Below are 139,788 nucleotides of genomic sequence, written 5' to 3' on the forward strand. Positions count from 1 at the left end.
AGGAAGCAGCAGGGTGTCACTCAACAAAAAGGGGGAATCCTTGACCATCAGTGACAGTTAGTTAACAAAAACAGGTGATTACAGTAACAAACAGTTAGAACTCCACCCTGGCAGCAACTGGCTCAACTTGTTAACTCTGCAACATTTTTTAAAAACTGGGCAGCTTTTTCTACTCATGACATTAGTAATTAACCAACTACAAACCCACCACACTCTTTATTATGTGCGAAAAATGCCATTCACTTCTGTTAAAATTTTAGAAGTTTAATAGTAATGAAAATAGTAATAAAAATTAGGACAATAAGAAACAATCAAAAGCAAAGAATTATGGACGTCTGGGTGCCTGGCACTCTGCCACAAAGCACACCCTGCTAACAAAGGATTACCCCCTAAAGCAATAGCCTATTGCATGTTCATGTATCTCATACATGATTCAAACATTCCTTTCACACAAGGGCATTTCTGCTTAATTTTAGCTTCCTCCCCCTGTCTTGTAAACCAGTCTTCTTGGTTCCTCAAAGTCTGAGCTTTCCCGATAAAGAAACAATAATTGTTCTCTTGGAATCTTGGTGTCTGTTTGCTGTTATCTCTATCCAGATAGAATAATGCGAAGAATTTCTTGATTATCTTTTCCATTCCTTGAGCTAGCTACAAAAAGTATCTTACATCACACAGTTTCTATTTTAATATTATGCTATAGCCTAAGAACTATACTTACCACACTATTTAAAAGAGATTAATACAGCACTACTTAAAGGAGATTAATACAGCATAACTTTCCAACATAACACATATTCATTTTAATATTTGCAAAGAGCCAATATTATAATATGTATCTATAACAATATATTACCTAAAAAATCTCAAAATTAACAAAATCTCAAAACAGCGAACCAAAACCACTACACAAAATTAATATTTCTACCCAATTTCAAATTAAAATGGGGAAATATCGTGAGGTCTTGAGATATTGTGAGGTCATGCAGAACACCTCCCCTTTTACTGTTACTGACCGTTACCCCCTGTTATAAAAGACCCTGTCTAACCGTTAATAAACGCCAGTTACTGTCCACCACATTGGTGTATGCATGTGCTTGGCCCATGTGGCAGAGGCGCCGCCACTGAACCATCCTCGACCCGGGATGCCACGCCCCAAGCGGCGGCAACAAGTGGTGCCGAAACCCGGGAACAACCCGGGAAGCGGGAATCGCCTGGGCAAGTGGACGGCGGCCGGAGCAGCAGGACTGTCTCCAGCAGGGAGGATGCTCCCAGAGGACTGGCAAGAGGGAAGGGTCTCCCACTGGCATTCGGCGAAGGAGGAGGGCTCGCGCCAGGAGCGCCGAAGGAGGAAGGCTCGCACCTAGGACCGATGAAGGAGGAAAGCTCATGCCGGGGCAGCGAAGGAGGAAGTCTCGCGCCAGGACCTGGTGAAGGAGGAAGTCTTGCGTCGATAGCCAGCGGTGGAGAAGATGGAGCCCCTTGCTAAGGTCATTTTTAAAATTCACAGAGATTGGGGCATAGACTGTGAGCTGGGAGATTTTGTCCTCGCAGTGTCGAGGCTCCTGCGCGCTGGGGTGATCAGGCACCCGGAGGATATCTTCCGCCCAGAAGTATGGGATAATTGTACTGGGGCCCTAGCGGAGGAGGCTATGTCCTCAGGCTCAGGGCGGAGTCTAAAATCATGGGGCAGGGTCATGAGGGCACTGAAAAAGGCTCAGCCAGTCCAGCGGGAGCAGGGAAAGTGGAAGGCCACCCAGGACTGCTTGTGGGAGGGTCCCTGGCAGGGTGCGGACGATCGTGGGTCCGCTGAGTGTGGGGATTCGCAGCCGCGGGAGCGCTCTTCACAGCTCCCGAGCCCAGGCACCCCATCTACCGGGAAAAAGCTGTCATTTTGGGACGGGCTGCTAAAGGAATCACGGAACGCGGCCGTTAACTCAGAGGCACAGAGCACGGCCATTGGTTCAGAGGCGCGGGGTGCGGCCGTTGGTTCAGAGGCGCGGGGTGCGGCCGTTAGTTCGGTGGCGGAGAGTGCGGTCGTTAGCTCAGAGGCGCGGAGCCCCGCCATTAACTGGGGGCCGTGGGGCGCCACCGTTAGCTGGGAAGCGCGGGGCGCCGCCATTGACTCGGAGGTGCGAGGCACCGCCATTGACTCAGAGTCCAAGGGAGCCTGGGCGAGGCCTCCGCCTTACACGCCGCAGGGTGACGAGCCCCAGAGGGGGGGGGGTGTCACCATGGCGACCTGTGGCCGGCGGGGCTGGCGGGGCAGCGCGCCGGGGATTGAGCCGCCGGCCTCCCAACCAGCCGCGGCCAACAGCCGCCGCCTCCAGGGGCCGCGCCTACGCAGGGCCGGCGGGCAGCCTGGGCGGCGGGGGGTGGCCGGACCCTTCTGTGGGCTGGTGGCGAGCGGAGCCGGGCAGCGCGGTACCGACGTTGGGGCAATGCATCGCACCGGAGAGAAGAGCCGTGCGGGGCGGCGGGAGTCCTGCCCCGCCGCCCTCCACAGCAGCGGTGGCCGGGCCATGCTGGGGGTGCTGACAGAGAACGGGCAGCAGCAGCAGTGGCCCGGTGACCAGGGTGCTGCTGTTATCAGTCACTTTTCTGGCTTTGAAAACACCATCACTTCATGTAGAAAAAATGAAGTGCCCAACTGCATCATCAGTATGAATTTGTCTATATAACAGATGATACCTACACAAAGAAGCAGCTGCTAAGAACGGAACACTTGCTTCTCAAAGTGCTGGGTTTTGACCTAACAGCCCCAACCATCAACCAGTTCCTCCTTCAGTACAGGGTTGGAGACTGGTACTCACAGGGCGAGGGTACACAGCCGTCAAGAAAAATAGTAAAATCAAATGGTGCCCGCTTAAGTTGATAAAACCATACCTTCAGGGCAAAAACTAATGAAATTTGTAAAGTTTGTTTTGCAGGACTGAATCCTCAGACGCCCCCACGGCCCGTATACCCGGCTTCCTAAAGGCCACAACGAATCATCAAGCAGCCCGATGGCAGACCACACCAGGGTCGTGAAAGACATCAGTGACCGAACTAAAGGAGCGGCTGGCACAGAGAAGGACGGGGGGGAAAAACAGCTAAGCAAAAATGTTAAGAGGTATCCATCAAGTAGAGTTCGAGCTCTGGCCAGGTTCTGGCTCTACTTGGATGGAATGCCAAGTAACCCAGAGTTCTTCCCTGCGTCAGAGGATCAAAGGGCGATTTGGAGGGAACATAAGTCCGGACATGGACTCTCCAAATCCTCTCTAGTTTAAGATCAAACAGGTTGCAGACTCTGGGAAAATAATTCAGTCCTAGGAGGTTAACTAAAAAACAAACAAACAAACAAAAAACAACAACAAAAACTCCAAACAAACAAACAAAAAAAAAAAACCTGAGGAGGTCCTACAAAGATATTCAAAGGCAGGGTTCAGTCAGTCCCATGAATGATCGCCTTACATTTTAAACAAGTTTGTGTTGTTTTTTCTTAGAAAAAAACAGTTAGAGATAGCCTTTTGTTTGTTAAACATTTGCAGTTACAAGTTTATTGCAGTTGTGTTATGTTGTTCAAGTTAATTGCATTTTGCCAGTTACACATGTTTCCTACTTGTCAGTTTTGCTTCATGTTTTTAACTGGTCATAAAAGGGGAGGGAAATGTGGGGAAATATCGCGAGGTCTTGAGATATCGCGAGGTCATGCAGAACACCTCCCCTTTTACTGTTACTGACCGTTACCCCCTGTTATAAAAGACCCTGCATAACCATTAATAAATGCCAGTTACTGTCCACCACATTGGTGTATGCATGTGCTTGGCCCATGTGGCAGAGGCGTCGCCACTGAACCGTCCTCGACCCGGGACGCCACACCCCAAGTGGCGGCAACAACCACCACATAGCTCTGCACTCTAAAGAACTTCTAATATGTGTACTTGGAACAGAATTGTTCTTCTATAACAGCATAAATGAAAACCCATTATACACATGAAAATTTGAGAGAGTGAGACCAGCTTACCACATATAAGAAACATACTGCATAATTACAAATCAAAAGCCAGTCTCTGGGATTTTGATAGACAGCATTTAACTGCATACAACTATACCAAAACAAGACCAATTACAAAATAACCAGGTTGTCCTTAAAGAGTTAAGAATCTTACTACTGCCAACAGGCTGTGAAGTTATTTTCCAATCCCTAGTTGCAGACTTAGATCAGATCTTTCCCCTGTTGTGGGAGCCAAAAATATATGCAGGTAACCAAGATGGCCAAAATCCATATCTGAAGTATAAAGAATAGATTTATTCCATCACCACGCTGGCAAAACATCAGACACAGACACTGCTAAGCTTATTCTATGTTAGCAAGGACAAAAACTGCTCCGCTTTAATGCAACATCAGGCCTGGCACAGGCACACTGCTTCACAGGGCTGTGATTTTACAATCTCTAAGCTTCTTTATCCCTCTTCCCCCACCTCCCCCCCACCACAAGTAGGCTTAAGCATATGGGGGAAATGCACTAAAGTCTTTAACATGCTGTTATCTTCTTTGAGTGAATTCTATTTCTCTTAGCTGAGAGAAAACAACCTAAAGCAAACACAAATACCTAAAATTTCCACACTGAATAATTTTAGGATCTCTCAGGGACGAGGCTGGTCTTTGAGGGAGAACAATTCTAGAAACAACTTTGTCATCACCAATCCGTTTTGAACCTTTTCCTCCCAAGACTTGCCCCATAGTGAAACATTTTTAATGTTGAATAGCAAATTAATAGCGATACCAAAGCCAGTATACCCTGTACAGGTGTATCTGACTGCAATCTTAGAAAGCTTTTTCTAATATTTTTATAGAATTAACCTTCCTTTCATTAATATCACTAAAATTACTTTCAAAGGAATCACTTACTGCTTTTCTGCACTGCTATTTTGTAAACAAACCCAGCAGAGGTACAACAGCCATCAAGAGCAGCATTCAATAAAACGTTTGCATACTGCACATTTGAAGCAGTACCGTCAGTTCTCGCAGCCGCTCCTCTCCTCTGCTCCCCGAGCACTGCGCGGGAGAGGCCGAGAGCGTGTCCCGACAGTGTCCCGAGAGTGTCTCGAGTGTAGGGCGGCGGCGCTCGGTCTCGCCCCGAACTCCAACTCCCATCAGGCAGCGGGGCGCGCGACCCCGGAAACGGACGGAGCTGTTTGTCCCTCGGCAGTTGCGGCGGTGGGCCGGGGATCGCGCCGGGCCGGCGGGGCGGTGAGTGGGAGCAGCTGCTCTTCCTCCGGGCGCGGCGCGGGGAGCGCGGCGCGGCCGCAGCTGCTCGGGGGGCTGTGGCACCGCTCCCTGCAGTGGGCTGTCCCCAGCCGGGGAGCCAGCCTGCGGCGGAGCTCGTGAAGCGGTAATGTCAGGCCCGTGAGGCCACTCGCGCGCAGCTCGATGCCCGTGGGAAAGGCAGTGCCTCACTACTTTATTCAGAACAGCCCGAGAGGCCTTTTCGGTTGCAGTGTCTATTTTGTACGTAAAAAGCGGGAGTTGGCCACTGGATTCAAGCGGAAGGTGTGTTACCCTGCCCGAGTATGGGAAAATAGCAAGAAAAGCATCATTTTGGTCATGTACAAGACTCATGAAATTCTATATCCATATCGAAACAATTAGATGTCGTAATTTTCAAGAACCTCCTTCCCTAGAAGTGCTTCCTACCCCACTGGCTGAGTACTTTTAAAAATGTAGGTAATCCATTTTTAGTTTTGCTACTTTGGAATGATGCTAGTGCAATAGTTTGCTTCTGTAACCTACATAAAAATTTGGACCTAAAGCATGAGGTTTGATTCTCTAGTTTTAAGCATTCATCTCCTTACAGGCTGGTCTCACATAACTCAGCAAAGTCATACACAGTGTTTTGTAATTTGTCAGATGGTGATAGAAACATTAAGTACTGCAGTATATAAGAAAATTAAAGTTTCTTGAACTCCAGTAACAATAAAATTCTTCTTTATATCTAACTGAAAGTTCTTATAGGATAATTCTAGAGATATGGAAAATTTTCCTCTCTTTGTATGTGAAGTTCTTTTCACTTATTTTTGATTAACAAAAGTGCTGAAGTGACTGTATGGTTACTTTTCTTAGAAATAAAATCTGATTAAAATTTTTAAGATTCAGCATAGGATCTGGATCTGTCCAGGTATTGTTATTTTATTCTAAATTTTAGTGATGAAAAATATTGAAAGCAAGACTGACTTGTTGGAAACCGAACTTCCATTAATCCTTTTTGTCCCTTTAGGACAAAGCCTTATGGACACTAGTTTATGATAGATGGATTTGCTGGTAGAAGAAAGGCATCACATAGGCAGTAGTTTTGATGAAAAAATTAAGAGATATTTCATGGAATGTCTATGGATTATACTATGTCACTTCTGTCTTCAGTTCCAAGTCTTTTTAACATCACTGTTAATATACCAATAGATTCCTAGGTATTTTTGGATTCACTAACGAGTTATATCATCTGAAGGGTGTAACAATGTGGGGGGGAAAGGCCATCCTAAGAACTTCATGTGCCTCCTTTTTATGTTGTTTCAGCATTTCTTAATTCTCTGGTCAACATCTAATTTTCTGCACTGGAAGACAAGAAAAAAACAGCAGTATCTTCATATATTACAATGATTAATACTCTAATTAATACTTTCTTAATCTCACTTTGTCATGTAGCTGGTCTTTCTGTTGTCTTAAAAAAGAAATGTGTTTGGATTTATGAATATCATTCATAGGAATGTCTCTATTTTAAAAAGTAATTTCTCTTAGAACAGTGATTGAAAGAAGACTAAGAGATTGGTGATTGTTATAAATGATCAAATTGAGAGCCAAACTTATAAGAAAATTTAGCAAAGATTTAATAATTTGTCCGCGAGACCGAATTTCTGTCGTCAAAAAAACCACCACAGCCAAGGTCAGCGTGGAGCCGGGGATCGGCGCTGGGTGAGCACACGGATCTGACCTCCCGAATGTCAGAGTCTCCCCCTGTTCACGAATGCTGCTTTGCGCAGCGAGTTCTTATACAGTTTATTCTGCCCGAGGCAGAGATGACCGAATGTTCTTTGTGTCTCTTCACATGCATAACCGTGGCTTTAGGTGTGCAGAGGTAGACAAAGATCCAGTCCAGGTGTCTAGATGATGTCAGAGAACTTTGGGGAAGTCAGCATTCACATGCGTCAGGGTGGCGCCATCGATCATCGTGGTAGATGTAATTGTTGAGGCGATAATCACTCTGTGTGACCTGGGGAAGCCGGTGATTATCACCCTCGAAGCTTCTATTCTTGCGTTAAAGAAACCGATGTTATCTCAAGTAGTCCGTGAATAAGACACTGCTCCCAGCCAGGGTGGTCAAAAGAGATTAGATTGGATCTTACAATATTTTATATATTAACAGCATGAATTATCTCTACCATATACTACAGCAGGTAATACTGAAATGATTCCATAACCCCCAGCACCTCATTTTAGAGTCCTTTTAGAATCCCATTCAAAATGTGAAGGGTATCATTCACCTACCAGTTGATGCCTTAAGCTTCAACATGACTTAAAATGAACAATTTAAGAAAACCAAAAACCCACAAAACAAAAACAAAACAAAAACACCCCCAAAAAACCCAACTGAATAAAACACCCCAGAAGTAAAGACACAGAAGAAACCCCATCAGATCCTCCTCCCACATCCACTTGGAAATATGGCCTTAACCCAAAGATTGCTGAAGACAATCTAGAACTTTAAAAGCTCATACATTCTGCATGCATTAAATACAATTGGAGCTAGCTACTGCATAACCAAATAAGCCATATTTTGTGCATGGATTAAAAATGGCGTAATGTTAAACTTGAAGGTTTTGATTGTCCTCTAAGGAATTCAGTTGAGATAGGAACATTTACAGCAATACACGAGTCAGTCATTCCAGTGAATCTGTCATTACTTTTGCCATCATTTTATATGATGTTTTGTACTTCATTCTAGTCTCACAGTTTAAATTGCAGATGTAGAAGCATTTGAATTTTGTTATTCCTAGTTAAGCCATGCCTGTTTCAGCTGATGAAACTGTGGGGAACCTGGCTGTGAGAGATACAGTCCTTACTCCAGCTGGAATTGAAGGATTACAAGGTTTGTACCAGATGCTATTTATTGCAATTGCAGACTTTGCTCAGTGGCTTCCTTAGCTTCTTTCTAAAAATGTTTCACAAAATGAAGATCAAAATCTGGGTTAAATTTTGAAAGGTACAGTGACTCATTCTATATTCAAGTAGGTTGTTGTAAAAGAGAAGTTGCTGTGAGATGCTAAAAACTGGAAAACTCATCAAACTATAACATTCACCCTTCCAGAAGGAAAGAGAATGCATTTTTGCTGAACTGAGGACAAGGTCAGATCCATTTAAAAAAATGGGAGCCAAAAGTACTATACAATTCTTATATGTTACTCAGCTGCTATTAGAATGAGACTGCTGGGCTTAGTCTTGTATTTGAGTTCATTTTCACAACTGTGAGTTAATTCTTTCAAGCTTCAAGAGAGTATGTTCACTTTGAAACATTAGAAGACATCTCAATGGTAATGTTCATCCTATCTTTTAATTATGTTTGACCGTTCCTAGTTGCTTGCTAAATTGTTATCTTTGCATTGCCTGGTAAGTAATCAGTTTGCTGCACCATTTGAACTATGTTTTTTTTTAGTCTCTTAGAGAAAGGAAAAAGGAAGTGATTAACCTGCCTATAAGTCTGAGGAAATTAATCAATAGACTGAAACAAGTGTAAAATACATTTTACTTGAAAATTTTTGTTAATTTTTTTTCAGAATTTCAAAGTGATTTAGACTTTGAATTTTGTTGTTGAATGTACTGAAGGTAATTTAAAATTGCCTTGGTTTGGGTAGAATCATCATCTACACAGAATGTAAAAGCTCGACAAGTCATATCAAGAATCAGTCGAGAGGAACTGGAAGACAGATTTCTTCGTCTAAGTGATGACCACATCCTACTCAAACAGTATGCCAATAAGCAAGAGGAGAAAATTAAAAGGTATGGGGTTTAATATTTTTATTTCAACTCACAGTACCTTCTTGTCTCTTTAAAGCATCATCAACAAATTAAAAATTGTGCTGATTTCTCTCAGAGCACTTTTTAATACAGTACCAAAAATCACCCACTGGACATGATTTTTGTATTGATTTCTACAATCTGTTGTCTCTGAGTATGTGAGATGGTTTTTTTCTATCCCTATTAGATCTCCCTGTACAGAGGTACACTGCTGTCTACTACATGATTGATTGATGATACCTTGGATTTCCAGCTGTGATGGTGGAGTGTTCTGGGAATTGGAGAGCAGGCTGTAGAAGCCTAATTGTTCTTTGGGCTTTTCATTCTAGAATCAGAATGGTCTATCCAGAGAGATTCTGCCCCTTTTTTGTCCCAGTATGTCTTTCAAGAAGTTGAATAGCGTCTAGCTTTGTATTGTTGAATTAGCACTAAAATGTCTTTATAATCATCACTCCTTTATTCAGTAGATAGCTGTCACATTATGTCACAGTACAAGCTGGCTTGTATTGGGCAGTTAATTCATCTATAGATAAGAAGCCCTGCCAGCTCCATAAACCTGGCCCCTGGGTTGACTGACAGGAACCTCAGCCAATTATGTTCCATCCTAAGCTGCAGACATCTCACTGGTCCGGGAGCTTGGGCAGTGTCAAAGATCAGACCGATGAGCTATCCAGACTGGGTTTTTCAAATGCCTTTTTAAAGAGGGGCTTGAAGAATAAACGCACTCTTTTGCCTCATGGCGTCAGGGTGTGCGTTGTCCCTGTCTCCAACCACTGACACCATGAAACATGTGGATATTAAATGTAATAGATAACTTCAGGGAAGAAGTCCCAAATAGCATGGGGAGCACAGTACCCAGTTTACCCACAAATATATAAGCAACCGCAGGCTGATTATTAAACTCAGTATGCTAGGATTTGTGTGCTAATCTTTGCCAGGACTTAGTGTAGCAGCAAACTGATCTGGACTGTGACGAGCTGTTTGTAGTATTACGATATTGCAGAAAGGCTGAATGCTGTGACTGTGTTTGCATTGTGCTAATTGTTAACAAAGTCTTTCTGCATCTAAGCCAGTTTCTGGTGAGGAGCTATCGCCAGCCAGGGGCTCTGTACAAATCACAAACAGGATGGGACTGCCAGGAACGTGTCTTGAGCTGTTTTATTTTCCAGTATCAGTCTCATTACATGGTTATGACAATGGGAAGATGCCATCAGCTCACATCCCAGGCAGCAGACCAAGGACTTAATGGTTACAACTTACTTCAAAACTTTTTTGACCAATCACACAAAGCAAAAGCATATTGACAGTAGTTCCATCCAACCACTATAAGCATATGTAGCTTCGGTTAAAACAATGCTTTCTTATTTCAAATACAATACCTGCTTGTAAGCCTTAAAACACAATGCACAGAGCTCCATTATTAAGCTTAGAAGTTCCTAATATCTCGCTAGATATACTTTCTGCAGCTTAGGGAGTTATTCTAGACAAGCGTTAATACACAGAGCATTGTTCTATTCGTCCTTACTTTTCTACTTCTTACATAATTTTTCTGTTGACCAATCTTATGGCGTCTGCTTAGCTCTAATCATAGTTCTGCTATCTCTGATGCCTGCCTTTTGCAGCTTTCCCAAAACCCTCTGATTTTATGGATTCCTACAAGGAGCTAATGAATTCATCAAAGGGTAGTTGAAAATAGTGCCTATTTCATACTTTAAAATCCAAAACATTATTTTCTTTTGACTCAGTATTCAGTGAGCCACTGTCCAGTTGACCAGCATTACATAATTTCCATCTTTTCTGTCAGGTTGTTGTCAAATACAAGATTGTAGATGAAATGAGTTGTTTCATTATTTCAAATGGCAGTTCCTATGTTTCTGTGCACAGGAAATACCACTCATCATCCACTTACACCAGGTGGGTGTACTCATAGTCCACTTAGGTAAAAATACAATGTAAAGGTGTCCTTCCTTCACTAACCTTAAATGATTAGCCTTAGGAAACTGTTATTTGTCAGTGCTATAATGCAGATTGCTGCTCAGTGGTATCAGTTATCTTCAAGGAATTTGTCCTAGGCAACAATAGTTACATCAAAACTTGAAATTTATTATCAAGGTTCTATGCTGATGTCTCCACAGTGGTTATGTTCCTTTCAACAGAATATTTTTTATGCTAACTTTTCACATTATTTTTCTTTTTTTTTCAATTGATTTCCCCAGAATGACCACCAAGTTAATACGGCTCGTTAATGATAAAAGAAAATGTGACCAGGCTGGCTGTGGACCCAAGCGGCTGGGTCAGGCTCTGGAGCTGGAAGAAATGATTGAGCATTTGCGAGAAAAAGTTTGTGAGCTTGAGAAACAAAATGAGAGCCTCCGCAACAAACTCATTTCAACTAAACAGCAGCTCCAGATTCAAGGCCATAGGCCTTGTCCGTACAGCTCTGTTCAATCTCGTGTGAACACTGGTCTCAAAAAAGAGAGTGAGACTGCTGGCATGCCAGAGAACACCAAGAAGGGTATAATTCACATTTATTAAAACAGCTGACTCTTTCATTGCACTTGAAACCGTGATTCTGAATTTCAAAACATTTTTAGTGCAGATCAGAAAATATGCAGAGCAATTGTTGAAAAATAAAATGTCTGGAAAAAATAAGGATAGTTTAGCTATCTCTAAGGTATTAAGAGACAAGAAAACTCTGCAAATAATAATTAGAGGTTCCTGTATCTGCTTTATATTTGGCTGATTTAAAAATACCATGGAAAGCTAATCAGGTATGGATGTTCTGGAGATACTTGCTTTCTTTGAGTGCAATTATGTAAGAAGTACCTTGAGTTGAACAAAAGTAAACAAAAAAAAACTTCTAGGCATATACACACACACGCGCATATATATATATATATGTGTATATATATATAGCATCTATATCTATATCTATATTGCAATTACCAGTACCTTAACATAACACGTAAAGATCAAAATTCTACATAGGTCAAGTTAATGCACCAAAGTAGGTAAGTTTTTCAGGCATTTTGGGAAACTGCTGGTGTCATTGTACCTTAAACCTAAGTGATGCAGTTCTGAGGACTGAGGGATGGCTGCCTTAATGGTGTCTTTCAAATGAAATGTATTTGGTCCCACCACAAAACTTGGATAATTTCTTCTTGCTAAGAGTAGGAGAAAAATGTGGAGAAACCTCTGCATTTGCTCCTAAAGTTATAACTCTTCCTTAATTACTTTCTCACTTCTTTTCTTCACAATGGGCTTAGGATGCTTCTAAACACAATGAAATTATCTGCAATGCTACTAAAATACAGGCCTAACAATTGCATGTCTGGGTGAATGTCACTTGGGATTTTGCAAAGAAAATGGTGAGAAAAAGTGGTTACAAGTTCATGTTCCTGTCTAATAATACTGATATTTATTTTCCTTGAAGACACAATCTCTGTTCTCTTTGCAAGTAAAATGTTCTAAAAATCTTTCAGGACATGTTTTTAACAGTTTGCTTTAACACTGTTTGGCATCGCCCATCCTTCATATTTTACAGCCGCTTATGTTGTGTATACTATGATTATTTCTATGTCATTTTGATGTAAAAATACTTCTTTTGACATCTATATAGAAGTTGCAATTATTTGTGCTGTATTAAGCTAGTTGGCTTGTTAAAAGCTTTCTCATTCAACAAGTCAAAAATTTATCTTTGTTTTTGTATTCAGGAATGAGATTTCAAGGTTTAGAAGTGAGATCATCTGACCTTGTGCTTCCCAAATGTGGACAGAGTCTGCTCGAGGATTCAAGAGCTGAAATCAGAAATTTGTATGATTTTCATATTACTTCTTTTTTTGTCATTATAGTTCTTAGAACTTAAGGTTTTCTTGAAGAAAAAAAGTATGTATTTTAAGAAGTTTTCAGTTCAGAAAATAAAACGGCTGGTTCTGACAATAATAACACCGGTAACAATGCAGAATGTTAAGGAAAACAGGAAATCAACTATTTAGAATGCAAAATGTAGGTACATATGAATTTGGCTACAAGTTAAAACTGGTCTCCAGTGGTGAGGCTTTCTTTGCTAGGATGCAATGCCTGCCTTGTTTGTTATGCGTCAAAGCTGACAAAAGAAGAACCCTAGCTGCAAAATTTTTACCAACATAAGTCCTGAAATGTGCACCACCATGCAAGTGGTAACTATGTGAATGTGTTTCACTGATGCATTTAAATTTCATTCCTAGAGGCAGACAGATTTTATGGATAAGCACAAAAAGCACAGTATTGGGATAGTTATGTAAAATGATTCTGATTCACTTTTGCATTTTGAAGTGTGGTTTGTAATTAATCTGCACGTTTCAATTTAAATTGAAGCTTAGGAAACCCTTACAACATCCTTGATGTAGAGATAGCATGAGAAATAGAGAGGTGGTTTATAGAAAAGGTAGTTAGCATTTAATTTAAAGATATTGAGGTCTGATTAGAATATTTTTCTTCTCTGAATTGTGTTTAGAACCTGGGTTTTCTAAAAGCTATTAGTTTATTTTCACAGTCATTTACTTAAATCAGATTATCAATTACCTTCTCTGGCAATGCTAAATTTCCAATTAATGGGCAAGCTAAGTTTAGAAATACATGGATTAATGTGCAATCATTTATTTTGTGCTTGAAATTTTATAAATGCAATGATTAACTGGAATAATAAGAAACAATTGTATGGAAATATTCCTATAAATTACTTTTTAATGCATTCATTGGATAAATTCCACTGTTTAAAACACATATTTTGATTTTATTTTCTTTTTTGATTTTTTTGGGGGTTAGATTCTTCCATTTCAGAATAAAAGTTTAAAAATGACTTTCAGTGCTCCATCCATTGAAGATCTAATTTTGTGATAGCTAGTGATGGTGTTTTGCTTTTGAGAAACCATTTGTGCTAATGGATGAGGAGGATACTTCTAATATAGAGTATAAGAAACCGTAAACAGCGTCTTAGTGAGGTTCTGCTAAACGTTATTCGTCCACAGAAACATTTATTTTGAGAGTTTGTGTTGCGCTTTCATAGAAATTTGAACTCATAAGCCTCTCTTGTAAGGTATGTTAATAAGAAATACAGATTTTGCTGAATACGTAAAAGTTTGGCTTACTTGAGTACTCTTCTTTTTTTTCTTTGAAAAAATATATAGCTGGTTTTAGTATGTAGGATGCTTGTACTTGCAGGGAGACTGTCATTGAGTCCCAAAAGAACCAAATTGAGGAACTAGACCGTGCCAGAGAGATTCTTGGGAGTCAACTAAGAAGAAAAGAAAAGGAAATTGAAGAATCCACCCTACGGTTGAAAGAGCAGGGTACAGCAAGCCAAAGGTATTGTGAAAAATTAAAATCTCTGTGGTGGAAACATTAGAAGAGTTATATCATAATGTTTGTAGGTAGCTGTGGAAGTTACTACTTCTGTAAAGAAATATGGGCCTTATTAATTTTTGTCCGATTGGTGAAACCAAGCCATAAAATGTTTTGCCAAATAGCATGGATAATTCTAGGCAAGAAAATAGTTACAATGATAAGTTATGATGTTTCTTCATAAATAAACAAAAAAGTTCATAATTACAATTTAGAGAATTCTTTTCCAGCTGATACAGGTTCAGTTGAAGTTCAAGTCATAAAATTTTAATCACCTATTTTTCCTTCACTTTAATTCTTATAAAATTTTAGGTGTAAGTTCATAGTGGACAATTTAATGTTCACTAGTACTCAATAATTTGGAGTCTACAAATAGTAGAAAAATACTGGCTCTACTGTTGCAGAAAATGTTGAGATAAATGAAAGTCTCTAACACTGTTTTAGTATTAGAGAGTAACATTGCTTTATTCACATACTCAGCTCTTTCCAGATGTCTAAGCTTTGTAGCCCCTTCACTTGCTCCAGCATGGGATTGTGACAATTTGTCCTGTGTGTCTAAAATAAACAAATATTGGAAGAGAAATTGCCTTTTCAGATTTTGAAAATCTATTCTGATTTTATCATAATTTATATTAATAAAAATCCCAACTAGTTTCTTCTCTCATACTTGTACAAATAATGGGGTTTAGTTGCACCGTTTGAAGTAAGGAAAAACATTTAAGTAAATATTTTTTTCAATTTTGAATGATTTTGAACATCCTTTCTAATAAACAGTACAGGCTTAAATTAATCTTAGAATTGTAAGAATATCTGCATAGATATTAAATGATTTTCATGTAATTAAGACACACTGGCAGCTTGTTTGAATGCCAGACTTAAGATGTTATAGTCTAAATTGCTAGCTCTCGTTTTCTTTGCTGTGTTTGATAGGTGGAAACTTCACAAAATGGTGTTCTACTGGAACCAAATATTTTGGATGGTGGGAGAGAGGGAAAACAATCTCTTTAGGCATAGGATTGTTTTCTTTTTCTGTCATATACAGCTTTATACAATAAACAAAGATGTATATGTATTGATTGAAGTTGCTGTGTCATCAAACAGTAAAATGTTTATTTACCTAAACTGTCTAGTGTGAATTATAGAAGAACAAAATAATTTGGCTATTATACACTACATCTTCTTCAAGTATGTGTTTATGATGCATTTGTTTTTAATTTTGAAGGCTAAACATTCAGGACAATGTGGAAATGATCAAGGTCCGTAAACAGCTGGCTGAGAGAAGCAATGCTCTTTCAGCAATGGAAGGAAAATTTCTCCAGCTTGAAGAGGTAATTGCAATTTGATCAGTAACATTTCTATGCTCTTATCACATAAGCATGCTAAACAGAAGACAAATTGTACACAGTTCTTGATTCTAAGTCAATACTGAGTACATTAAAATGAACCACATCCTAGATTTCACTCAAACTACTCCAGATGGAGTAGGGATTTTTAGTCTTAATCTCTCTTTTTTTCAGCAGGGTCTAGCAAGTCTTAGTGATTTCATCTGCAAAGTCATACCAAGCAGATTATGAAGAATGAACTGAGTTGTCTGGCTATGGAAAGAGATCACTGATCATTTAAAGAGAGGACTTTGACTTAGATGGACTGATTTACCAAAAAAGGCTACCAAGCCCCCTTCACTTAATACTCTTTGCTGAAGTTTGGGCAGTTTGGCTCTTCTGTTCTCTTAGGATTTAACCTCTGCTCGCATGTTCTTGGAAATTAATTTATAGGGCCACTTTAAGTAATAATTTTCCTTATAAAAAGAGCAATTTTATGAAAATATCTCCAGAACATGCAATTCCATGGTAGATTATCTGTAGGTTTTAATTATACCGCTTTTTTTCTGCTTTTTTCCTGTATGTATATGGAAAACTGCATATGCATACAAAGGTGGTATGATAATATTTTGGAAATGGGAGACTTCCTGTAAGGAGGAATCCTACCTGCTTTATTACGTATCCAGCCTTAAGAAGTGGAAGCACTGAGTATCCTTAAAAACACTTGTGTGCTTATTGTTAGCATGCTAAATAACACTTGTGCCATTAGATTTTTCTTTGATTCCTTTTTTTGGCCATGTTTTTTTGTTTCTGCATTTTGTTTTGCTTTGCCTCCTTCCCCCTCTTCAGTGTAACTCCTGTATCTTCTCTGCCAAACTGAGAAACGGTTTAACATGGCATTTTGTCTTCTTTCACTTTAAAAAAGCTAAAATAGAGAGAGGTTACTCTAGAATTTAGAGTTAAATTCTCTCTGTTTATAAATAACTAGTTATAAAAACAGCTATAAAAATAACTCTATTTCTTTTTGTTAGACTGACTGCTAATATTGTGTATTCTCTGTGATTTTTGTCTTCCTGAGAAATGAATATGAAAAGCTGAAGATCAAGTTGGTGACTGATTTTTCATAGGTTTTTTGTTAATTTCCAGTCTGTTCAGACTGCATGTGAACGTAAACGATTTTTACAGGATTAACATTTAGCTTCTCCATTTAACTACTTAGTAGGAATGCTGTATGGAAAAAAATGAAGCTAACTTCTTGCTGTCTAAAAGCATTAAACATTAACTATATTCACATATGTATTTGGCATAAATTATCATCCAGTCATTTTATGAAACAGGTGATTGGGTTTTCAACTATGTTGTCTCAAATCGTAATTTGAATGTGATTTACATGTGAATTTTTAATGAATGAGGCCTAATTACAGGATTGTAGGCAGTATAATATTAACTAATATTTTGGAATAGTGGCTCTATTGGCATCCTCCATTTAATTTTAAAATTGGTTAAATGTGCCATCAAAGTGAATGAAAATACAATGGAAATCAGAAGTCTCTTATTAAAGTTCTTCTAGCTGGGAAATAGAGCTGAATGCATGAGGGTTGCAAAAGAATCATATATCTACAATTGTGTGTATATGTGTATCTATAAGTATAAAGATTTATATGTGTGTGTGTGTATATGTATATATAAATATAAGGGTTAAGAGAGCTGTGGCAAGCTCTATGATTAACATAGATGTGGATGACATTGATTTCTGCTTGCTGCTGCAGTGGTTTTTGATTAGCATGTACAATCACTGTAAGCACTGCAAAATCTTTTAATTGCTTTACAGATTTATTTCTTTGTCATTTTCATCATGAGGAAACTGAGGTTTTGATATTCCTGAGGGCAACCAGGTCACCTTCTGCTGGCCATGGGAAGTGAAAGTTACTTTTAGTTATTTAGTTCAAGAATGTGTCCTGCTGATCCCATTGAGAACATCTACTCAATAGCTCCTTGAGAGCCCCGTGTTGAAATACATACACAGTGTGTGAACATTCTACAAGGTTTATTTTGATATTCCTTCCTTCCTTTTCACAGAACCTAAAGAACTTGAAGACCAACCATGATGCTTTATTAGCAAAAGATGATGAACTGAATGTTCAGCTTAAAGAGGAGCGGTTAAAGTGCTTTCATCTTCAAAAAGAATTGCAGACGGTAACTATTTCAAACAGAAGGACAGAAGAGGTGAGATTGTGTTCAAGAGATCTTGAATCTGCTTGAACTACATACAGATAAGGGAAGAGTTAATGATGAGATACCTTTTAATTGTGAAAATGTGAATAGATGTTTCAAACACATTTAGAAGACTGACATGGTGATATATATACTAGTGATATATATACTTTTATCCCATTAAAAAGAAAAAGACAGTGGCTGCTACTTTGCATTTGGTAGAATATCAACCACACTTGATGCCTGTGCCACATAGTCACTGCGCCAGTGTTTGGACAATATTTGAGGTTAAGGTATAGGATTCCATGTCAATTCTGATACTGAACAAGTGGTTTGTTAACTGAAAGAAAATGATACTTAATTTATTGATAATAGTTTTTTAGTATTCTTTCAACCTGATTTAATTCCAGTACACTATAGTGTTATATCTGATTCAGCAGTTCAAATCAGTTACTTCCGTTTCTTTGTCTAGAGGCTCTCTGTGGATGTCATCCACACTTAGGGCTAAAAATCAAGTGGTTTATTTCTCATTCTCTTCAATGCATGAGGAGTAAGAGTCTGCAGTCTTACTTGTTTTTTCTGTTACATTTTGTAGTAAATTTAGTTTCACCACCTGGTTTACCTATTTTAAATGTATTTTGCATGAACCAGGTTTACCAAGAAGTAACTCAGATACTTCCTCCAAACCTTTCAACTATTGTAATGCATGAAGGTATCTTCTTGCTATCTCATAGCTTTAAAGTTATGTCTTGCTTTAGTGAATGTTTTGAAAACAAGAATGTGTTGTTTTTCATGTCAGTAATACACTTAGACTTTTAGATTTTTATTTTATTTTGTATGTATACCCTGAGATTGGCTCTTTTGGTTAGAGCAGGATGCTAATACTGCCAAGGTTCTGGTTTTCATCCCCAAACGGGCCATTCACTTTAAATTGGACTTGATGATCCTTGTATCCCTTCCAACGCAGAATATTCTGTGCTGCTGATTTTGTATAAAAAGAACAAATAATAGCTTGACAATGCCTACAAATAATTAACTATCTGTCTTCACACATTCATTGTTATTTGCTTTTGTGCTGTGCATCAAATAAAACTTCCTTCTTCATTTTAGTTGCAGGAAAGAATAAATGATCTAGAAAACGAGAACAAACTCTTGAAGGAAAACTGTGATAAGCTGCATAACAGGTGAGTTATGGATTCTGTATATGAAAAATTAGGTTCCTGTCCTGTTGAATAGGACTTCATACACTAAGTGCTGGAATGTGCCTATTAAATGTTTGTGCACACATGTAAATATGTTCATGCTCCAGTTTATCATATCAGTAATTGTATATGGAAATGTTCATGGTACTCTGCATGTGTTTCATCAGCCCTGTTTAAATGGACCAACTTGTTCTAATACTCTTGAAACAATAGGACACAACTTCTAAAAACTTAATTAAAAATAAGTAGGAGTCACTTTATTTTGAACATAAATGAAAAAATTTTTAGTTGACTTTCTCATTATTTTCTTTAGAGTTATTTTTGAAAGAAGGATACTTCTAGATAGATATATATTAATTTGGATTTGGTTTGGGTTTTGGGATTGTTTCTTGGGGTTTTTTTTAACAAAGAGGTGTTTGAATTTTTTGTCAATGGGATAAAAGTTCTTCCAGCACTTCACAGTGGACCTATATAAAGTCTGATATTTAGCTTTTCCACTTTTTTTTTTTTGAGGCGTGGTTTGTTTCTTTTGTAATAGCTATTATTTCACTTCTACTGATACAGAAATAAGTAATTCTAGCCAATTGCCACAAGCATATGAAAGAAAAAAATGACCTTCAAATGAGCTTTTCCATTATTGTGAAATTGTGATTTTATTGCACTAAAGAGGGTTAGATAATAAGACAGGTGTCTTAGAGTTAATAATTGTCTCAGAAAGTATGTAAAATGCTTAACATATTTTCGTGTACTGAAATTATTTCTCCTCTTAAAGTGTTTGGCTTGTCAGTGTGATGGCTGTCAAAAAATACCAATGACTAAACACAATGTGAGTGATACCAATTTTTGTTTATAGAATTCTTACAATATTTCTTATACTTCCTGTACTGTTTGTAGTGAAATTAAAAATTGTAGAAGTGAAAAATGGTGAGTACAAATAACTTAAAATAGTTTTTTACTTATGAGATGTAACAGTTGTATTATCACAATACTCAGAGATTTGTATAGGGGCAGTTGATCAGTTGTCTGTCACTTAAGTTCATTGTTGTAGATTTCTCCAAAATTTGATCATGTTATAAATATTTCCGATTATGATTTCTTTCTCTCTTTTATCATTATGCAGAAAAGAAATCAACTTATGATATTCCTGTTCTACTTAAGTCATAGAGAATTTAAGATGTTTAAATAAATTTAAATATGCTTCTGTTACCACATAGTAACCTAAAATACGACTGTTCTTTTATCTAAAATGATCTGTCTTTTCATATAGTCCCATTTAAACATTGATTCATGTTTCATCATTCCATATTGTGGTTTTACTCCAGCCAGCCACCAACCCCCTCACAGCCCTTGCTCACTTCCCCATCAGTTGACTGGAGAGAGAATTTAAAAAGTAAAAGCTAGAAAAACTGTGCAGTGAGATAAAGACAGTTTAATAGGGAAAGCAGAAGCTGTGCACACAAGGAAAGCAAAACAAGGAATTCATTGCTGGCTTCCAAGGGGCAGGCAGTTGTTCCACACCTTCAGGGCCCCATCACACGTTACAGTGACTTGGGAGGGCAAACACCATCACACCAAATGTCCTCCCTTTTCCTCCTTCTTCTCACTTTATCTACTAGAAAATATTCCTTTGATCTGCTCTCCCAGCTGTGTCGCCTCCCAGTTTCCCACACTCCCCCAGCCCTTTCCCCAGGACAGCAGTTTAAAAACCAGAAAAGGCCTTGGTTATCTCCAAGCCCTGCTCAGCAGTAACAAAAGCATCTCTGTATTTATCATCACTGTGTTCAGCACAAATCCAAAACACAGCCCCATACCAACCACTAGGAACAAAAAGTACCTGTGCCTCAGCCAAAACCAGCACCTTGAGTGACAAGAAATTAGGAAAATGGATAATTTCATTATAACCACTGTTTAATGGCTAGCTTTTCCAGTTTCTTATTTTCACAATGGAACTCTACTGCAGCTTACTTTTTGCTAGTGATGAGTAGGAAGTGCCCACAGGTGCTGGATCATTAATAGAGGAAAAGAGGCACAAATCCATCCTTTACTGACATTATTTTTGGGAAGTTGATAACAATTTTGCCAAAGACAAGACTGCAGAACTGCACCTGAAAAGTTTGCAAAGAACAAGTATGAATTTGTCAGTTGACTCTTATTATTTACTCTTTGCCCAAGAAAACAATACATTTTGATAAACGGTTTGGAAGAGTGGTTTTCATATGACCTTGTAATGCAAACCCGACAATGCCTAAATTATTTCAAAAGAAACAGTGCCCAGTGTGATTGACCATTATAGTTTATTCACATGGCTTTAACTCTGATGAAATACCATAGATGTTACAGATTTACCACGTGAATCTTAAATTCAAATGAAAAAACAACACAAGTGGACTCAATTCAAACAAAAACGTTTCATTAAGCATAATCATTAAACATCAAACATTAAATATAATCATTAGCATTACATAGGCTTGGAGGAAACCTGTCTTCTGAAATCTTCTTCATTTAAATACTGAGATCTTGAACTGCCATCATAGTAACTCTTAATGGTTTCTCTGACAGTATAGTCTTCCAAAAAACTGAATCTTTATGTGAAATTATTGTACCTAAAGCAAGCAAATGCACATAGAGTTGTCACTGAAATGTGAAAATACTTTCAGAAGTGTGAAAACTACGGGTATTTGATACCTTTTTTAATATGCTTTGTTCTTTCCTTATGGGACCAATGAGACTTTGAGCAGTTAGAGAACACACTGTATCTTTTTTATACCTAGGCAGTACTATGGAATGATAGTGGGTGCAGTGCATTATATTCCCTGCATATTATCTTCAAAATTATAGGAGAGTAAAATGAATCTTATTTTACTGCAGGACTTAGAAGCATTCCTTAAGTTCATGCATGCTGTAAAAGACAATCCGTCAACGTGTAAGATGTTCTGTGACTGGAGAAATGTATTAAAGAGTTTAGGTATACTATGAAGAAACGACAAAATACAGGGAAATAAAACAGTTTTTAAGAAGAGCACAAATCCAGAATATAAACCCTCACCATGTACTTCAGAGTCTACAGTTCATGCTGTAATAGTTTTTTTTTCCTTTAAGGTCATTCTTCAAATATTTTTGATGTAACTGCACTTACAAGTACTCAGAATCACTGCATGTAGTCACCCATCAGAGCAGGCATTATCTTTGAGTCTACAGGTACAGTCTACAAGGCTCTGTGGGCTGTCCCTTCTGCAATACTTCTTTCTTCTCTTTTTTTTTTTTTGTTGAGGCTTGTTACATAGATGTCTGGGAGAGATGGGGTGCAAAATAGATTCCAGAAGATTTTTAAATACATTTATGTATATAAAATATAATATTTGTTAACTGGTGAGCTTCTGCAAAGGAAAGAGTTGAGGAACTGATGCCTTTGTTTAAAGAAAACCCCATAGTTTATGATTTTTCACAGAATATGTAAATGAATAAAACTGGTTTATGATTTGTTAAGATGGACATTTTTCCAGTCAATAAGAATGCGAGAATTGAACAACAGTAATATGAAGAGCATAGTACTCACTGGCTAAGAAAGCACATTACATTACTTTTTCTTTTTACCTGCAAGGAATTGTACTGTAAATTATATAATAGAATTTCTTTTATTTCAGTCTGAGTTACACATTTTGTTATGGTTTCAGCAGTTCTGATTCTGTACCCCTGCAGTCCTTGCAAATAGATTGGCAGTTTACAAGCAAATAATGTTAAAGCCAAAATAGTCACTCCAATTTCTTTTCCCACTTTTTTTTTATTTCTTCAAGTAGGAGGAAGATTACTTTATATATGCTTCTTAAGCAGTAGCAGAATTGCTGTTTTAGAGTATGAGAAAACTGTTGTCACTTTGTGGTCAACATTTCTTTGACCAGGCAACTGACTTGAGGTTCTGCATGTCTCACAAATTTAAAAAATCAGGTGGATGATTCCAATTCTCTAATTAAGAGGGTTTGCACACAAAAAACCCCTAGTTTTGTAGTTGTCACTTGCTGAATTTTGCTGTTGTGGATTATTCTGAGATATGCATCTCAGTTGCTTTCCTAGTCCCACAAATGTTGCGTGCTACCAACTTTTTTTAACTTTGGAGCTGTAAATTAAGGTCAGTTCCTTTGCTCATCCCACAAATCTTTCATGGTTTTTAATTGCATCCTGAGAGAGCCACCTGGGTTTCAAGAGCAGCCGACCAACATGTTTACATGATTCCTCAGCCACAATGACAGTGGTCTCTGTGCTGTTAAAAGGTTTTCTCCTTGATTATTTTCTGCTGGAGTTGATTTCTAAAAGTTTTTCATATAACATATGTTTTATTGTAGTGTCTTCAGTCCGCCCCATGAACAGCAATGGAAATCAAAGGAACAGCAACTGAAACTGCAAATTGCTAAACTAGAGGCAGCTATCAAAAATGATCTAGCAGACAAAAATGAAATCCTTGACAAGATCAAATTAGAAAGAGGTATATTTCTGAGAAAACTAGTATTTTCTCAAAATGTGAGATTATATCCATGTTGGAGTTGAGACATACTACCCAGAAAAGTGGAATCTCTGTTGCTGGTGTTTTCAAAGCTGCATTTTAAGTATACATTTGCTAAATACACCTAAGTTATGACTATCTATTAAATGCAAAATATTACCCAATACAGAATATGAGCTGAATGAGGCTCATATAATTTCAGCTGCATTTATCCTTCATCTGTTGTGTTTTCATATTTACTCTTTATTCAGTATTTCTTCTCTTCTCTACACTGAAAGTTCTTGTGGAAAAAGAGACCCCCTCTGACAGTCTCTCTCAAATTATAAACCACTATTCTGTTCACTGTACAAAGCTATGTGAAGCCCATATAGGCCCTTGGCAATGTTTGTCTTTCATTAATTCAGATTTGTTTTTATTTTCAGTACATACTAATTTTTATTTACAGCATTGTACATTTAAAATAACAGTTTTCTTTTAATCTAATGAACAGATTATTTCATATGTGTTTTCTTCATACTGTAGGACAACTTCTTAGTGAATACTGACCTTGCAATCTTTATTTTAATCTCATTACTGGTTACTGTAGCAATATGAAGTTTACAAAAGACAAGCACAGACAGAAAGTGAAGATACTTAGTTTAGAGTTGATTCTTCAATTTTTAAGAGGTGTATTTCTGTGAACAATTTCATGGAATGAAGTGGGCCAACTTGTTGTGAATAATTCTTATGATAATGGGTTGAGTTCAGCACATGCGTACCATTAGGATTCTCAGTAGCTCTGCTGACTTCACATACCAGATTAAATATTTAAATATTTTATTTGATCACAGTAAGTGTTTGCAAAATTAGCCTTAATTGATACTAAAATAAAGATGCTTTAAGCTACATTATTATGAAGTTATGACATACTAACACTTGTTACTTGTAGCATGATTATGAAAAAACTGGCATTCCATCTTCTTTCCTTCCTGTGGCCATTATGTTTAACTGTCAGGTGTTTACCATCCCTTCCCCAGGTAGCTTGTTGTACTCCTAAACTGAAACACCAGAGTACTACACTTCTGATTTCTATTGAATTGACTTGCTGCAGCTGGAGTAGATGTTCTAATATCCTTCTAGGCCTCTGTATATAGGATTTGATTATAGCTCCGTCTTTCACAAAACATAGGAAGTATAACTTTCTTCAGTCACATATTTCAGAGTATCTGATTTGCTGCACATTCCTCTTTGAAGTTCAGTACAAGAATTGAAATTAATGCTTGTCTTAAACTACTGCCTAGAAGTAGTGTAGAAATAATGTCTTGTACCCTTTGTAGTTTGGCATATGAGTCTTTTTCCTAAGCTTTTCCATGTCTAAGATGGTAAAATAAGTGAAGCCTTGAAAATTCTTAATGCTACAGGAGTCCAACATCATCTTGACATTTTCTTTGTCCTCCTTCTGTATTTCCCTTTTACAATGATCCTGTAATTTGATCTGATTGTTTTAGTAGTATTTTTCTGGCCATAACATCATAATGTGCTTTGTAATACTTGAAAGAAATGTATTTAGATAGAAAATAGAAAACACTCTAACTATGTTTTCTGGGGTTTTTTTAATATAGTACTTTCAAAAGGTAGATCACCCTTCCACCAGTCTCATTTCCCGTAGACATTTATACTTGTGTTTCTTGTCTTACCAGTATTTTCCAGATTCTCAGCCATAAATTACAATAGCTGTTTGGTTCATGTTCATTGAAGCTTACTAACAGTAATGTTTCATGCAGGTTTTAAAAGACTGAGATGAGCTAATACAAAATCTAAGTTTAAACAATTCCTATAGCAAAGATTGTTGTCACTCATAAATTCATACAGTGTATGTATTTACTTAGTTATGTCTAAGTACTTTTTATTTTACATTAATAAAATCTCATTATTGCTGCATTTGTTGTTCTTATTTATAGTACTGTTCTACAGAGTAGACTATTTAATAAGTACAGTTTTTTTATGATTGTCTTAATAGAGAAGTATTGATTGTGTCAGTAAAAGTTGACATCTTGCAAAAATTAACCCTGTCCTAACCAGAACAAGGACACAAAGGTTTTCACATACAAAATACATTAGTTTCTGCATTTTGCAATGAAATTTTCATGCATATATGAATATGAAAAAATCAAGTTTGTAATTTTCTTAACTATGTTTAATTAAGTGTAATATTTTGTTCTTCTATGTCAAGACCAAAAGGAAAAGCTAATGCAAGACAACAAAGACCTGCAGTTGCGCTACCTGGAACAAAAACAACAACTAGATGATCTGAAAAATCAAGTGAAGTTTTTAACCAAGGTGAACTGTATTTTTGTTTCAAATATGAGGAAAAAAACACCCTCTGTGTTTTATGCATAGTGCAGATACTTCTTTATACTTTCTTCTAGTCAAAGAATATAGAAAAATATGTGTTTATTTATTCATGCTATCAAGCAAAATGTCTAGTGAGAATGTATCTTGTTATTCTGAATGTATTTCTTCAATTCACATCTGGTAACAACTTTCCATTAAATTTCAGGAAAGTGATGTTGGTGTGGCAGAATTCAATGAAACCCTCTTACTTATAAAGGTATCTTACAAAGAATGCGGGGTAGGAACTAGATAATATTTAGGATCCATTTCAACCCAAACCATTCTAGAATTCCATATTTTGCATTCTCTTATTTTCTCATTTGTGCAAGGTGTTTTTGTTGGTTTGTTGGTTTTGTTGGGTTTTTTCTTCTTTTGTTAAACCCTTGGCTGACCATTGTATGCTTTCTACACACCTGGAATTTTCAAGGGCTGAATAATTTGAGCATCTTTCAGTAGTTAATGCCTCTAGCTCAAATGAGGCATTAACTACTGGTCTTGTTATTTTTTTAGTTACAGTTAATCAGAAGGGAAGATGAAAAGATTGCCAGGATTAAATCTTAACTTATGTAAATAGTTCATTATAACAACAAAAGAGAATTAAATCAGATTCACAGCCATTTAAAAAAGCTTAGTTTCTCTTAGTTAAATGACTTATCACAGCATCTTGTGATCCCTATAATGTTTACTAAAACCAATTTTGTTTATGAATTCTGTAATTGATGCAAGTGTACCATAAGCATGGAAATTCCAGTATGTGGTATATCAATACCACAGGAACTTATCTTAGGAACTTATCTTTGATTATTAAAACAGAAAAACAAAAATACTCAGAAAATACTGTATTCTTTTTTCTTTTGCACAAATTAAAAATGGAGTGAGAGGAAGAAATCAGTGAACAAATAATTTTGCAATGCTTCCACTGTTTGGGTAATTTATGTTTTATTTTCTTGAGGAAGTGTTTACTGTAATGATGATTATATAATGATAATTTTAAAAAAACCCAAAAATACAGAAAACGTCAATGAAAACTAACTCCCCAGTATTAATAACAGAAGGAATGTAGACCTGAGAATAATAATTTGCAGTTTGTATATTTATGGAGGTAGGATTATTAATTATGAGAAAGGCAAATATATCTGTTTGTATTTTCATTGGATTGACAGGAGTGATTGCTTCTGAATATCTGATACATTTTAATTGGTTCCTGATAATCATGAGATTACATTGCTGAAAACAATCCTGACACATTCTAGTCTACCTCATTCCTATTTTTGTGTTACCATGTGCTTAAAGTTTATAAAGTTCTGCTTACTGCCTTACTGTTGTACCAAAAGTATATGCCAGTGTTGCATTAAGCCATGCACAAATACATGCAAATCTTTTGCAAAAATATTTTCTTGTAATTTTTCTAATGTGCTCCAGGATCGAAAGCAACAAAAGAATGTGGACCTTCTGTTCTTGGAAAAAGTGGAAGATGATATCCATAAAGAGGTAGAATACTCCATGCAGGAGCTGCAGTTAACACATGCGGAAACTGTGCAAGAACTTGAAAAGACAAGGAATTTGTTACTTGTGCAGCAGAAAATTAGCAAAAATTACCAGGTACTAAACTCCACTCACAGTAGGAAATAACCCAATAATAACATTTTAACCTTTGTAGCTCTGACACTTGTAATAATTAAAACTTGCAAATTCAGCAACAAAGCCAGTCTGTGCATACAGAACCAAACATAAAATCTGTTGTTGTTTAAGGTATTGTTTAAAAAATGTGAGATCCAAGTGACTAAATTGTACTCTTTTAGCTCATCCTGCCCTTGAATCTCAGACTGTTCCTTCTCTCTGAATGTTATCTCTGAGCTTCTACCAGGTCTTCACAAGAAAATGTGCTTATCAAATAAGCTTCCTTTTCCATACCTCCACTCTGCTTTCACTGTCTTCTTTCTACTTCCACTGTTGGAGTAGTGCAGATCATATTTTGACTTTTCATTCAATTAATTAGCATTTAAAATAACAAAATCGTTAAAGAAACTGTTGGGTATATTGCCCTAAATAAAAGCTACTCTGTTTTTCTATTGATGTTTTTAGATTTTGCTGACATTAGAACTGATTTGTTGTATTGATAAGTAAAAAACTGCTATTTTTGCATACTCTAAATGTTCTTTCCTCAAATCTAACTGTATTTTAACTTGTAGCCGAAAGCATTTACAACATCAGTACAGACAATCCTCAGAAGTTCTTTTTACATGCAATTGTTTTTCAGACTGAAGTAGAAACCATGACAAGAAAGATGGAAAGTCTACAGAAAGATTATGAGTTAAAATTGGAACAGTATACCCATCTTCTCGATATTAGAGCTGCACGTATCAGAAAACTAGAAGGTATCTTTAAATTATATTCTTCACTAATTTTTTTTATATTTTATCTCTTCCAAATTACTGTTTTAAATTTATTCTCCAGGTGAAACACTTTTCCATTCCTAAAACTACTAGAAAAGTCAGTTCTTTAATGGAAAGGTATCTGTTCCAGTTAATTTTCATTGACTTAAATGGCAGTTATTAATTAAACCAAATCCAGCAAAGTGGTTTTATACTGCAGCTATTGCTGAATAAGAATAAAATTACCAAACTTGTTTTTTTTAATAAATCATACTTTTATGGTCAACCTTTTACTTTACCGTACTATCACTACAGAATCACTTTGTGTTACTAAAATCCCCCAAGCCTTGTTATAATAAACTGACATAGTATTTAAACAGGATGAATTTCAGGTATTTTTTTAGTGGCTTCACTGTGTAAAAGGCGCATAGGAAGCCTCAAATAGGATATTTTACAAACTCTGATGTTGAAACAATTTTCACATTTTGTCTCCAAGTTGCATCTATTGCATCATGGTTTATGTCCTAATTCTGTAAGCATGTATTTTGATTTCTTAGAATCATACAATTCCAGAATGGCTTGGGCTGGAATCCATCTAATTCCAAACCCCTTCCAGGGTCAGGACTCAGAGCCCCATCCAACCTGTGTTAACCACTTATTAACCACTTATCACCTGAAGCTGGGAAACATGTGAAGGTCTTTGCTGATAGTTCTATCCACTCAGAATGTAACATATGTTAAAAGTCAGATGTATTATTTCTTTCTCTGGCAAATTTAGATCAACCCTACAAAAATGTGCATCTTAAATCTCTGCTACATTTGCACAGTGATACTTACTTTGAATATTGCATAAGACTTCTGAATTTTACTTTTTTCACTCCCTTATAACCTGATAATAACTGTTAGAGGCCTGTGTCTATGCATACTGAGGCAGATCCATTGAGGAAATACTCTTGATTGTTGCCAGTGTGCTCAGTGGGCATTCAGTGTATGAATATTTTTGATAATGCCTTTATGACAGTAACATTGTTAATATAATTGAGTTATACTTTCATCCTTTCTTCTCAGTCATTAATTGTATTTGAGTTTTTAAAAAGACAATCATATTATAACTTTATTTTATATGTTGCAGCCCAACTAAGAGACATTGTGTATGATACAAAACCACTTAAGTCCAGACAAGAAGTATTGCCGAATGATCCAGTGGGTGGATTTGTTGAAACTGTTCATTTAGAAAGAGGAGAGAACCTTTTCGAAATTCATATCAGCAAAGTGATCTTCTCTTCTGAAGCTATACACACTTTCGGTGACTGGGAACCTACAACCTTTTGTACTTACGCATTCTATGACTTTGAACTTCAGATAACCCCAGTAGTTCATGGGAAGACTCCATCATATGACTTCACTTCTCAGTTTCTTGTGCAGTCTGATGATAGCTTCTTTCACTATATACAGGAAAACAGCATCACACTGGAGGTTCATCATGCGTATGGCATAGATTATGAAACAATTGCTTCTTGTCAGCTTAAGTTCCATGAAATCTTGGAAAAGGAAGGCAAGATCTACAACACAGCAAATTTAGTTGGTAGTTAAGATCTCACAAAGTATTCTGTTTGATTATGTGTCACTATATTGCAAGTGATAAATAATGCATATTTGACCAAAAATTAACTTGTGCATTACTGTTTCAAAAGGGAAAAAAAAGTGTTTACAATAATGCTATTTTCTGTTGGATGTGCAGCATGTTTTTGTGGTTCTGCCAACATTTGTGGAAAGCTGGGATGGGTACAATTTTGTCCATAATGGCATAGAGCCACAGGGCAAGAGGGAAAAAACCCAAAAAAGGAGGCACCCCCACTTTGCCCATCAATGCTTTGTATCTGGGCTGAATGTCATAAGTATATCCTCTCTTTCCTTATCCATAAACAAAGGAAGAAATGGTTTAATCTAAACTGGTAAGACAAAGATTGCCGTATAATAGTGAAGAAGGTACAAATGATGGTGATTATGCTTAATAATATATATATATATAGTAGCATAATCTAGGAGGGTGTTTATTTACATTTTATGGATTATTTTAGGCAAATTCATACTCATTATATTGAAATAAATTTAAGGTATCCTGGACAAGACACTTCTAAGATGTCTTGAATGTTCTTTGCAGCTTACTTTTTCTTCTAGAAACATTTTGTCAGATCAGCATATTCACTGACCTCTTAACTGCCTACTGTTGTAGAGAATCTGGTTTAATAAGGCATTGTAAAATGGTACCTTTGCCAGTAATTTAAATTGCATACCACTTCTAACTGTTAACAAACAAAAGTGTCCTAACCTTTATTTGCCTTAAGGAGATAAAAATATTGAACTTTGATTTGGCCTTGTAGTAAATATTTAAGTAGGGAAAAATGGCTGTGTTTTGATTTTGGATCATACAGTGGGAACCTGAGGAATTGTTTCTGTTTCTAACATGAACTACAGATGTCACATCACAAGCACTGGTGTAATGCCTAGGCACAATCTTTAATTTGTGGCTGTTCTATAAATCTTGCATTTGTGGTTTTTCCTAGCTTTTGAGTAACATACCTCAATGTTGAAAAGAAAATTAATGCAATCCCCTATTTACTCCTTAGGAAAAACAGGACACATTCAAAATTATGGTACCGTAGAATACTGGATCAGGTTACAAGTTCCTATGGACCAAGCTATTCTTCCCTACAAACAGAGGTCAAAGGATCTGGGATATATAATGACCAGTTTTAGGGAGCATGAACAACCATCCAAGGTATGTTTGGGTCTGTACTTGATAGAGAGAATTTCTTCATGGAGAAGAGAAGCTTCAAGGTGACCTAATTGCAGCCTTCCAGTATCTGAGGAAGCCTACAAGAAGGCTGGAGAGAGGCTTTTTACGAGAGCACAGGACAAGGGGGAATGACTTCAAATTTGAGGGAAGTTGATTTAAATCAGAAGGCAGAAATTCTTCATGGAATCATATAATTGTCTGAGTTAGAAGGCACTCATCAGAATGAATGAGGTGACCTCCTGGCCCTGCACAGACACCTCAACAATCCCAAATGCTCCAAATGCAAACTGGGACAATCCTAATTGTCCAAATGCTCCCGGAGCTCTGGCAGCCTTGGGACCATGACTGTTCCCTGGGGATCTTGTTCAGTGCCCAACCACCCTCTGTGCAGAGAACCTGCTCCTGATGTCCAATCTGTCCCTCTCCTGACACTACTCCAGCTGTTCCTTCAACTGGGACAGGTTGCCCAGAGAAGCTTGGGTTTCCTCCCCCGGAAGTGTCTGAGGCCAGATTGGATGGGGCTTGGAGCACCTGGTAGAGTGGAAGGTGTCACTGCCCATAGCAGGGAGTTTGTGACAAAATTTTAAGTTCCCTTCCAATCCAAGCCATTTTGTGATTCTGCGATAATTTTGATAAAATAAACTGTTCAGTTGTTTCTTTTTAAGTTCAAATAGCTTAGGTCCAGGGTTGATATGTTAAAAGTGTAATAAAGTTAAAGGTTCTTGAACTGGAAAACACGTTAGCAGTTTTTCATATAAAGAAATCAAGAACTAGTTGAATTATCCCTTGTCTGAAGAGGCAGAGTCTTAAAGTTATTTATTTTTACTGAAATTGTCACTATAACATTTGACATTTTATTTAATTTTCTTGAGCTGTAAGTGGCAGATCATACTCATAGTATCATACTCATGAATTTTAAACCAACTAGGTGTCGGATACATAGAGTAGGTGAAGCAGTTGTTCAAAATGTTTTGAAGTCCTTAACATTGGAGTATTACGAGATTGAAATTCCTTCACAATGGGTTTTTTACTTAGTTTTTTAGCTGGATGTTGAAGAGCATTTTGAAAATAAAATTCACTTTACAATCACATTTAAATTAGGGCCATGGGAAAAAAAGGGACTTTCAAACATCTTTAACAGTCATTTAAGAAATAAAAGCAAACAGGTTGAAATGCAAAAATTAAAATACTAGAATTTTTAGTGGGCTTTTTTAACCTAAGCTGTTTAGAATATTCTATGTCTGGAGTAACTAATGTTTTAAATTATTCCATAATGTAAATTTATATTATATATAAAATCTCCATGGGTTCCATGATGTAATCTGAGAAGTATGTTGTTTATGAATTCTGTTAAATTGTATCTGATTAGAATTAAATTTAGTGCCATTAGATTTGGCTTTGAAAAAAATTAAGAGTTCCTCATAATTTGCTATAAAATAAGATGGCAATAAATGTTCTTCAATATATTTGTTTATTACAGACTCCAGCACTCAAAATGAAGCAGCGTGCAGCTCAAGCACACAAGAGAGTCTCTTTTCTGGATCTTAGTGCAGTACAGATGGCAGTAAGTTCTAAGTATTTCTGTTATGCACGATGAAGCATGAAAGGCTACTTGTAGCTCCATATGGACAATTTGTAAAACTAATAATTAAGAACACTGGATTATTTTAGCAGAACAATACTGCACTGTCCCAGGCAATGAATGATAGCATAGTACTGCATAGAGGTGGAGGACACAATGCAGTGGTATTTGTGTGACTCCCTCAGAACTGCGTGATATCCTCCACAGTTTACAAGTTTCAATTTCCACTGGCTTAGGGCAGATTCTAACAGGACCAATCAGCTCGCTCTACACTACGTTTCTCAACTCTCTGCATTATTCAAGTGTCTTTCTACTGAATACCACTTGCACTGCATATAAGTGCCTCTATAGAAACCAGCTTAATCCAAGCAGATCCTGACTGTTGGGCTAATGGGATACACAATTTGACACAGTTCAGAGTCACCTCTAAAATTAAGTTTATCAGCTGAGATTGCACACATTCTGAAACTAATGATACTTCTTAACTTGGCATACACTGTCATCTGTACATCCTTCCATAGTCTAAGAGAGTCTACATGGAACTAACTCAGATGTATTTGCTGCATTTTGTAAATTTTCTTCTGAAATAATTTGCATTCGAAGTACTAAAAATAGGTTGTGTTTAGTCTTTTAAGTAAATCCAGTAAGTAAAGGTATGTTCTTCAACAGGCAATTATAAAAGGATATATTTATCTATTACATATGATTATTATATTAATAATATTGCATTAATTAAAAACTAGTGGGTTTTTTTCCTTTCATAAATGTCTTAATTGGATTTATTCTTTGAAATGTTAATATCAATTTTTGATTAGCAGATTCTGTTACTGTTTGGTTTACTCTGACTAGAACTTCGTTGAGAGCTATAGAGTGTAGACTGGAAATAAGAATTAAGTCGATCCGTTGCATTTATAAACTTTAAAAACCAAAAAGTCAAATGTCGGGGAATATAATCTTTTGAGAGCTTAGATATGAAAAACTGAAATGTTAGTCAGATAGTTGCACACACAAAATATCTTCAGCTGTCCAAACAGTAGCTTCTCAAAGTTTGACAATTTTTCACAAACTAGGATTTTCTAAGTGAGACAGCTACTTAGTCTCCATCAGAAGTCTTTGTTCTTGGGTGGCAGCTCCTCTAGCTGTTTTAAAAATCTAAGCCTCATTGTCTGGTTAAGGACAAAGTACTATTAGGCCTAAATAATGAAACAGCTGGACTTTCTCTGCTGTCTAAGTCTTGTGATGAAGTGGCAAGAAAGTGTCCTAGCAAGAAAAACAAAAGTTCAACAGATTAAAATGGGAAGTCTATTTCATTTTCCAGTTCATTTTCTCAATAGCAGAGAATCTAGCTCTTAATAAAATTTCTTGTCAATGTGATACATGCCAAAGCAAATAAAAAAGGAGACTCTCTAAAAGGTGGGATAAATGGTTTGTCTCACCCAAACTGCTTATGAGAATTGTCCAGCCTCATACGTAAAAGTTCTAGCAGAGGATAAGAACCAGTAACACTAATGCAGGGAGGCATAGGAGGCATTTTCTATCCAAATGTTTTTCCACCAGTAAATCTATACCTACTTTTGTATAATAATTATCTACTGCATATTAAAGGCTTCCCCTTGTTTTATTCCTAACTTAGGGATCTGTATTTGAAAATAATGCGAAAGTACTTTGACATTTAAAATGCAGTTCCATAGGGTTCACTACAGTTATAATAATGGCTTAACTACAGATTTGAGATAGTAACATTGATACCAAAATCAATTCACATGCACACAGGTAAAATTATGTGCAGGCCTATGTGTGTAAATTTAGCTATCTTCTTGGGTACAGTGTGTGTTTTGGGGTTTTTTGACTGAGTCTTGTAGAACTTGTAGAAAAAGATTAAATATAAATTAAACTGGAAATCAAACAGGCTGTATTTATATTGATAGGAACAAAATCATTATAATAGTTATGTTTTCACAAATGCAGTTAGATAAATGTCCTTCTGCTGTATATGAATTATATGTTACAGCAGTTGACACCTTCTCATTGTTTCCTGCAGTGTGTAAGCAATACAGTAGTTAAAAGGCTCTGGATAATGAATGTGGGTTGTAACTCTTCAAGTTTTGAACTTCAGTAACTTCTGCTTTTCAAGGAGTTTTATAAAGACTGTAAGTTTCTCTTTTTCTGTAGCATGTGGTACAGGATGCTAAACAGCTGTTGGGTGACAAAGTGAAGCACATGGCCGAAGAAATTCAGCAGGAAAAAGAAGAGCTCTCTCATCTGTCAGAGGAGCTATTGGCTGACCAAACATTGATTACTTCTAGAGATGAGACAGAAATAATTGAAGAATTGGAACCAGAAGGTAGAATTCATGGTTATTAATAAGTAGCTGCATTTTCTGAAAAAAACTTTCTCTTTCCATTTTCATAAGCATTTCTTACTAGTAGTGGAAGCTGCCTCATTATGAGAAACTTCATGGCATAAATTATATTCTGGCATAGGCTACAGGTGAAGCTGGGTGGTGGATAAGGTGTATTTTCTTCCCAAATGGAAACCATATTGTAATTGATTTCAAAAATCTGATATATGACTTAGACTAGTAAAATAATTAAAGGAAACCTGGCTTCTATTTTAAATGTCTTCATATTCTCCCTTGGATCTATGCTGTTCCAAAGACTCTTTTAATGAATATGCTTTTTTTGTCTGCAGATAACAGCCCATGCTGATACTGGAATCCTTTCAGAGAGTGAGAGGGCTAGGATGCTATATCACATGTGTGACACAAAGTTATTAGATTTATTTAAAGATTATAAAAGCCAGGTGAACCTGTTCGAGCTCCAAGCTTGAACTGTTTATTATAGCAATAACCAAGTCCATGATACCAAGTTTAAAATAAAAGCAGAAGTAGAATGCTAACATTTTATGTTTAGTTGTTGGCAACTTTTGCATAAGAATTCATTAAAAAGATTGGAAAAACTTGTTGAATGTTGATTTTGAATACCAGTTGTCTTTATCATTTGCTTCATGGAAAAAAAATGCTCTGCAGTGTTCCAGAAAGTAATGCACCTGCATATAGAACTACTTTTTTACTAAAGAAAAAAGGTGCATTCTTCTTTTACATGTGCATGGTGTTAAAGGAAGTCAGAGGAAATTCAGACCATATTCTTAAATAAAGCTAACAGTTGTGCATACTTAGTTCGTTTCAGGACTTACTCTATTAACCAGTTTGCATCTGGAAAACATTTTTTTAACTAACCAGAAAAAATACAGATTACATGACTCTAAATGTCATCAGTTCACAGTGTTAGTCTTCTTCAAAGGAAAAGAAAATTTACCTGGCACTTACTCTTTTTATATTAGAAAAGGAAATTTATTGCTATCAGATTTCTTATTAAGTCTTAAGTGGCCTAAAATATAGTGGGCATTACCTGCATTGATTTTTATTTTTTTTTAAGATCAAGAAGATCATCAAGAGGATGATGCTGTTGAATCAATAAAAACTGATAGTGATGACTGTATTATTTCAAGTCCAGTATCCACAAATATTAAACAGCTGAGTCAGAGTATACATGGCAATTATTTGGTAAGACTAAGAAAAATATTTTAAGCCTAATGTCCTCTAAGAGTAGCTTTGCTGTATCTAACATCAGTTTTCAATGAAGCTGTACGTGTACAGTATCAAATCTCTTGACTTATTCTTAAAACCAGCAATTCAGGACTAGAAGTCATATATGCAAAATAGCACAGCATGATATAAATTTGGAAAACTTACTTTGAACAGTATTTCAATAGGATAGTTCTCAAAAAAAGAAAATTCACACTTTTAGATCTAACATTGACTGAACCATCTTAGCCATAAAACTAGTACTTAAAATTAACAGGTTTAAATATTCTGCAATGTGATATCCTAGAGGTAGGGGGGTTTTTTAAGTGCTCTTTTTAAGGCTCGGTGGTGTCTTACAAAGTAACTAGTAACAAGAAACATGTATAAGAAATACTGCTCCTTTTTTAAAGCGGTAGAAAGTACATCTTTAAGAAGTACCTATCTTCAACTACAGTAGATTTGTAGAAATGCTGTCACTTATATGTTCTTCAGAAAAATACAGAAGGTACTTTTGAAGATTGCAGTATTTATAAGTAAAATGTAAAAAAAATTCAGGTGTAATTTTGAGAACTAAAATGAATACTAGTAATCACTATTAAGTCAAACTATAATACAGTTGCTCTATACCTTTCTAGTCATCCTGTATTTTATTTTATCAAAATTATTTAAAAACAATTCTGAGAGGATTTTGTATGTAGATTAATTTCAGGTTGATAAATTTCTGCGTTCCTCCATTGATCTGTTTTTCGGTAACAATGTGCATGTTTGTGAACAGTAGATAAAACCAGTAAAAGCTGTACACTATTAAGGCAATGTATGATAAAAGTTGGATTTTAAAAATATGTATTACTTTGCTTGAATTCTTGGGTTGATTATAGAATACAGCATGTCAAAATTGCTGTTGAATTATTTTTTGTTTGGTTAAGATCAGAAATCACTGCCTTTTATCTTTTGAGATAATTATCCTGCTGATACTCAAATACTGTAAATAGGTTTTGTGATTTTTGGAGATCATTGTGCTAATTATCCTATAAATATTAATTGTATGCTACACTATATAAGTAATTTAAGATCACACCAGGGTTATTTGTATGTTGCAAATTAGACAGTTCATAGTTATTTCTTAGATATATTGATCATAAGGCATATCTAAAAGATTTTCCAGTATCAAACTATACCAGTTGCTTCTTTATTTTTTCTTCTTGTCTATGATGTATGATTGATTATAAAATACTTCATTTTGTTTAATTTCATTTATAAATTTGAATATGAAAAGCATATTCAAGTCAAAGATCATCACTTTAATGACATTCAGTAGCCATTTAACTTATTAGATTTTAGGGAAAAAAAATTTCTAAAGCCATGAGCCTTTATTAGTAGAGACAGAATGGTGTGGATTTTTTTCTCTCATCTTGGTAGAATTTCCATGTACCTGCTGAATAGTGAAAGAACCTTATTGAAATATTGATCCAGATTTGGATTTTTTGTTCAAGTGTCATAGGATACATAATAAAAAGAAAAGTCTTTTGAAAGGAGGGGGTTAAATTACATAATCAAATACTGAAAGGACTTGACAGCAATGGAAATTATTCTGTATGGTGAATATTTTTACAATAGGATACATTGCTTTTCATTTTGATTAGTTTTATAATTTTCTCAGCAAAATGTAAGCTATCTCCATATTAAATAAGAACATTAGTTTGGAATTCTGACTGAATATAGAAAGCTAGTACTTTGAATGTGATGTAGTACTTCAAGTGAATAAAGTTTAGAAATTAAAATTGTCAAAATATTTCCCTATAGAAGAAATATTTTAATAAAGTTATGAAAAGAAAGTAATATATTGAAAAGAAATAAGTTTTTAAAAAATCAACATTTCTGTATCCAGTGTGTTCTCTTTGCTCTTTGAAGAATATCATCATCGAATGCTCACCTACATTTTCCAGTTTTGAAACCATTGTGGCTTTTCTTTCTTCCCAGAGTAATTTCAGGAAATCTTTGTGACTCTTTCTTTTGAGTCTGACATGCCCACCTAAATAAAATTTACTAAAATTTATCTGTACATAAATATTCCAGACTTTGCAGAACAGTATGAAACCATTTCATATAAGGAACAGAAGAATGTAATTTCAGTTAAAGATAATAAGAAAAGGCTACAGTGAAGAACAACTGGGATGTTACTTTTATTATCACATGTTAAAATTAGCTTTGTAAGGTGTGTTTGACTTAACTAGGAAAGTTCACTATATGAAGTTGAATTCTTTACAAATACATTATTACATTACACACCTAACAATTTTGTGATTTGATGGATTTTAATTGAACTGTTTGTAGTATAGTCTACAGTAGGTACTAACAATTCTCTTTTATTTGGAAAACTTCAGTACCTTGTATTACTGACAGTATTTTAAGCAGTTACAGGATCACTTTGCTGTGTAGGTAAAAATAATGACAGCTGGAATTTGTGATTCAGGTAGCATTTTTACCTAAAGATAACCAGCAGACTATGACTACTACAAAAACGTTTTAATCATTGAATGGAAATCAGTATCTCTTGCAATAACAGTCTTAGCTACAAACCCTGGAGCTTTAGATTCTCATTTTGTATATGTCTGTCAATCAGTATTAATCATATAAAAAGCTGATGATTTACATACACACATATATATATGTTTGTTTTGTGTTAACACTTAAAGAAACAAAAAATAATTTGTATTATGTTTATATTTTGTTTTTAAATAGGAAGTTGAAAAAATCCAGATTAAAATTACATCACTTGGTCTTACTGAGTCACGAATAACAGCAGATGAAACAATACAGCAGCTGTTTGTAGAATGCAGATTAAACAATTTCCTTGCAGAGGAGACCCCACTGTCACTTCCAAAACCACCTAGTGGTCAGAGGATTCACTATAACTATAGCACTGGTAAGTCTGATGTATTTCTGAGCAGGCTTGGTTCTTCTCTTAAAATCTGTCTTATGAAAATACCTGCAATAAAGCCTGCTTTCTATATATTATAGTTGCATTTCTCTATGTGCCAACTCTATTTGCCTATTTTCCCGATATTTTGGGAAATACTAAAAGTGATTTTTAAGAAATGAGGTAAGTATGCAATTATCTGGTATACAATGAAATGCCAAAGGAGGCTGGTATATAAAATGGTAACAACACAACACATTTAAATATGCTGGTAGTGTATAAATTTCATAATTAGACTATACATAACTAAAATCTATATATTCTTTTTAGAAGAGCATGATGATCTAATTTTTCTATCAGTACATGATGATACATCTTAGCAAAAGAAAACATTCTAACCTGTACATCTAAAACTTAGTTGAAAAGAGAGAATATATAATTGGACTTCTACACTACTTGCAAATACTCAGTGTTCTTTTAATGACAACTTTTTAATAGGGGAACTAATTCATCTTTGTTTCATACTAATACATTGCCAATTAATACTTTATATTTACACTACTGGCATACATAGAACTATTGTAATAATTTAAAATTCTCTTGTTAATTATTTCCCCAGCTATGTCATCATATTTCAATTAACTTCTTCTTCCTGGTAGAATTGTCTTTCATTTAAGATTCAGCCTAAGTGCTTCAGTCTTGGACTTTTAGCTGAGAGTATTCTGTATGAATACTCTCATCAAGGTGATCAATCAAGGTTAGGGTTAGGGTTATTGCTATTTGTGACAAACCCTTAGTACAGACATTCAAATTAAGCATTCTTTTAAAAATAATTACGTGAAAGTGGCTTTGCAGAAACGGTGTCTTAGATCTTTAAAATTGCTACCATCTACAAACCTGATTTTAGAATGCAACTTCCCAAATAATTCACTCATTTAGATCTTCCTCTTACTCATAGACTATTGGATTGTTCCATGTGTAGCTGAAGACTGAAATTAATCAGAAATGTCACATCAACCACTTCTATGTTGGCATTGCCCACTTGAGAGGGAATATAGATGACAGATTTTCTCCAGTCCATTGGTCTGAAGATTTCTTCTACTGAAATACTGTGGCCGGAAAGGAGGATTGAATTACTGAGGCTGTCAAAAAGTATAAGCACTTTGCCATACATTCTCATTATCTCTAGCTTCCTTAGTAGAAGAAAATACAGTAAATCACTTCAAATACAAAGCAGTAAAGACCCTTTTAAAATCATGGCTTTTAAAATCATGGCTGCTATTGCCGTTAATAGAAAGTGGCAGCTCTGTGACATGCTTAGATGCTGCCTTTGTATCTTTTTTGACAGTGGTCATATAAACCTGCCAGTGACACACCATTAGATTATGATTCTAACATTTGATTTTAACATTGTTGTTCTTCCTTAGAAAAGAAAATTAAATAAACGTTTATTTTATTTTGTTCTTCTAATAGGTGAAAAAATGGTTTTTTTCTTCTAATAGGTGAAAAACAATTGATAACCAGTTATATTAATTTATTTACTTTGCAGCGATAAATGTGGATAAGGAAGATAATCATGCAGAAAGAGAGTATCTCAAGTCAATTCTTCTAAAGCCAGATCTACCTTCTGACAGGTAAAGATTAATACTAAAAACCTCTATTATAGGTCTTTGTAAAAAATGCTCATGGTTTGTCTTTTTATTTGTCCTTACTGACAGGGTAACCCTAAGTAGTTAATACATAACTAACAAGAAAAAAAAAATAATTGTTTCAGCTAGGAATGATGCCTGCATTGTGATCTGGCTGCTGCTGGTCTTATTTCTCCTCCGAGTAGGTGCATATGGAATGGAATATTACAAACTTATCTAATGTTTGTTTAGTGCTGTGGTTTAATTCTGGGGGGGTTGTTTCTTTTGCTGGTGTTTTTTTTTAAACAACTTTGTTTTACAAAACAGAGTTTCTAGAGTCTATCATCAGTAGTCTATCAGTAATGAATTTGGAAAGCACATATCTGTGCGATGGTAGAGTAGTACATTTGTTGCTTTCTGAATTCAGAATACTAAAAGAAGTCTTAACTGCAGGAAGTGTTCCTTGGCCCCAGAATTTAAAATAAAAAAAGGTATATGTGTATATATGGATGTAGCAGACATCTATTATATGAATACATACGAGAAAGACTAGAAATTAGACTTGTTCAATTTTATAGTAATAAATTTGTTCTTATTCATTTTTTTTCATTGAGGTAGCCATGTGTATTACTTGGAGAGAATGAATGACATACTTTGATTCTGTTTCTTCTTGAATATCAATATTCATTAAAATGGAACAACTATTAATTTAAAGATCCATTCAATGTACAGAAGACTAGGATACCTGCTGATTAAATTTGAAGCATCAGAGTCATTTGTAAATCTTACTCACAAATCACTGATTACTCCAAGAAGGAGTGATCTCTCTTCATTCCATATTCCTTATTTGGCATCTATATCAGGGATGTTGGTAAACATATTCTACTAAAGCATGTTTTACTAAGATTTAACAATAATGAGGATAAAATACTCCTTTTTATTTCCCTGACAGATAACTTAGTTGCTAAAGAAATTTCCCTGTCCAACCATCTAGGACCACTGTGGCAGTTTTACTTCACCACCTGATCTGGGACTGAGGTCCCTTGGCAGCTACACCCCCCACAACTGTCCCAGTCAGACCAGTTGCCTTCACCAACTCCAGCGCAGGTGTCCAGTCACTGAGTCTTAGAGGTCCCAAGCCTTAAAATAAGTTTTTGGTGCAGTAATTAAATAAGACAATAACAGTTCAAGTTGGAGCCTCAGAGTAAGGACCCTGAACAAAGGAACCCCTGGGCTTTCACACCCTTACAGGACAGTCTGGGGGTCACCGGCTCCTGCCACATTCCGAAGTGTCCCTCCCCTGGCTGTACCCAAAGTCTGGGAGTTACTGGCTCCAGCCTGTGTCTCTTGAGTGTCCCTCCCCTGGCTGGGCCATGGGTCCCTGGGCCTTTATTGTGCTAAGGGATAGTAGCTTCACAGCCTCTTGCCTTGGGCTGGGCTCCTCCAGTGCTCAACCTGCAGCTGCTCCTGAGCCACCTGCACTGGATTGATTCCTCAACACAGTGAAACAATAGCTGGTCTGTGTGCTGCAATTTCCCCTATAAATACTTAAATAACTATAGTAAATATTTTACAAACCTGAGGTAAAAATAAGGTAAAATAACAGCAGTGAGCTTTTTCTCAGAACAGAAGTATTCATCTCTTACATGTGCCATCATGTCACTACTGTTCCCTGTGTTACAAGTAGGTTGTTTCCTGCAGTTATCAGAATGTCTGGTTTGGCTTGTGCTGAAATTTCAGTTCTGTATTGAATAAATAGGAAGGCAGAAGTTCATCAGTAGTCCAGTTTCCCATTTTTTGTATCAAGAGGACCACCAAGAAACAAAATTTATGGAAATATTCTGCCCATAACACCAAGGATGTTTCTGCATTTTAAACTAGTAAAATAGTGTGGTTTTTTTCTTTTTTCATTATTTTTTTATTTGACTTTTGACCCTTTTTGAAAGCAAAATACCTTTTTTTTTTGTGCATGTGTGTTTAGCCTAAAATTTACAGTGGTCAGTGATCCTCCAGAAGATGAGCAGGATCTTGAATGTGAGGACATTGGGTTTGCTTATGTCAGTTTAAAAGAGATATTCCAGAAACAAAGAGATATCATTGAGCAAGATATTGATGGTAAGTTTTAAAGATCGCTTTCTTGTAAACTTCTGTAGCCTAAAATTCATTGAATTTCTACTTTGCTTTGTAGGCGTTACTGTGCAAGTAATTGTTTCAATAAGAAATTATTTAATACTAACTAATAACTTCCACATTTGTTTGCAAAAGTCTGCAAAAATACTATCTGTTAGTATTATTCCCTAAAGTTTTTTAAAAAAACCCTAAACCAAATAGCATTCTCACCTCATATAAATTAGTTGATAAAACCTAAGAACTTTCAAGCTATGTCCACTGCTATAATTCTGTCTTTTCTACAACATACTTCATTGCGGTATGACAATAAATATGTATTTTGTATAAAAATTCGTTTCGTATTAAAATTTTCATCAGCAATTTGGTATTACTAATGTCTGTATTTTATTTGAAATTACGTTATATCCCCGAGTACCTCAAGTTTGTTTCCTCCATATGAAACATGTATGATACAATGTGAAATACTGGTGTTTTTGATTAGGAATCAGTTTTAGTGGGCACCCTTCTGTAACAGACTGACCAAACTCATTGTGACTCATTAGAGCAAGGTGATGTGATTAAGAAGTGTGGAATCTTCCTTTTCCTAAGGTCATAGGATGCGTTTTTATAACATTGATAAGAAGACTTAAGAAGGCTTTTTGGTCCTTTTGTCAACTGTGAGGATAATATTCTCCTTGCTCAGTTTCCTGTTCCCCGTGGTAGCAGAGACACGATTACCAATGGTGCACTTTTCTCTTTAGTTTTTCCTCTCAATCCTCTTTCCCCCTTGGGGTGAAGCTCGGTGAAGAAGCTGAAAGCACCTCTCTTATAAAAGAGTAACTCTCCTTTCCCAGTAAGTGAACTAGTTCAGTGACTGGATGCCAAGCACCTATGTTCACAAGGCTCCTTTTGCAATAGCAAGAGTTCTAGTGAGCCCCAGCAGAATGCCAGGGAAATGTAACTTTACTACTTCTACTGTTGTGTCTAATTCCTGTACTTGAGCAATAGGGAGCTGAATAATGAGGGAAAAAAGTAGGCCTTCTTATCCACATCCATTCTTATCATGCATGATTTGCATCCACACTGTTGCTAAAATCAATTTACAGGAACGCGATAAGGAAAATTCTAAGAATCATCAAATTTCCATACTCTGGAAGAATAATATACAGATTTGATGCATTTCCTGCTGTGGCTGAGGAACTTAAGCTTTTCTCCACTAATCATTTTTCTCCAAGTACAAAAACTCCTCCAAAAATGTATTTTGTACTCTCTCACTGGAAGATTGATTTTTGTTCTGGAATTTATGACCATACCTCCACTGTCATAATTCCCACTTGATAAGATTGATTAGTTAGGTAAACATAATTCTTGAAAGTCACTTTCACAAAACTCTTAAAATTCCTAATCATCATCTGAAGAGACTTATTAGGACCATAAGGACTGAGTTTTATTACTAGTTACTGTAAGCTATTCATTACCATGTAATGACAACTACTGTAATATTGTGAGGAGAATTTCTTCCCCTAACTGTCAGACTAATTTAAACCAATTTTTGCTTTATGTTAATTATATATATGAAAATGATAATAATAGCTAGAAATACTTTTATTCTTTTTCCCTTCTGCATTTCTCCCCTTTCCTGCATATGCTGTACAGTTTTTTGGGGATTTTCATTGCATCCATAACATATAAAATTTTATATTTTCTGAAAATTAAGACGTTTCAGAGGATTTAAATTAATTTTATGTTAAAATATGTCAGATCATGGCAAAATAATATATCTGTATATTTTCTTAGATGAAGTAATTGTAAAAGGATTAATTCTTCAGATCTGAACACAGATGTCGATTAAATGTAAGGGCACAATAAACAGTATTGCTAAGTAGTGTTGTACACATTCTCTGAGTTGGATATTTGTTTAAGGAAAAATAATAAACCTAGACACAGGGAAATTCATAGGACACTACTGCATGAATATAAAGTCATTCTTAAGTTAGATACCAAACTTCCTTTATTCTTTTTGAGGATTGCAACCATATATCTTTCTCATCTTTTGTTGTTTTCATTGCTGTTTGTGTCAAAGTGGTTTATGTGAAATTTGAAGCAAGTAAGTGAATGGCTAAGCAAGAAGATGGATGAAAAATACTGTAGTCAAAACATCTAACAGTATGTCTCAGGGATAATAGGACAGTATAAGAAGTGAGAAAATAGAATTAGATGCTATCTTCTGATATAATTAACTATAATTATCCTGCTCTTCTGTTAAATAAAAAGGATACAGTCCCCTGAAGTCTGCTCTTGAAGCTGACAGTTTACTGAGTGATTTGTCGAGGCTGATTTGGACTCATCCATCATACACAGTGTAGAAAAAGCATTAATGTGCTGTATTTTTACTTAAAACTATTCCTATGTATGTAGATAGAAGTTTAATAGAATTTGGAAAATCTTTATTTACATATTGTGAAAAATAATTGTTTTATATAAACAATTATTATATTGATAGTTTCCTTTCTAAATTAATTTCAACACGAATACATTTATTGATTTATATTCTACTTCTAGGAGTGGTTAATTTCCAGTAGCCTGAGGGCCTGAACTGCAAGATTATTTATTTATCTCTCCCTTTTTTTTTTCATATGCTGGTTGCTCTTTAATCTGTCCAAACACTAAAGAAAACTATCAAAACAAAAGTGAAATCTTAAGTTGAATAGCTAATGCTGTTTTCTGATGTTTCCTTTCTAGTTTTTGATTCACAAGATGCCAGTGCAGTAATTGGAAAGCTCACAGTGACAGTGGAAGCCCTCAATGCACTGCGTTCAGTCCATGAAGAATGCAAAAATGATTAGGAGGCAGGAAAGGGACATTTGCCTATTGATGTTCTTGCTCCCAGTGTAAAGATACAAAAATTAGATCTTTATCATTCTCACAGTATACTTAATGTAAAATGTATATTAAAAAGATGCTTGATGTCCAGATATAAGGCTTTGTACATTTTTCAGTCTGTTTTCTTTTTTTTAAGGTCCTTGCTGAATTATACTTCAGGCTCTCGACACTTGATAGTGTAAGAGTCTAACTTAGTTCCAACAAAGTTTGGTTTCAAAGGCAAGCTTGCTTGTAAATTATCAGATACTATTTGGGGGTATTTTGTCTAAGGAAATAAGTGATGGTGAACCTTCAAACAGAAATGCTTGTAGATTGTTACTAGGAGTAGTTCTGTCACAATACTATGTCAGAATACAATAATTCCTGTTAGAAGTGACCTCAGGTAGTTTTTAGTCCAGTCACTGCAGGATTAGGTATTATGTTAGGCCATATTGCTCAGGGCTGTATCCAGCCTGGTCTGAAAACTTCCAAGAACAGGCACTGCTTAACTGCTCTCTGCACAACCTGTTCCAATGCCTGACTGTTCCCATAGTGAAAAAAGGAGACACATTTCTACACATTACTTCAATCCAAATTGAAGCCAAAGCTAGATCTCAGTACATGGAGCAGCTTTTGCACTTAATGCACTATCTAATAATTTAATTTGTTGGGGTTTTTTTTAATTCTAGGGATGGCATATTTATCATTTGTTTCGGCCATTTATATTTTGTGCAGAAATAAAAATAACAAAGCATTTTAGTGTTGATTTTCATGCTTTGTAACATACCATCACATTTTTATCTAATTTTGTAAAGCAGTTGACAAAAAATACCTGTTATTGTTATCAAAGTGGTTTGCTCAGGTAATGTTTCTGTAGATTTCAGTGGTAAACAATTTGTTATGGCTTATTCCTGGGTTCAGAGTTTTTTTATATTAGGCTCAGATTATTTTAAGAGTAAGGACAGCTGCAACAGTGCAAGACAGGTCTTCCACACAATTAGCAATTATTTGTTTCACATTTTTATGGAACTGTCATTCTTGTTAAATGCAGAATTATTTCCATATGTATTAAAGTCATATGTATTAAAGAACTGAACCATTCTTGAAAAAAAGTTGCAAAAATGTGGTCCTTCTACTGCTACAAAAAAATCAATAAAGTAAACTCTGTTTTGCTTGTTATAGACCAGTGGCTATTCTGATTACCTACATATAAGTATAAATAGCTACACAAGCTGACAGCCTTTGACTTCAGTGGTAATGAACAACCAAACTTCACTATAACATGAGGAAGACCTTCTTTACATTGAGGGTGGCAGAGCACTGGGACATCTTCCCAGAGAGGGTGTGGAGTCTCCTTCTCCAGAGACATTCAAGACAAAAACCTACCTGGACACTTCCTGCGTCACCTCCAGGTGACCCTACATTGGTGGCGTGATTGGACTAGATGATCTCCAAAGCTCCTTTCCAACCACCAAATAACTATTCTGTGAATTTATTTCAAATCAATGTTTTTTATTGAGGATAAGTAAAGGTAAGAGGTTGATGTAGCTGGGCCCGTGAAATATGCAGCTACTTAAAGGGCCGTTGCAAGTACAGTGGAGCCAGCCAGACTCCTTTCAGTTGTGGCAGACAGTGTAGAAGGGGCACAAAAGCCAGACCTTGCAGTTTCAGTGGGCTCTGGTAGGGTTTTGGGGAGAACTTGTTCCCTAGGGGGCTGGTGTGCTGGGAGGGGATGCAAAGGGGGACAGCAGGGAGGGTGTGGGTCCAGCTGGACTCCATGACCCTTCTGACTCGGGATATTCTAAGTTTGTATGCATAATGCATTTCACAAATACTATGGATCTTGATCATTCCGTCTTTAATAAAGTTCAAAGATGAAAGCAAATATAATAATAAAAAATATACAGTATTAATATGTCTTTTTCTTGGGGTTTGGTTTTTTTCCCCCAGTCTTGGCCACACTGTCTTTGTCTCCTTTTATTCTCTTCAGTACTAGTCATTGTCACAACTTTGCCATCTTGTCTTTCTTTCATCCTGCTTGGTGCACTTCACAGTCACTTGGATGTGGAAAATTCAGGATAACTCCGTGCAGTCTTGAATTGTGCAGTTTGATTCTGATAGGGAGAAAAGGATAAGTCTGAAGGTACTGCTAATAAAGAAATTGTTAACCCATTGGACTCTGTACTGTATACTGCTATGCCAGAACATGGTACATTTAGAGAAATAGAAACTTGAGTTGTTTACATTGTGAAGAGGAAATTTTAAAGAACTTCATTTTGCATGCATCATGACTTAATGAATTGAAATATCAACAAACTATAAAATAACACAGAATACTTGAGAGTAAAGCTATTTTATTACAACAACTAGTATAGTTCAGAAAAGTAGACAAATTTTTCATGGCAAGGTTAGAACAGAGACAACCTGATATAATGCTAAATTGCCAGGTAGTCCTCACATAGGGTAAAGAAAGATAGTATTCCTTTCATTTCTTCATCTCTATTTGATAAATATTTGTAACTGCAGTGCCTGTTGGTACTGTAAAGCATGCACATCTGCAAGTTCTTCAAACCCGGTTAAATGAATTTTAAATTCGATGTGGAACAAAGCATTCCAACAAGGACATTGAAAGATTCCCAAGTAAGCAACCTGCCTGGCAACCTGCCAACGTAAAGTGAGGTAGATTTGTTAAGGCATACTAGTGCTGAGAGACTTCTGCTGAAGCTTCAACAAACTATCATGTGAAACACTTCAATACCATCTTCTCTGGCAAGCAGAAAATGGGATGAAGTTGGTTGTGTGTGCTGGTCTACTTCCTTGTTACTGAGGAGTAGGTTCATCAGCAAGCACAGAGGGTAAGATGGTGCACTTGAGCCTTCAAAAGGGAGTAGAGGAGATGGGCAAGTTCATACAAGTACTAGCTCTTCTCAGGGCACAGTGTGGGAAGATGGGAGGGCAGGCCCCCACCCCACAGGTGGAGAATAGATGCTCTCCATTTTTGTGCTCAGACTGCAGCCAACAAGGGTAATCTTGTACCAACAAGGGTAGTCTGATCCAGACTGCTCTCCTTCTCTAGTTCCAAGGGCTGGCCAGTCAGAATCGGTGAGGACTGTCCACAGTTGGTACCTCACGTTAAAGTTGGTACCTCACGTTAAAGGCTGAGTTTCTTCAGCCCCATCAGCCCACAGACTCATCAGATTCAGAAGCTTCATGATGTGTTTGGGGAGTAGGTTTGATGAACAGATTTCCACCTGAAGAGACCAGTTTCCCTGCTTTGTGGAATATCTCAGACAAAAGATTTAGGGTGATAATGGTCTGATGCACCAGAGTCTTGTAGAGGGGAAGTGAAGTGTGGGTTCTTGTCATCTACTGCTGTGAAAGTAAATCATGAAGGAGAGACCTACACAGGCATGTGAAGGTTTGGCCAGAAAACCTCAAACTCTTGTTTCCCAAACTTGGTGATTCACTGAGTTTTAGATTAGGTTTTAACACATTTTAAACTTCTGGTGGTCATTTCTGAATTAAGAAGAATTAAGAGGTAGCTATATGTGAAGACACTGTTGCTTGCATGGTTGTAGTCCAATGAGGTCAACTTGTCCCACCATTTGGAACACAGTGCAGGAAAGAGTTTCGTAACCTTCACTGTTTTTAGCTTTCTTAACCTATATACCTTTAAGATATTCTTGCAGGAAGAAAATAGTTTGGTTTGGTAGATTCCTGTTATTAGAGGATCCTGAAGTGTCCTAATATTGTGCTTATATAGCACATTTTGAGACCTAAAGCAAGCATTGGTTTTTGCAGGAATGCAAAATGCATTCAGCTTCATAAAAGCTCCCAAATTTTTTAACTTCTAACACTAACTCACCACCTCTTGAAAGCCAGGGTGATCATGAAGTAAACTGTTGTTCACTGGCAAAGGAGTAACAGGAAATGGAGGATTTCCAGAAAGCTCTTGATGCCTAAAGAAAAAACAAGCCAATGTACAAAGGCTGAATGTCCACCACATACTGCTGATCAGAGTACTGAGACTTAACTCTTGGGCTGTAATGGTAATATCCAAGAGGACAATTTATGTAATGGTAATGTCCAATGGTAATATCCAACAGGACTTACATGAAAAATAAAGACAAAACAAATGAAATATACCCAAAGGTTTAATTAATGAGGAATCCTCTTATGAGCATGCACAAAAGGGTACTAGATTTCACCATGGGAGTTCAGCTTAAATACTGAATCTGGGGTGTTCAGACTTCCATTATAACAGGTTTATAACTGTGCATTCATATGTATATGACAGCTGCTTGTGCATATACACACAAAAAATGCAGGTGTAAACTTGGTGGGGTTAAAAAAAGACTTGTCTGATTTTGTTCCCCAATGACTGAAAACATTGTTAGTACAAGCCCCAGGGTTCAGCATGTTCTCATGGTTCTGAATATTGCAGAAACAAATAAAGTATGGAAAATTGAATCTAACTAATCATCTGGTAAGCTTAACAACCAAACATTATAATTAACTGCAGCCTGTCACAAGCCCTCGGTAAGGATGCAATAGCAAGATGCTGTTTCAATGAAAAACCTTGAAATTGCTCTTTGCTCTACCACATCAACTCACTTTCTTTATACAATTTTTTTAAAATTATGATCATAAGGTTCATTCACAGGCGATCTTTGTTACCTGTCTGCAGGAGACTCTAAGTCAATATAGTGTTCAAAACCGTCTGTACAACTGTCTGGTTGTGGTGAGGGAGAACTCCCTGGAAATAAGAAAAGAGCATAATGACTATTCAGTTATGACAATTCAATTAACCAGTTAAAAACCACAGAAAGTGTTTTGTGTCATCTGTAGTCTCCTAGTAGATCGAAGATAGTATACAAAGGTATGGTGCCATTTTATGGCAGATAATCAATAGCATCACCTTACAGCTTGAAAATGTTCATTTCTCATTTATTCACTTAGAGAAGCAAAATTCAGGGTTGTTGAAATAACCAAGAACAATATCGTCACCCAGTTACAGACACAAGAGATGCTTCTGATTTTAAGAACCACAGACATTCTGCTTAAACCCAGCAAATGCTCTGTAGAGCCTTTGAAGGAAGCAGTAGCACTGAAGGAATGTGAGTCCTTAATGTCTGGGTTGCAAACGATGCCTGATTAAGAATATAATATAAACTACAATCTCTTACCTTTAAAACAAAAGCACTGAAAACTCTGTGGCTTTAGTCTAAAAATTATCCAAGAGTTCAATAGTGGCTGGCCATACTGAATCAATTTTTTCTGTCAGACTGCAAGGCAAAGTTACACCCCAATTCCTAAATGTAATCTGGCATGAAAACCTGGATTGCTGTTTTCCATACAGCAGTGTCTGACACAGCTTGCAAGTTATGATGTTCTGAACCAATCTATTGTATTCTCTTAGCAAACAAAAAAATACAAAGACTGAATCTTTCCCTATGTAAAAGCCACAGGAAGTCTTTGTTTCTTAACAAAAAAATTAATTTTCCAACTACAAATTTTTATCTTTGTAAAAGGCTTTAGGATTCAAAACTGTTCTTAAGAAAATATAAACATTTACACTTTACCATTAGGACTACAAAACATACCCCTCCAATACTGCACGGTAATTGGTCTTCCATACAAACAGATTCCATCCAGCAGAGCTTTTGCATAAGGCACTGATACTTTGTGTTTAAAGCAGACATATCCAAAAGACTTAGGTTTTCCTTCTTTGTCCTCACAAATCATCACTTTGGTTAATGGTCCAGCCTGAAAGAAATTTCTATTATTTAGGAGGAACTGACACTTTGACACTGTTTTGAATATTTAATTATTTCTCTTCAGCCGTAGTCAGAAACTGTAAGTTTCTTACTTTGAAAATGTCTCTCCACATTCCCAAAGCTCAAATTTGGAGCCTTCTACAAACAAAAATCAGCTCCAAAAATGTTAAAAGGGAACCAAGCATCAATTCCTGTTTAATCTTTCATAACCAGAATTTTTATTATTTTTAGAATACCGTACCATAATAATTAGTTTCCCAAAGGGGAAGAATAATTTGCTGACTCCATAGCAAAAGTTACCTTCCAGTTCATAAATAAAAATATTAATAGTTTAGAAGTAGCAGTAGTTACGTGCTCATCATTTGATGGAGGGGAAGAGCTAGAGGTCAGGGATGTATGTTCAGGACTATGCCATAGCAGGAATATTGAACTGGATATTTTCAATGATAGGGCAAGACTAAAATGAGAAGCATAGGCTGTTGCAGCAAAAGGGAGTGAAAACAAGATAAAACAAGGGAAAGACAAGTTACTGGGATGACCTAACGACCCAGATAAAAGCTGGGAGTTGGATGGCTGTTGCAGATTATGCAGAAGAATAATGCAAAACTGTGTTCTAAGACCATCTTTATCACTTTTACATTTTGTCTTGTATTATTTATGTCCCCTAAGAAGATAAACTTCTTAAGCTCATATTTACAGTTTACAGTTATACAGCAGACTACTTTTTAATCTTGAAAACAGGCAGGAATTAAGCACGGGCTTCAAACAGGTCCAACTATTTTGTGTTTCTACACTGTTACTGAAAGGTCAGGGTTTGAAGGGACCTCTGGAGAGCATGTTGTCCAGCTTTCCTAACTGAACATCCCGCTGGTCGAATTTTTCTTCTCGAGCATTAGAACAGCATTTTGATATATAAGGGTACCCGTCTGCTACCTGCAGGAAGAGCTCGTAGAGGATCTCCTCCCTGACCCGGCTCTCCAAGTTCCCCACGAGCAGAGTCTGCTCCGCCGCCTCGGCCCGCCCCAGGGATGACATAAAGCCTGTGGGAGCCCTGCGGGAATGCGAGAAGAGCGTCCCAGCTGCGGGGAAGCTGCACTCGGTGTGAGGGGCCGGGCCGGCTCTTGGCAACACGGGAACGCGGGAAGGCAGGTGTCGCGTCTGTTTGTGACACCACCCCCAACATCTGTGACACCGTACTTAATCGTTCGGTGTGTAGTAATGATGGTAAATACAAACATGAAGGTTTTCTCCTGTATTTTTGCCACTGAATCTTAAGTTCTAGCAGGGCTAACTGGTGCAAAACAAAGTGACCAACCCTGAAAAACAGTCCACCTTCTCAGACTAGTATTCACAAGTGTGTTCACACCATCCACTCCTGCTATTACCATTGCAATGGGCCCTTACTGTAGAAGAAGCTGCAAACAGAGCAAGTGCTCAGCTCAGGAGCAAAGAGAGAGGGTTTTATCAGATAGAAATCCATGCCAGCCTTACAGAAAACCTATTTCTGCACTGTGTTACAATGTTGGCTGATATAAACAGGCGAAATGAGGCCAAGATCTTTTAAAAGGCTTGGGCCTGTTTATTAAAAATCAAGACAACTGAAGATGAGACCTCAGGGTAAGACTGGGGCCTAGGTGGCAAGTCAGAGATACAAACTAACAAACTCTGTCCAACACAGGGTGCTTCCTTGGACACGAGTTTCGAAGAAAGACGCCAGGTGCAGTGCTTTCAATCCACTTGTTGATCGGTCCTTTTCCTGGTTGCTGGTTGGTCCACAAGATAGTGCATTCTTGGCCAGTTATTCTAGAATTCTGAGGCTTCATTGGCTGACTAGTCTTCCAATCATAGTTCATATTAATGTCATCATCTCATGAGGTAGCTTTCTAGAAAATTCCCCCACTCATTTCACCCCCCCCCCTCTAGTGGGCACACATTTATACTACAGTACATTTAACTCTATGTTATTACTTCATAACTTACTACATAAATTAGGTATGACAATCTATTCAATTAATTAACAATTCAGAATAAAATTACATCATTAACAATTCATAACCCTGCCTACAATAGCCCACTTTATTTATAACATCGGCTTTGTGAAATATAAAGCTGTGATTCGTATCAGGTACAAACAGGTGACATGGGTATTTGTGAGTGCGAAATGTGTGGACGCGGACAATGGGAGAGCTGTGAATTCTAACAATAACTGAGGAAAATAAAGCACGGGAAAAGGCCTTTGAACCTATCTTTTGTTTGCAATTAACCCCGGTTGATTTAGGAGCATTGGAATTAAAGCGTTAAGGATGTTGCTTTTTGCTTGCAGTTAATCCATAAAGAGCTCTGCAATAATAACCTTTTGAAGTATAATTTTAGAATATTACTTATATCCTTGAAACTATAGCTTTAGAATATATATAAAGGAAATATGCTTATCTCACGCCTTATTGAAGCAGAGAAAAACAGCTTGAGAAAGGAAGATGAATATCACCTCAAGGATTTATGGTTTTGACCAAAGGGAAGCTGGACATCACTGTGATTAGATTTATAGTCTCTGCAATTAAAAGGTGGAGCCACATCTGGGGAGCTGGATTCCACCAGATGGGATTCGTCTTTCTTCTTTCGGAAACTGGACCGCCACCATCTGGGATACTCCTTTGAGATACATCCTGAGAGAAACTAAGATCACAATAGTGTATAGAATTGTGATGTAATAATTTGTAAAAGAAATTGCTGATGAGTAAAAATTGGAAATAGAAACTGCTGAAAAAGCTCATGAGTACCCCTATAAATACCTGTAACCCTCAACTATCGGTGTGCAGTTGGAGGGAAAACTTCCCCCACTACCCAGCACTGTATTGCTCATACTTTACCATATTAAATAATAAATTGATTGCTGCTTGAATATTGGCCTAGTCAAGCTTCTTATTCATAACAGCTTGAACAGCGGAGTGATTTTAAACCATGGAGGAACAACGGACTGACCTAATCTCTGGAATAAATTGCTAGAGTTGTCCAGTCACAGCTCGGCAAATGAACAGAGACTTTTGCTCCTGATGAGCTTCCAAAGGCAGCTGGTCACAGGCAGAAAGCTGGGGAAAAGAGTGTACCCAAAGCCATAGGAGCAGCGCCTGGGCAAGGGAGCAGAACTCACGGCACACTGAGAATTCCTGATCCAAACTTTTGTTATAAGTACATATTATGTCGTTGGCTTTTCACAAATACTAGGATGAATGTTATATGCAAAATGTTAAAATAACTTTGCTTTTATTTCTGCTATTAACAAAAACGTAGACATAGTAGTAGTGGTAGCTGATAGCTATGGGTGAACTCTCTGTTTGGTCGGGATAACATCCAGTGAATATGTAATGAGGACCCTGCTATTGATATGCCAACTATCAGCATCTGCGATCCGAAGAAAGTATGGACAAAGGCCCAAACTGGAAGTGACAAGGAGGAGCCAAAACCACATTCAAGAAACACACATGTGCTAAAAAGGCAGACCCGAGGAGAGGCCATGTTAAATGGTTCCTGGAAAATGTAAACTAGTTTATGGATATGCATGAGGGTCTATGAATATGCAACAGGTTGTGAAAACTGCATATTTTATGATTGGCTTTTTGCAAATATTAAAATAAATATTATATGTGTTATGTTAGAAAGTTATGCTGTATTAATTTTCTAAAGTAGTGTGTTAAATATAGTTTGAGGTTATAATATAACGTTAAAATAGAAACTATGCTACGTAAGATACTTTTTAAGTAGCTCAAGAAAGAGATGAGATAATCAAGAAATTCTTTGCACAGAGATAACAGCAACAAAACACTAAAATCCAAGAGACAGAATTATTGTCTCCTTATCGTGAAAAACTAGTCTCCTAGCAGACTTCATGGAGTCTGAAATGATTTACAAGACGAAGGGGGGGAATTTGAATTATAACCAGAAAACACCCTTTGTTTGAAAAGAGTTTTTGAATCATGTATGAGATGTATGAATAGGCAACAGGCTATTGTTTTTAAGAGTTAATCCTTTGTTAGAAAGCCATGCTTTTTTAGGAAAGCATCTGAATGTTCGTATTCTTTGCTCTTATTGTCCTTTATTGTCCTAACTCTGATTGTCCAAATTCTTATTGCTCTAATTTGTGTTACTATTTTTATGATCATTTTATTACTGTTAAACTTTTAAAATTTCAAAACAAGTGATTGGCATATTTCACAAGGTTGATATAATGGAAAAGGTATTGAAGGGGTATCCCCGAAGGTGATGGAATGCTTTTGGCTGAGTGCTAAGATGCACCCTTTAATCTTTGCTTTACTCTCTTTGTCTCCCATTGTCTTTCATTAAACTCTTTAAATTTTCACAGGAGAGTGAACGTGTTTTTCACACTTTCTTCTTGTAGAAACACCAGATCAATCACTAACACTACCAGTCGTATGCTGTTGTGAGCATCAGCCTGAGCATCTTTGGTTCTCTGTAGTGATGGCACACTGAGCCCCTCCCAGACAATTGGGCATGAAGCAGCAGGTGTCTCCAAGCTCCTATTAACCTGCAAACACTGCCAAAGGGCATCAGCTGAGACAACAGGAGGCCCACCTGCACCTCTGCATCTCCCTGCTTGACAGGCCCAGGCTGGGCTGAGAACTGCGATGACCACAGAGCCAGCAGGAAGTCTCAGGCACAAAGGGACACAGGAAGCAGAATAGCAAATCTATAGGAGCTGTTTCTGGCAGACTGGGCTTGAGTTGCACCAGGGTGAAAAATTAGAGCAATGATTTGGTTAACGAGCTGCATTGCCAAGTACTACCTGAGCCCAACTGCTTGTCAGACAGACTATTTCACCTCTGTGGATCAAAATAAAAAAGCCTTGACTCATCAGTAGCCTCAGGGAAAAAATGTGAATTGAGCATATGAAATGCAGAGCATCAACTCAATACCTGGGTGTGAAAAATGCATATTTTATGACTGGCTTCTCCCAAATATTAAAATGAATATTATATGTGTTGTGTTAGAAAGTAATGCTGTATTAATTCTCTTAAGTAGTGTGTTAAATATAGTTTTAGCTTATAAAAATTGTTAAAATAGAAACTATGCTATGTAGGATACTTTTTTTAGAGAAAGGACTCGAAGCAAGATAGCAGCCACAGGACACCTAAATCTTTCAGAGAAAAAGAATTTATGGCCCTCTTATCAGAAGAAACGAACTTCTTCTCGCCTCAAAGGCGCTGTTAGGATTCTTAGGAAGAAGTTGACAATGACCAGACAGAATCCTGTATTTGAATGGAATTTGTGCCTCATGTATGAAGTGTATGAATATGCAACAGGCTATTGCTTTTAAGGGTTAATCCTTTGTTAACGGGTGTCCTGTTTCGGGCTCGTGCTGCCCAGAAAAAGGTACCCGGACATCCGTAACTCTTTGTGTTTGTTGTCTCATACTGTCCTAATTCAAATTGTTCAAATTATTAATACTCTAATTGTATTACTATTTTTATAACCTTTTTATTACTATTAAACTTTTAAAATTTTAAAAACAAGTGATTGGCGTTTTTCACACCAAACAAGCCCCAGGCGGGTGCAGTCACTGGCATCATTGCCTGGGGATGCTTCGGGGAAGAATGGACATGTAGACGCTCAGCTGCGGCCTCTGGCAAAGGGAAAGAAGCAGCAGCGACTGTTATTACCGTAGATACCTTGCACGAATCCCTCCTTCTGCAGGGGCTTCTGGGGGACACCTCGACGGCCAACCTGCCGCGTGGGGTGGCTAGTGGACACAGGGCAGGTTTCAGGGGCGATGCTGGAGCAGAGGCAGTGGCACAAGGCGAACAGGGTCGGTCGAGAGGCTCAAGGGAGCTCTGGCCACATGGAGAGACACCTAGCTCTGGCCTCGGGATGTGGCCGCCTCCGCCCGGGCCGGCAGCCGCGGCGGTGGGCTGCAGCTTCTTCCCCGCCATCCCGGGCGGCCCCAAGGCGGCTCTTCCGCACTCGCTGAGGCTTTCTGTCATCTCACCGCTGCAACCGCCCGGCCCACGCTCTGCCACGCCGCTCCCAAATACCCGCGCGGGCACCAGGCCCGGCGGCCGCGAGGGGCACTCAAACGTTGGGCGGCAGCAGCATTCCGACGGTACCGGCGCCGCAGTTCCGCGCTTTGTACTCCGAGAGGCGCCGACATGCTCCCCGTGGGACGGCAGCGGAGCGTCCTTACCGGGAGGCGGCTCCCACCGCGGTCCCGCACACGCGGGTTTCGCTGTGTACTTGCAGTGCGGCAGTTTGGCCAGGGGGTGGCAGCAGGGAGAAACCCCCTTTTTCGGTCAACGCGCATTCGCGGCTTTCTTGGCTGCAGGAGCAGCTACTGACCGGACGGTGGCGCCTCGGCGGGGCCCCGGCCCGGGGAGCCCCGCGGGGCCGCCGTGTGGGGGACAGAGACCGGAAGGTCACAGCCGAGGAGCGGGGAAAAGACACGGAGGGAGGCGGGGAGATGCACGAGAAACACAGAGAGATGACATACATCAGATCCACCCGCGATAATGCTCAGCAGACAGTTCATTTGGGATAACCCACACAAAGCAACCTCATCTGGTTAACTGACCCGCACTGGATAATCCATTGCAATACCCACCCCCAAACTGCACACACTTCACCCCGAATTTTCCCACCTGTTGGTTTCATTGCCATTTTGGAGTTTTTGCTAGTATAACAACTGGGTTTTACTTTCCCAAATATTCAATTTGGCTATTTTCTAAAGCTTTTTCACAACACAAAAACTAAGTGACTTTTGCTTTTGGCTCTGTGCATGAAAATGTGGGGATTTTCTCCACATTTCTGGCTGCTCACATCTGTGCATCACAGGACAGCCCAAGCACCAAGCCCACTGCCAGCACCATGAAAGACCCTGGAGATGCTGCTGTGAGCCTGCACAGCATCCAGAGGGAGCAGCACAGCAACACTCGAGGGAACATGGGCAGTGCCACAAGCATTCAGCTTTCCTGAGCCTATCAGAATACAGCTGGCTGCAGACACTTCACGAGGCTCAATTACATTTCACCACGGACACCTGATGAAGCTGATAAAAGATGCCAGTTTTGCAATCGTGCACATCTGTGCCCCATCCATCTTGGAAGACAGGTGCTCACAACGCTGACACAGGCAGTGGGAGAGGCCCCAGGACTCCTCTTCCCCAGGCTGAGCAGATCAGAGGTTGTGCCCTCAGCCTCTTCTATGCCTCCATCGCTCCAGCTTTTCCACTGGCCTTACTCCAGTGCCCAGACTTGCCTGGATCTGATGGCCCCAGTCTGTACACCATGCCCAGGCACAGCCTCCCCTTCCCTACAATGCCTCCTTCACCCTTCCTGGCACAGCCCAGTGTAACTGGGCCTTCCTGACTGGGCACACTGCCCACACCAGCCCACCTTGTCCTCCAGGGCCATTCCCAAAGCCACCACCAGTCCCCAGCTCCTTGGCTCCTGAAGGCCAGGCTGATGGTCAGTGTCTCCAGCAGCCCATTCCCCTCCTGCTTAGGCCAGGCTGTCCGTGTGATCACTTGCACCCTCCACCTCCACAGAAAAGACACGGAGGAGCAGCCCCACTTGGGATACTTAGTGCCAACACCCTTGAAGCCAACAAAGCTGGGGTAGCCCCTCAGTAGCTCCTCGAACTGATCTGGCACTACTGTCTACAGGAGAGCCCAGCTAGCTCTCCCCATATCCTTGCTCCTCCTGCACATCCAGAAGCATTTGTGCCAGCACCTTCCCAGGAACAGACAGAGCAGTCTGAAGGCTCTCCCACCCTTCCTCCTTGCCTTTCTGGAATAAGGCTGTGGTACTTGCTCAGACTGACAGGAGAAGCAGGACCTTCTGGGGAGCAGGGCCTGGCACTGGCAGCATGGCTCCCCACCCTAGCCCCAGGACACTCCCCAGCAGTCAGAGCCATGTAGTAAACAGTTTAATTAACACACTGACAGCACCAGAGCCAGCCTGAGCTGGACTTTATCCGCTGCTCTGCTTGGCCGCCAGCCTCTTGTCTCTCTCTTCAGCAATGGTCAGGCGGATGCCCTTTCCACGGGGCAAGGAGATCCATGGCTTGTTGCCCTGCAGCAAGGGAGAAGAAACCACTTCACATCAGGAAACCCAGATAGCAACACAGCTCTCTCTCTCTAAAGGGGAAAGAAGCACAAGCCCACCCCTGCTCATACTGGGTCAGGTAAATGTGGTGATGGCACTGGTGCAGCAGAGGCCCCTAAGGAAGGCGCCAAGGATGTACAGATCTACAGCTGCCTTTCAGTCACATCCATGAAGAATGCGCTTCAGCCAAAACCAAAACGCTGCCCCTCCATAACCTGAACAAAGAACCTTCAGGGATGGGAAAACAGCAGAGGCTTTCTGGGGGGCACTTGGAGTCACAGCAGCTGCTCAGATCACACCAAGTCTGAGCACTGCTCAGCCCCCAGCTCTCAGGTTTCAGGGCTGCTTCTTGAAAACACAGTCACTGCTAAAGTTGCAAATGCTTCTTCCCCTTCCCAGAGCAGGAAAAAATACAGGGAGTCAAGTCAGAACTGAGGCCAGCATTGAAGCTCCACTGTGTGGGAAGACAGCTGCCCAAGGAAACAGCAAGGCTCTTTGTCTCAGCCAGCAGCCCCTCACAAGAAGAGAACCCCCCCACTTGGTGCCCCCACAGCCTTACTTTGCCAATAACAAAGATGTTGGACAGCCGGGTGGCAAAGCTGTTGCCGTTGGCATCCTTCACATGAACCACATCAAACGACCCAGGGTGCCTCTCCCGGTTGGTGATCACCCCAATACGGCCCAAGTTTGCACCGCCGGTCACCATGCACAGGTTACCTGAGTAAGGGAATAGAGGTGTGACAAGAGCTGGCACCAAGTGCTGTGAAGTCCTTCCACTTGGGCTCTGCCCACTACCAAACATTCCCATCCCACCCGTGCTAGCAATGCTCACAGCTCTGTGGCTGAAACTGTCTCTCACCACCAAGAGACAAGCTGAAGCACCTCTCCACCAGCTCGCTGCTTCTACCTGGTGCCTCAGAACAGCCAAGTCCCTGTGAAATGCTTCCCACTGCAGGAAGAATCCCCTGCTCCAGCGTCAGGTGGACATGCTCCTGGGAAACAAACCCCTTCCCAAGGCTGACACCGCTGCTTCTCTATTTCAGTGCAAATATGCCTAGCATTTAACTTAGACTGCTCTCCACGGTGGGGAAGGGTACAATGCAAGACCTACCTGTGTCAAACTTAATGAAGTCTGTGATCTTGCCTGTCTCCAAGTCAATCTGGACCGTATCATTCACCTTGATGAGGGGGTCTGGATAGCGGATAGTGCGGGCATCATGAGTGACCAAGTGAGGGATTCCTTTGGTGCCCACAAAGATCTTCCTCACCTTGCACAGCTTGTACTGCAAACAAAACCCAACATCTCTCAGCTGAGGCAGCAAGCAGTACCTTGGACTAGTGAACTCTTGTACTGCAAAGAGCCACCAGCCAGCAGAACACCCAGACACTCAGGGCTTACAACATGAGCCCACGGAGTGACTTGTCCAGCTCCCTGCCTCAGTAACTACTTTTGAACAGCTGCCATGCAGCTCTGCTACGGCCCCACCCCAAAACACCTTTGCTGTTGGGATTAGCAGCCTACCTTGAGCTTCAGCCTCCTCACAAACACTGGCTGCACTTTCACAGCCAAGTCTTTACCAGGACAGTTCCCTTATTTTTCCTCAAAGCCCATGGCACACAACAGAGACAGAGGCTGCATTTCTCCAGGACTGAACAGAGATCTGTCCCCTCAAGGGCACTGATTTCCCTCCTGCCTATTACCCTAACTCCCTCACAGCCTCTCTGGACCTCACAGATCAACACTGAGTAGTCATCAGAGAAGTACATCACAAAGAGAACTACACCACAGTTGGCTCCAGCACAGCCAGCTCTGCCATCCACACAGCTGCGTGCCTGCACAGCCTGCTTGAAAGAAGGAGATGCAAACCAGAGAGCGGCATTGCAGCTGAGGAACACCATGCCTGGGTTAAGGGATGCATGAGGAAGTTGCTCCCCAGCATCTGGGGTGAGTATGTAGTTTTGTTGCTCTGGGAAGAAGTTCAAGGCTTTAATGCCACAGACAGTTCCATGTTTCTAGTCACTGTTAGCTGGCAAAGCCAAGATTCCCCTCTACCCCAAAACTCTCTGATGCCAACAGCATCATCTCCGGGACCAGACAATGACCCTACAGCCATCTGTGAACTACTTCTATGTAACAAAGAGATCTTCACTCCAACTCTGAGCGCCCCAATCTCAAGTGCAGCATGGCCTCAACTGTCAGAGAAGAGAGACATCAGCTCTCATTCAGGAGATACCAAAGAGGAAGCACTGCCCCAACCAAACCCAACTGGGCCCACCCTTACACCACAACAAAGCTCCTCACCTTGGCCTCCTCAGGTGTGATGCGGTGAACAGCAAACCGACCCTTGGTATCATACACCAGGCGGAAATGCTCACCTGTCTTCTCAATGCTGATGACATCTGATTGCAGACAGGGAAATATAACAGCAGCTGTTACCAGCTCATTACCCAAGACCCTTACTTGGGATGAAGTTCACGTTTAAAAAGAAACAGAAACTGCTGAACAACACTTAGGGTGTGACTGATGAGGCTGGGATTCACCCTTGAGCAAAGGCTCACATCTTTTGCACCAACAGATTGCAAATTAGCAAAAACTGCTGAAGGCTGGAATCTGAACAGCAACATACTCAGGTCAAGTAGGCACTTTCAGGCTACAAGTATATGACTGTGGTACTCACTGGAGTGCACAATTCCAAACTAAGCAACCACTGCTTATACATATCTTTCTTTCAACTCCAGCAGGGAAACCTTACCCCTCAAATAATGCCAGCCCCACAAAACACTCTCCTGCCAGTGTAGAAGAGCTGCCTAAGAAATTGCCCCAACCCTACTCACCCATGAAGCCTGCAGGGTAGGTGATGTCGGTGCGGACTTTGCCATCTATCTTGATGAACCTCTGCATGCAGATCTTCTTGACCTCATCTCCCGTCAGAGCATACTTCAGCCGGTTGCGCAGGAAGATGATAAGGGGAAGGCACTCCCTCAGTTTGTGTGGGCCTGTTGATGGGCGGGGAGCCTGCCGACAGAAAGTTTCTGCTGGAGGCTCAAGCAGCATCAACCACCCCAGAGAAGGAAACCATAGCGCCAAGAGCTCCCGCAAGACCACGGAAGGGCAGCAGCACAAAGCGCAGCTGCCACACAGGCAGCGACCGGCTGAAGCTCTCTGTTCTTGGTATTCACAGTAGTTTCCCCGAAGTCCTGCCAGCCTCACAGAGCACAGCCCCCAACAGAGCACAACCATCCATCTCAACTCGGAGGTGGAAAAGCACAATAGGCAGACTAAAAAAGAACATTCAACGACCCCATCACATCCTCTGCAAACGGGGGAACACGAAAGCTATTCACAAAGACCCTAACGCTAAACAAACACCTCCTGCCGTGTCCAACTGCCCTTGTTCGCCGCTCGCCCCCACGCAGCACCCGAACACTTCTCCTGATGTGACTGCGGCTGCCACGACCCCGGGCCCCACCTCCGACCCCAGACTCAACCCCAAACCTACGCCCGACCCCAGCTTTAACCCCAAACAAGGCCCGCACTCACGAAGACGCCCGTCAGCTTGTCCAACATCCAGTGCTTAGGTGCAGCCACGCGCTTCAGATGCTTCTTGGGGCCGCGGGCCTACAGGACGGGACGTGTTAAAGGGTGTGTTACGGGCCGCCGCCAGGCGCTGCCCCCCCAGCCATCCCTCCCCGGCTCCCTCCAACTCCCGTCCCCCGGACCCAAGTGCCGGGCTCCCTCCCCCGTTTTTCGCCCAGGGAGGGTGGCCACAGCCCGCGGTGAGCGGCGGATGGCGGCGGATGGCGGCGGGGAGCCGCGCCACCGCGCTCTCACCATGGCTGCGCTCTGCCGAGAAAGGACGGGTGCTTCCGGCCCGCCGCGGAAGTACAAAGCATGGCGGCAGCGACATGCTTCCCCCTGGCGGCTCGGATGTCCAGAGCCGCTCGCGAGGTGACAGATCGGGACGGCTTGTCCTTTCCCGGCGAACCTGACGGGGACACCCCGATCCGGGACACGGCTGTCCGGGACCCCCTGCTCCTAGCCGGGTACTGTGGTCATCCTGGTCATCGCTGATGGCATGGGACAGCCCGCTACGTTCTGGTCCTGCTGTCTGGGAGAGCCGAGCCAGGGGTAACACCTGTGCCCGGACCTCTCCCTGCCCACACCTGCCCTCCCCACACCTGCGTCTCCCCCCTGCCACGGCCCCTCCCAGGGTAGAGCTGGGACCCCACGCAGCCCCCAAACCTGATGCTGGGCCTTAGCGCCAAGTGGTCCCAGCTGCCCTCCCAAAGGCGGCGGCAGACGTGTCCCCACAGTGCTCCGGGAGTCCCCGGGACAGTCCCAGGCTCCCGCATCCTGCCAGGCACCCCGGTGAGTGCAACAGCCCCACACCTAGCACGTCTCCACAGCATCGCTCCCGTAGCAGGGTGTGGCTGGGACAGAGGTCCCATTCCCCCAGGGTGACTCTGTCACCGAAAACGGCGGGATAAATGAAACTCTACGTTTAGATTAGAGAGCAGTATTACTTTATTCACAGTGCTGGGTGAATAGAGGGAGCTCCACCTATGATACACACTTGCAACTTACACACTTTGCACACTTCCAAAAGTTTTCATTATTTATGCACTTTAGCAAAGCAATTAATGTTCATTTGCTGTAAAATACATAGTTCTCTTCATTGATTAGTATTTTATCTTCTACTGGTTACAGATTTCTTACTTCTCATGCTCATTAGCCTACATTTTCAGTCTTGTTATGATCTGTGAAAAATCTGTTGACTCTCCTGTGAAAATTTAAAAAGTTTAATAAAGGACAGTAAGAGACAAGGACCACAGAGCAAAGGTTATTTCGGCCAGGTGCATCTTGGCACTTAGCCAAGACCACACAGTTATCTTCAGGGATACCCCTCAAATACCTTTTCCATTACATCAGCCTGTTACTCATTCATAGACCCTTATGCATAGTAAATTTTCCCCCCAAACTAGTTTACATGTTCCAAGAATTGTTTAGCATGGCTCCTCCTTGTGTCTGCCTTTTTAGAGCATGCAGATTCTTTGCTTGTGGTTTTAATCCATTCTTATCATCTCCTGTTTTGGGTGAGTGCTGATAGTTGGCATATCTGTAGCAGGTGTCCTCATCCTGTGTTCACTGGATGTTATTTCATACAAGCAGGCATTTTAACACAAGCATAGCTATTTCACTACTATGTCTAAGCTTAATTAACAACAGAAATAAAAACAATATATTTGTTAGAAAGTTACTTTAACATCACACATATAAATCTATTTTAGTATTTGTGAAAAGCCAATATTATAATATGTATCTATAACATTATCTTATTATCTTTTTCCCAGATAAGACAATTGCTGAATTGTCTTTGTTAGTTTCTTTATCTCTGGGTTATGCAAAATGTTCTTGCAGACTGTAAATTCTGCATTCCGTGAGTCCAGTTTCAGCACTATGTCTCTCCCATGCTTAGTCCAATGAAGTGTATCAAAGTTGGTTTAGCAAAACTTAAAAGTTTTAGTAATTTTCCTGACCTGCGTTCCCACAATAGCAGTTTATGACTAACCTTGCTAAGTGCTTGGCTACGGTGGAAAATTACACTGTTCATGATTGATTAAAACAATTCATTAAAAATTTTAACTAGAAGTTACTAGGAAAGTTGTATAATTTTCAACAACAGGATGGGAACATCATAAGCCGAGAAGACACACTGGAGCTTTGGGGCGCCCACCCTCCTTCCATCAAGGGCTGCTTCACGCAATGTCCTTCGCCGAAATGGACAAGGGGCACAGCCGCGGGAACAACGATCCTTCCGGATTCTATTACACGGCGGCTGGAGACCCTCGCCCGTCGGGCCCACAGCGACGCCTGCGCGTTATGGGGCAGGCAGCGCGACCGCCGCTCCTTCTCCCGCCCCGTCCCACACTCGGCCGGGTGCCGAGCGTTCTCCGCTCCCGCTGCGCTGGTGCCCGGGGCAGCCGGGACGCTGCTCGCTGGTGGGGTGAGGTAGGAGGCCCCCGCCCCAGCCGCGCTCCGGCCGGCAGGTCCGACTGGGAGTCTAGCTCGTGGTGACCGAGCCAGAGCTCCGGCAGCTCGTCCGCCCTGTTGAGGCCAAGCTCCACCACCAGCGACCTGAGCACCTTGTCCCTCGGGTCCGAGTCGATGAGGCCGGGGCCAGCGGCCTGGAGGGGGCGGCTCCCCGCGCCCCGCGGCTGCGTCCCCAAGCCCCAGGCGAGCGGCGAGCCGGGCTCCGTGGGGCTCCAGAGTCTCCCCGGGGCGCGGTTCTGGACGTGGAATTTCTGCAGGCACAAGATGACCCACAAGGCGGTTGGGACCCGCCTTGGAGGGCCACAGGGGCGGGGAGCAGGCGGAGTCCCTACCGCCGGCATCTCTTCGGCCCCGAAAGGGCAGCAGCGCAGGATCGCCACCACGAGAGGTCCTTCGTGCCCCGGGGAGGGGACTGTCAACAGCTCATCTCCGGCGTCCACGAGGACACTGCAGCGTTCAGAGGAGCGCGGGCTGCCCCAGGCGGGTCGGGTACAGCGACGTACCCGGACAGGGAGGGACTGGAACGGCGCTCCGGCTTACCCCCCTCCCGTTGAGTGGGCGGCAAGACGGGCATCCCACTCTGGATGGGGGATGTGGGGATTTCCACCCAAGAGGCATCTCACCTAAAAGCCACAACCTTTGACACTTGTGGGATTTCCTATTGTTTATTTTCCCAACTGTGTTCCTGAAACAGCTCCCACAGCTCTCACAAGGGCAGTCTACCTGCTGTGAGGACAGAGCACATGGGGCCCTGAGGTGGGTCAGAGGCAGCAGTTGGCCAGCTTCTCTGTTCCCTCATTCCTCACATTTTCCCCTGGATGGGCAGTCCCAAATCCTGACATCTCTCAGGGCACCAGCCTCCTGCCAGCAGTCACCACACAAGACTGGTCTCACCACACAGCACACCACACCAGGTGCCAGGGGTACATGGAAGCAGGCAAGGGGTCAGGAGTCATGGGAGCCACATCCTGCTGACCTGTCTCCACACCAGACTTCCTGTTGTTTCGATCAGCAGTGAAAAACAACAGAGCAAGAAACAAAGCCAAGGCCAGGCTGGGAACCCATTTGTCTTGCTGTTTCTTCCAGCATAATCTAATTAAAGCCACAGGAAATGTGCTTTCCTACAGTGACTAGGCATCTTTATAAAAAACAGCACAATAAAAAGTCCATGGGCTAGGAGAATGAGGGGACAAGGGCGGCAGAGGCCAGGCTCCATGGCTCCTGGCACTGAGAGAGTTCTGCTCCAGATACCTGTATACCTGTTCCCTTGCTGAGACACCTCATGGCAGCTCTCATGGGGCACCAGAGCATCTGGAAGTTCATCCAAGATCTCCCAGAAGAGGAGCTGCCACAATGCCCTGCATTGCCCTTGACATTCTTGAGAGGCTCTCCAGGCTCTGTTCCCTCTGTGCAGGACTTCAGGAGCTCACAAATGGCTTTGCAGTGGGGGGCGGCGAGGGAGAGTGCGCTGTGGAAAAGAGCACTGGCAAGACAGGGTGGGTGGAAGAAGAAAGCAAAGAGCTGGAAGAGTATTTCAAGTATTTTATTTTTTTAAATTCCCAGTTAAAACCACAATGGCTGTGCCTTTCTGCGGGTAAGAGACACAACCAGGGTAGCCCTCAGGCTCTACTTCCCAAGTGGGCAGCTCTGAGGCTGTGGCCTTGCCAAGTAGGTAACACAGCACTGGGCTCCAGCTGGGGAGGGCTCACAGCTCTGAGCAGCTCCTCTCTTAAAATACATTTAAAAGCAGTTGTGAGAACAAACTGTGGTGTTAAAAAAGGAAGGGGAAAGGAGCAAGGGAGGCTCTGCCAGCACTGGAAGGCTGTGGCTGGAGGGCCACTCCTGCCTGGGGAGAGCCACAGTGCTTGTGGCATGCAGCAGCTTTTCTTTAAAGAGAAAAAAAAATTAACCAACCAACAGTACTTTCTTTGAAAGTTTCCCTGCAGCCACAAATTTCATCAGTTGTTCACATAAATATGCTGTCTTCCCCACAGGAAATGCTCTTGCCTGAGCCTTCCTTTTCTGCTAAACAACATGCTTCAGATTTCCTGCAAACAAAAGGAAGCAAAAAAGGGTATTTCCACTGATATTTTAGCCTGATGGAGTTACCTGGCAAGGGGTGCCACTCCCATGCCTGACGGACTAGACCATGAAATGGGAATTCCAGCCTCAGCACAGATCTCAGTTCCTGCTGACCCCTCACTCCCTCTGCAGAGGCTGCTGCCCTCATTCGAGCCAGGCTTTGGAAATTACCACAAGGGGACCTTGCCAATGCTTTCACTATGCTGAATGCTGCTTCGGGATTAATGGACCAGCATCTGAGATGAGCATGCTCACTCCCTGCTGCCTCGTCCTTCTTTCAGGCTGGATTCACAGACAGGAGTGCACAGCCCTCCCTTCCAGCTCTGGAGTGGTTCCTCCTACCCTCTTGGACATGTCCCCAAGGAAGGGATGCCCTCTCCCTAGGATTGGCCTGTGCTTGGGAATGGACACCTGAAGGCACCCACAGCCATTGGACTTCCTACCCTAACACCAGCACGCTGCAACACACACAGACAGAAAAGGGGTGCCAAGCCCCATCATGCTGCTCCAAGCCCTTCTTGCAGAGAGAGACAAGACAGATGGGTAAGGGCATTGAATGAGTTTCAATGCTGGCACAGCTCACCCAGCTGCCTGTCCTGGACTTGAAGAGCTTCAAGTCCTGCCTGCTGGAGACCTGTCCCAACTCCAGAAAGCTATTTCCCACAGCCTCCTCCTGGACCAACTGGAAAGACACAGACTGGATGGGTCATCTGCAAAGGGGATAGGGAGGGAGCTGGCTCACAGGGAGCTCACAGTGGGTGGTGATCAATGGTTTTTACATGGTCTTGCAGCCTGTCACAAGTGGGGTCCTCCAGGGGCTGATACTGATACATATTGCTCAACATCATAAATTACCTTGCTGTGGTTGAAAACAACCACAGCACCGAACTGGGTGCTGCGGTGAACTGGTCAGAAGGAAGAGCTATCTTAGAGAGCAGGACAGGCTGGAAGACTGGGCTAAAAATAACAGTTTTAAGTTTAACAAAGGCAAAAGCAAGGTCCTGCTCTTGAGATAGAAGGTAGCCAGTTCAGGCTGGGATTTGTGTGACTGGGAAGCAGCTTTGTGGAAATGGATGTGGGGGTCCTGATAGGCAGCAAGCTGAATGGGATCCAGCAGTGTGCTGCTGCAGCAGCGAAACAAACTATATCCTATGCAGCATGTGTAGGAGCATTACTAAGAAAAACTGGATCATCTCATTCCAGGTCCATCTGACAAACGATGAGTACTGTGTCCAGTTATGTTCCCCACAAATCATGAAAGATATGGACAAAGCAGAAAGGGTCCAAAGGAGAACCAAAAAGGTGATCAGATGCTGGAGAACCTGCCCAATGAGGAAAGACTCTGCCTGCAGAAGAAAAGGCTTAGGAGGGACCTCATCATAGTAATCTAGTGCTTGAAGCCTGCTCTGTAGGCTTCAGAGGACAGAGGCTCTCTCTTCACAAGGAGGCACATGGAGAGGACAAGGGACAACAGGTGTGAGTTGCACCAGGAGAAGTTTCACCTTATTTTAAGTGCTTTTTTTTTACAGTGAGAACAATCAATCACTGGAGGAAACTCCCCAGGGATGTGGTAGTGGCCTCACTGTCAGAAGTTTTCAGGATGTGACTTGCTAGATAATCTTGTCTATGCTCCCTTTCCCACGAAAAGTTTGGACCAGATGATCTTTGAAGTCCCTTAGAACCTGGGCTGTTCTATGATTCCAAAAAAGACAAGGCCCCATGCTCCCTGCCCAGCCAGAACAAAGGCAATGGCAACTTTTGCTACAGGAACCCATAACTCTGTACCATCAACCCTGAAAATCCCAAGGGATGTGGGAGGCCAATGACACTGCACTAATGAGCAGCCAAGTGAATGTGGTTCATTTTTCCAGTTAGTTAGAAAGACTCCAACGAGCTCTTCTGAAGCCCTCTCTAAAAAAACCTGTAAGCCTGAAGCAGGAGTGTTGGCTTAGACAACGCACCTTTGATAGAGTTCAGAATTTCTTGAATTCTCTGTGGCTCATTGCGGTCTGGTCTGCAGCTTGGTGTGATCTCCAGCACGTAATCGGGACCATACTCTGTGAAGAACTGCAGGGAGGAGGAGAGGAAAATCAACAGAGAGGTCTCTGAAGGCTGAGGCTAGAGAGAGGGCTCCCCATGGGTACCTGTTTGTAAAAAGGCAAAAAAACATTTCTCTGCCTAAGGGCCACATGTAGCTTCACTACATCAAGGTGGTACTTCAGCAGTGTCTGTGTCCACCTGGAGTTTTCAACCACTTCCCAGTTCAAGGGATGGGAAGCAGAGTCCAGTGAAGCAACCAAAAAGCAGTCAAATGTCTATCCCAATGCTTTATTTGGGAAAGCTGTTGACACTCATTTTACTCACAGTTACCTGCAAATGGGATTTTTTTATTATTAAATTTCAAGTGCTGTAATCACATATCCTGCCGTTCACTTCCCATCTTGCTGAACACTGCATTGACATGACTGAAACACCCGGGAAAGGAAAAATCAGTGTGCTGCAAGGATAGTGTCTCTCCTGGCTGAGTGCTCAGATAGTGTGCAGGCAATCTGCAGCCCATGGGGTTGATGTGCTAACGCAGAATCACAGGTTACTGTAAGCGATTGTGTCATGATTCTGGCCAAGACAGGGTCAGTTTTTAGAGTAGCTGGGAGGAGGCATGGCCAGGACACGGAGGTTATTCTACACCACCTCTCATCATTGCTGAGGGCAGGGGAAAGGGACTCTCTTCCAGACAAAAGGGATTCCTTCCAGCTTAAATAATGTGGCAGAGGAAGCTATGCCGTTTTGTCTATTGTCAGGGGGCAGGGATGTTTCTATGTGAATTGTTTTTTGTTTTCTTGTTCCCTCTGTCATTAGTATTGTTGCTGTTATTGTTTAGTAAATTGTTCATGCTCTTAGCAGGAGCGCTAAATTGGAAAATACCATTCCTAAGACAACCTTAATTCGTGCCCAGTATGGGGCACAAAGGGTTGATATAACAACAGATCTGCCTACAGTGGGTTGGAAACAAATTTGATTCTAAGCATTTGTTCATATTAGGTACAGAACCACTGGTGACAATGCTGCTTGGTCTGTTATGTGGGTGTGGTACATATGTGTGAGCATATATGTGTTCCTTGTGATGATATTTTTCAGAGCAGGGAGGGGGGATCAGGATTGTTTTGTTGCTGTACTCTGTGATACCAGTTTATGAAATGATAACAATGGCAATGAGGGTCATTTGGGATGTGTATTCAGTGTTCCTCTCCTACCCTTACCTCAGGCACTACCTTTGTTAGTCCATTAATAATAGTACTCAGCCTGAGGGGGAAACAAGAGAGGATGATTTTCCCCAGCTTGTCACCCTCTCTTCCTCCTTCAAGCCTGTTACAACAGCTTTCGAGAATTTTGAATTCCCTTTGGATGTTACAGAAAGCATGTTGCTATGGTTGCTATGTCTCTTATGTGTGTCTACTCAGTACAGCTGATAACATGTTTAGAGTCAGTGGAGTCTGCACCATGTTTAGAGTCAGAATAGACATTTCTAGGAAGGTCATTCAGAGATTTGCCCCAAGGGTGGATAGTCATGAGTGGCATAGAAAATGGGAGAAAATGGGCCAGCTTCTGGGGAAATTCTCTGCTCCAGTGGTTTGGAAGTTCTTCCCTGTACAACTACAGGACTCTAATATAGTGACAGAATATTTGCAAGGTGCATTCTGTGTCAGCTCCAGAGAGAAGCAACTTATTGGAATGTGCTGGGCCCTAGCTACTCTTTACCAGACACTGCTGGTCACCAGACAGAACCCTCAGGGGGAGGAGGAGGAAAGCAGAGCAACAGGCACTGTGGTCACTCAAACTTCAGCTGAAAAAAAAAAATTAAAGCCTTGAGAAGGCAAAAGGCACATCCTAAAGAGCTCTTTGAGCAAACCAGAGAATCCTTTTGCCCATCCTCTCTGTTACTATCTGAGACTGGAGTTTATGGGCACATGAAACCCCTCACAGAAAGCTGCAGACAGCCTCTGGTTTTGGGCACGAGCACTCACCATACTGCTACATAAGTGTCTTCACAAAACAGGACTGTGTGGCAAGGATGCGTGTGTGGATTAGGCAGAACAACTGGCTCTCCTGCAAGGAGAAGGGAGGGCTTTTCAAAGCATTACCTCATGATCAGGGATCTCAGAGGACAGTGTTCTCCCAAGGATGACCCCAGTCAAGTATGTCCAGCAGCGAGCAGTGTTGGCAAGGTTGTAACCTCCTGTTTCCAGCAAGAATTGGGATTTGAGGAGAAAGAGTGGGGAAAAGGAAAAGAGAAAAAGAGATTTAGGTGGAGGGAACAAATCAAGAAACCACTGTGTGCAGGGTACATGAGTTCAGCTTATTTCCTCCACTCAAGCCAAAATCTGCCTTCTGCACCTGCTGGCTACACAAGGCTAAGTCTGAATGAAAGTGTATGCAAGAGCAGACCGCTCAAACTGAACCCCAGTTACATCCAGTGTGGCAGAGGCCAGTCCTCCAGCCACCATCTCAGACCCAGGATGAGCTCACAACCCCATGTGCTCAACTGTCTCCTGGCAACAAGAAGAGCCATTCTCAAGCAGCAGGCTGCAGCAGAAATGGGGGCTTCCTGCTTTTTAATACCAGCCTTTGACCTATAAAGCAAAATACACATGCCCAGCTATACACTGGTGAGCTCTTCAGCACCGTCATGTTTGAACGGAAAAATATGAAACACAACTTGCAACTGTTTTACACTGAAATGAGATTTCACAGTGAGCAGGAAATGTTTACCTACATGGTAAAGGAACATGAGCCCACAAGGAGAAACCTTAGCTGAAAGCAATCCTGCAAGAGACTCAGCTATGTTTTTTTCCAGAATAGAGGACTAGAAGAGTAAAGGGAGAAAAGCACTTTGACACGACAGACCATATTATTCCAATATTTCCTTCTGTTTGCAGTGGGTTTTTTTCCCTGCTTTTTTTTTTTTTTTACTCCTCCCCTAATTACCACTTTAAATGCTTCCACATACTGCAGTGGTGGGACACTCCTTTGCTATTTTTACAAGTGACACATAGTTGATCTTCATTTTTTAACAGAAGTTTTGGGTTTTGTTTGACAGGTGACATCTCCAAGCACACTCACAGGCAAGCCACAGCAGGACTGAACACTCATAACCTTTCCAAAACAAAGGGCATCAGGCACATCAAATTTTAGTCTTAATATGCTATACATGATTTCCCCCATCTAAAAAAGGACAACACCTAGAGCTGATCCGGCTCCAGTCACGGAGCTCAGGAGCTTTCCCTGGCACACAGGGGCTTTTTTTGTTCTGGAATGCTCTGTTAACATAACACCTGTCCTGTGCTCTCCCCACTGGACAAGCAGCTGGTTAGGTAACACAACAGAGATAAGTCCAGCTTAGCTTTCACGGGGTATCAGAGCCCTGCTATATCTTGCAGGCCTCATCCCAAGCCCCTGCTTGAATCTTAATGAAACCATTCATCACCAGGTGCCCAAGGTAGGTTTGGGAACACAGTGCTCATTTTTAAAGAGAAGCACCAAAGGGCTGATCAGCAGAGATGGGAATCAGAGATGTCACTGAGAAGTCAGGGTCAGTTTGTTGGCCTCTCCTCTTCTCCAGAGGAGCCATGCAGCTTTTAACTCAAGATCTGAGTCAGTACTGAGACTTGCACCTGTCAGTATAAATGATTTCAGGTGTGAGAAAAGAGTACTGTGCCACAGTGCATCCTCTTGACACTGCCTAGCAGTCACCCTGCTAAACCCTTGCCAGTCCTGAGCCCAAGGGCAGGCAGGCACTCCAGGCAGGGTCACAGGAGGACACATTTCTCTGAGAACAGCAGGATGCACTTACCTCCTCCCAGGACAAGAGTTGCTAGTTGCCACTGCAGGACATACTTAAGGCACTTCCCCACTCCCTCAGGTGTCATGTTGAAAGAGCACATGGGGTCTCCAGCAATGGTGTCCGCCCCCAGCTGCAGCACAACTGCATCAGGGTTGAAGGCGGCATACACCTCCTTCAGCACTCTAGAGAAGAGGAGCAGTCCAGTTACTGCCAGCACAGCCCAGAGGAATGCTGGTGGCATGGCCCTGGTCACTCAGAACCACCAATGCCTCTCAGGGTTTCTGCATTCTCTGCTTCCACCCAACTCATACCAGTTTACACTACCTCTGCTCCCAGCCTCTGCTCTGAGCCTTCTACCTCCACAGCAATTTTAGCTCTCAGAGCACTTATCAAAAGGCTGATGAATGCAAAAGGACCACTGATAACATGGCAGAGGGGGATCTAGACCTCACCAGTTTAGTGGTAGCATCAAACTCCACATTTACAGTCTGCCTTTTGGCTGCACGATGATCCAGGGGCTTTTCTGCCCTGTGAAAGTTATGGGGGAAATCAGGATCTGGCAAAACAACAATCCTGAACTCTCAGACACCTCTCACCAGGATAGGCCAGGAGAGGACAGAAGAAACAGAGGAAGACTGGCTAGGGTCTTACTCTCTCCTGTATGGCTCTTGAGGCAAAACTACGAGGAAAAGCTCTGTGCTGGATGTAGTCAGCCTGCAAAAACCAGCATTGGACAGAGCTTCATGCTTCAAGCCCATTGTGGTTTTAGGAAATACAGGCAATTACCCTCAAACAACAGCTGGATGAGACATCCATGGTCATGCCCGTGGACTGCCTCCCAGCCAGGATAGATCTCAAAGAGATCTCTAAGTCTCTTTGCAGAAGCTTCAGCTATACACAGCTTGAAATCTATTGTAAGTTATGATGTCCTTCAGCTGTGAATACATGCAGCAGGCTCCTCCTGAGTGGGTTCCTGACCCTAGAGCTGCCTTTTGAAAGCATGTCCTCCAGCACAAAGAGGGCTGCTCTGCCCCAGCAATGGCAAACACCAATAAGCCAACAGGAGGCATGGCCCCTGCATGACTGCCCTACTGGCCTACAAGTTTAGAGAGGTTTCAGCCCTCAAGTGTTAGAGGTGGATGCTACCACATCCTGCAGCCCTGCACTGAGACTCCTCTCCCCTGGAAAAGAACAAGCCCTGCAGCCCAGTTTTGACATGGGCAACAGCTTGTGAGGCCAACCATCAGCTGAAGGACACAGGGGACTGCCAGGAGGCAGCTGTCACTGTCAGATATTCAGCCTTCAGCCTTTTATTTTTCCAGCATAGACAGAAGGTGCTAGGAAAATGCTTTTAGCTAAGCCCCAAGCATATGTCCCACAGTCAGAATTCAGAGCACTTACTTGAAGAAAAAACATCTAGCCCTAAGTCCACAGCTAAAAAATACTTGTCACTTCTCAGTCTCTCCTTAGATAGACACCTGTGGAGGTGTATCTAAGGAGATAGGCTAACCTGCGGCAGAGACCCCTCCAGCCACCCACAATGTCTCTGTATATTCAGTTTGTCTAAGGATTCATACAAGACCTCTGAGAACTTACAGTCCATGTTCATTGTAATCAAAGGCTGCAACAGGGGAAGGGACAAAGCTTAAGAAAGGACTGTAATTAAAAACATTAAGATGTGTAGTATCTTATTCTCTCTCTAAAATCCCATCCAAGCCAGCTGTATCAGAGCAAGAGGGCTTACGATTCACAGATCTGGTAATATTTTTCATCCTGAATGCCATCTTGAATGGGCACATTCACGCTGTAGTAGCGACCTTTTCCCAGGCCAACATCTGTCACATCACCAGTGCCTGCACAACAGAAATACCCCAATTAGAACGGAAAGTAGAGCAGCAGCAAGAGATGCGTGGGGTGTCTCAAAGGCAAGATGAGAGCCAGGACATTCAGCATGCGTATGAAGAAGTCCACTTGCCACCACCAAGAAAGGTGGGGTGGAGTGACCCAGTTCTATCCTTCACCCAATTCTGCCAGGCAGCATCAAAGGAACTCTGCCTAGAGCTCAGCTACAACCAGAAAGGGGGAAATGCAAAACATGCAGCTCCTCCTCTTTCCTTCTCCTGGGTCGCAGGAGACAGCAAGACATGCTTTTATGTCTTGCCTTTATGGAGGCCTCACCAGTGACGTGTGAACCAAATGAGCACAAACCTCACAAGTTCAACTTGCCTGGGAAAAATCCTGGTGAAAATTTGTGCAGAGAAACAGTCATGACCTTCGAGGTGAAACTAAAGGCATCCTCAACTCCTATTAGGAAATTGAAAAAAAACTTTCATGAATCATTTATATAAATGACAGAGTCTGAACACATTGAGTTGCTTGATACACACAGGCAGCAAGCAGAGAAGGAGCACCATAAGCAAAGTAGAAATGCAGATGTGGCTCAATACATCTTCAATCCACAGAGACTGGAGTTCAACTGCAGCAAAAATCACAACTGCTATGAATCTGGCAGGTCTCATGCTAATCAGTACTGAATGGATCTGAATATCTCACGTCACTACCCATGGTAGCAGCACTTGCCTGTGCTGCTAGGCCTGTGAAGCTGAGAGAGGGATCCAAGCAGGGGTCACTTGGCCAGAGCTTGGCTCTGATCAGAACCAGTGCTACTGGGCTTTCTTGCTTTTTCTCAATGCTGCTGTGGTTCAACGTGCCTTTTCCTTAAAGACACTATTAAGACAGTGGGCGTGGAGAGGGAAAAAAGAAATAATAGGAAACTTAACAGAAACCAAATGCAGGGAGAAAATGGAACAAAATGAAACACGTCATAAAATTTAGGAGAGCAGGAAATGTTAAATGGTGTAGAAATAATGTCCCTGAAGGAGAGAGCAGTTTCAGCAAGGCCAGCTTTGCCTCTAGATTTATAGCATCAAGCCTTCTTTTAAAAGCAGCACTTACTACTGGCTGCTTCCCTCTTGCAATGGACCCTTAAACAATTAAACCCTGACAGCAACTGCTCTGCCAGGATGGGATACTGGGACACATTATCTGTTGCTTTAGGTACAAGACTTCTGCCCAGACCCACAAGAGAGGTCTAAAGAGCAGCATTGGGCAAGTCTGTAAAGCAGGACAAGGCATAAATGGATCGAGGGAACTCCACTGCACCGAAAGGAGCCGAAGCCACGGCTGTTGCAGCAAGTAAACCCCTGCTGTGCAGACAGGCCTTGCCTTCTCCCATTCCCTCCTGAGTCTGTGTAGCTGTGCTGTTTGCAGCCTTTGCTGGGCCTTACCATCCCCATGATGCAAATCCAAATCAATATAAAGGATGCGGTCAAATTTCTGGCGCAGTCGCAGGATCCCCAAGACAGCGTCATTCAGGTAACAGAAACCAGAAGCTTCATCCCTGTGAAAACAATGTCTGTGACATTGAATATTGCCAATGCAATCACCACTGATTTCAGCATTCTCACTTTGACTTTGCAAGTGTCCACCTCACAGGGGCACAGAGGAGTATGAAAACTCAGCTGAGCAGTGACCAAGAGACGGGTCAGGAACAGTTCAAAGCATGGCTGAGAAGCACAGAGAACAGGACTGCTTGTGCCAACTGCTTCTCAACTCTGGGCTTTCTGGCAGCTGGATAAGCATCAGTCAGCTCTGCAGAAAGACACTGTTTTGAGGAGGGTACCTCTGACCACTGCACTGTTGAACAAATAAAATGTTAGCTTTCTGCACCTGAGACATTTTAAAGAAGTTCAGAGCCACCTGACTCAAACCCACTCTGAGTGAAAAGGAGAGTCCCCTTGGCCATTTTCCTGTGAGTTCTGGACTGGCATAGATAGGCAGCCACTCCATCCCTGCTGGCTGGGTCACAAGTCCTGGGAAGGTCCTGGCAGTGAAAGGCAGGCCCAAGCCAGTCACAGGATTCTCCTGCTGTTTTAAAGTCTCAGGCTATGAAGGTTAAGCCTCTTGCCAAAGTAACTCCCTCCTTTCTCTTCCCAGGAAAATGCAAATGGCATGTCCCACATGCAGTCCCTCACGATACAGCTCCTGGGCTCAGCCAGGAGAGAGTCCCAGCAGCTAAACAGAGGACAGGTGTACCATGTAAAGATGTATCACTGACATTCCTCAGGGACAGCTTAATTTCTGGCATCAAAGGAACAAGAAAGTTTCTTGACCCCTACTCCAGCCTCACTCTGAAGTCAAGTCCCCCTCACCACTTAGCACCAGTCCATGTGCATTCTTAAATCTGCTCTGGATAGCTGTTTTAAAGTGAAGCATTATACTTGGCAACAGGAGTACCCAAATCCCTTTTCCACAAATTGTATCAGGATACAAGAGGCACTTCTGGAAAATTCCTCTTGACTTCCAGTCACAGCACTCAGCTCATTCTCTCTGATATTTCCCGCTCAGCGACAGCTGGGAACAGTGAGGAGCAAGCCAGGAGTGGCAGAACTACACTCGCTTTCACTCTCTGCAGGTGCCATGGAGCACATGTGTTTTCCAGTGACTCTGTTCATTTACGGTAATGCTGAAAATGGAGGTGTTAACAGGTATCCTGAAAATCTGACTCAACTGTGATTATGTACTTCTCCTCTTCCTCATAGCCCACAAGGAAGCATGTCTTGGGCACTCTCTCCATGCAGTAATACACATCTCTGAAACTCAAAGCAGAGCAGGACACCAGTTCAGTCAAAAGCAGAGCAGTGTTGGAGCTGCAGTTCAGGTCCAGCATTTGTGATTCCCCTGTGCTGCCCTAAATCCACCCAGCAAAGTTCTGAGTATCACTGCCAGAAGGGAGGGTGAGGCTGCCTTGAGAAAAGGCACTTACTCAGCATCTTACTCTCAACCCCAAAGGCATTATCTGAACCAAGAGCTTCCAAAGCTCCAGGTCATTCCTACCTTTAGGACCCTGGAAAGCAACTAAACCACCAGACAGCAGGTGTTTTTGACAAAAGGAATGTATTTTGCTAAGGACACAGGTCCTAGAATCAAGCACCTGCAGTTTGGAGTCAGTCTGGCTGGACTTTCACACTGGGCTGGCATCTACCCTGAACCATCACACACCAACTTACTGGGGTGACTAGGAAGACTCCTTTGGGATTGGTGAGTATTAAATGCCTATTTTTAAACAGACTCTTTGCTTCCCAGAACAGTGCTAATAGCTCAGCAGCAGCAACACTGCTAAGACTTTTTCATTACAGGCATTTTTTAAGCCATGCAATCCAGACAGAATATAACAAAAGATTTCCCAAGACATCAGTTCTGCACAGAGCGAGAGCTCAGCTCTGCTGAGTGCAAGTCTCCTTTCACAGCAAGCTGCAGCTGAAGCCATTTTCAGCCAAGTGCCCACCAGGAAATGGACTGAGATGTTGTGTGAGTACACCTGCCCCAGACCTGCTCTGCAGCACATGACAGTGACAGCACCAGCACTGGGCAGTGACCTGCCTCTTCTCAGGCCTCTGCCCTGCCCTCTGTTTCCTTCTTCTCTATCTCCTGCCTTCCCTCACACCTTGCTTTCTCTTCCAACTAGATCATTGCACCCTGAGAGTTCTCAGGGAAGCTGGGAGCTAGGAAGCCGGGTTCAGACACCAGATGAGAAAACACAAGGGAAGAGATTGTTTTCTTACTTCTTTGCATGATGCCACCCTCCAGGCCAGTTAATTGCTACTTTGCACTTGCCATCCAGCAGGCACTGGGCTGCAGTGATGGTGGCTCCTCCCACAGCCGCTGCATACTCAAAGATCCCTTCAGTGGCTGGACAGTCGTAACCTGCAGGTAAGAGTCCATGTAAGAGTTTGCACCTCAGACACAACAGGCCTTTTCCTTCACTGGAAGCACATTCCTTTTGTTTGAGTCTTCAAGACTGACCCGGGCTGGAGCAGCCTGTTCCTGAAGAACTGGCCCCATGGAGGACCCATACTGGAGAAGTTCTTGAAAAACTGCTACCCATAGGAAAGACTAGCACTGGAAAAGTTCATGGAAGAAAGTGTCCTGCAGGAGGGACCCCACACACACATGGGGCAAGAGTGAAGAAGAAGGAGCAGCAGAGAGGTGTGAACTGACCACAACCCCCATTCCTTGTCCCTTTACACTGCCTGAGGGGGAAAGTAGAAGAGCAGTGAGTGAAGCTGAGTCTGGGAAGAAAGGTGGATGAGGGGGATGGTGATTTCAGTTTTATTTTGAATTCTCACTATACTACTCCATTATTAATTGGCAATAAATTGAATTAATTTTCCCATGTAGAGTCACTTTTGTTGGTGACAGTAACTGGAGACTCACCTCCCTGTTATTATCTCTACATGTTCTTTTCCTGGATTTTCTCCCCCCCCCTACTGAGGGGGAGAGAGACTGTATCTTGGTGAGCACCTAGCAAAAAAAACCCCGACCACACTACAAAAATCAACCCACCACAAAAAGCAACGTTTTCTTGCACTCAGTTCATTTAAAAATGTGTCCTGAATCAACTCTGGGTTGCTGAACCTACTGGTTCCTCACACCAATCTCACAAAAAAACTATTTTCAAGTCTCTGTCTACCTCACCAGAAAAGCCCTAGCATGGTCACTGACATACCTCTTCCCTAAAAATGGACATCCACAAACTAGCCAAGCCTAGATAAACTGTAGGTCTATGTCTATAATACAATCTTCACTTAGTCCTACAGCAGCCTCCCTGCAGCTGTTGCCCACAAAGCATGATACCAGGGCTGCTTGTCTTCCTGTAGGCAGAGCAGCTTCAGGAATGTAAAGTCTAAGGCACACTCATGAGAGCGGCAAAGAATCTGCACCTCTGCCTCAGTTCTGGGTCGCTCTTCCCATTCCTGATACCAAGACTGCCCATAGCCATCTCACCTGCTTTACCTGCTGCATTTCTCAAGCTGTCTTAGGTCCAGGAGGGCAAGAGCCCTCTGCTCCACACGTAAGTCACCAGATTGCTCTGCAGCTGCTCTGGTCACTACAGGCCACTGTTCACACATGCCCTCCCCACAGCAGGCTTGCAGCAGCCAGTCCCAGCTCCAGCCCGAGGGCAGCGTCAAGGCCTTCCATCCCATTCCAGAGCCTCAGAGCAGCAGAGTGACCCAGTCGGCAAGAGACAGGCCAAGCTATACAGAGCAGCAAAGTGAGGCTAGCTCTACCCTCAGCTGGCACTAGGGAAAGTGCCAGCCTGTCAGATGACTGATGGGGTTCAGCAACACCCCGTTAAAGAATGTTTCCTTTCAAAACTAAGTCTAGCATCCCCCTGAGCTCACCCCTCTAACTGCAGCTCCAGCAAAAAGCATCCTGGCCCTGGCACTCTATCTCTTGCTGAAGATGTGCATCCTTACCCAGTCCATACTCCACAGACTCCGGGTGGTCATCATCCCCCTCCTCACTGACCTTCTGCAGGTGCTGCAGGTAAGCATCTGTGTGGAAACTCGCCATTTCCTCCATGGAGGCCACTTTTGGCTTGACTATCCTAAGCAGAGAGGAAGAAGGGAGCACATCAGGGCAAGAGGATCCAGTGTTCAGCTGGAATGTCCAGCTTTAGCCTTTACAGTAAGGGCCTTCTTTTGGCTGTTACTGTTGTAAAAGCAAACAAAACTCCCTCTTCTTCTTGCATTGGGCTGCCACTTAAGTTAGAAAGCCACCCAGCTAAGCTGAAGCAGGCCATGCCCCTGGTTTGGCACTACCTGTGGTACCCACCCCAGTGAAGAACACTGCAGGTGCTGCCTGCATTAACCTTCCCACTTTGCTTCAACTTTTTTTCCCTGTTCTGCATGTTCTCTCTGTTTGTGCATTCCCCAGCATATCCAACATTCACTTTACAAACATTAGAGGAACTAATGGAGGGAAAAGCCCAGGCACAGCACAGCGCTGTGGTGGGACCTTAGCCTAGATCAGGAGCTGTGCAATGCCTCTCACATGCTGTGACCTGCCCCAAAGCAGAGACTGTCACTGTTCCAAGCGACTTGCACAGCACCTTCCTGGATCTGGGTGCTTTGCAGTATGCCTAAACAAATCCTGCAACACGCTGAACCCTCCCCAAAACTTGGACAGTGGGAGCATGCACAGGCAGTGCAGCACAGCTCTGTTGCTACAGGAAGAACATAGGAAGCTCCCAGCTCCAGGCTGGCCCTGATGCTTCCCACCAGTCAAACAGTCCTTCAGGTCTCCTCTATAACGATGCCTGCAGTCATTTCCCAAGCACACTCTGCCAGAAAAAAATTTCTTTTAAAAAAGAAGTCTCAAAAAAACTTTCTGGCTGTGCTGAACTGGAGTACATTTTTTCTAAGATTTTATGAGAAGCTTCACAAGAGGGGCTGAGCTATGCCTTTCTTATTTTGCCCTTCACATGCCCCAGCGTCAAGAGCCAAATTAGGCAGCAGGTACCTCACTTCTCTGCCCCAGATCTCATCCGGTCTTCTCTCCTGAACAGCATGCAGACCTCACAAAAAGTCTCTCAGATATATTACAATGCACCAAAACAATATGGTCCCTCTCTACATCAGCACTGATTGATCAGTGGATCTGCAGCAGCACCAAGACTGTCACCCGACCCAGGAGTCTCAAGCATGGGGGTGATACACACTCTGTAGAGAAGGCACAAGCCTATAAGTGCTCCACCAGACCAGGTGGTAACCATGAATTACACCTGCCATAATTACTGTAATCGTGTCCATGTAGCAAAACAAACATTTTCCTTTAATCCTGCAAATACGCAGTGAGGGCTCCTATAATCACACCGCCAGCAGGGACAGTGTGAAACTGGAAGTTACTCAGCACCTTCCAAACCTTAGTGGAGACTAAAACATTCCTTCACAGAAACGGGAGCACTTACTTCATTTGGTCAAGCAAGCAATACGCTTCAATCAGTGAATGCACCATGCTAGCCTAAAGAAAAGAATAAGACTGTGAGAGCAGGAGACACAAAGCCAGCAACCAGGGGCCCAAGGACTCGCAGACGAGGTGTGGCTCAGACTCCTCCCAGCAGCGACTTTCCCTGCCCGGGTCCCTTCTCCGGCCCGTGCCCATACAGTGTGAAAGGGCCTTCTAGTGTCCCGGGCAGAAGCACAGCTGCGCACGGCCTCCCGGGAAATTGTCGCTTCAGTGTCCAAGCCCGCGGTGCCAGGGGCGATGTGAACGCACAGACGAACTATCCCCGCTCTAACCCCACACTCCTCTCGCCGGGAGTTTTCCCCGCTTCCTCCTTTCCTACCGCCGTGCCGGGCGCCGGCTGCCTCCGCGCCCGGGCCTCACCGCTGTGCTCCCCGCGCCCCCTCGCCCCCGCCGCGGCGCTGACCCGCTTGGGCACTTTGCAGAGGGAGTCGCAGAGGGTCACGTACTCCGGGCTGTATATGTAGACCGGCGGCGGCACCGCCGCCATGGGAGCCGGCACAGCCGGGACCAGCACCCGCAACGCCGATAGTCAGGGCACGCCACGATCGGCAGTTCCGGCTCCGCGGCATGCCGGGAGCTGTAAGCCCGCCCCGCCATTATCCTTCCTCCTGCCGCGTAAGAACAGGCAGCCAACTAGTGTTAGAAGCATTTTTATTTGGGTCTCCACGCAGCTCGGGTGGTGTTTATTCTCTAAGAATGTCCTTTTAAAAGGCCCGTGGCCTGCACGCAACCCCCCCCCACGCGGCGCCCGCTCTGCTCAAGGAGCCGCAGTTCAGGAGATGCCCGGGCCCGCCCCCGACAGCTCCCACCGGCTCCCTCGGGTCAGAGGGAGGCGCCGGGCAGGGGCCTGGGCCCTTTAAGTCTCCCCTGACGGGAGCAGGGATCACAAAGGGAGGGATTAGCCATGATAGGAAAGATGTGTGCTAATGTCTTTACAAACAATTCCAAGGGCGAGGGTACGGGTGTTAACGTCTTAGAAATGGGTCTTAATGTTTCTACCCACTTCAAGCCACAGGTTTGTTACAAAACGCAGACAGTTTGATTCCTGAAACAGACAAATGGGTCCACACAAGCCTGAGTTTCTGAACTTTGGGGGAAAATTACAGGCTCGAGGGGAGAATATGTGGTAGACCGTTTGGGAAGGCTGTACCTTCCCAGTATCTCAGCAAATGGGCTAAGGAGGAGGGCAACAAGCACCCGGGAGTTTAGGATAAAAGGAAGCTGCACTTTCTGAAACTTAGAGAGAGAATATCCCACAGGCTAATGTCCCAGTGGACTCTCTCCCTTTATTTGAATAAAGTTGCAGGACTCCTCTGTCTCCTTTATGGACACTGGCTTTTCATGATCTTCCCTACAACCACATGTACAGAAGAGCTTCTGCCCCAAGAGACCACCTGGCTTTGAGGCCAAACCAACCTGGACATCAAAAAACGCAGGCAGGCACAGAGGAAAACATCTGGCTTTGGAGCCAGCCATATCCACAGTGGAGTGGCTGACTTTTGCCTGGCAGCCACCCCTGCGCTCACACACAGCCAGCCCAGGGTGCACCACAGGCTACATGGGCTGAGAGTGGCGCACGACATGGGCACTGTCACCCTGCCAGCTCAAGAGACAAGTTCAGCTGCTGTCCATCACCCTCTCAGAAGGAGTTCAGGCTGTGACATCTACCTGACAGAATCAACATCTTCTGTGCTTCCTAGAGTGGATGTGGCTCCTCAGACAGAGCTCCCATGAAACCACACAGCCATCCAGGCCTCTGGGTGCAGGGACTGCCAGAGCCTTTCACTGGGAAGCATGGCAGTGGTGAGAACAACTGCGTTCAGTGTGGCCAAGATCTGCCCACCCTCGGGGCTCAGATATGAGAGGATGTAGAAAGATTAAGGGGCATAAGGGAGTCTGAGAAAGATTCGTAGAACCAGGCTCTGCCCTGTCTGACAGGAACAGCCACCCCAGAATACACAGGTTCAAGGGAATCCTGTATGCTCCCCTGGCAGGTGAAGGCAGTAACTTAAAAGGAGTGGGTGGAAGCAAATCCCCTCCTTGCCCACCTTGCTTACCCACATGCCTCTGTACAGCAGGTATGAATCCCTCATGTGGAAGACCAGGCAATGGATGATGCAGATGTTAGTCCATCTACACCAGAGGTGTTGCCGTGGCTGTGACACCCCCAGACCATGTCCACCTCTAAAGAAAGATGGGTTACAGTTGTAGGTGACTCCTTTCTGAGGGTCCAATGTGCCACACAGACAGTCCTCTTAGGGAAGTCTGCTGCCTTCCTAGGGCCCAAGTTAAGCACAGCACTAGGACACTTCCCAGCCAGGTTCAGCTTCAGACTGTTATCCACTGCTGCTCTTCCATGTGGGTGGCAATGAAACTGCAACACACAGTCCAAGGGCAATCAAAGGAGACTTCAGAGCCTGGGGATGGTTGGTAAGAGATTCTGGAACACAGTTTCTTTCCTCTGTCCTTCCAGTTGTGGTCAGTGACATTGAAAGAGATGGATTCAGTCTGCTGAATATATGGCTTGGTAGCCGATGTCACTGCCACAATTTCAGATTTTTTAATACTTTTTTTAACAAGGCATGCTGCGGTTAGATGGGATCAACTTTTCCCAAAGGGAAAGAGGATCTTTGCTCAGAGCTTTGCTCACAGACAGCTGTAAACCAGTCTTGGAGGGGGACATAGATGATATCAGGCTGGCCTGTGACAAGCTGTGGGACATTGCAAGGTCAGGGGGTGCAAGTGAGGGTTCTTGGCCTGTTGCTCAACATGCTGGGTGTACTGGAGCACACCTGAAGTCTTAGGGAGGTGAACTAGGGAGCCAAAAGGGAACCCCACTTCCTAAAACCGCTTTGTGGCATGTGTGCCTAATCCTCATTAGTCCAACTGCACCATCCTGAGTCGGGGCTGACCTGCATGGTAGATTAGAGCAGGGATCTGCTATGTCCCCATCCTCCTCTCTGCCAGGCTGTGGAAGATGGAGCAGAAGCCAGAGATGAGCATTAAAAGCATGGTTTTGATTGCACAGGTAACACCGAATAGCCAGCTCAGAGCTGCTTCACAGGGCATGAGAACTCAGGAACCTGTCACTTGGCCACTAGAACCACTGCCAGGGATAGAGTAGATGGAACACAGGGGCTGCCACTGGCATGTCCCAGCCAGCGAGAAGCCCTGTACTAGCAGCTTGGAGGTAAAAGGGATCCTGGCTACCATAACCTCCCCAGCTCTGCACACAGGACACCCAGTGGGGGATGATGGGCTGCCTGCTTCCAGGCAGCACAGCTGTGGCTGGGCTGGACCATATTGATTTTGGATGTGCTGGGAGAAAGGCTCAGGCACCATCCCCTATTCTCTAGCAAAACTTTTCCATCAGCAGCAGGAAGAGCAAGAGCCTCAGCCTGCACTAGCATAAATCCTGCAGATTTGGAATAATAAGCAGCACAGAAGAGGTTAAAAACTGCAAACCTGTTAGAGGCAGGGAGAGTTCGAGCTGGTCAGAGAGCACTGTAATGCTGAGCACAATGGTCTGGTCAGGGGAACCCCTTTCCAACTCCCTCAAACAGAGGTCTTTCCATGATGAATCAGGAGGAGATGATGAATCAGGAGGAGTCATGCAGACAGAACCTTCTAACACAAGCACGCTTCAAAGCTCAGCCCTTCCCTTGCTCTGCAGGCCACACAGGCACGGGTCAGTTTAGGACACATGCCTCCTGTGGAGTTCCTCAGAGGGCTGCTCACTCACCAAGAGGCCAGGGCTGGGAGGAGAGATGGCCACGCAGACTGCCTTGCAAACTAACCTAATGTTCATCTTTACAAGCTGTATGAAACAACCATCCCAGAGCACCCGCAACCCAGTGAGGAACTGCAAGAGCTATTGCATGGAGCAGCCATCTGTGGGCAGAAAGTCGTACACATACAAGGCCACCGACTTGGACAGATACGTCATGGTGCCAAACCGGCCGCTTGGTGCACTGTCATACAGCAGGCTGCAGATGCCTGTCGAAGGATCCCTCTCCAGCATGTGCTCATCAGCACCCAGGGCTTTCTGGATTTTGGACAGAGAAGCAGAGAGACATCATTAGGAAAAAGGGCAATCCCATTATCAGCTTCCATCCCAAGTATTTTCTTTTGCACTCAGTGTGACACATTGATGATGAGGAGTGGGAGGAAGACACTATTGCTTTGCTGTGCCCCATGAATACAACAGGGAAAACAGGCAGGGCTCTCCAAGTGGGTGAGCCCTGCACAGGTATGGGGAATGTAGCCAGCAGCCCTGGGTGAGGCCTGGCCCCTACCTGCTCCTCATAGAAGAGGTCATTTGCTATGTGCAAGATCTTTTCCACAGCTATGATGCCACCAATGGTGTGCACCTCCATGTCCACCAGCATGGTGAGCACTAAGATAGCTTCCACCAGCAGCTGCCTGTACTCTGGCTGGGGCACACGGTTGAGGACAGATTCCACATGCACAGCAAACTTCATTTCCCCTGGAGTCATCTGTGAGGAGGTAGAAAGAAGTGTACCTAAAGCACTGTATCACCTGCTGAATTCCTGAGCTATGCTGGGCAATCACCCAGGGTAACCAGCACACAACAACCCATGTGCCCCATCCCCCCTTCACATGAACTTCCTACCTCTCTGGTTGTTGAGGAGGGAAGAACAAAGCCCTCCACAGAGAGACCATGGCACTGCAGAACAAGAAGGAGAGATCATGGTTATGGCTTGGAGAAGCATCATGCTAAGGTACATAGGTCCAGCCCACGAACTTGCTCCCAGTTGAGCACTGGTGCATGCTGCCCATACACCCCAGCTCCACCTCCTGACTCCATATAGCATCACTCCTTTCCCATCAGTTCAGCGTCAGCCAGAGCCCCCTGCATGGGGCTCTGCTCCCTGGCTCACCATGCTGAGGATTGGCTGTGCCCAGAGCACCTTCAGCTGTGGCTCTAGCCATGCATTTGTCTGCTTGATGCATGAAGCACCTGAGCAGTTCCCCTCTGCAAGGTACAGGCTGAGGCACATCCTACAAGACTACAAGGCAAGTGCACATCTTCTACAGCTTTCCAAGGTCAGCTGCAGGCCTTGTCTCTGAAGCATATATCTACACAGCATCAGGGACCAGCCCTGAGTGCCTAAGTCCCCTTGGCAAGGCTGGTGCCTGGGACTGGAGGCTCACATGCATGGAGAGGCACCAGTCTAACTCACCTTCTGCAGGACCTTCCAGACCTTCTGGTAGAAGCCCACAGGGACACGGTTAAGGGCCCCATCCAGCCGGCGCCTCCGCTGCCACTGGCCCTGACGGCTGTCCGTAGTGCCCTGGTCTTCTAGCATCCTTGAAAAGGAGTCCTTGCCCAGCAGCTCTGTGTGCCCAGCAGACTGGGCAGACAAAACAAGAACCACAGAGACTGCTGCAAAGTTAAATATCCCACAGGAACGCAGCCTGCTGCTGCTCAAGAGTTTGTTGTTTGAGGTTCTCCAGCCTCATTCCCGAGACAGAGCTGCTACCCCCTGCCCCAAGCAAAGCCCACCTTACAGCCCCAGCTCCCTGTAGCATCCCCCAGAGCACAGCTCCTTCCTGCAACCACAAACAAGACAGACCCTATGTGTGCAGCCAACAAACATAGGTTACCAGAGAGGACCTGAGGGCGGTGTCTCCGGACTGCAAACTGAGGGGCTGAAGGAGAAAGGGAGAGATGGAAATGAGACCATGCCAGAGCAGGGCAGCAGTCACAGCAAACAGAGTAGCAGCAGCACAGGTCAGAGTCAGGTGCCAGGGCAGTTATACCAGGGCCAGGGCTGGCTGGAGACAGAGGGAGTTTTGAAAGGAAAGCTGCAGAGGGCTGCACATGCCAGAGCCGCAGCAGCAGTGGGTTTGCACTGGCCTGCACACAGGAATAGGACTGCTACTGCTCTGCTGGCTTGCTGGTATGGGCAGGGATTTAGTCTTGAGCAGACAGAAGGAACTGTAGGAAGGTCACTGCCCACAGACAACCCTCTGTGATGTCAGGTTTCACACTGCAGCAAGTTGGTCCTAACTCTGCTGCATCAGCCTGGCCCCAGCAAGTTCTGTCCCCTGTCTCTTTAATGACAAGACGTGTTCTAGAGCTCAGGACTCCTCCTGGACATAGGCACAAGAGGAGGTCCTTGGCATTTGTAGATGACCACAGGCGTCCTTCCCCAGAGAAGAAATAGCTGGGGAACCTGCAGGCAGGATCCAGTGAACTGTCCAGCAGAGTCACTACTGGTCAGGGCACTGGCAGCATCAAGCCATCCTGCTCAGCAGATTTTGTGGGTATAATGGAATGTATTTGAGCACAGCTCCCAGCTGGCTATAATGGCAGTTGCTTAGAGGAGAAGCCAACTCATTGTTGCAGTAGCTGAGGGAAGCTCATTGACTTGTGCATGCAGGGAAGCTGCCCTGGTGCATGGCATGAGGGGCAAAAGCTGAGGCTGCAGGACCAGGGAGGCTTCACCTTACTCCCAGGCAGAGACTGCCTACGTTTATCCAATTGCTGCAAGAGAAGAACAAAATGAAGGTTCTGCTGTTGGAAGATGCCCACCAAGATGCTGGCCACACCTGGGACACCACATGGTCCTCCTCACCCCTGCACCTTCTCAAGCACCCCTGTGCTCCCACTGAATTGCCAGAGCAACCCCTACCCACTACCAGATTCACCCCAACTTTCCCCTCAGGACAGAACTGGAGACAAAATTAGCTCCTGGAAGCATCTGTGTCTCCCACTCTTCCGTCAGTTCTGTCTGGTTTGTAGCTGGTTTTCACCCACAAGACCTGTCGTGAGTGGCCTGCACCACCTGCCCTCACCTGTTTGATTTCACTTTTCAGCCTGACGAGGCCAGTGCGCTCAGGCCTGGTGGTCCCGACAGCTCCCATGTCACAGATGGAGACAGCAGTGGTGAGCGACGAGTCCACTGAACGCACTGGTGGGGAAGAGAGGTCTAGAGTGGGCCACATTGCTCAAGGCATGGCCATCCCTCATCCCACATCGCTGCCTGGGCACTGGGACCTCTGCATGACCTTGCCCTCTAACATGATAACATCACAGATCCATGAGCGCAGTACAGAACTGCTTCAATTTAGACCCAACCAGATCAAGTGTCAAACTAAGCAAAGCTCAAATAGCCATGAGATTCGGGCTTGATCCCAGAAGTCACTCAGCCCCATCCTTATGAAGAGCAGAACTTCCTGTTGGACCCCTCCAGTGCTGAAGCATCTGTGCTGAACATGGGGGAGAACAGGGACAGCGCTCAAAGGTAGGAACATGTAGATCTGGCCATGCTGTGCACTCAGCTTTGCCCCGAGATGCTCTCTGCTGCAACTCACCGCTCCTTTCCACCCCAAACTCCTTGCCAGAAAGGATGTGGTAGAGGAGACTCTTCATGTCTGATGGGCTGAGATTCATCAGGTTCTCCGTGGCTTCTCCAGCTGGAAAGAAGAGAACTGTGATTTTGTAGCCTACCTCACAGTCCTCCTAGGACATTTCTACCCTGCATGCCATTCTGTGACCAGGGGGAGCACTGGTACAGGAGGTCATCTGGCAAGGACATACACTAGGCTCCAGGTGTTGCCTATAACATGGACTCTTCCCATGGCAAGCCCAGCACATGCTGGGATGGAGACTGCAGTGCAATCACTTGTTTGTACTGCTCAAGAACATGTCCAGCTGCAGACACTGGCACTTCTATGCAGGGTCTTGTCCTAGCCTGAGCTGCCCACTTTTAACAGTACTCCTTTGTGGCTGACAGAGCCCCAAGCATCACAGCACCTACCCCAGCAAGGGTGTTGTCTCTGCCACATGTACCTGAACAACGCAGGGAGTGTGCCAGCTCTGTTGCCATCACCTGGATGATGAGCCCAATGCGGATGCGGAACATCTCAGCAAACAGTGCAGGCTGTGTGCGTATGTACATGGCTAAGTATACCATGATCTCCTAGAGGGACAAAGGCAGATCACCTCACTGCTGCTCACCGGGGCAGATACCCAGCTTTAGGCTTCCCTGACATCCCAGCCCCTCACCTGGGTGAGGATAGACACACTGAGGTTCTTCTCACTGGCTTCATCAATAAGGTGAACAAGTTCCTCATAGGGGATCGGGCTGGGGTGTGGACAAACAACAGAGCAAGTGAGAGGCAGCAGAGCAAACCCTGCATACCCCCAGTACAGCCCCAAGAGGAGAGATATAGGCTGGGGACAGCCACCCAGGGCCACTCCTGCCCATGGACCCCAGAGCAGCAGGCTCACATCCAGACCCAGCCCAGCATGCTTGGGGAGAGAGAGGTGCCACACTCACGTGGAGATTGTCTTCTCACGTGGCTCTGGGGGCAGCCCCACTGTCAAGTGTTTCTGGTGAGACAGGAGGTCAGTACAGGCCTGGGGACAGAAAGGCAGCTGCTGTCAACAGCTGAGGGTTTCGGGGCTCAGCACAAGGCAGAGGGAGACAGAGCTGATGCAGCCATGGTTCTCCTGCTCACTCTGCTGCCTCCTCCCTGACAGACCTCAGCCTGGCTGTACAGCTGTTACCTCAGAGGCTGGCTGTACAGCTGTTACCTCATCCAGAGCTTCAACTTTCTTCTTGAGGATACCAGAGATGTAGCGAATCAGGGCCCACTGGCGTGTCTCCCCCACACGCACATACAACTCAGTGAGCAGCTCCTTGATGGTGGGGCCAGGCTCACTATCAAGCCCTGTGTGCCACTCAGGTCCCCTGTGAAGATGAAGGAGGTGCTGCGTTATGTCCAGCAATTTGTCTATCGCAGCTCCCTGGCAGGCCCCCTGGGCTGTGCCAAACCGCTCTATGCACAGTGAGCCCTCAGGACAGAGATCATCCTACTTGAGGATGTGGAGCATGTAAAGGATGTCTGCTTGTTCCTGCAGCGTGGGGCAGATGCGCAGCTGGTCCACCAGTGCCTTGCAGTCCACGTTGCCATCCTCATCACGTGGCAAGTTCATCTCTGCATAGAGTGCGTGGCTCTGGAGGAAGGGAGACCTGTGCTGATGATTAGCATCACCAGCACCCTGCACCAAATGGACCCATGCATATTCTCCCTCATCAAACAACAGGACTTCCCTTTGCAATCCTGCAAGGACACTCTGGCTATAGCTGAAAGGATAGCTCAGTCTGGGAGAGACAGAACTCACCTTGCCATCCAAGTCATGCTGGTGGAGTGAACTCAGAAGCTTAACTGACTGCTGCGATGCCTGGAAGATCCTGCTGGGGACATACATCCCAACATCTAAAAAAAACCCCACAGGTTGGCAGAGACACATCTAGACCCAGTCACCACTACTGTGCCCCAAACTACCTCAGACACTGACACTGCTCCCCAACCAGTCCTTGCAGAGAAGTTGGCTAAGGGAGAAGGAGCCCCTGTCTACCCATTCAGAGGAACACCACAGGGAGCTGCCATCCTTTATTGAGTTTTCATGGGGCTGCCCAGGCACCAACTCCAAGACACTCCATGGCCAGGACTAACATGATGGACATAAAGTGCCTTTGCCCAGGTAAAGGCTTAGTTTCTCTGCAACCCACGGTAACCCTAGCATCATACAGCTGTGAAAGCTCCCAAAGCACTTCAGCCTCACCCCTGGGCTCAAGGGAAGATGTGGAGGGTGTTGGAGTTACTCACTCTGGACATGCAGGTCCTTGGCCTTGGATGCCAGGGACATGAGGTCACGGGTGGTGTGGACAGCAGCCCTGAAGCGGCTCAGCCCTCCCCGCTGGGTGGTCGGAGGCAGGTTTGACTGCGGAGTCGTGCGCTGCAGCAGGTGATCCAGATACTGAGCAACCTCATCGTCAGTGTCCTCTGGAAGGGAAAGAGCAGAGCAGAGCAGAAGCTACTTTGAGTCATAGCACCAAAGGCCCAGAGAGCTCCACCTGTGCCTCAGCAGGGAGAAAGCTTTGCTGGCTGCACAAAGTGACAATGTAGGGCCAGTGCTGGCAGTCAGGTAGACTAATGGACAGTGCCAGCAGCCAGGCACACAAAGCACCCCTGTTCCTGCATGACTCCTGCCTAGGACACTGCCTGCCCTAAACTGGGGCTCTCTCCATGTCCCATGTTGACAAAGGAAGCAACAGCATGTTGCTGCAGCATGTCTCTGATCCAAGCCTGTGCAAGGACAGGAACGTCCCACTCAAACCCTGCAGGAAAACCCTCACACTCCTTCTCTCCAGGGAAGAAGTGGGGAGGTACAGCCAGAGGCAGCTTGTCCAAGCAGAGACCACTTACAAGCACCCAAGCACAGCAAGGGCATCTTCCAAGCAGGACTCCAGCAAGGGAGCAAGGCAAGGTGGGTTTTGCAACAGTTATTTGTAAGTTGGAGTTACAGGAAAAGTTATGGTTCCTGCTTTGCTCTTTGCCCAGCTTCAAGCAGCCCCCAACACCACATCAGGATCATGAGAGGAACCATGCACTAACAGCAGCATGGAAGACGGTGCTCAGAGGCCAGGTCTCTGCTCAGTCAGGAGATAAAAGTGAGGGGATGCCCCTGGGGGGGAACTGCCTCAGATAAAACACAGATGTCAATGCACTACCAATGGGCCAGGGCAAAGTTATGCTGCTCTCCAACTGGCAAACTTAGAGATGTGTTGGGCCCAGGAGACAAGCTGCTGACTGCACCTGAAGCAGCATGGCATCTCCTTTCCACCCCTCAACAGCGTGCCTTGTGACAGTGCCTGAAGGCTAGGCTGGAAAAATCCTCTAAGCACCACTCTTGAGAACATTCACCTGGCTGCAGCATCTGTCCACAGGAAATCTAAAATTTAGCATCTTTGAGATGCTGTTAAAAGACCAGGCAGATCCTCTCACTGGAGCTGGGAGGCAAAGCAGAGCAGACACCTTGGACAAACCCTGATGCAGCCTGTAAGGAGGCTGCAGATGAAGTGAGAGAAGGGCAAGAAAAATGAGCATTCAGAGTCCCAGCAGTGCGTTCACTGGCTGCAGGAGCTGCAGAGTTAAAACATAGTGGGAAGGCTGATGATGACCAGTGCTAGGTCACACAGGAGATGTCCCCAGGCCTGCTTGCAAGGGGAACAGCAAAACTTGCACCCTGCACAACTGGGCGGGGGGGGGGGGGGGGGGTGGTCCCTTATGCTGTGACAGGCCAAAGCATTCTCAGGTACTCTCTATACAGCAGTAAGGCTTCAATTTGGCACTCACGGGAGTAGCTCTGCCCAGGGGAGGGGCAAAGGCTTTGGGAAAAAAAACAGAGATTAATTAGGTTGCTCTTCCCCACCACCTTTGTCACTGTGCTATCACCTTCTGCATTGCCATTTATGCATCAAAGACCCTCAGCCACATCTCCCAAGCTGAGGCAGGCTGCCAATCCTTTATCTCTTCTCCACACAGCAGCTTATGAAGGTCAGAGCTGCTCATTCCAGACAAGGTTGACAGAGAGCCAGATGGGAACATGGTGAAAACCCAAGCACATGAAGAACACAGCGGTGTATGCTGGCAGGGAGGTTGGGTGTTATGGTTGTAAGGGTGAGTTAGGCATTTGCCACCCCACAGTAGTGACTGGCCTGTTCTTGTTTACCATCCTCTGCTACCTGCAAGCCATACAGCCATTCCTAAGTGTCTAGCTTCTCAAAGCTGTCACTGCTGAGCCTGTAACTCATGGCAAAGACCTTACCCTCTGGCCCAGGGTCCATAAAGCTGAGGTGTGTTCGGCATGATGTTGTCAGGAACTCCGACAATTTACCAGTCTGAATTCTGGGCAAGAGATAGGAAGGTCACATGGAGAGGAAAGGGGAGGTGATACCCTTGGCTTTACCTCCTGGCTCCTGCCCTTTGATGGGGAGAGACATGTTCACCAGGAGCATTCACACACTGGTGTCTACTTTAGCTGCCTGCAAATCTTTCAGCTGTGGGTGGGCATGGAAGGGCTGCCCAAAAGCTATTAGAGAAATCCTGTAGCCATGGATTTGATGACATGAAGGGCCATGTCCTCTCTTTCATCTCCTCTGTTGGGATTGTAGCCCTAGGGGATGCTGATAGCCTAGCACACCCCAGTGTATCTTCCCCAGCTTGCTCCCCCACGCCCTATACTCTGCCCAGCAGGTATCCTCATAACCAGGCTCTTGGAGGCCATGAGCCCTCTCCCTCCTGCACTGCAGGAAGCTGCACTCACCTTGCACCACCGAAATACCCATCCTGCAGCTTCTGCAGCATTGCCAGCACCGTGGGATGCACACTGCTGCTGGTTTCATCTGTGTGGAAGATGCACAGGCAGTCAGGCCCTCATGCTCAAACTCACCCCCAGAATGTAACCCAGGACTAGGTGAGCGTTCAGACACCCAAAGCACCATGGCCAGACCCTTACTCTGGGGTATGTGGTCAGGCTGTGGTACCAAAAGCACCACCCAAAAAGGGAAATTCTGGACTGTCCAGGCTGGATTCAAGGAAAACCATGCCAGGATGCACTCCAGGCTCCACGGATTTCACCTTTGGCTGAAGCAGATAGTACTAGACAGCAGCCCCTAACAGCCCTCTGCTCTGTCTCTGCCTTTCACATAAAGAAGCAGAGGAGTGAGCTGCTGTCGAGGTCAGGAGACACCACAGCAAAAGGCACACTCGAGAAATTAAGGGGATTTTAAATACACAAGGAGAGACAGAAAGGCCTTAAAACAGAACAAAGTCACTTTCCTACACCAGGCTCATAGGGAACCTGTGAGCTGCTGCAGGCAAGCCAGTTCTACTCTGTGCCTTTACTCCTTCCGGTTTACTGTTTTCTCCTCTCTGTTGATTAGGAAAGCCTTTAGCAGGTGCTCAGTCTTAGGGAAGAGTCAAGACACAGAAAGAGCACCAAGAACACTTCTACAGAGAAATTGTGTTTTTGGTCTTGCTCCCAAAAGGCCTTCCCACAAGCCTATTTGCCTGGAGCCTGAATACGTCTGTGCCAGCAAACAGCCCTTGAGCTGCAGGTACTAGTGCCTGACAGACAACCTTGTTAGCTGCCAGGCCAGCTGCCCACTCAACATGGCTCCTCTGAGCAGTAAGCTCTGCACAGGACACTACTGGCTGCTCCAGCCTCACCATGTCCCTGTTATTGAGATGGTCACACATTTGCCCACCCCCTTCCTCCTGCAGAGCTATTTCCCAGGGCTGCTCTAAGCAAATGCCTTGCCATGCTGGAGCATCTATACCGAGCATGGTGTGGGAGATGGGGAAGGTGATGGTTGGTCGCCCAGTCATCCTCCACCGGCTGCACAGGTAGGAGAGGTCTGTCCTCAGCATCTCCACAATCATCTTGTTGTCAAGAGCCAGGTAGAACTGCTGCTGGTCTATGAACTTTGAGGACAGCAAGAGACATGATCAGCCCTATATGTAGTCACTAGGTCCTTATGGTGCCACCTATGTCTTCCCACAGGCACACAGTCAAGCTAGCCATGCTGTGCACCCAGAGGGCATGTGCCTTTGCACTAACAGCTCCTCTCTTACTTGGCAGGTGCTAGTACAGCCCAGCAAGGGTCCCTCATACCCCAGGGCAGCTACTGGCCACTAACAACTATGGGGACATAACTAACACCATAGCTCAGCAGCAGCAGCATCCAGCCCCATACAGTGAGTCCATGTTGTGCCTGTTTCAAGTGAATATGCACTCCCCATAGTGCTAGGTTGGGATTACTGCTTGTACCCTGGACACACATCCCTGGCCTGCCATCAGCATCCTCCTGGTGTCCTCGTCAGGGTGAGCAGAGATTTTCATCCAATACTGATCATTAAAAGGCTCAAGCTGTCCCAACATCCACACAGCCAGGACCACCAACTGTGCTGCCTCATGCCACAGAGTTGGACTACTCCACACCCCCAGGCTGTTTAGAGAGCGTTGGGGTCACACCTTAGAGTGTGTATCTTAGAATGAGTACCCAGCCATTGAAGAAACTTCCTGCCCAGTTTCATATCACAGAATAGCTAGGAATGAGCCTCTGCAATGTCACTCACCTGTGGGGTAAAGGTAAAGATGCTCTTCCTGATTTTGTAGAGCTTGGAAGTCCCAAGGACACCCATATGCCGGTAGGGCCGTCCAGTAAGGCACATCTGCTTGTTGCGGCCTGGGAAGGCAGGGAGAGGAGTTTTTAGTACAAGCCTTCTCATGAAAGGGCTGCAGCAGCAAGTAGTGCCAGGCATCTTGCTACCAGCCAGCAGGGAAATGCTAGTTTGAAGCTGGGATATCCCAGAACTGTGTGTCAAGCCGGTACAGTTCTAAGGGACAGTAATTCTGTCCCCAGACCTGCCCAGAGGGGTAGAGACATGATGAAACAGCAATACACAGCCTGTCCTGACTTCTGCAGTGTCACAGTTTCTGGTCTTTGGGCATGTCAGAAGCAGGAGCAGTGCTAGGGGTGCCCCTCTGCATAGGGCTGGGCCCCCTAAGCTGACAGCTCTATCAGCATTCCAATTGCTCCTGGATGACTCCCAAAGCCCAGGATGGTGCAGCAACAGCATTACCCCTTGCTTGTCAGCTCTGGCAGCTGCCAGGCTGCTCCCCCTGCCCATCATGCTTGGCCTTTTGGTGGCCTAAATTAGCTGCCAAATTAAATCACAGCAGATCAGGTGTCTCCTTTGGCCCAGGCTAAATCTCTGGCTCCTGCAAAACAAACCCCCTGCCCGAGGGTTTGCAGCATCAAGGAGCAAGCATGCAGAGGTGAGCACATCCTCCCTTCACACTCAGCCCTGCCCACCCACTAGCAACAGCCATACTGCCTGAGCTCTGGGCCCTCTTTGCCAGGGACAGCCAGAGGGCGCTTCTGGGATCTGGCTCCCCCATCCAGATCTGAATACAGGAACAGAAGACAACTCCTGCCCACATGAGGTTCAACATCTATCAGTCTCTTGTCTCTTCCTGGGGTGACTGTGCAACTGCAAGCCAAAGCTCTATTCCTGTCAGAATCACACTGAACAGCACTGTCTGCCACTTTGTTCCCCTTTGCCATCAGTGGCCTTATCAGGCCTAGAAATGGGCAGCAGAATCCTCATCAGCCAAGCAGAGGGCAGGACATGACTGTCTATGAGCAGGAGTGCCAGGGGTGAGACAGACCCTTCTGCACCCCATTTGCTGCAGGAGCAGGGAGCCCAGCTCACCCAGCCGGGCATAGATGTGGCTGAGGATGCGAGCAGGCTGCACTCTGATGGGGTAGACATCTGCCACAGTCTCCACGTTAATGCCTTCCTTCTGCAGGATTGCCTTGATCCCCTCTGTTTCAGCCAGGATACACACTGTGGATGGAAGACAGTCTCAGTGCAATAGAGGCACAAGGCTGTGTGACAACACTGCCCCATGCCTTTGGGGACACATACGAGGCACCACACCACAGAGAAGAAGCTGTCTGGGGTCCCTTGGGAACCAGTTCCCACTGCAGAAGTCTGCTTTGCTCCTCCTAACACTCTATACACACAAGTCTTCCTCACCAAGTGGCAGGAAGACAATTTTCAACCTCTCTGCAGAGGAGGCTGCAGCAGATGATAGTTTTGTGGGTCAACACAGGATGAAACGGAAGGACTTGCACCCCGTCTTTCACCCACCCTGCCAGGGCTGAGACTGGGCTGTATTGGCAGCAACCCATCAAGCAGAGTCACCCCAGAGGCACCTCTGAATTCTGCACAGCCAGAGTCCTCCCCACCTGCCAGACTCAGGGGTTTGGGACTGGTTCCTTTCCCTCACCTTGGACCACCACATCAGGTTTAGGGACAGTCGCGAAACGGCGGTTGAGGGGATCTATTTCACCAGGAGCTAGAAACCCCTGTGGAAAAAAAGGTATAAAGAGACTAACATTTTATGGGTAGGGTAGAATGGATGATGCCTACAGACAACCCACCTTTAAGAGGTCCTGGGGGATGGAGGTGACAACTTCCCCATGGTGAGTGGCAGCATTTGCACCTTCACAGCTCAGAGCCTAGTCCCACAGCCCTCCCCAGCACCCAGGGTGACCCTACCTCGGCCATCAGACAACCCAGGATGTAGAGGGACTGTCCCCACATGTGTGGCAGCTTGCCCATGGGTATCCTATCCACAGTGTGTGGATTCCTGTATTCTTCATCCACCTGGAAGACAAGTCAGGAGGTCAAGAAGGGATCCATAGACACAGGATGCTGAAGGAAGCATCCTCACTGCATCTTGAAGTCCAGCAGTTCAAGGCTTAAAACAAGGCCTGACAACAGCATTTGTCACAGACCCAGGTTACATTCCTCCTCTCTTACTATGACTGCCCCAGGCATCTGTGTCAGACAACAGAGCAGCTGCTCAAACCATGTTTGGTTTCTCAGTTCAGGCCATCCCACTAGAACTGACATGCCCCAGGAGCGCCCAGAGATGCTTTCTGATACTGGTGAGGAGCACATCTCTCCTGGATAACCTGAGCATCAGGAGGCTACTGCTCTTAGCCCAGGCCCACACAAATTCCTTCACCACTGCACTGGAGCTCAGCTCCACCTACTCAGCCCAGGTCTGCTTGTTCTGAGCTCTCGGAGCACTGAGTCTCTGAGCAAGCAGACTGTCAGCAAAGAACTCTTGTGTGTGGGAACAAGAAATGCTTTGGGAGAAAAACCCCAATTTTTATCACAGTTTCATAACAGCTCCAAGCCATCCTTTTTATACATGAGGTTTCCATGCACTACATGTGCCCCTTCACTAACAATTTGGGTTAATAAGCACTTAAAACTTAATTATCTGATAAGGAGACCAGGAGTTTCAGCACTGGACTTTCATGATCCTTGTGGGTCCCTTCCAACTCAGAATATCCTGTGATTCTGTAAGACACTCCAGCTTTCTACCATAGCTCAGGTTCACTCACCTTATCTGGTGGGACACTGTAGAGCTCTGGCAGCAGGCGTACCCCATTCTTCCCCTTGATAAGAACCCCCTCAAGGGCTTCCCGGTACTCCTGCACCTGAGAAGAGAGGAGAGGAAATCTGCTGCCAGCTACCTGCTTCCTTCCTCCACACACTTCTCCTGCCAGGGACTTTTTTCCACTAGCCCAGCAGGTCTCACCTCTCTTACCTGCTCCATGTTTCCACTGAAAATCCCATCAATCATCAAGTATGCCCAGAAGAGAGGCCACTCACACTCAATGTTCTCAAACAGCTTCAGCTCAGCAGGTTCATAGTAGAGGCGTCTGGGGTCCTGTAAGTGACATCAAGGCAGGTGGTATGTAACAGGATCCCCTCAAACTGACAGGGCTTCTCCTCCCCATGAGACCATAGCCTCAAATGTCCTCCCAGCCCTTATTTGCAGATGGCCAAGAAAGAACTGAAAAGCAATTTCACCTCCAGCCTCTGTTTTCTCCATTGGACTACCCCCTCCTGAGCCCCCTGCACTGATAATGGAGAGACTTACCCTTCCTGGGGTCTACATCCCCTGTGCCATGTTGGGTCCCCTCTGCCTTGCCTGCTCTGCCTGAGCCTCTCAGCATCTATATCCTCCAGCACCATCAAGCTGGCCCAGCCAGGTGAGAGGGCTTGGCCTGGTCACACAGGGCCAGAGAGGTTCCTTCATGGCCCTCCTGCCATGTGGTGCCACTGTGAGCCCAACACAAGGGAAGTTGTCAGGATGAAGAGCTGCCTGCACAGAGCCTTCCCACCACAGTTCTGTGTGGTGTAGTGCCCTTTCCTCAACCCTCCCTGCTAACTGCTCTGTCTGCTGCAGAGAAGGGAGAATGTTTGCCTTAGCAGACTATTCAGGCAGAGAGGGCAGAAAGAGCAGATATCTTCTACCTGGACTCCAGCCATAAGCTTCCAAAATCCCATCTGACTCCAGCTAGCTGCATGCCTCTGCAGGCACTGCTGCTCTTTCCATGCCTCACAGCTCCCCAGAAGTAAGTAATCCACAACTCTGCATGCTGCCAAAGCTCACAAGCACTGGGAACACTGGATTGGAGATGCTGCTGCTTCCCTCTGGCTCTGGAGGAAAGGCAGCCACACATACTGCCTATTATGGGCAGGTCTGCAGAGATGCAGCAAAGGAGAAGCATTCAGAAGTACTCAAGACCAAAGGTTACAGGCCCAGCAGCTGGTGATGACTTAAGAGCCTTTAAATATCATTTCCTAGTTCAGCAGTTAACAAATGAGACTGCTGCTTATAAAATTTTCCTGTTTTCTCTCCCCAAAGCAGCAAACTCTCCACTTGCTCCCAGGGCCATTCTGACAGTACCCAAGCTGGCTGCTGGTCTAGGAGAGACAGAAGCAGCTTTGTGACCTCCACAGCTACCTTGCTCAGGGCTGATACAGCCCTGGAAGAGCCCACCTCAGCAAGGCTCCCATGCTGGGCACTGGTCCCACCTTCTACCAGCCTAAGAAAGACACACCACCAGGTCTCAGGATACAGGCAAAACCAGTCTCTGGCCATCTGCTATGGGCGTGGGTGGGACATACCACCTCTCCAATGAGCTCTGGCATTTTGGGGAGCCTTGCCCAGACCCATGACACTGCCTGGGGCTACTCAGGGCTCCTGTCTTCCCAGTGCTCCCTAACACAGCCTTTGTGCGGCATCCAGGCAGGCTGCTGCTTGGCAGTCAAGTTCTGCCAGGCAGCAGGGCTGAGGACCCTCACCTCTTTGGGAGTCCTGTATCCATCCCGAGGAAGCGGCAGCAGCCATAGCGGCCCTGGAAGGGAGGGAAAGATGTGCTGAGCAGGAGGCACAGTGTGAGATATCTTGTACTTTCAATGCAGAAGCAGGGGCAGGATGTTTCCTTCAGCCAAACACCCCCTCCCTCACTCACCCAGCACTCAGGTACCACAATCACAGCCTGGGGCCACAGCACACAGGGCTGCTTCTTTGCACACCCCTGCCACAGGTCATGGAGACTGGGACAGGACATGCCCCAGCAACCTCCCACAGAACATGTTTTTGGGGAAAAAAGGGCTACAGCAGTCTGGACTGCAGCTGTCTCCTGGGAACAGTAAGCCAAGGGCAGAGATGCTCACCTGCAGCTTGGTGATAATCTCCTGCTTGGTGATTTCTACCAGCTCGCTGTCCTCCACAGCAAATGCTGGGTAGGAGATGACAGAGAGCACACTGGCATCCACCTCCTTGGATGTGGAGGCCCTGGGCAGCATTGAGTGGAGGATCGACTGGGCAAAGGGGAAGGAAAGGTGGTTAGGCTGTCAGGCTAACACTGCAAACCCAGTAGATCACAGTTCCTCTTGCAACAGTGTCATGGCTGAGGGGTTCTCACCTGGCAGTGCTGCACTTCATCTGACAGCACCCATATCACTGACTGTGGGCCTCCCTTGGCTCCAAAGAGATCCAGCTCATCCAGTGCCTCCAGGGCAGCCTGCAAGCAGGGTGAGACACAATAAGACATGTCCTTCACCTTGCTGCTCATCTGTAAGAGCTCTCATTCCATGCTAGTCCCTCTGTGTAAAGCACTGCCCAAATTTAAAAGAATTTGAACCCTGCTGTGGCTGCAGAACATCTCAGGTCAAAATGGGACATCTCCAGACATCAAAAGGGTCTGGAACATTTCTGCAACACACCCCCAATTAACTTTTCACTCCCAGTTCAGGCAAAATCCAGGCTAGAAGGGCACAGTTTTATCCCAGTGCACAAGAAGATAGGTTCCTGGGGAACCTATCACTGCATTGAGCCTCAGCAGTTCAACATGCCCAGCCTGCCCTGTCAAAAAGCAGATCAGGGCCACTGGTGTTTCTCATCCCACCAGTCAGCATTGCTTCCCAGCTCACCTTGGCCATGCCAACAGAACTGGCATTCAACTCGGTGATGCCCTGGTTTGTCTTGTCCCCACGCTCCCATATGCCAAAGTCCTGTGAAGCAGGCACTGTTTCAGAACACACCCAGAAAGTCTTTGAATCACACCCATCCACGGTGCTTCCAGAGGGTGCAGGTGTGGCTCAGGTGGAACCCACAGCTGTTCCTAGACACCAGTGCAGTATTGCCACCATTGGAGCACACCCCTCCTCCCCAGCACATGCTACCCACCGCAGTTTTGTAGGCAGCTTCGATGTAGAACACAAGGTTCTGGATAAAGTTGACTTCATCCAAGCTGTGAATTATGTGGAGGCCTAAAGCAGAGGGAAGAATTCACATTATGCTCCAAGCCCACAAGCATACTCAGAATGGGGCTGCAGTAACCCAGGGACGATTCCTCCCCACTGCATGCCTGCCCAACGGGAGTTATGTCTTAGCTGACTCCATCTCCACTCCCACCCCTTACAGCAGCACTGGGGCTTCAGACAAACGGACTTTTGGAGAGACCAACATCAGAGGGCCCAAACCCGCCTCAGGTACTGTGAGCATAAGGAAACAGTGGGGGTCACGGAAGCCATTGCAACAGCTTGGCACCCAGGACGCTGCATCCAAACTGAGACTCTGAAGAACCTGAAGAGTAGCATGCTCAAAGCTGCAACGGGAGCCCCCAGCATTACCTGAAGCCGTCATTTGTGCAAGCATGAGGAGGTAGAGGGAGGTAGCATCCATCTGTAGGTGACCCCATTCGTGGTCTCCTACCACAGTGGCACAGGTGTGGGTGTTATACTTGGCATGCAGGCAGTCCCTGGTGCTCTGACTGTACTTGAAGGCCTCTACCTTGTCCACCTTGAGAAGGGCAAAGAGATGCAGGCATTCATCAAACCCTGTCTACAGAGAGATCTGACAGCTCCTGAGCCAAGGGCTGCCCTATGCCATGAGTGGAGCACATGGAGTCATGCCTGGCAGGGTAGAAATTCTGAAACCCCTGGGCTGAGCCCCACTGTGCACAAAGGCAGCGAGTTCAGGCTCACATGCTGCTGCAGCACAGGACTGCAGCAGTGGACAGCCCATTGCCACAGCTGCACCATGCAGAGAGAAAAGGGTTACCCCAAATGCCCTCAGGGAGGAGGAGCTGTAGAATCCTGCCAGGCCTCATGACAGGGAGCAGCTGGCAAAGGCTCCACTGGCTGCCAGCCCACAGCTCAGGAACTTCAATCACACCCATGACAGATGCTCACTCAGAATTTATTTCAAGACTTGCTGGAAGGAGGCCTTCCCTCTGCTCATCAAGGAAGGCTGGGGAGGGCTGGGGGAGCTAGGACAATAGCCTCTGTGGTATAGCAGGGCTTTAAGAAGACCACATGACACTCAGAGGTACTCCCCAGCCCCTACCTGTCTCATCATGCACTGGAGCAGCCCCTGCATCAGCTTCACCACGCTCTGCAGGAACAAGGAAAATAGGTTTGTTAATCTCCAGGAGAAGCCCTGACTCAGGATCAGCTGGCTGCTGACCTTTGTGGGGCTCAGTGTCCGTAATCAGAGCCCCTGCTCACATTTTCACAGCCCCTGGGTGACAGCAGAGGGAAGATTTCTTGGTCTGCCAGCAAGGCCAGGTTGCCATGCTGTGCAGGAGGACAGAGGGCATGGCTGCAGGACATGGCTCCCCGGCCCTTGAGAAAACGTCTGTGGCCCCGGATCACCCCAGAGCCAGAGGTCTAGACCCTCTGGTTGGGCTCCAGTGTGGTCTGGGAAGAGCAGGCTCTGACATCCATTCCCATTGCCTCCCGTGTCGGGGTAGAGCCGCGTCCTCGTCCTCACTGCACTGCCCCTGACCCAGCTGTGACCTGTGGCTGACCAGACCGGGGTGACTGCTGTCCCCGAGTGACACCAGCCCCGCCCCCGGCTCCTGCTCCCTCCTACCTGTTCCAGCTCGTAGGCCTTGGCCTTGTCCTCGTCGCGGTCGGCATTCTTGCGGTAGGCTAGGCCAAGACCCCACACCGCCAAGATGCTGTACACGTTGTCCCGGACCCAGGCGTCCTGGTGGTCGGCGCTGGCGGGGAGCAGCCCCGTCACCGCGTCCTGCGGAGGGGACGCACCGTTCACACAGAACTCCCTGGCCCAGCGGCCGGCGGAGCGCGCCGGGGCCCCGGGTCTGCTCCTCATTCCCGGGCAGGGTCCGCACCTGGTGGCGGAGGATAGTCTGCTGCACCAGGCGCCCGTAGCCGTCCAGACGTACACCCGAGTTGCTCCGGCTCCTCATGACGGCGGCAACAGGATGGGAACCGGCACCGGCGGGACGGCACGGGTCCTGTCAAAGCCCCGCCCCACCCCTCCCCGTTCCGCCCCGCGGCACCGCCTGCTCGCTGCCGCCGACGGCGCTACCCGAGCACCGCTACAGCCCCTGAGCGGCCGCCCCACCCGCGCTGCCCGGCGCTTCTCGCCGGCGGTGGCTTCGGTCCACGGGGCGCTCAGTCCCGAGTGGGCAGGACCTGGAGGACATGGAGGCCCCGCGGGCGTGGAGGCGGGGGCCTTCGGCGCCCCCTGCCGGGCGAAGGCCGAGCAACGCTGAGTATGGATACGCGGCTGCAAGGACAGACACACGGACGGACACACGGATAATCAGATACACGGACGGACGCGCGGACGCACAGATACCTGTGCCGGTGTGGAACAGATACTCGGACTGGTGTGTAGTGTGGCGCAGGGACGCAGGATGTGTTCGCGTACTGGTGTGAGACTGTACAGACACACAGACGGACACACAGATAGGTACACGTACCAGTGTGGGTCTGTATGGACACGCACACGTAAGCTAGGTGCACACACAAAGACACGCATGTGGACAGAGGCATGGAGACGTCCATAGGTGTGCACGTGCACGTAGGAGCATGGACGTGCACACACATGCACACGTACACACCTACCTGCACTGGAACACATGCACAGGCAGACGCGTGTGCACACATACCTCCACATGCACTCACGTGTACACAGCTGTGCTTTGCTTTTCTGTGTGTCCCTAGCACACAGAAATACACCCACACTTGTGCACCTATGTACATTCACAGGTGTGCAAACCTGTGGATACCCACAGGTACCCTCACCTATAAGCACACATATGCATAAGCACACAGCCACGCTTCCCATGCACATACACAATCGTGCACATGCGCACACACAGGCATACACCTGCGTGCACAGGTGCGGGCAGACACATGTGCATCATACAGATGTGCACCCACACAGGTGCACCAGCAGCGTTTGGGCACACAGTGGGCTCCTGAAGACCACAGCACGCCTCATCCCGGGGACCCCTTTGGGTGGGTGGGGGCCAAGTGGGTGCTGCATCGGACTCTGCAGCTGTTGGGTGAGAGACAGGACCCCGCAGGTGCCATGTGCCACCCTGAGGCACACATGACCCTGTCATCCATGTAATCTGCCTTTGCACAGCTGGGCAGGGACAAGAAGGTGCTGAATGTGTCAGGGTGCATTAGGTTTATTTTCTGTACAGAGCATCTGGAGCAGCCCAGCCACGGCATGGCCCCAGGGAGCTCAGCAGCACAGTCTCCCCCTGGCCCAGCCCACAGGACATACAGCTGCTGGAGAGTCCTGTCCCAGCAGTGAGTGCATGCTGTCCCTTGGTCTCTGGGGATTCTAGTGCACAGTGGACATTCCTGGGGATGCTAGTGGCTGTCAGCACTCATACTGTGGTGGGGCACACCCCCAGCCCTGTGGGGCAGAGCAGCCAAGAGCACTGTGCCACGGTGTCCAGAGGGAGAGCATCCCTGAGCTGGAGGCAGCTGGATGGGGGGGGCCAAAGCTGGGCAGCTGGGCTCTGCTGGGGGGATGCCTAGGCTGGTGTCACTGGAACTGGAGGACACCACAATGGTGGGCACAGGAGGTCCCTGGAATGTGGGCAGTGAGGAATAGTGTAGGGGTGGGGGTGCTAGAGTTGAGAACTCCCAAGGTTGGTGGGGTTGGGTTACTTGTGAGGCCCCATGGCTGGGGACATCAGGGTACATGGAGCAGGCCACAGGACTTGTAGGGATGAGAGACATTAAGAGTCCCAGGCATGCAGACAAGGCTAGGCAGGGGGTGATGCAGGGGATGAGCAGGGGTCCCCAGTTACTGCAGGCCCTGATGACACACTCAGTGCTGTGCCAGCAGTGGGCACCCAGGGGTCTGCTGCTTTCCATCCTCTAGAAGGAGGAGGAGAGAGGCATGGGCCATCTGCAGGGCCACATGCCTCCCACCCCCTGGGGCTCCTGGAACACCCAGAAGGGCAGATGGGGAAGGGAGGAATGTCCTGAGTCACCTGGCACCTACCCTTCATGCCAAGACCCCCCTGGAGGGAGCTGTAGAGAAGCAAGAGGAGGGAGAGGAGTAGTGCTAGGCTGATGGTGATTCCTGGGGATGGTAGTGGGGACTGCACGGGCCCTGTCAGCCATTCTGAGTGCTGAGGCTTCCATAGTCTTGCAAACTCCATCCGTTAGGTGCCTCCTCTCAGGCACTGCTCCTCTCAGGTAATGGCTCTGCACAAATATTTCAGTGGCCCTGGGCAGCTGCCAGCATCTCTGCAGGACACCCATAAGGCGTCTGGATCCTGGCCATCACAGTTTGCATACAGCTACAGTCCTGGCAAGGTGCCTGGGGAGCACCTGCTCTCCACAGCTGGGTGATCTCCATACTGGTGTCCCTGTACTGTGCCCAGCCTAGATTTACCCCAGCACTGCAAGGGCACATGGGACACATCCCTCCTCTGCCCAGTGCCAGCCTACAGGATGTGGGGTGTGAGGTGTTCATGCCCACTTAGGAGGGGCAGCAGGAGGGATAGTGAATGGGCACCCTGTGGAAACAAAGCAAAGCCTCAGTGTGGGGTTTGGGGCAGGGGAAGGAGCTCGAACAAGGCAGAAGGGAACAGGGATGCACTAGCTGGCCTGGGGAAGAGAAAGAGGCTAGCAGCAGCTCCACAGGCAAGATCCCTACCTGAGGGTGGGTTGGGGCTAATGTCCAGGATTAGTGGTCCTCAATGGAATGCCAGGCTGTGCCCAAGGGGCTCACATAGCTGCGGGATCTGCAGGAAGATCATCCTTGCAAGGTGCACCCAGGGAACAGGCTAGGGTCACTGCACCCTGCGCCTGGCAGTCTCAGCAATGATGCAGGCACAGTGCTGGGGTCATCTGGGGACAGTGAATCTTTCCCTGAATCACTGCTCCTCCATCTCTGTGGTAGCACCTTTCCCACAACCAGCACAGAGGTGATCCTGCTGCTGAAGCAGCCCCTGGGCACCCATGGGTACTCAAGGAAGGGGCCAATCCCAAAAGACTCAAGAGCCTGTTGGCACAGTGCATAAATGGACACAGGGCTGGGGTGACAAACTCCAGTGCTCACCCATCTCCAGGTGCCCAGCTGGTCCAAGGGATGCTGGCAGCAGGTTGGGGGTGGGGGGGGCACTGGCATCTAGGGGTATCCAGGGCTGGGAGCATGCCCCTCCCCATGTCTTTTATCATCACTTGCCTGCATGAATCAACAGAACATGGTTAATGATTGATAGGGCTCAGATCTGTGAGCTTCCAAAAAAGCAGATGTTCCCCACTCATCACCAAGATGTGGCTAGCTGGGGACAAGGGGCAAAAGAGAACCTGGGGCTCTGTGGTTTCTCACTCTTTCAGGATGGGAAAGAAACTTTGAGATTGGCAGGAAAGGGAGGGATTGGAGTTGACAGCACCCCATCCAACAGCAAACACGGGGAAAATAAAATTGCTGAAACATCCCATAGAGCTTGGGCCAGCAATAACAGATGGGGCTGGACCCCAAGCAAGAGGAGACCCTGGCAAAAGCATGTGCTGTGGAGAAACAGCACCCAGGTGACAGTGCTGGTGCCAAGGATGATGACTGCCACCTATGCCTTGCTGCTCAAAGAATGGAAATTTTGCTCCAGCACTGCAGACAGGGCACCATATCCAGCAACAGTCAGGTTTGTTTGTAGATACCTACCCACAATAGCAACAGCAGAGAAATGCCTTGGCCATGGTGACAGACAGCCCCAGGAGACCTGGCTCATTGCTCTTCCATGGTCTCCTAGGACTTGCCCCATACAGAGGGATGCAGGGGCACCTCTCATTCCCAGATCCATGGAGGCAGCTGCCTGCAGCCACATCTGGTCTCCTCTGCATTAGGGCAGGTCAATGCTCCAGGGGAGGCACTTCTCATAGGCCCTGCTTGAACCAGCTGGGATTTACCCCTGCACCCGCCCCCTCCAGTGAAAGCACAAAGGCAGGGCACAGGGATACAGCCTAGGGCAACCTATCCCAGGGTGCATCTGCTGCACTCTGGGGGCGGTGCAAGAACAGGCCAAGATGGTCTTTAGCAAAATCAATCAATTCATTTATTCACAGTCAAGAAATAAATAGAGAAGAGTCAGGCAGCAGGGGTGCTGAGAGTGGGACTGACCCTTCTGGAAACAGGGACATGCCAGGAGCTCAGCAGACCCCAAGGCCTGTGTGACAGCAAGAGTGCAAGAAGGTAGAGAGACATCTGCAACAGGAATCTGACCTCTGGGAACAAAACCTGAACCCAGCTAGAGAGCAAGCCAAGGAGCTGAAGAACAGGTGTGTCAGAGGAAACAGCAGGCACAGCCCAGCACAGGCAGCTGCCTTGGCCTCTAGCACCGGAAGCAGAGATGGCAGCTCAGGTCCCTCCAGTTTTTCACAGCCCTTCGAGAGCAGAACTGCAGGGGAGGAGAGAGGCTTCCTCGCTCCAGCCCAAATTCTCAGCCTGGTGAGATGCCTCTGCAGCTGAGACTAGATAGGGATGGGGTGCACGTGAGTTGGGAAGGAATGCCACGGGCAGGGTCACATCAGATCCTGACACCACCAACGTGTCAGATGCAAAACACAGAGACACCTGGACTTCCTACCCTCCCTGCCCTCCCTCCACCAGGAGACTCCCAGCCACCTCCTAAGAGCTTGGTACTCCTGTTTAGGGACACAGCTCATATCTGAGAACATCAGGCCAAGCCCCCCTGCCCACCAAAACCAGGCAGCAGCCATGGGGGCTGCAGGAAGGACAGATGCCATGGGGCAAGCACCCCAGCACAGGTTCCTGCCTTTAAAAACCCACAATTTACATAAAACTGTCATTGTAAAATCTCCCCACTGAGCAGCACTGCATGGGGAGGGGAGATGAGCCAAGTGAGCCCCAGGCAGAGCAAGATAAACCCTGAAGTCCAGATCTATAGGAAGAGGCAGAGCCCAAGGGTGATGTGCTGGGGCAGTGGAAATTACCGGCAAGTGCAGGACTCTGCAATCATGTTCTCATACTCCTTGTACAGTATGCCTCCATTGCGCTCAATCATGAGGACACTGATGGGGCTGTAGCGATAGGGCACACAAGAGGGCCGGGGCACATTGGCATCCACAAGCTGATGAACAAAACTCTGCACCACAGCATGGTTGGGTGCGTGGAAGTCATAGCGGAGCAGGTGGGGACAGGTACCCTTGCAGTAGCGCGGGTTGTAGCGGTGAGGAGCGATGATCCAGTGGTCCCAGCCCAGCTGTGCAAAACTGACAGGGAAGGGGCGGAGGGAACAGTCACTCTTCTCCCCTCCCTGCTCCCGCAGGTACTTGGGCAGGTCATGAGCCAATGTCCCTGTATCACGTCGGTGTCGGTGGGGCTCTGCTGCCAGAGGTGCCAACCCTGCCTGAGTATCGTTAAGGTAGAGAAGGAGGAAAGGGTGGCCAGGGGCCACAGGGGCATCATGGCCTCCTGCTCGGCCAGCACGCACACAGACATGCTGCAGTGCCAGGCTCCCCATGCTGCTGTTCCCCAGCACCAGATAAGGGGTGACATCAACTTCAACCCAGCCATGACGGGGACGGGCAGTAGGGCTGAGCAGCACCCTGGGTGGCTCACCAGCCATCACCAGCTCCAGAGCGCAGAGAAGGCGACCGTGGGCCAGTGACAGACTGGGCAGGTAGACCACAGTAGCTCTGAGGAGGTGCTCGACCTCTGGCTGGCCCTCCATGTGGTAGGTGAGGGCCTGCAAGTACCAGCGACCTGCAGGGAAGCAGTAACCAGTACCCTGTTAGCATAATGCAGGAGGCACTGTGGAGCACCCCTTTCTGTCATGGTGCTGCCACAGTCCCACACAGCACAGCAGAGCCTGTGACAGCCATCTGCCCCAGCACAAGGCAGAAGCTGCAGCAAACAGAAGCCATGAGACAAGGCTTGCTCATGGCATGAAGGGCAAAGAGTCTACAACATTTCCTATCCTCTCCACCAACACCATTAGCCTGGCAGAGCATCAGGCAGAGCGGGAAGGAGAGAAGGGCACACAAGGCAGATGCAATTGCCCATCTCAGCCCTGGGGCAGAGCCTTGGACTCCTGCCAGGTGGAACCCTATGGCCAAGAGCAACCCCAGCCAGGACAGTGTAGAGAGGGGGAAGGAAGCAGGCAAGAGACATTGCCTTCAGAGCTCAAGCCCACCCTGCTAGCTCTGCTAAGCGCACATACCATCCTTAGTGCTCACCGGTTCCTTACCTGCCCAGGGCTGACCCCCATGGGAGCTGGCCTGTACCAGGCGGATGGTGTTGGTACCTAGGCTGCGGCTGCGGCGGGGTCGGCCTTCGCGGTCAGCAGCACGCCGGTACAGATTCAGCATGTAGCGCAGGGGCTGCCCACTGGCTAGCCCCGCCTGCCAGCCTGGGCTGCCTGGAGCCCGCGTTTGCAGGGCTTGCAGGAGGGGCAGGGTGGGGACAGCAGGCAGGGAGCCAAGGGGCAGTGGGGACTGGTTTGCAGCCTGGGAAAGGGGCACAACAAGGAGAAGGAGGAGGCTAGTGAAAGGGTAGGGCATAGCCATGATAGGTGAGTGTCGGGAGGGAGCAGGTAAGAGGGACAAGGTGGGGCTGGCCAGCAGAAGAATTAGGGAGAACCTGCAGTCATGCTTCTCCTCACTTGGGAGGCAGAGCTGACTGTGGGCGCCAGCAAAAGGATCCCAGAGTGCTTCCAGCTCCTATCAAGACAGGACAACCACACCAGCTGCTTCAGCTTGGCACAGGAACAGAAAGGTGGGGGGAATCTGTATGCAAAAAGGGGTACAAATTCCAGACTAAAATCCAGACCAGGAGCAAAGCTAGCCCAACAGAGAGCCTGGCTATGGGAGCTATAAAGGCGCTGGGGTAGGGGAGTGGGGTGAAGTGGGGTGGGAGAACCAGCTCACTCAGCCCACGTGCTCTTGGCTCAGCCTCCTCCTACAGGGTAGGAGGTCCTTGCCCCGGCCCATTTTAAAGGCATGGACTCAATCAGGTTTTAAAGAGGCAGGACCTCCCTGGGTCCCGGGGGAGTGGGGCTAGACAGAGCCTGAGAAGGTGCTTTCATGCAATGACAGTCCCTCCAGCTACCTCCACTCTGTGCTGATACTCTGTCAGCGGCTCATCACCTTTGTGCCCATTGCTGCATGCTCATCTGCACTGCCCCAAGCAGGCACAGAGCTGTTGGGGAGTTCTGCTCCCCAACAGCCCCACAGCACAGTGAGGCTGCCCAGTGCCTCACTCTATCCAGCTGGCACTAAGACACATGGGTGAGCAGAGTGACCCTGAGCCCAGCAGTGCTAAGTATGTCTGGATAAGCCAGCAGTACCCCACTGTAGGCATCATCGTGCCACCACCATCAGCATGCCTGCAACTTTGCCTACCTTGACCAGTTCCCAGGTCTTTCTGCCAGCACCTGCTCAAAGCTGAGAGGTGAGCATGATGCTCACCCTCTCGCTGGCATGGGCCATTCAAGTCACTTTCCGTAATGGGGACAGTGCTTGCCTGGGAAAGACCCTCTGGGCACACTAATAAAGCCTCTTATTTGGCCTTATCATAAAGCAGAGCACTAGGGCTCAGGAGCTCAGTCCCTGGGTAGGGACTGGGTGCCCGAAGCTAGCTCACTCATGCCAAGGCCGCAGGGCTACTATCTAGCAAGCATGGTGATTATCAGCTCTATAGTGATTGCAAGCTCTTAGGATTTCAGCTCTGCTTGCTAGGTAGTGGTGCCCCGGGCTTGAGGCTGCAGCAGACGGAGAGAGAGGAGAAGGAGAAGGCGCAGGCTGTTCCACGAAGATGGCTTTATTTGGGGAGGTCCGTGAAGGGTCTCTGCTCTTCTTCTTTCTCCCCTAATGGGGTACAGTATGCTTCTTTTATAGGGTTGGAAAGGATCTAAGCTTGACCAATGGGTAAGGGGTTAACATGACATTGCCTTATAGGGTTACAGAGATAGGTTAAGGGGTGTAGGACAGGAAAACAGGAATTTTCTTTTGCTGTTTCAGCATTCCTATTGTTCATATCCTCCATGGTGCTTTTCCTAAATCTATGGGGTTTACTACAGCACACTACGGTGTGGTGTGGGCAGCTGCAGCCAGTCCCACCTCCAGAGACCCTGGTGCTGTGCCCTGACCCACAGTACACTGTTGCTCTCCTGCTGGGATGGAAGTGGCCAGGGAGTGAGCACACTGGTTGGGAATCACTGGTGCGGGCACAGGGACATGGGGAGAGCTGGAGGGATTGTACTGGTGTCTGCTGCCCACTCTTCTTGGTGCCAGCTGGGCACAGTGCTAAGGGCTTGGGAGGGCTGTGTAGGGGTGTGTGTGGTGCTAAATGTGCTATGGGGCCTTGTGAAGAGCCAGGGCACAAGAGCCCTCTTGCCTGGCCAGGCAGCCCTTGTTATTCATTTGGGAAAGCGCACAAGGGGCAGACGAGCCAGTGAACATTGGGAAGTCTGGGCATGGCAGCAGCCAGTCATGATTTGGGGCATTGTGGGCAGGTGGCAGGGCAGGTGGGGTCGGGGTGGTGGACATGTCAGTGGTGGACATGTCAAGGCTGTATGGGGGGGAGCTATGACTCTCTCCTGGGTGGGCTCTAGCACTACAAATGGGCCAGGTACCACTCCACCCTGTGCCCTGTGACACTCTGGCTGTACTGGTCTGGCTGCAGCTGGGCTGCACAGGGAGCAGGCAGAGTTCAAGACAGGTGCTTGGGGACAGGGACTACCAAGAAAAACTTGAGACCCTTCCAGCACTGAATGAACCAGCCTGGCACTGCAAGCTCACCCTCCCAGGCCATGGCGGGCAAGCAGGGCTGCAGGCGCTGCTTGCAGAGCAGAGCTTTCCAGGCCGGTTGTCTGGGAAGGAGATGAGTAAGACTCATGGCCCCAGGCGGGAAGGGAGGAGCAGGACTCTTGGGTTCCCTCGGGAATCCATGCCGATCCACTCCCACCATCCCTGGCTGCTATTGCCGGCTCTTCCCCCTGCCTCAATTTCCCCCAGGTAGTACAGCTGCCTCTCCTGGGTGTAGCAGGAAAAGACAAAGTTGAAGAACGGCCAAACTGCCAGGTATGCCCTAAGGTGCCCGGCAGGATATGGACAGGGTGGGGGCTGGCATGGGTAGGTCAGACAGAAGCCAGCAGCATGTGCTGGCCTGCAGGCAGTGGAGCTTGGGGCGCCAGTGTGACTACATGGTGGGGAGCCAGGGGGACTGCATCACCCTACTGCCACCGCCTCGTACCCACCTGAGTGCTGTTGAACTGCCACCGTGCCAGGCTAAACTGTGCTGAGCACAGTCCCTACTGGTGTGTGTTCCCAGTGGCACCATATTGTGCTGAAGCCAACTGGGTCATTTTGAGCTGAACCTGTGCATGGTCAAGCTAAGTCAAGCCAGGCCAGGCTCTGCTGAGCTGAACTCTGCCAGCCGTGCTTGTCCAAGTCAACCAAGCTGAACTGCCCCAAACAAAATTGGGCCAGGTCAAGTGGAGCTAAGCTAGATGAGGCCCGTGCTTGTTCTGTGCTGTACCAAACTTAACTTTGCCAGCCCTGTGTCATGTTGAACTGAGCTGAGACAAGCCGGAATGTGCCAACCCAGCTGAACTGCACCGAGGCATGCCAGGCTGAGCCATGCTAGGTCAGTTAACCCATGCTGGCCCCCCTGCCATCCCACGTTGAGCTGAGCTGTGATGTATCGTGCTGCACTGAGGTCTGCCAGCCTTCTATATCATGCCATGCTGGGTTGAGCTGGACTGAATTGAAATACCCCGGCTGGGCTGTACCAAGATGAGCCAAACAGCTCACTTCAGGTCCCTGGGCTAAAGGATGGCATGCCAAGGTACTGAGTAGAAAGGTGCTGTGCTGTGCTAGTGTGTGCAGAGCCATGCCATGAGCTGTGCTGAGTCGTGCCGTGTTGTGCCGTGCCGAGCTGTCCGCCGCCGTCCCCCCGCGCCTCATTGGCGGCGGCGGAGCAGTCCCGGTGCGGAGCGGCCCCGCCCCGCACTCGCCCCGCGCCGCTCAGCCCGGGCGGGCGGGGGTGTAATTTCCTCCACAGTTCGGGGCCAGGCCGGGATGGGACTGTAGCTGTAGCCGCCATGGAGCGGGCAGAGGGCCGGTCCGGCGCCCCCCAGTACGTGCATGTGCAGCTGCAGGGGGGCGCGCCCTGGGGCTTCACGCTGCGCGGCGGGCTAGAGCACGGCGAGCCCCTCATCGTCTCCAAGGTAGGAATCGCCGGCAGAGCCCCGCGTGGGCTCCGCGACATCCCCCCGCAAGGGGCCTCCCGCCCGTGGCGGGGCGCGGGAGATGGGAGGACACCCGGGGCGTGGCGGCGTCGGGGGTGCGGGGAGCCCCGGCCGCGGGGTCTTGTGTCCTGGCGCGGCGGGACGGGGACGGCCACTCGCACCTACGATCTCCGCGGCCCTCCACTTAGAGTCGCAGTGAAGAGTGAGAGCGAGAGGGGCGGAGGGACAGCCCGGACTCGGCGGCAGGAAGAAATTCCTCTGGCACATCCGTTGGGCTGGCGTCGGGGGCGGCCCCCACATTCTCCCTCACGTCTTTCCCTGTCCCGTCCCGCGGGCTGTAGCTGGGGGAGGTCAGCCCCTTGTGTGCCCATCCGTCGGTGCCGCGCCCACGGGCGTTCCGGGCACCAGACTCTGCGGGGACGTTTAGTGCCACGGTGGGGGAACCATAGTCCGTCCCGTCATGCCCCGGCACCCTTGGAACGCAGGGGCAGGACCGTGCCCGGGACGGAGTTGGCGCCGGGGTGCGATGCCGAGCGGAGCCTGGCCGCAGTCGGGAGCAGATGGTGAGGGTGACCCCTGCGGCCCCGACGTCTCGCCACACAGAGGGTCACCGATTCCTGCGGCCCCCGCCAGCGCATCGCTCCGCGGGGAGACCCGCAAGGAGCAGAGCAGCGGCCAGGGGAACTCCAATAGCCACCCCTCCGGGGAGCCCGGACGGGGCCCTGTCGCCGGACGATTTGGCCGCCTGCCCGCCCGGTGTCGCCGTCCTGCTGAGCCGGGGTGCGGCGGGCCGGGTTGGCGGCCCCGGGGCTGCTCCGTGCCTCGAGCCGGGCCGACTGCGCCCCCGGGCCGTTCCACGCCCTCGGCGGGACGCGGCCAGCGCGGTCTGGCTGGGGGAGCTGGAAAAGTGGCTCCGGTCCCAGCCCTGCGCCCTGAGGTGGCACCGCCGGCGGGTGGGGAGCCGGGCGCCGAAGGAGTAACTGCCCGCGTCCCCACTCGCTGCTGGCCTTCGGGGTGATGGGTCCCCCGTGGGTCCGCCGGTTGCCGGAGGAGGGGATGTTCCTCACTCACCACTTTTGAGAAGGGGATTGGCTTGCGGGCCGCGGGGTATCGGCCCCCGCGCTCCCACGGACACGCCGCCACCGCGTGTGCTCGCTAGACAAAAGGGGCTTGTTCCAGCGCTTTGTGCATTCAGGGGAGGGTCCCCCGGGGTCACCGCTCCGCCGCTGCGGCCGGCCGAGGTGTGTGCGGAGAGGGGGCGGCGTGGGGGGTGCGGGCCGGAAAGAGGAAGGGCGTCCCCGCACACGATGACTGAGTTTGGCCTCTGAGCCCACTCCGGGCAGGATCCCTTTCTGTGGCAGAGTCCCACGGCGGTGCTCACATGCGATCTTAAGCCTTCCATGGGGCTGCAAACGCCCTTCGGCACAGGCTTCCCTGAGCACGTCAGGGGCAAGGAGGGAGAATGGTGTGGCGCAGGGTGAGTACAGCTCTGGCACTGTTCTGGTTGTGAGTCCTAAGACAAGTTTCTCCTGAGACAGGCAGACATTCCCGTGAGCCATCTGGTGCCCACCATCAGGGCCCAGAGTGAACTCCAGGGATGGTGTTGGGAAGTGTCCTGAGCTGGCTCAGCCAGGCAGGGCAGCAGGCAGTGGTGTTTGGTTGCCAGTGCTGAGTTCACTGGTGGCAAAGGCAGAACAAGGGGCTGTTTGTGCCAAATTTAGCTCCTCGTGAGTGATGCCAGGGCTGAGCCTGTCCATCCTAGTGCATGTGATGGTCTAGACATGGGTGCAGACCTGGTGGTGTCCTGCAGCAAGTGGGGACACCTTTCATCTCTGACTCATCCCCATGGCGGTGGCAGGCAGGACTGGTGGGCACATGTCTGGACAGAGGACTGAGGTGAAGGTGCAGCCTGCCTTGCTCGCTCTGCTGGTGCCTGTTGGTGGGCAGCAGCATGGCAAGCACCCAAGTGCTCCACTGACTGCATGGTAGGACTGGGAGCCTTCACAGTCAGTCAGGGTCCCCTGCCAGGAAGGCAGCCCCATGGCTGACATCTGGGTAGGAGGGCAGCCTGCCTGCACAGGCAGGCACATTGGCTGTGCCCAGGCTGGGTATGGCATTGCAGTGCTAAGATCCTTGGAAAAATGGGAGAGCTGTTGGTTCTGCGCACAGCTGTGCCATGGGGCAGTGGTGCACTGGGCAGGAGGCTTGGCTGCCCCTGCCTTTCTCCCTCCTAAGGTGACATTTTGTCCAGGGGTAGTGGAATGCCCCCTGAGCCCTCCCCACCATTAGGGCTGGAAAGTGGTGCCCAGGGGCACATGCACAATGACTGACCTGCTAGGAAGCCATGTGTGCTCCCTGGCACTGAGGTCTGGCTGCTGCCCAAACTGGTCCTGCAGGCACTGTGAGCAGAGCTCATTCCCTGGCCAGGCCTGGGAGCAACTGGGCAGGGTGAAGAGCCCATGGGCAGGGTGGGTGCAGGAGCCCCAGCATGGGGCCAGGTTAGCTCTGCCCTGCAGGTGGCTATAGGGTCTTGCCACATCCACACTGGGCATGGGGCACCCCAGGTCGTGCCCCATGCACCTGCATGCCCTGTGCTACTGCCACCATGGAGAAGCAGCTCCAGTCGCTTGCCAGCCCTGTGGTATGGAGTTGGCAGTCCCTGGCCATTGCAGTGGCAGGATGGGCAGAGATCATTGCTGGCAATGGATGCTGCCTAGCCCAGCCAGGCACTGCTTGTCCCAGGGCTGCCAGGACTGCACCTACCAGCTAGGGCAGAGGGCATGGGCCAGGATCTCGTGCTGGAAGCACCATGGCTGTACTTCCTCTAAGCACAGCAATACAGGGTGCCAGGTTCATTTTGGCCATGGGTGTCAGGGAGGGTAAGCATGTGCCAGGACTCAGCACTTCCCCTACTATTGTCTCCTATGTGCACATAGGGTAGGATGGCATCCTATGGGCATCAAAATCACCACGGGTGCCTAGACAGGCTGGGGTGGGGTTGGAAGCAGCAGCAGCGGGCTGGCATCCATGCTGGACAAAGGGCCCTTGTGCTGCCTGCGAGGGAATCTGCTGGGATGTGACATTTTTCTTTCTCTCCCCTCCTTGATGCCCTTGCTCAGAAATTCATGTGACCAGAGAAGGGGGAGAGACTGACCCCACAGATCCCTCTGTGGTGCCTGGGGCTCAGGTACCTTCTCCGAAGCCTCTTTCTCCCCTGACACGCGGCGGCCATGGAACATCCCCTGGGATATTCTGGGGGCTGTGCCCCCCTTGATGCCCCTCTCTGTCACCCAGGTGGAGGATGGGGGCAAGGCTGCACTGTCCCGCCGGCTGCAGCCAGGTGATGAGCTGGTGAACATCAGTGGGACGCCACTGTACGGATCCCGCCAGGAGGCCCTCATCCTCATCAAGGGCTCCTACCGCACTCTGAAGATGGTTGTTCGCAGGTTGGCAGTGCTGTGGAAGGGACACAGGGAGGGCCAGTGGGGCTTTACATGCCTGGGGGACTGGCAGGAACCTGGAGGTGCCCTTCTCTCCAGCTTGGAGGTGCCCCTTTCTGGGACAGGGTGGGGAGCAGCCCCTTTGCTGCTGTCAGCACTCCCCCTAAGTGGGGGTTCCACATCCAGCAGAGCCAGGGCAGTGCATTGGGCTCACCACCCCCTCACTGGGCGGTATCCTCAAGCGTGGCCGCTCCTCTCCCTTCCTGCCGGCTTGCCTGCCTCCTGCCTGCCTGCTTGCCTGGGAAAGGAAGGAGAGGCAGGGCTGGGCCTTGCCGTCCCTTCCCCCCCTAGCTCCTCCAACTGCATCCATTCCCTGGCTGCATCCTGACTGACTCCAGCTCCAGCAGCACTCAGGGGCAGGGACGGCGCAAGGGCACTGCCCAAGGGGCAGGGGTCCCACGGGATTGTGCTGGGGTTCAGCATCATCCATGGTGAGTTTGGGGGTTCTGGGAAGTCCCTGTGCTGACCTCACAGCTTGCTGCTCTTATCCAGTCAGTAGATGTGGCAGCGCTTGGCAGTTGGGAGGTACAGGAGGTAGCTTCTGACCATGTCTGTGCAGTGGCATTTGTTGGGTGGGCTGGAGACTCCTGTGGATGCTGTGAGGGGTGGGACAGAGACCAGCACAGGACCCTTCCCAAAGACATGATGTGGCTGGTGCTTGCTGCAGGTACTGAGGGACAAAAGAACAAGGGGGAAGGTCAGGCTTGCGGTGGAGACAGATGTGGCCCCAGTGTCCCTTGGTGGAGCTAATCCAGACCCAGCAGAGATGCTTGCCTTGCTCAGGTCATTGCCTATGGGCTATGCAGGGGCTGTGTCCTAGGTCTCCTGTTAATGTGGCAACAGGGATGCTGCAGTCTGGGGAGCCCTGGCCAGCTGGGTGAGCTGTGAGATCCCCTTGCCCAGTGCCGGGTGCTTGCAGGACTGGACCCTCCTTGCTGCCATCCCCTTTGGGCGGGCACTGGCCTGGGGGAGACAGGAAACCCCGTAGGAAGTGACTTCAGCCCCGGTTCCTTGGCCTGGCTTCCTCCCCATTCTTGTCCTTTCCCGCTGTTGCTCTTGGCAGGAGGAGCGTGCCCGTCTTCCGGCCCCATTCCTGGCATGTGGCCAAACTTGCCGAAAGCCGCCCAGACGTCCCCACCATGCACTGCCCGGCTGATGCCTTCAGCCTCTCCTGGCCTTCGGGGTGTGATGTCAGGTGAGACCCTGGGGGCAGTTATGAGACTGTGCAAAGGGAGAGGGCAGACAGGACACCCCTTGGGTTGTGGCAGTGGGGGTGGCATAGGGGGTCCCACGCTAGTTTCGGGCATCCCTCCTCATTCTGCGCTACCCTTTCCCCTGGCTGTTAATTCCCGTCTCCCGGCAGGAAGGGGCGGTGGCTCTGCTGGAGACAGCCAGGAGCTGCTTAGTCCCACTGCCCCGGCTGCCAGAGCTGGGAGGTCTCGAGTGGCTGGAGTCACACACACACCCTGTGTTCCCTGTGCCTGTTCCCCTTGCCAGTGCCAGGCAACCTTGGTGGTGGCCCCAACCCAGGGGTGAAGGGCAGGCTGGGGTAGTGCTGCCCTGTGCTCCGTTGTCCCAGGGAGGGTGTATGTGGGGGGATGGGCTCCTTAGAATCTCTGTGGAGCTGGATGAGGGGCAGCAGGTACCTGTAACACTGCCGTGGGGCTAGGCAGCAGCAAGCTGTCCCTGCAGTGGAACCCACTGTCCTGGCACTGCAGCACTGACCGGAGCAGCTCCATCGGGAGCATGGAGAGCCTGGACCATCCCAGCCAGGCCTGCTATGAAGGAGACCCCTCACCCGTTGACCAGGGCATGTACCACAGCAAGCGGGACTCTGCCTACAGCTCCTTCTCTGCCAGCTCCATTGCCTCTGACTGCGCCCTCTCTCTCCGTCCTGAAGAGGCAGTGTCCATTGATTCCAGCCTCCAAGGCCCCTGCAAAGCCCCTGACAGGCGCTACCTGACCACAGGGGCTGAGCCATCTGCCAGCTGGCACCCTGAGGCCTGGCGGGCACCAGTGCCCCCCCGGCCCCCTGTCAGGAGGGACAGCCTGCGTGCAGCCCCAGCTGGCAGAGGGGACAGGTGCCAGGCCTCAGTGTCAGCGGATATGCTGCATGCCAAGGGCCGGTGGATCTCTGACACCTTCCTCTGCCAGCGGGATGGGGAGGCAGAAGTAGTGGGCAGGAGGAAAGTGGCACCATACCCCACAAAGGACTGTTTCTCTGCTGACCAGTATTACATGCTGAGCTCCCACCCGGACCGCTGCCCAGCTGAGCCACTCCTGGGGGAGAGCATGGAGTCTGACAACCAGCCATACGTGGATGACAGCATGCACCAAGTGCCTGATGCCACAACAGCAGGTGACAACCCATTGTTGTCCCCTCTCAAGGGCCACATGTCGCACCGTCACAGTGCTCCCGAGCAACTGCTGGCCTCCCAGTTCCGCTCTCTCCAGCTGGGCACCAACAGCGGGCGAGCCTCTCCAGCCCCCAGTGGGCAACACTGGACCTTGTCCCCGCTGCATCCTGAGGGCAGCCAAGGGGGAACCACAGGGGCTGCCCAGGATCCCCCACACTGCCCAGAGCCTTGCTGCCGCCCACCACCCTGCCGCTGCTGCCCTGAGCTGCAGCAAGCCTGCGGGCCAGATGGCCAGGGGACTAGCCCAGTACTTAGCACTGAGGGGCCAGTGGAGGAGGAGAGCCAGGGAGGGGCCCGGCGGGCTGGGGGTCCTCCCCACCGCTCTGCTCAGATGCGCCGCCGCAGCGACCGCTTTGCCACCAGCCTGCGCAACGAGATCCAGCGGCGCAGAGCCCAGCTGCAGAAGAGCCGGGGGGGTCCTGGTGCACCTCCGCCTGGTGAGGAGCCAGTGGAGGAAACTGAGGAGCCCCCAGAGGGCAGTGTACTGGCAGAGCGACAACCTGCCCCGCCTGAGTGTCTCAGCCCCGCACTGAGTGAGGAGAGCAGGAACTCTGGCCGCTCTGCAGATCGGGGCATCCCCACCCCTGACCCAGCCCCTAAAGGGCCCTTGTCCCCTGAGCGGGTGGTGCCAACAGCCAGGGGCCGCTGGCGCTGGTCCCCGGAAAACAAGCTGCAGCCACAACACTCGCCCAGCCATAGTGAACTGGAGGGCTACAGCCAGGGCCCGGCGGCCTGCAGCTCCCCACCACGAGGCAGCGACGAAGCAGTCCTGCTGCCCTTTGCCGACCGCCGCCGGTTCTTTGAGGAGAGCAGCCGACTGGCACCACCCCGGCACAGCAAGTCGCCAGCAGGTGATCCCAGCACCTTCCAGCCCCCTGGCCCTGAGCACCGGGATGTCCGCCGCCTCTCTGTGGACCAGCCCTACAGCCCACCCTCACCCAGCCGCCCTGGCTCTTCTGGCCCCTATGCTGAGTGCTGCCGGGAGCAGCCCCACTGTTACAAGCCATTGGGGAGGCCAGGGGAGCTGGATTACCTGCGGGGCTTCTCCTACTCCTATGGGGTTCCCCTGCGCCCTGAGCCCTGCCGCTACTGTGGAGGGGACCTGTGCCCACCACCACGGCCCCGTGGCCACACATGCCGCTGTCATCCTGTGTCCTGGGTGCGCTGCCCTGACTGCTGCTACCCAGCTACCCGTCCTGGGCGAGAGGAGAGTGATGCTTGGCCCCCCCGGAGAGCTTTCGTCCCAGTGAGTAATGCCCTGTGGGACTGTGCTGGGGAGCAGCACTGACACTCCCTTGCACCCCTGGACTATGACCCTGGGTTGGGGTGTGGGGTACTGTTCCCCCATTCGCCCTGCAGACTGCCTTCAAGTCTTCTGCACCTGAATGGGGATGGGACAGAGGTGCTGGGCGATGGATTTCACACTGCCTTCCCCCTCACACAGGAATTTCCTCAGGATGAGTGGGAACCACCTGCAATCACCAGGAAAGTCAGCCAGTCCATCAGGTGAGCCCATGCCAAATGCCACGGTGCTGGGATGTGTGTGCCACTCAGTGGGGACCTGTGCTGGGGGATGTGGGGACTGCCATGATTTTGACTGGGGATGTCGAGAGTGCCTCCCATACTTCCTTGGCCATCCTTGGCTGGTGCCCTTTGAGGCAGAAGGAGGCACACAGGGCAAGGGTGTGTGAGGAGGTGTCCACAGCAAAGGTGGTCCCTCCTTACCCTTCCCCAGGGTTCTGGGGCCATCTCTGGGGAACTGTGCCCAGCAGATATGCCTGGGCTTCTCCCACCAGTGTGACTGGATGACTAGCTGGGATAAATGAGGCAGGGCATGAAATGGGCCTGAACTGCCAGATGGGTGACTGTGTATGGGAGGACGGGTGCCTCCTTCTCTTCCTAGTGAGCTCTCCAGCTACCCACCTGGTTTCCCAAGGCTTGGCCCATTCCACACCTGCCTTGAGAGCACCGAGCCAGAGTGGCCACCCTGCTACCGGGCCATATCCACGCATGACCTCTTGTGGGATAGTGATCACCTGGCCCACAACCCTGAGAGCCCCCCGGATCCGGTGCACCGCCCACTAAGGGGCAGAGCCTTCTCTGAGAGCCATCTCAACCTGGAACCTTCCAGTCCCTGGGGCTGTGACCAGAAGGACCTTTTCCGTGCCAAGCTGGACCCTCCCAGCATCCCCAAAAAGAAGGGCCCCCCACCTCCCCGCCCACCTCCGCCCAACTGGGAGAAGTACAGACAGCGTCGGGCATCTCAGCACCCACCAGATGGTGCTGGGCATGGCTCTGCCTTCTCTGCTGCCCCAATGCCAATCCGCAGCATTGCTGAGGCAGTGAGGGAGCGGTCACAGAGCCTCACCGGGGAGCAGAAAGGCCAGTCCTGGGGGCACACTGCTTGCCCCCCTGCTCCGTCAGGTGCCTGGCCCCGACCTGAGGCCCCCAGATCACTCCGCAGGACTCCTGGGCCTGATGCTGCCAACGCTGAAATTTGCAGGCAAGTGGTGCCATGGCATGGGGGTGGGCTCTTGTACCCTTGTATCAGAGCATCCTAATCCTTAGAGCACCGTGTGGGGTTTTTTTGTGTTGTGGAGTGTCCCTGTCCCCGACCTCTTTCCCTGGCATGGCCATAGCCCTGAGTGTCCCTGCCCCCACGGGTGGGCAGGGGAGCTGACATGCCCTGGGTGGGTGTTGACAGGGTGTCAGGAGCCGGGGAGAAGCGGACAAAGATGAAGCGGTCCGGGGAGATGGAGGAGCAGCCCCAAAGGCTCATCCAGAACCAGGAGCAGGGCTGTGCCAGTCCCCGTGGGGTGGGTGAGTGCTCCCTGTCCCTGCATTGTGGCTCTGGCCCTGCCCTGCCGGAGGCACTTAAGCCCAGTTCCGGGGCAGTGGAGGGGGTGAGCTGCCAGGGCAGCTGGCCCCAGCCCCGCTGCATGGACTCGGAGGAACGACTGTGGGACGTGGCTGTCAGGGACCATTCCCTGGCCAGTGTCCTGGCCCCCTTGGCTTCCCCTGGCACTGCCAGTGAGGTGATGGGTGAGCTGCTGGTGGTAGGGGAGCGACAGGCCTGGCGGAAGTGTCTCCAGCAGGACTGGCACCTGGAGGCCCTGGCACAGGACAGGTAGGGCTGTCACAGCACCGGGCCCCATACCAAGGGCAGGCTGACACCCCCCCAGTGCTTATCGCTGTATCTCTGTCTCCCAGGCAAGGTTTTGAGCCCATCTCGCTGCCTCCCAAGAGTGCTGCCAGCTCCAGTTCCTTCCCAGTGCACTTTGGTGTTGCAGTGGGCAAAACTGAGCCACTCAACAAGGTAAAGGCACTGCCGGAGGTAGTGGAGGGGAGCTCGGAGGATGAGGAGGAGGAGGTGGACCATGAGCTGGTGGAAAAGAAGGTACAAGACACTGCTGGGGACAATTCCCTTGTGGTTCCCCACTGTCCTGGCCAGGTGCTCATGGAGATTGGGTGCATTTCTGGATGCCCACGGGGACTGAGGCATCACTGGTTGTTCCTGGGAGCTGGGGACATCACCAGGCACTCATGGGCATTGGGGTAATTGCTGGGCACTTGTGGGTGCCAGGAACATTACCATATACTCACATGGGCCTGGGGCATTGCCAGATGTCTGCAAGGACCAGGGGCATTGTCAGGTGCTTGCAGGACCTGGGAGTCTCACCAAATTCTTGTGGGGACCAGTGGCATCTACAGATGCTTGATGTTTGCAGGGGCTGGGATGTTCCCAGATACCCACAGGGACGGGGGCATCCATTAGGTGCACATGAGACATTGAGAGATTCTTGTGGGGACTGGCAATTGCCAGTAGCTCATGGGAACCTGGGGTACAACAAGGTTCTTGTGTACTGTCGGCCCCAGCACAGCACCCCCACACTTCCGTGCCAGTCCCCTGATCCCATGGGGAGTGGCCCCAGTTCCCCCTGACCCCTTTGCTCCGGCAGCTGCAGCTGATCGAGAGTCTGAGCCGCAAGCTGGTGGTGCTGCAGGAGGCACAACGGGGGCTGCAGGAGGACATTAGTGCCAATGGGGCACTAGGTGAAGATGTGGCTGCTCGCCTGCAAGCCCTCTGCACCCCAGGGGAGTTTGACAAGTACCGCCTCTTCGTGGGTGACCTGGACAAGGTGGTCAATCTCCTGCTCTCCCTCTCGGGTCGCCTGGCCCGGGTGGAAACTGCCCTGGGCAGCCTTGGGCCGCATGCCCCTGCTGAGGACAAGGTGGGCATGGGGGAGGGGACCCTCACCCATGAAGTTTTGGGCTGCGGGATGCCTTGCCAATGCCAGCTGTCTTTCCCACAGCTGGCCCTGCGGGAGAAGCAGCGGCTGCTGGTCGCACAGCTGGAGGATGCCAAAGAGCTGAAGGAGCATGTGGGGCGGCGTGAGGAGGCAGTGGGTGCCATGGTGGCACGGTACCTGCCCCCCGAGCACCTCCAGGACTACCAGCACTTTGTCAAGATGAAGTCAGCCCTCATTGCTGAGCAGAGGGAGCTGGAAGAGAAGATCAAGCTGGGCAAGGAACAGCTCAGGTGCCTGCGTGAGAGCCTTGGCCAGGCCTCCAAGGACTGCTAGCCCCCTACCCAGTCTCCCTCCGGGATCCTGGCTGTGATCCCAGATTGCTGCCAAAGAGGATCCAGCCCCTTGTGGATTCTCCCTGTGTCTGTTCATCTTTCCAGCCCCTGCCTTTTATTTATTTTTCTGATTTACCAAGCAGGGGAGGGGGTTGCCAGTCCAGGTTCTGACAGGAGTTGTTGTGCCACAGAGCTGTCATGGGCTCTGGCCACTCAGCAGTCTGTGGCCCAGCAAGACCAGATGGATGGATGCTACCGCCACTCTCATGGGTCTTTCTGTGCCCATGAGGTCCCTCCAACTTGTCCTGGACACCAGTGCCTCTCTTGTATCTGGTGCTGCACCACATGCCTTAAACATCCCCCAGCTACTATTCATGCAGCATCTGAAAGGGTTAAACCGTGCTCACCAGCTGTCCTGTTTGCCCAGCTCTGTCCATCTGTGTGTGGGGAGGGAGCTGAAGGAATTTCAGCCCCAGCATCCTCTTCCTCCTCATTGTGTCAGAAACAATGGCCCCAGCCAGCAGGTTCTTAACCCACTCCCTGCTGGCTGAGGGACCACAGGGGGCCGAGGTGAGTGCCAGTAGGTGTTGTGTACCTGAGTCTTGGGATAGTACCCTGCCAGGGCATGGATGCTGGGACAAATACACTGAGGCCTGCGCTACTCTCTGTCACCAATGCTGTGGGCATGGAGACAACCCAGCCTCAACCAGCCCTCACCTGTAGCTTCTAGCTCAACACCAGGAGCGATTAATAGAGGAAACACCACATTAAGGACAAAACGGGGTACCTGTCCCCTCCTTTCTGCTGCAACAGCCACAAATAGCACTTAGATGTCACCCCCGCCACTGTCCACCTGTCTCCATGGCATGAGCAGGTGCCTTCATACTGATTTTGCACAGGGGTTTAATGCAACCAGCAGGAGCTTGGGGCAGGAGGGGTAAACGTTTTGGGGAGACTTGTAGGCAGCAGTGCTTTGGTGTGGCCCAATAGCTGGACAACCCGGCCCAGGGTTCAGGCAGCATCCGTGCCTGCCTGTGAGCTCCAGCAGCTACCCCTGCTCTGGGCTACCCTTTAGCCTGTTAAACACTACACTTCACACTTGCCTGGCTGTACTGTGGGATGGTGCCTGGCAGGAGTGGGGTCCTCAACATTCCCTCCATCTCAACCACCCCAGGATCATTGCTAGGACCAAAGACTGCACCCCCTGGGGCCGTGCTGCTCTCGTGGTGGGGTTCAGCAGCCCTGCACAGGGCCCTGTGCTGGAGCTGCCAGCGCCTGCATGCCATTGTATCTCTAACAGTAAAGCAGCAGCAGGAGCTGCACTTCTGTTCCAGCTGTCTCTTGCATGGTTTGTCCCTGTGCCCCAACAAGTGGCACTGGAGCAGGGAGAGGGTAATTGCTCCATCTGGGATGAATCAAGGCTTGGCAAGCTCTCGGAAGCTGAATGCCACCGTGGCACAGGGGACACCTGAAGTGCAGCTATGGGCAGGGTGTCTTCTGCTCCCAGTGCTCCTAGGCTGAGTTGGGGCAAGGGTCAGTGCCTAGACTCTTCCGCCGGGATGCATGTAGGAGTCACGGCGCTTGGGTAGTGGATACAGGGTTTTCCCTGGCAATCTCAGGCCATAGCTGCCAGAGCTTTTGGGGCAGCCCCGGGGAGGGGGGTGGCCGTGCCCAGGGGGATGTCGCCGTGCTGCTGCTGCTGAGCCTGTTCCGGGGTGCCCCGATTCACCGGGGTGCCCCGATTCACCGCGGTACGGCAGGGTGGTGCCCAGTGCCTTCCCCGGGGACTGCTCTTCGCGCCGGGCACCCCGCGGCAGCGCAGGGGCGCCGGCGGCCGCTGGGCGGCGCCAGTCGCCAGTGCTCAGACGGAGCATGCGCGTGCAGGTGGGTGTGGGAGCGCAGGTGCGCGCGAGCACGCGCGGGGGAGGGGGGGGGAGAGGGGGGGGGGGGGGGGGGGGCGTAGGGTCGCCGCGTGCGCAGATGTTGGGAGGGGGGCCGAGGATGCTCCAGGGTGAGCACAAGTGCACGGGGCCAGTGTGAGTGTAGGCGAGTGGGTACGCACCCCCATAGTGGATAAACACCCCCACAGTGGATACACACCCCCACAGTGGGGTACACACTCCCACAGTGGGGTACACACGTGCACAGTGGGTATACACGTGCGTGCGCATAGGAGCGTGTCGGTGAGTGGCCGGAAACGTGTGTGTGAGCATATGGCTATGCATGGGATACAGGCACGTGCATGTCAGTTCATACAAGTGAACATGTACACACAGATGGATGTGTGCACATACATGTGAGCACGCGCAGCTGAACTCTTACATAAGTGAATGCATGCACACACCTCTGAGCACGCATGTTCACATAGTCGAACACATGCCATGTGTGTGAGTGCATGTGTACAGGGCACAGCTGCATGCTGCTGCACACAAGTGTTAGTGGCGATTGACTGCACGTGCAGATGAACACATGCACGGGGGAACTTGTCCTATGTCTGATGTGCACATGTGAATGCATGCACATGTGTATAAGTGTGAGTTCATAGGGCTACTTTGCAAGCCCTTGCATATGGATAACTGCAGGCACAAGGAAACTGTGCCCCATGACCCATTCAAAACACCATTGCCCCTCCATGCAGCTCCAGCTGCTGCCAGGTATGACCGTCGGCCCATGGCATGGCATGGCTGGGTTGCTGGGTACAGGGACCCTCAATGCTGGATGTGGCCATGGCATGGGGTGTCCTGGGGATCCCTTTGTGAAACTCCAGATTGCAAACAGAACCCACAAAGGTGGGGTAGCCCCTGGCCCTGGTGTCTGTCTCCCCATCGTGATGATCTCTCCATTATACAGATCCCAGATCTGTCCCACAATGTCCCATACACCTGAGCTGGGGAAGGATAAGGACATGGCAGGTAGTGATGCTTTAATGAGAGACCCTTGCCACATGTGGGAGATGGGGAATCCTGGAGCATAAAAGTCCAAACCCCATAGTAGGGTGCACATAGTAGGCCCCCCTCACTCCCACAGTCCACTACAGCCCAAAAGAGAAAGCCATGCATTGGGAAGGGACAAGAGAGCGCTTCCTGTCCCTGCACTGGGGCAGAATGGCCCAGAAGGAAGGAAGGGACATGGGGCTCTGCCAGCATGGATCCTAGAGCAGTAGTGGGTGAGAGATGAGTGCAGGGGCCCATGCAACACTGTGGAATGGAAAGTGAGGCCAGAGTTTCTCTCCCCAGATGTTTGGTGGCACACCCCCCTGTGTGCATGCATGTGTGTGTGCTCCAACACATGTTCCAGGGCATGCTCTATGCAATCACACCTCTGTGGGGCTATCTGCATGCATGCACACCACAGAATCACAGAAAGGTTTGGGGTGGGAGGGATCATTGAAGGATATTCTGTCCAATCCTCCCTGCCATGGGCAGGGTTAGGGTTAGGGTTAGGGTTAGGGCAGGGACATCTTCCAAGGATGCCAGGTTGCTCCAAGCCCTATCCACCCTGTCACTGAACACTTCTAGAGATCAGCCAGCCACAGCTTCTCTGTGCAGCCTGTGCCAGTGCCTCACCACCCCCATGAAAAAGGATTTCCTCTTTCTGTGTAATCCAAACACACCATAAGTCACTTTAAAACTGATGCCCCTTGTCCTGTCTCTACATGCCCTGTGAAAAACTCTCCTTTTGGAAGCCCCTTGATATCCTGAAATGCTACTGTAAGGTCTTACTGGAGCCTTGTCTTCTACAGGCTGAAAAACACCATATCTCACAGTCTGTTTCCACAGTAGATCGTTTTCAGCCCTCAGAGCATCTCTGTGGTGTTCTCTTGACCCACTCTAACAGCAGCACATCCTCCTTGTGCTGGAGACCCCTGATCTGGAGCCAGCACTCTTGGGCATGTCACCAGAGGACAGTAGAGCAGATAGGGAGAAGCTCCCTCCCTCATCCTGCTGCCCACCCTGCTGGAGATGCACTCAGGACATGGGTGGCCCTCTGGGCTGCCAGCACATTTGTGTGCATGTGGAAGTGTGTGTACAACTAAAGTGTGTGGCAGCATCTGTGTATGTGCTCGGCCGTGCCTCCATGTAACGCCATATGCCCATATGGTTGCATGGCAATGGTGCACGTGCTCACATGTGTGTGGGGTGTGCGTGTGGGTATGTGCACAAAAATGTGCGTGGCCACAGGGTGAATGCTCACCTGTGCAAGCGGTGTGCCTGCCCTTGTCCATGTGAGGAATGCACAAATATGTCCACAGTGGCAGTGCACGTGCTCGCCCATGCCCACATGGATCTATGTGCAGGCACAGGGTGCATGCCTGGGGTGCGCAGGCATGTGTGATCTGTGACTGCTTGTGCATATGCCTATGTGGACGGTACACACGCATGTGCGGCTGTGATGCCTATGCATGTGCGGCTGTGATGCCTATGCATGTGCTGGCCCTGCCCACGTGGGTGGTGCATACACAAGTGCACTGCAGTGGTGCATGTGCTCTCCCGTGCCCATGCATGTATCCATGCGAGGGGAGCATGCGTTTGTGCACGGTGGAAGCCGTGTCTCCCCGTGTATGTGTGAGCCTGTGCACACGTATGTGCGTGAGCACACCCACACCGGGTGTGCCCGCCGTGCCTCCGTGGGCGGGCAGCGCACACGTGCGTGCACGAGCTCTCCCGTGCCCGCGCGGGTGCCGCACACGGATGCGCGCGGGGGCGCGCGGGTGCCCGCTGTGCCCGCATGCTCGGGGCCGTGCGTGGGCCGCCCGCGCCGCGCAGCAGCGCCCGCCGTGCCGAGCAGGCCGGGGCTTGCGGCAGGGGCAGGGCCGGGGCCGCTTGCGGAGGCACGTCCTGGCGGGGCCGGGGGGCCTGCGGACGGCGGGCCGGAGAAGGAGCGACCTTGCACCAGCAGCGGCGGCGGCTCGGGTCGTGCAAGGTGTGTGCGGGGCGGGGGGCGCTCCGCCTTCTCCGTCCCGGGCGTGCTGCGGGATGCTCAGCGGGCATCCGGCACCAGACAGCCCTAGGGCTGGAGGAGGCAATGCACCTGGGGGGGCGGGGGGGGGGCGGGCCGCAGCACTGCCCTCACTCCCTCCCCTCTCCCCGCAACGCTTGTTGCTGCGCCGAGAGACGGCACCGCGGTTGCCGGCAGCCGCGCGGAAGGGGGAGGGCGCGGCGGAGCCGGCCCGTGGTAGGTGCGTGGGGCCGGCTGCCGTCCAGGCTCGCTTGTTGAGGTAGGTGCCTCTCCCAGTCCCTCCTCAGCCTTCGGGGCCGGCAGAGATGCCACGGCTTCCCCCGCATGCGGGAACCCCACGCTCCCCCATCCATCCCAGCCCACCCGCAGTCACCTGCTCAGGGCTCGCGACCCATGGGCGCAGGAGGTTCACCCATCCCTTCCCAGTTGCCGGAGCCAGACGGATGGCGGGGTCCAGCTGCTGCTTTTCATGGAGATCCCTGCGCTGTCCCCGGCCACAGAGCACAGCCCAGCACCTCGGGGGTGGGCAACAAGGAGAAATAGCACAGGCTGCGGGAATGGCTTCCACCCCTCTGTGCACCAACGTACCAATGCCCGAGCATGGGGCAACCACAGTCTCCTGTGCCCAAGTCAGGGACAACGTTGGGATGCCAGATAGGCTGAGGAATAGTTGGGACACTGAAAAAAAGGCAACGAAGGAAAACTTTGCCTGCAAGGGTGCCACCCTGAGTGTCATTTCTGGGCAAGGATGCGCCATCTCCCTTGATTTTTAGGGCTGCACCTCCCAGCTAGCAGAGCCTTACAGGATGAGGGGTCATGCATGCCTCTTCAGGGCTTTTCCTCCATTCCTATGTGTCCTTGTCCTCTCAGGGCTGTCATCAGGGGCTGCAGAGCTCTGAGCCAAGCCAGATTGGAAGATGGCTGAGAAGCTGGTGCCTGGGGACCTGTTCTCGAGGAAGACCCGGGAATCAGTGTCATCCCTGGACTTGGACAAGCTGGCACCCATCTCACCCGAGGCTGGTGGTGAGGAGTCATCTGACAGCGAGGGCGAGCAGGAGGACAGTTCTCACAAGCTCATCCGGAAGGTTTCCACCTCGGGGCAGATGAGAAGCAAGGTCAGGGGTGGGGGATGCCAGTGGTGAGGGACTGGCTGGATGTGGGGTCACTGCTGAGGACAAGGCAGGGGGGTTTATGAGGGTGTAAATGAGTACCAGGTTCTTGCTGCTGGCAGACTTGGCCCAGCCACAGCTGGCAGGGTTCTGACCCCCTGTGTCCTGTGGGAGGGCACATAGAAACATGCACACCCCACAGTGGTAGTGTCAGCATTGGTCCCATGGGGCTGTGAAGCACAGATTTCATCCCACTATTCAGGAACAGGGTGTCTCCCATACCCAGAGAGCCCCTACCACATTGCCTTCATGCTGCATTTGTATCCCCTGGGTTCCCCTTACCTGTCCCTGGAAGAAGAGGACTCTTTTTAGGATGCTCCGTAGATGCTCTGGGACTGAGATTTAGGGTCATGACAGTTTTGTAGGCTCCTCGGATCCCAAACCCTGCTGCAGGCATTGTGTGTGTAGGGCTTGGTGGGTGGCAAAATGGAACCGTGCATCTTTCCTAGTGCCCTAGATCAATTTGGCTGTGCCAGCTCCCCTGCAGGTCCCATTCCCACAGATCTAGTCCCCAGTGGTGGTTTGCTGGACAGATGGGAACACCTTTGAGGTTAGACGTGACACTTATATTTCCCAGAAACTAGCATGACAGCAGCTGGAGTGTGTGTGTGTGTGTGTGTGTGTGTGTATCACAGTTTGCTCAGAAAAAGCTATTTTGATAGCTTACAAAATTTACAAGATTACCCCTACAAAATATGGGGTGTGGTGCCTTCAGCCAAACAGGAGTGCATGGTCAGAGGTCCCAGGTCAGGGACCTCTGTGAAATGCAATGCAGGCAGAAATAACCTGGGCCGAATGGCCAGGTAGGATGTGGGGAGAGAAGGAAGTTTGGGGGGACATTATGGGGAGGGAGGATGCAGACACAGTGCTTGGAGGATGCTCTGGATGACATGCTGGTCCTTTGCATCCACCTTTCAGCTGCGGGAAGGAGGTGGTGGAATGAGTCAAGGCAGTGCCTGCAGTGTTGGGTGGCACACGGGGGCTGCTAGAAATCCCCCTACAGCCAGCTTCCGGTGTCAGCCTCTCCTCAGTGGGGATTTGGTGGCTGTGCTGCTCCGGGGTGGGGGAGAGCTCTGAAAACACAGCATAGGAATGTAGTTGTGGAGAAGAGGGCTATTACTAGACTCTGGTGTTGGGTGCTGAGCGCATGAAGGAAGGGGAATGAGGCAGTGTGGGTCTGATGGCAGCAGTGGGTATGCTTGGGGCTGGGGCAGGCTCCCCTCCTGCTGTCCCTGTCTTGGCTGTTGTGCCAAGCCTGGTGCACTGGCATGAGGTGGGGCAGAGGATACTTGCTCAAGGGTATGGAAATCGCATGTTCCCAACCTAGCACTGTGGGGTTTTTCCACTTGGCAGAGGAGACTTCTGGGGCATGGGGCATTGAAGGGGCTCTTATTGAGTCCCTCTGGCTGCTCAAGGAACATACCTCAATTTTCCCTTCTTTGAAGCAGGCTGGCATCAACTCTGCCCTCTCCAAGTTGGCTGCCTAGTGGGTGAAGAGGGCTATGCTGGGTGCAGGGTGTTGGGGAGGAGGCACAGTGGGAAGCCAGGCCAGTGTGTGGGATCATGGGGATGCTTAGTTCTGTGTATGAGCCCTCAGCATCCTTCTGGAAGGGTGCTAGAGTTTGCCATGCAGCACTTGCCGTGCTGTGGGGCACAGGGACATCACAGGGAGCCATCAATGCCAGGAAGTCTGAGGGGAAGGGGCAGATGGCTGGGCTATGCCCATGTCCTACAGCAGCAGCACAGGAACACGAGCATGCTCTGAGCCACAGCCCAATCGCCAGAGCCCCCTGTACCACCAGCAGGTTCTGGCCTCACTGCTGAGCGGCTGCATGTGGGGAAAGGCTGTCTCTCTGCCTGCTGTGGTTGCTGCCCAAATCCTGCTTGGCATTAGCAATTAGCCATGCAGGAGGTCATGCTGTGCAGCATGTCAGGGGAGGCAGGTGGCATGATGGATGAGCAGGTGGAAATGACATGTCTGGGCTAACAGCCCATGGAACTAGGGGAGAGAGTGAGAGCTGGCAGGGCTGGAACTGAAGGGGCCTGAGAGTGAACTGTGTATGCCTCCCCTGCCACCTCTGTGTTTTCAGTGTTGGGGTTCAGTGTTTTTCCCGAGGATGCCTTTGCCCTGGTCCAGATGGGCAGGACTGCACTTGCCAGCCTGGCATCTGGTTGGATGGACTCCTTCCTTTCCTACGGAGATGAGGGTTTTTGGATGACATTGCTGCTGCCACCCAGGTCAGGCTTACAGCCCTGACATGGCACATGTGCTGCCTGTCACTCCAGCCACAGCCACAGGGTGTGTGCCATGGCAGGCACCTTCCTGAGTGATACCCCTGTCTTGACATCCTCGGCACCCAGGTGGGGCTGGGGCAGGGAGAGGGAAGCATTGCCTGCACCCCAGGGGCAGGTACCTAAAGAACACAGTTTATAAGGGAGAGTTCAGTGCCAGAGTGGCAGCTCCTGAGACAACAGGTGGTGGGGCATCAGGTTTGGGTCATATGTGATGGGTGGGGTGCTTGAGAGGGTCTAAAGAAGCCTGCCATGTTGGGGGGCTGGGAAAGGTCAGGACCCCCACCCCATCCACACTGACTGGGGAGACCTTGGTGTCTGGTGATGGAAGCAGGCAGCTTCTCCCACTCCAGGATGTTGTCCAGCCCCTGGGACAGGAATAGGTGAGGATCATTTTGGGATCTGTTGAATCCTTCTGATTGCTGCTCCCCAGTTCCAGTGCTTCTGCACTCTGAATGTTCATGCACCCGCATCCCTTTGTCAAGCCTCCACATCAATCACATCCCCCCCACTCCACACCTCCAGGCTGGAACTATGGACACCCTGTGGGGTGCTTTGTGCCAGCATTGCTGTGGGGGCGGCAAGGTCGTTGTGCTCAGTGACAAAAACAGCTGTCAGATGCAGGTGTCCCTACTGGACTGAAAGGCTCCAGGATGGATGGAGTCTTGCTGACATTCCCCAACCCCCCCCCCCCCCCCCCAATCCTCCAATCCTCCTCAGTGCATCTGGGGGCTGCCAGTTGCCTGTACCAGGTTTTAGGTGTGCAAGTGCAGAGTGGGAGAGGGATGTGATGCTGTTTCCCAGCACTGGTTCCCTTAGGGCTGGGCTTGGAGAGAAGGTGAAGGGGAGAGAGGGGCTGGTTCTGGGGCTCACCAAAGCATTTGAGTTGATGGGGGTGGTGGGTCACATCCTGCTTGCGTGTCTGGGGTGTTCATTCCTCGGCACTGCCTCAGCACAAGCTCTCCCAGCAGCTGCCTCCCAGAGTGGATGCAGAGAGTGACCCAGCAGTGCTGTTTGGTTCAGCAAGTGACAGGTCCTGAGGTGATTGCACCAGAGCTGGGAGGTAGGGGTATCAAGGAGAACACAGCGGGGTGCATGCCAGGGATCCAGGGTTGCCCGTGGCATGGGAACAATGTTCATGGCCATGGTGGGCAGGGGTAACCATGGCTTGTCTGCTGTTTGGAAAGGGGAATCCTGTTCCCGAATTCCTGATCTTGAGATACATCACAGCTGTTTGGTGGGGCTGAGGGACCCATCAGAATCCTCCCATGGGGCTCAGGGAGGTCAGTGGGGTTATTGGTACCCTTGTCCTTGCTGCAGGTATTGAGCATCCTGCAGGCTCAGAGTGCCCTAGGAATGAGGCAAGCTGTACCTGTGCATATTGGGGTGTTGGGCAGGTGTAGGGAGCCTGGTGAGGCAGTGCTATAGAGCAGGCTGTGGGGAATGTTGCCCACTGAGTGCTAAATCCTGGCCAAAAGATGAAGAAAGAAGGTAGAACTGGCTGGGGCCAGGCCTGGAAACCTTTCTTTTGCAGCAGGAGGATGGACCATGGCTCCTGGGCAGTGCACCCTCTAGACTTGATGCTGGTGGGACACTGGAGCATCTCTCATACAGAGAGAGCCTGGGAGAGCTGGGACTGTTCAGCCTGGAGGAGAGACTGTAACCACAGAGTCCCTGGTTTTTGAAAGGGAGGGTGCAGCAAAGGGGGAACCAGGCTCTTCTCAGTGGTGTCTGCCAATGGACAGAAATGAAAAAATAGGAAATTGCACCTCAACACAAGAAAACACTGTCTGAGACCAGAGAGGCTGGGCTTGCTCTCATTAATCAGGGCCCACCAAGTTAGTGCCTGGGGTGTGAAGATAGCCCCACTGTCACTAGCCGGATGTTTGTGAGGTTTCTCAAGCACTCTGCCCTCTCCATGCTAACTTTTTCTGTTATGTGAATGTCGTTCTGGTCCATCAGCTCTTTCCCACTCCTGCTGGGCAGAGTGGGAGGGCTGTGCCCACCAGCATTGGGGCACAAGGTGCAGGGGTGAACTAGTAAAGGTTGGCCTGATGCGGGATGCTTGCAAGCATGATGCTTGGGGACCAATGTGGCTGTAGATAGGGAAGAATGACCTCATTTCTAAAAAGCAGCTGCTGGATAATGTGCTCTAGGGGGGTTGCCTTTCTTCTAGGGGCTCCTTTCCTCATTCCTCTCCTCCTGTTAATTGTCTGTTGCCTTTTAATGGTCTTGTCAGGACTGGTGCTAGAATCTCCTTTTAAGCATCCACCCAGCACAGGGAAGGGATATTGTGGTTGGTCCTGCAGTGGCAGAAAGCTCCATCCTCTGGGAGCAGCTGCGCCTGTGGGGCCATAGCACCTGTCAGGCACCAAGCCCCTTGACTGCCCAGTCCCGGAAGAGCTCTGCTGTGTCACAAAGCTTGATAAGGTTTCCGACCGACTCCAGCCTGTGGGGTGCCTAGCAGCTGGTGGAAGCCCTGCAGCTAGGGCTGTTTGAGGTCTGCCAGCCTTGCTCTGCCTGGTGCCTGCTCGTCCTGGTGCCTGCTGGCTCAGCTAGGGGATGAGCTCTTATGCAACTGGACCCCGGCTTGTGCCCAGTGGGCTGCTGCACTTGGAGCAGGAGGGTGGCTGCCTGGAATGATGCTGGTGCAATGCAGGTCGGTGTGTTGACAAGTTATCCTCTTCCCCTGTCCTCCTACTGGGTGAGGCATCGTGTGGTCACAGGGACAAGTATATCCCTTCAGGAGTGGTGTAGGGTGGCCAGCTGTGTGGGCAGATAGTGTGGTGCTCAGGAGGCGTATGTTACAGCATTCCTGGGTAACAACCTTCCTGGCTCTTCTCCAGGCACTGCTTCGCTGTCCAAGCCGATCCCAGCAGGAAAACCCTCCTGCCCCAGCTGTGGTCAGACCTGGATTCACAATGGGCTCTTGCCAGGAATGGTGGTGACAGAGCTGGGAGAGTGGGGTAACAGAACAAAGCAGCATCCTGGGGCTCTGCTTTAGGGCTGAAGGAAGGGCCAGCATTTCGGGTTGTAGCCTGACCTGGAAGAATCCCTGGACTGCGGTTCGAGCCCCCTGCTTGTGCCAAGCACACAGGCAGCCTGTGGCATGATGGCCTCTGGAAACCAGCCCAGTCCTGTCACAGCACATGGCTGGCCATCCTCCCAGGGCCATTTTTACCCCATTTGTGTCCCCTCTGAGGCTCTGCTGCCACTTCAGCTGCATCTGACCTGGAGGTGGTAGTATGTCTGCAGACACTGTATGGTTTCATTCTCACCTTTCCCTTCCTGCCCTGTGCCTCTGGGATCCCCCCAGTGCTGGTGCTGAGCCCCCTGGGCTGTAGAGAGCAGGGAGGGACCTCGGGATGGGGCAGTGGAGTGCTGGGACAGAGCCCTACAGGGGAGCTGGCGTCTGGCTGATTGCTGGGCAGTTTATATGTGGCTCCGGGTGTGCCGCCTTGGTTGCCGAGGTGAGACCAGCTCTGGCTTTGCTGAGGCTCCCTGCAGTGCTGCCTGGGGCTTTCCAGAAAGAATAGCTGTGGTTGGGGTGAGTGGAGCAGCTTGGATTTGTTTTAGGGTGTGGGTGGCACACTGTGTTTTACAGCTGTGCAATGACTAGTGCAGAGCTCCCAGCCCAGTGAGCCAGTGCTCCCATTGTCCCCAAAACTCTCCAGGAAGAAGAGGCAGTCCCTGTGCTACAGGTGCTCAGCTCCAGCTCTTTTGAGCTCTAGGGTACCTAACAGCCACTTACTATACAATTGTGGTGACCCTGGTGCTCTGGACAGGGCTTTGGGGAGCTGGCACAGCAGGGGTGATGCCACCCTGGCATGGCCTGCCTGCCCTTGCCATTGTCACCCCTTTCCTGTTTGCAAAGAGGAAACACTGACTCACCCAGCAATGGTGCTGCAGCATGCATTCCCACTGTGTGGCTGGGCCTGCTGCTGGCCTTGGCCATCAGGTGCCTCTCAGGTGTCCTTCTGTTGTTCATTGCAAAAGCAGGGGTCCAAAACCATGGAGCCACTTGGGAGCTGATCCCTGCCCCAACAGCTGGAGCAGGTGCTCCTGGCTGAGACCCATGTCAAAAAATGAGGTAGGTGAGTGGCTTACCACAGTGAGATCCCAAAACAGCCCTCCGTCACCCCAGATTTGTGTGCCTGCCCAGGCAGCGTGGGACAGCTGGACTCCAGGGCTTATTTTGGAAAGGGGACCTGCCTTATTTTCCCCAGGGAGGAGTTGTCTGGCCCCATGTGGGCACCAATGGAACCTGTACCACGTGGCATCACACACCAGGGGTGATGGAGCCTGGATGGGCAGCTGCTTACCTGAGGAGTTGTGCAGCAAAATGCTGCCCATGGCAACACAGAGGGCTTGGGCTTTGATGCCCAAAGCAGCCCACAAGGGTGGGCGTGGGGAGAGGTGCCCCCTGAGCTTCTCTGCACCAATTTTGCCACCCCGTGTTGGGATGGCTAGGGATTAGTCTGCACTGGTGGAAAACTGAGGCACAGTCCCCCCAGCCGTGGTATTGGAAGTGTTGTGGTGAAGGTGGGAGAGCTCTCATGGGTGTGGAGGTGAAGGTGGGAGAGTCTGCTTTTCAGGGCCGCTGCATTCTGTCCCTGGGAGGGCCAGGACTGTGACATCTTGGGGCTGGGTGATGACTTTTTGCTGCTGTTAGGAGCTGCTGCTGCTGGGGGTGTTTCAGCTCTGACTCTCCTTTGCAGGAGTGGGTGCCACCCTCCTAGGCAGCCAGTCCTTGCTGTATCCTACCACCCACGTGGCCCTGGAGCCAGGCAGAGTGCCCATGCCCAGCTGGCTCCAGCCCCTGCTGTGATAGCTCTGAGGCGCCATCATGGACAGGCCCCTTCTTCCTTCTCATTGTCATCCTTTTCTTCCAATGGCCCCCTCGTCCTTCACCGTCACAGCTCCTGACACCACTCCTTGCTGTCACACACTGCCTGTCCTTTGCAACAACAGCAATGACTGCAGCAAACACAGAACCTGTGCCTGATGAGTGCAGCCAGGTGTGGTGGATGTGGTGTTTGGGGCTGGATCCCACCAGGCTATGGCAGGACCCTGGCTTGTCCCCTGGTCTGGGACAAGGACTGCTAGGGTGCATGATTTGTGTGTGGATCTGAGGTCACAGCTGGACCCCACTGGAGGGATCCCTCTGCGCTCTCACAGCTGAGAGGCCAGGAAAAGGACTCAGTGTGCCCCGGGGTGCTGACACTGCTGGCACCGGGGACCGCTGGGCAGTTTGAACCTGCACTGACATTCTGAGGCATCATGGTGATTGATTGACCGCAGCCAAACTCTGCAGCAGTCTTGGGAAGTGATAAAGGCTTAAAACATCCCTCTTCAAACTCCAAGCTGGAAGAGAGCAGGGAACAATGTGGTGGGTGCCCCAAGGAGGTTCAGGAGGGTTACGCATTTGAATAGTTGAAGCTCAGGGAGCACCCCAGATGGCATTTTAGTTTCTTTGTGAAGGCTTCTGCTATTCCTGGTGCTTTGGCCATCTGGTTCAGACCCATGGGGCAGTAGATTAAGGCTGAGACCTGGGGCTGGTGTGTTTGCAGGCTGATGGGTGCCTGACTGCCACCTCTTGCAGCACATGGGTTGGCACAGGAGTGCAGAGCCCCGCCATGCTTCCCTCGCTTTGCCCTCATGCCCTGTGATAATTTGCTGTTAAATGTGGCTTGTCATCATGTGCCTGGATTGGATGCAACCACTGTGGCAGCTAATTGCAGAGAAGCAGCTGAACAGAGCTGCCGGTGGTGTTTAAAGAAGATACAATAAAAGATGAGGCAGTGCCAGAGCATCTCTGCCACCTCTTTCAGGCTCATAGCCATGTTGCAAACACTAATTAATTGAGTCTTGTAAACACCACTGCGAGAAGGGTAAATATTGGCAGGTGCTGTGTTTCGGGGAGGGCAGAGAACGGGCAGCCAGGTTGCAGCGATGCACTGTGCTGCAG

At 47.7% G+C, this 139,788-nt stretch overlaps 8 protein-coding genes and 1 non-coding gene across 23 annotated transcripts in view; 4 read left to right on the top strand and 5 right to left on the bottom strand.

The window, feature by feature from the left end:
* Positions 1–5,188: 5,188 nt before the first annotated feature.
* On the top strand, positions 5,189–57,207 carry RPGRIP1L (RPGRIP1 like). 8 transcript variants are annotated; one of them, XM_036402243.2, is made up of 23 exons: positions 5,189–5,233; positions 8,032–8,123; positions 8,887–9,031; positions 11,266–11,564; positions 12,763–12,862; positions 14,252–14,395; positions 15,654–15,759; positions 17,833–17,979; positions 19,078–19,151; positions 23,510–23,649; positions 25,880–25,986; positions 26,207–26,257; positions 27,463–27,642; positions 28,301–28,418; positions 29,548–30,000; positions 31,046–31,197; positions 32,696–32,779; positions 34,970–35,141; positions 36,235–36,362; positions 39,126–39,309; positions 40,853–40,937; positions 42,913–43,046; positions 45,783–47,083. In XM_036402243.2, exons 2-23 carry the CDS (start codon positions 8,039–8,041, stop codon positions 45,884–45,886), a joined length of 3,192 nt encoding a protein of 1,063 aa, XP_036258136.1. In that variant the 5' UTR covers positions 5,189–5,233; positions 8,032–8,038; the 3' UTR covers positions 45,887–47,083. The 8 variants fall into 8 exon arrangements, 7 of the variants coding, with proteins under 7 accessions (XP_036258136.1, XP_054372362.1, XP_036258137.1 ...); XM_036402241.2 differs by lacking the exon at positions 5,189–5,233 and adding an exon at positions 5,264–5,703; XM_036402240.2 differs by lacking the exon at positions 5,189–5,233 and adding an exon at positions 5,264–5,533.
* Positions 47,746–59,494, bottom strand: LOC118698747 (uncharacterized). Its single transcript, XM_036402249.2, has 5 exons — positions 57,364–59,494; positions 51,506–51,668; positions 50,580–50,658; positions 49,768–49,861; positions 47,746–48,016 (listed from the first exon to the last, which is right to left on the bottom strand). The coding sequence occupies exons 1-5, from the start codon at positions 57,673–57,675 to the stop codon at positions 47,957–47,959; spliced, it is 708 nt and encodes a 235-aa protein (XP_036258142.1). The 5' UTR covers positions 57,676–59,494; the 3' UTR covers positions 47,746–47,956.
* A 102-nt stretch (positions 59,495–59,596) lies between these two features.
* RPS4X (ribosomal protein S4 X-linked) lies at positions 59,597–63,655 on the bottom strand. Its single transcript, XM_036402248.2, has 7 exons — positions 63,623–63,655; positions 63,332–63,409; positions 62,626–62,806; positions 62,093–62,190; positions 60,902–61,073; positions 60,350–60,507; positions 59,597–59,757 (listed from the first exon to the last, which is right to left on the bottom strand). The coding sequence occupies exons 1-7, from the start codon at positions 63,623–63,625 to the stop codon at positions 59,656–59,658; spliced, it is 792 nt and encodes a 263-aa protein (XP_036258141.1). The 5' UTR covers positions 63,626–63,655; the 3' UTR covers positions 59,597–59,655.
* A 3,709-nt stretch (positions 63,656–67,364) lies between these two features.
* Positions 67,365–83,221, bottom strand: HDAC8 (histone deacetylase 8). Of its 2 annotated transcripts, none has more exons than XM_036402191.2 (11): positions 83,084–83,221; positions 82,579–82,631; positions 81,086–81,216; positions 79,391–79,532; positions 77,054–77,166; positions 75,993–76,070; positions 75,511–75,619; positions 73,776–73,948; positions 72,067–72,161; positions 69,886–69,991; positions 67,365–67,890 (listed from the first exon to the last, which is right to left on the bottom strand). In XM_036402191.2, exons 1-11 carry the CDS (start codon positions 83,204–83,206, stop codon positions 67,868–67,870), a joined length of 1,146 nt encoding a protein of 381 aa, XP_036258084.1. In that variant the 5' UTR covers positions 83,207–83,221; the 3' UTR covers positions 67,365–67,867. The 2 variants fall into 2 exon arrangements, with proteins under 2 accessions (XP_036258084.1, XP_036258085.1); XM_036402192.2 differs by having other exon boundaries at positions 83,041–83,172.
* Positions 83,222–83,271: 50 nt separating this feature from the next.
* PHKA1 (phosphorylase kinase regulatory subunit alpha 1) lies at positions 83,272–104,681 on the bottom strand. Its single transcript, XM_036402190.1, is given in 34 exon segments — positions 83,272–86,682; positions 86,933–87,133; positions 87,271–87,324; positions 87,842–88,012; positions 88,266–88,310; positions 89,110–89,148; positions 89,460–89,575; positions 89,979–90,080; positions 90,457–90,586; positions 90,673–90,751; positions 90,947–91,026; positions 91,204–91,360; positions 91,487–91,626; positions 91,795–91,889; positions 92,283–92,459; positions 94,285–94,364; positions 94,783–94,861; positions 95,798–95,942; positions 96,597–96,706; positions 97,737–97,871; positions 98,317–98,395; positions 98,589–98,696; positions 99,446–99,541; positions 99,652–99,774; positions 101,199–101,227; positions 101,230–101,251; positions 101,574–101,720; positions 101,825–101,923; positions 102,333–102,413; positions 102,589–102,671; positions 103,035–103,203; positions 103,750–103,797; positions 104,278–104,436; positions 104,540–104,681. Coding segments are annotated over 34 exon segments (3,630 nt in total). The 5' UTR covers positions 104,618–104,681; the 3' UTR covers positions 83,272–86,508.
* Positions 104,682–109,639: 4,958 nt separating this feature from the next.
* Positions 109,640–111,218, bottom strand: BMP15 (bone morphogenetic protein 15). Its single transcript, XM_036402448.1, has 2 exons — positions 110,900–111,218; positions 109,640–110,415 (listed from the first exon to the last, which is right to left on the bottom strand). The coding sequence occupies exons 1-2, from the start codon at positions 111,216–111,218 to the stop codon at positions 109,640–109,642; spliced, it is 1,095 nt and encodes a 364-aa protein (XP_036258341.1).
* Positions 111,219–114,748: 3,530 nt separating this feature from the next.
* Positions 114,749–126,733, top strand: SHROOM4 (shroom family member 4). Its single transcript, XM_036402399.1, has 10 exons — positions 114,749–114,880; positions 118,196–118,347; positions 119,465–119,596; positions 120,120–122,064; positions 122,263–122,324; positions 122,722–123,321; positions 123,523–123,945; positions 124,029–124,215; positions 124,778–125,050; positions 125,132–126,733. The coding sequence occupies exons 1-10, from the start codon at positions 114,755–114,757 to the stop codon at positions 125,399–125,401; spliced, it is 4,170 nt and encodes a 1,389-aa protein (XP_036258292.1). The 5' UTR covers positions 114,749–114,754; the 3' UTR covers positions 125,402–126,733.
* Positions 126,734–130,207: 3,474 nt separating this feature from the next.
* The window catches only part of LOC118698612 (diacylglycerol kinase delta), a 21,030-nt gene continuing 11,449 nt past the window's right edge, over positions 130,208–139,788 (top strand). For 3 of the 7 annotated variants that reach the window (XM_036402046.2, XM_036402051.2, XM_036402052.2), the window contains exons 1-2: positions 130,208–130,323; positions 131,230–131,474. In XM_036402046.2, the coding sequence (XP_036257939.1) occupies positions 131,277–131,474 (198 nt within the window). In that variant the 5' untranslated portion in view covers positions 130,208–130,323; positions 131,230–131,276. Of the gene's footprint in view, positions 130,324–130,507; positions 130,619–131,229; positions 131,475–139,788 lie in introns of those variants that run through there. The other 4 variants (XM_036402044.2, XM_036402049.2, XM_036402050.2 and 1 more) reach the window with 3 other exon arrangements.
* Positions 132,742–132,837, top strand: LOC118698924 (small nucleolar RNA SNORA17). The gene has a single exon (XR_004981984.1). It is a non-coding gene; the product is annotated as a small nucleolar RNA SNORA17 (small nucleolar RNA).

Source organism: Molothrus ater, chromosome 14 (genome assembly GCF_012460135.2).
Source record: "Molothrus ater isolate BHLD 08-10-18 breed brown headed cowbird chromosome 14, BPBGC_Mater_1.1, whole genome shotgun sequence".
Taxonomy (NCBI): Eukaryota; Metazoa; Chordata; class Aves; order Passeriformes; family Icteridae; genus Molothrus; species Molothrus ater.

Excerpts from the sequence above, each read along its gene's own strand:
- SHROOM4 (XM_036402399.1), top strand. The coding sequence starts at position 114,755 with ATGGAGCGGGCAGAGGGCCGGTCCGGCGCCCCCCAGTACGTGCATGTG. Across the intron at positions 122,065-122,262 it reads CCCGGAGAGCTTTCGTCCCA|GAATTTCCTCAGGATGAGTG; the intron begins GTGAGTAATGCC and ends CCCCTCACACAG. Across the intron at positions 122,325-122,721 it reads AAAGTCAGCCAGTCCATCAG|TGAGCTCTCCAGCTACCCAC; the intron begins GTGAGCCCATGC and ends TTCTCTTCCTAG.
- BMP15 (XM_036402448.1), bottom strand. The coding sequence starts at position 111,218 with ATGGCTATGCCCTACCCTTTCACTAGCCTCCTCCTTCTCCTTGTTGTG. Across the intron at positions 110,416-110,899 it reads TGGGGGTCAGCCCTGGGCAG|GTCGCTGGTACTTGCAGGCC; the intron begins GTAAGGAACCGG and ends GCTTCCCTGCAG.
- RPGRIP1L (XM_036402243.2), top strand. The coding sequence starts at position 8,039 with ATGCCTGTTTCAGCTGATGAAACTGTGGGGAACCTGGCTGTGAGAGAT. Across the intron at positions 15,760-17,832 it reads AATTTCTCCAGCTTGAAGAG|AACCTAAAGAACTTGAAGAC; the intron begins GTAATTGCAATT and ends TCCTTTTCACAG. Across the intron at positions 31,198-32,695 it reads AGCATGAACAACCATCCAAG|ACTCCAGCACTCAAAATGAA; the intron begins GTATGTTTGGGT and ends TGTTTATTACAG.
- RPS4X (XM_036402248.2), bottom strand. Across the intron at positions 62,191-62,625 it reads CTACCCTGCAGGCTTCATGG|ATGTCATCAGCATTGAGAAG; the intron begins GTGAGTAGGGTT and ends GTCTGCAATCAG. Across the intron at positions 60,508-60,901 it reads CTTCATTAAGTTTGACACAG|GTAACCTGTGCATGGTGACC; the intron begins GTAGGTCTTGCA and ends TCCCTTACTCAG.
- HDAC8 (XM_036402191.2), bottom strand. The coding sequence starts at position 83,206 with ATGCCGCGGAGCCGGAACTGCCGATCGTGGCGTGCCCTGACTATCGGC. Across the intron at positions 77,167-79,390 it reads GGGTGGCATCATGCAAAGAA|GGATGAAGCTTCTGGTTTCT; the intron begins GTAAGAAAACAA and ends TTGTTTTCACAG. Across the intron at positions 75,620-75,992 it reads TTCACCAGGATTTTTCCCAG|GCACTGGTGATGTGACAGAT; the intron begins GCAAGTTGAACT and ends TCTGTTGTGCAG.
- LOC118698747 (XM_036402249.2), bottom strand. The coding sequence starts at position 57,675 with ATGACAGAAAGCCTCAGCGAGTGCGGAAGAGCCGCCTTGGGGCCGCCC. Across the intron at positions 51,669-57,363 it reads GAAGGAGGGATTCGTGCAAG|GCTGGACCATTAACCAAAGT; the intron begins GTATCTACGGTA and ends AATTTCTTTCAG. Across the intron at positions 50,659-51,505 it reads TACCGTGCAGTATTGGAGGG|GGAGTTCTCCCTCACCACAA; the intron begins GTATGTTTTGTA and ends TCTTATTTCCAG.